The sequence below is a fragment of the Setaria viridis genome, chromosome 2 (assembly GCF_005286985.2).
Source record: "Setaria viridis chromosome 2, Setaria_viridis_v4.0, whole genome shotgun sequence".
NCBI classification, from domain to species: domain Eukaryota; kingdom Viridiplantae; phylum Streptophyta; class Magnoliopsida; order Poales; family Poaceae; genus Setaria; species Setaria viridis.
The window spans coordinates 35,582,285-35,701,478 of NC_048264.2; the positions used below are offsets into that span (position 1 = coordinate 35,582,285).

Below are 119,194 nucleotides of genomic sequence, written 5' to 3' on the forward strand. Positions count from 1 at the left end.
GCGGGGCTGCATCAACTTGATCTCCAGCTGAATTGTGAGTCCCGCATCTACCGAGTAATTTCTAGGCTTTAACTTCTGGGCGCATCGCTGTGGTTTCATCTAGATTTATTCACCAAGTTATCGATATTTGCTAGATCTGCAAGTTCATCTTGTCGTTTTAGCTTTTATCACCATTATCCAGCTTGAAGTAGTTTCTATCGGCTTTTTATCCTGTTCTTCTATCAAGAGATTATCGTACAGCCGATCGGATTTTTTCAAGTGTTGTTCGCATAGCACTGTTCAGGTTACGTTCTCAGCATTTCCTCTGCATTGATTACGCATACATCGGCTGATCTAGCCGATCAAATCTATTCGTATCGGCTGCCTAGCCGTCACGATTCCTTGTCAATCAGTAGGTCAGATTGACTGCCACGCCCGCGTTCACCACGTGCGCTGATTTACAACCCGTACAAGAGCGAAGCAGATTCTTTCGGGTTTCGTGTGTTAGCATGTGGAAGTCACCACCCGATTTTTGCGTCAACACTATCATCATTATAAGTTATATGTATCATTGCTATTAGAGCATGGCATGATGATTTATACTGGCTCGTTTTTAGTGTGGAAAGTTTTACATATACTAGCAGCATGTATATTATTGTTTTCTCGTGACTGTTAAACAAGGAGGTTTGTTAGAGAATAGTCGTGATTTAAGTTTAGGGATAGACTGATGGTTTGAGTTCAATGTAAATTAACTATTTCTATTGAATCACATGAAATGAGTATATCAACAATCATCATGTAAAATAAGCCAATGTCTCTCATATCTTTTTCCGAGACTCAAACCAATTAATTGGAACAACTTTGCACTAAAATATTACTATAAAAGATTTAGAAATAAAGCAAAGGAATTATTTTGAGCAAATTTAAACAAAATGTGAACTCTAGTAAACTTAATGTCACCAATTCATTTTTTTTATCTAACTCTTCATTCACTTTTATTTTATACCCCTTAAATTAGTAAGGCAAGGGGCATATGCTTGAGTAGATCACAAAAACCATATCATCCCTTCATTCTCTTCATGTATCACACAAACTGGATTTCTAAAATATGTATAGCATAAAATTGGTACTATTATGTGATTTTTGTAAAATATATTCGTTATATGATAACATGTAAATTAAATTTTAAACTGTATGCATACTATTGTTTAACCATGCTATAAACTCAAAAAAAACCATATGGATATATTAGTATCTAAAGTTTTTATGTGGACTATATGTTGTTTGTGTTATATAACCTCTAAAAATTTGTTTAAGTAATGTATTCTACATATCTCAGAATTTTTTGTGGAAATATATTTTCATACATATACATAGCTAGGCTATTTCAAATACAATATTTCTTTAGAAGCAGAATACTCAATAATTTTATGTCGGATTAAATGGATTGATGGATCAAGTGCGACATATAAAAGATGATTGTTACTAGCACCAAGTTTATTCCATTAGAAGATGTAGGACCCACAGAAATTAGTATGGTTTTAGATATGGCTATAGTTTTGATTAGGATTTAGAGGATAGTTGTAATATGGAGATTGGAAAACAATGCACACTCCTAAATGCATTTGAAGATATTGGGGCTCATGATAATATGTTAGATTTTTTAGTCTTTGAATCTGCAACTATTGACAAATTTGTTAATAAACATATGTTATGGTCATTGTTGTGAAATATTTCCTCATAAAAAAATTATGTGGATTGGCTGAAGTTTTCACCTCTCAGGAGGGATAAAGTGAAAATAATAGTATTGTATTGCCTTGCAGTTGTTTATAATTGTATCACTTTTGGATACGTCACAAATACAAGAACAACATGCTTTGCCATGACAATACAATGGAGACAAAGCATCATTATAGACACTTTATTTATTGCAAAGTTTGCTACACTTATTTCCATTAGTTTGCAACTCATCGTTGGGATAGACCCTCGCAACATTACCCACGACAACCCATAACAATTGCATCAGTTTAAAATGTACCAGTGTTATTTGAACTCTCTGCAACCCATGTATGCGTTGCTAAAGAAGTATTGCTCAGCTACACAATTAGTATGGTTATGGAAATATGCTTTCATTTTTCAACGTTGAATGGACTATACATGCATTCATTGCCACCCTATCTTGCGGTTTAGAATGTTGCTTCTTCCATTAGTTAGAACTGCCAGTCGTGCTAATTCCATTTGATCCTCATCAGGTTTGTACCGAGGCAAGAGGCTTCAATAGTATTTCTCATGTATTGTGTCTAAGGGGTGGATCTAAAGGGGGGCTAGAGGGGCTCTAGCCAAGGAGAGGAGGAAGAAAAGAGAGAGGAGGAGTAAGACAAAGAGGAAGAAGATGGGGAGGAGGAAGAAGGATGGGGTGGATGAGCCCCGCTGCCTGCTGGTCTGCATCCACCATTGTGTGTCTCCCACCCACCATTTCCAAATTGTTTAGTATTTCATTAACTCGTGGTGCCTTGATCACCATATGTTTGCTAGTCAATGTGGTAGTGACAATCTACTTCCCTCATTTGCTCATTTTTTATAACATTAAATAGCACAATGAACATTGAATGAGAAAAATAAATGCCTTTGAAAATTGATTTACATGGAGCACCGTCCGACTGTTAATAAAAGAATATTTTTGAAGCGGAGCAAAAAAAAAAAGAACATTATACTTCTGTTACTTTAGTTCACTGGCACTACTTTAGTCATTGCAAGGAGTACACGTCGGCAGCAATTAAAAATTATAGACAAGGCATTAAAGAGAATACCAAGTCTACCAGCACAATGCATCTTCTCAATCTCATTCACGTCAATCGGGCAATGTTGAAAAAAAGTTAATAGTTTGAGTGAATAAGAAAATTCAGCATGTGATGGACCTGGAAGCAAATGTATCAAGGCAAGGCGAAGGCAAAATATTATTTTCTGGTGAAAATACAATCGTTGCCAAAACCAAATAAACTATTAAACATTGTTGATGTGGCATCATGTATGCAATTAAAAGAAAGAAACTATATTGAAAGGGACTGTGATACCCTGGTGAATTGGGTGTTCTAAAAATTAAGCCTCCAAGCACATGTAAAAACCTATTTCAATTTCTATCTAGATGTGCACTAGGTTTTTCTATGCGTTGCTATCTCTACTGCAAAAGAGTTTTGCACCCTAGGTTCCAATTCAAATAAACTACACATGACAATTCCATGTAAGGTAAATGCAAAATGTAAGTGCAATAAGAAATGCGGAAAGTAAATGAGGTAGAAAATGCAAACTCCCAGCGTGGCGACACGACGATTTTTACCGAGGTATCAGAAAGCAAAACTTTCCACTAGTCCTCATTGTTGGAGCCCCTCTCAAAGGGAATCCCCGCGCAAGGATATAAACTATCCGGTCAAGTAACTCTATAGGATAGCCGACGGGTGTCACACCCAGTTTTAAAGGTAAAACCAGATGAATAATTACATTTGCGCTAGGATCAAGTTTCACATATGCAATGACTTCAGTAAATACCATAAACAGTACTAAAGCGTAAAAAGAGTATTAAATTTATTACATGACCGAAAGTCTTTAAATTGAACAGCAAAATGAGTCTTTATTCTAACAGCGGAACTCCAAAACTGACGACGACTCCACGGGCAGTTGACTGGTGGCACACGTACGCCTAGAACTCCTCAAAGTCTTCAGGGATCTCCTCAAAGTTGTCAAAGCAGCAGTTTTAGTAAGGGTGAGTACACTTATAGTTGGTACTCAACAAGCGTGGGAAATCTGTAGTGTAAGGCTATGCAAGGATAGTGAGGGATAATGGTATCCATTGGTCCCCACCAACCATGGTACTAGTCGGTCTTGATAGGTGGGTCCGCCCGATCACGCCGTGCGGGCCAAGGCATGAAGACACGTAGAGATCGGCTCGGAGGCTAGGAAAACAGATTCTGCCTGAATATTGCGGGATATATGTTGTAGTCCGACTCATATTGCTTTTCATGTAACAACCGACTAGGATTAGATCCTATCCAACTTGCAACCCTAGGTTGTCAGCCTATATAAGGTAGGCAAGTACACCCCCTGGGGACATCCGGACCTCAACTCTTGGCACTTGCAATCAGCAATACAATCCACTAGAACACAGGACGTATGGTATTACTCTCCGAAGGTCCGAAACTATCTAAACATTGCGTCCATGTGCTACCATTTGAGTTCTTGGTCTTACGATCTCCTCCTCCTACAAATCTACCACTTGGGTAACCCCCTGGTGGACTGCCGGTCACTAAATTTGACAATTGGCACGACAGGTAGGGGTGAGCTCGATGGCATCCTGCCCCGGCGTCACCTTCCCCGAGAGCATGAAGGACTTCCTCACCAATCCGATTTAGCTCCGCTTCGGGAGCATGCCGGTAGGCTCTGACTCCACTGCCTCCGTTGCTAACTCGACGCCCACCGCTAGCTTAGCATCCGTCGGATCTGCATCGACGGAGCAAGGTCTCCACCTGAGAATCATCACGTCGCTTGCCCAGCAGGTCGGCAATCTCTGTATCTCTTAGAGAGGGTCCCGCACATCCTCCCGGAAACCCTCCCACCCACGCCCTTCGATCTAATTGCGGGGCTAGATCGCATCAGCGACACAATTGCTGAGTGCATCAACCTCTCCGAGGCGGCACTACGCCCCGAAATGTCGACGTTGGGCCTTCCCCGTGCCCCTTTTGGCCTCAAGAACTCGGCTGCTGTGCTTTCCAAAAAAAACTTGCACAGTCATTCCAAATCCAATCTGAAGACCCACCCGAACTCACCCAGTTTCCAGACTGTGGCGAGTTTCAGGTCTCTCGCTTAGCCCTAACTCCAAACTCCTATGATGAAAGTGATGAGAACATCAACACCCCACCAAACAGGGAGGTCTTTGTCTCAGAAGATGAGCCCCCACCCCCAAGATGGCGAAACCTCTTCTATGGAAGAGGGTCGCAACACTAGAAACTGAGACCGTGCAGTACTGCGCCAGCGGGAGCAAGCCAACATCCAGGCCCATCAGCCACCCGCTGCCACCACCGCGGCTAGTGCGCCTCTACAAAATTGGAAATTTAGGGTGCTACAACAACCCTTCCCCAAGCTAAAGTGAGTCTCTGCCTAGCCTCTCCCGGATGCTCCTTATCGCTCTTCACTTAGTAGAGCTTTGGCAAAAAGTCTAGGGCCTGTCCTCCCTATCACAAACATCGGCGACCACTCCACAAATGCAGTTGGAGGGTCTCGTAAGACTTATTAGCACTAATCAAGACAGCGCAGAGGAGCGGCAGAGCGGGCGCGCGAGCGGCCAGGTGGAGCGGGATCGTGGGCGGCGGAGGACGGGCAGAGCGGAGCGGGGCCGGAGGCGAGCGGCGAAAGGCGGGGTGGAGGTGGAGGGGCGGAAGGCGGGTGGACGCGAAGGGGCAGAAGGCGGGTGGCGGGGGGGCGGAAGACGGGACGGAGGCGGAGGCCGGAGGTGAGCGGCGGGCGGCGAAAGGCCGGTGGAGGCGGAGGGGCGGAGGCAGGCGGTGGTGCGGTGCTTTTTTTCGTAATTTTTTAGTCCGGTTGGTATAACCAACCAGGACTAAAGGGGGTCTTTAGTCTCAGGTGGAGGAGCGCCATCGTGGCCAATGCCTCGTGAAGAAGCTCAATGGTCCCGTGAGCAAGGAACAGAGCTGGCTCCTCCTCTTCCTCCTCCACAGCCTACGCAACATGGGCCTGGCTGCACCTCGGCTGGCGGCACTCCCTGGCCCAGTGGCCAGTCCTGCCACAGTTGTAGTAGGTGTCATCTCGAGTGGCCTCGCACTCGCCGACGACACCGCTCTGGGCACCTCCTCGTGTGCCTTCCTCGGTGCCTCCTCGCACCTTGGGCGCCTTGCGCAGCTTGCTGCGCTTGCAGCTGCCTGTTGAGGAAGAAGACTCCCCTTCCTTTCGCTCCTTCGAGTAGGCGAGCCACCTCTCCTCGGTGAGGTGGAGCTGACCACCGAAGATGATCTCCCCACTAGAAGAAAGCTTATCGCAGTTGTCGAACGCCTTGAGTCACCCCATCAGCTCCTCGGTCAACAACGTCGAGAGGTCGAGCAACGTCTCGATGAAGATAGCAAGTTGTGAGTACTTTTTCGGGACGATACGCAGGAACAACTTTCTCCTTATTTATCTCGTCATCGCCATACCGCTCCAGCCGCTGCATCAGGCAGGAGAGGCGGAGGACGAAGTCATCGATGTCCTGGTCCACCTTTAAAACCAGACGATCCCACTCCTGCTGAAGCATCTGTAGAATGGACTTACGGCCGCGGTCGCTTCCAACTAAGGCCGCAGCAGCGATAGCGTCCTAAGTGGCCTTGGTAGTCCTCTTCCCCAAGAGGTTCGCTACCATCTCCATCGGGATCGCGGCGAGCAACGCCTCAAATGCTCACCGGTCCTCATGGCTATCGACGTCGCCATACTGGACCGCGTCCCACATCTCCCACGTCTGTCGGGCACACACCCAGGTCCACGAGTAGGCCTTGGACGGCCCACCAACGGACGTACTTGGACAAGATCAGAACAAGGATGGGCGTATCCTACTCGAACTAGTGAAGTATGTTTGTGGAAAACTACTCGGGCCATTACCGAGTAGAACTCTGTAATAGTACCCGACTAGGACTCAGACTTGTAACCCTGCCCTCCCGTGTATATAAGGGCGGGCAGGGACCCCTCTCAAAACCCAACCAGAACAAGACCTCCACACACGAGGACAACTCCAGTTCATCAAATACAAACCAACACACAGGACGTAGGGTATTATGCGATCTAGCGGCCCGAACCTGTCTAAATCATGTTCCTTGCGTCACCATTGATTCCTTGATTCTCGATGACCCTTACCACATAAAAGACCACCTAGGGTACCCCCTAGGCGGGTTGCCGGTCTAAAACACCGACAGCTGGCGTGCCAGGTAGGAGTGCTTGTCGAGTTTCTCAGTGCGAACTCAATGGCAAAGGTCGTCATCAGGCCCGTCTTCTTCATCGAAGCCGGCGCCACCTTCGTTTTCGGATCCTAGCTTTGCGTCGCCGAAGGCTCAGGATCGTTCCGGCGCCAGATCGTCGACGTTCAGGAGAAGAAACCAGAAAATCTGATCAGAAAAAACCAAGATTTCAAAGTCGACGAGTTTGAGTTTGACTACGCATCGGATTCGAATGAGCCTCGGGCTACTCCAACTTTCTGCTCCAGGGTCGGGCGCACCCGACCCCACGACTCAGGGTCGGGCGAGGCGAAGTTCCACGACTCGGGGTCAGGCGAGGCGGAGTTTCACCCCTCGGGGTTGGGCGAAGCGGAGCTACTCCCCCAGAGAGTCGGACTCAGCCGACCCCAGAACTCAGGGTCGGACTCGCTTTGGACTACTCGGTCCCAGCCAGTGTCCAAATCGGTTTCAATTTCAATGCAGTTCCCGCACGGACTCCGCAACGCAACCAAAGTCACCAAGGTTTTCTTACTCGAACCCTATTCAAACTCGGGCATGACGAAGACGTCGACTCCGACTCGCCCTATTCACCAGAGATATCATTATCTCGTCCAACCCAAGGATTGGTAATAACTTCGATATCACAAGGCAGATTCGTCCACTGGCCGGGATTGCGACCACCTCTTCTCGACCGTGACTACGACTCGTGCCTCGTCGCCCATATAGACAACCTACCATATCAAGACGCGTTCCACTCACTTCCAACCGCGAGAAAAGTTCCACAGAGATTGCAACATCAAGTTCCGGAAGCTACTACCCGGACAGGGAGATACTTGTTATTACTCAGAATAACAACCCGGGTACTAGCCAGAACAGAACCCCCAGGCGATTAGCGCAAATCGACAACATCTCTGAAGATGAGTCTACAGCTGACGCCCCTCACGGTGAAACCTCCGAGCAGCGCAACCAAAGAAGGGCGCGCAATGCTACTCGAGCCGAGCGATGACATTTGATGGCTACAAATATCCCCATCACAAATCTTGAAAGGGCTTTCAATGCAGTCCAGGCTCAGGAACACAATACTCCACTCGCGGCTATCGCCTCAATTAACCTTTTAACAACATTGATGCCTTAGGATAAGGATAACGCAGCCACAACTCAACTCGTGCAGCGCGGCAACGGACTGATCGCACAACTCGCAGAGCAAGCTTACAAGCTACTCGATAAAGAATCACCAATCCCGTCTGTTCCTCGTATCACACCTCATCAAGAGGGTAGCAGGGGAGCTGCTGACAATAACACCACCCCGCGAAACGATAACGCAGTCAACCAACCTCGGCAACACAGCCAAGGTCCAAGCAAGCATAAGGCCCCTGCTCGACATAAGGATATTGGTGAGGCCAGCTGCACCAACTCGGTTAAAAACATCCGCCCTACTCGGAAGAACCACGAAATGTCCAACTTCAGTGATTTGCGAGAAATTCTCAACAGTCGGCGCGAACGGGAAGTCGACAGCTACAACCATTTTCCTGCTTTCACAAACCGGGTAATGAAAACAAAATTACCCGATAAGTTCAAGCCAACCGGAATCACCAAGTATGATGGCAAGCAAGACCCAATTCAATGGCTACGATGTTACTCGCTAGCCGTCCAAGCAGCCGGGGGCAATAACGACACCAAAGTTATCCATTTTCCCATATGCATGGAACCCATACCACTGACCTGGCTTGAGTCACTCACACCCAAGTCCATCGACTCTTGGGCAGACTTGACAAAGGCTTTCACCAACAACTTCGCCGGCTCCATGGCTAGACCAGGCAACAAGATCGACTTACGTCAAATTAAGCAAAAAGAAGGTGAGACCCTACGCGACTATCTACGACGGTTCTTCAAAAAGAAGGCTACCATAGTCGACATCTCCGAAACAGACATCATTGAGTGCTTCCAGAATGGACTCTATGATCGACGAACATACCAAGACTACGGTCGCCGACGATCAGCAGATGTCAAAGAACTCAAAGTCATGGTACAACATTTGGCGGATGAAGAAGACAAAGAGCAAGAACGGTTCGGCTCCCACCGTAACCGCGAACGCAACAACAACCACAACAATGACCCAGATAAAACTCGGCATAACGATGCTCGGAACACCTATTCGAGTAACCAAAATCGCAAAAGGAAGCCCGACAACACTGTTACCGCCATGACCAACTCCGGGAAAAAGGGGCACCGCAGACACGATGAAGGGCCAACCTTCACTGAGCTACTCAAAAAGCAGTGCCCATGGCATCCGACTAGCAAGCACTCAGCGATAGACTGCTACAGCATGCGCCGAGTCATGCAAGACTTACCCGCACCACCGCCCCCCGAAGAGTACACCAAGACTAGAGATAAGGGCAAGAATAAAGCCCGCAACGATGAAGATAAGGAAGGCGACTTCCAGATAGCCTCAAAAACCGTCAACGTCATTTTCGGCGGTATCCCAGGCACTGCATCCAAGCGAGCCAACAAACTCGTACTCAGGGAGATCATGGCCATCGAACCAACGGACCCTACACTGTTAAAATGGTCAGAAGTTCCAATTTCTTTCAGCAGAAAGGATCAATGGACAAAATTTTCAGAACCAGGCCGTTTCCCACTAGTCCTGGATCCAGTTGTGGCAGGATCAAAGTTAACCAAAGTACTCATCGACGGCGGAAGCGGCCTCAACGTTATCTTTGCCAAGACATTAAGGAAGATGTGCCTCGACGTTACTGAAATGCTTACCTCAACGGGTTCACCTTTCTACGGCATCGTGCCTGGAAACGCGGCTATACCACTAGTACAAGTTGTCCTTCCAGTCACCTTCGGCACTAAAGAACATTACCGTACCGAGTACATCAGATTTGAAGTCGCAGACTTCGAGACATCTTACCATGCTATACTTGGACGGCCAGCACTCGCCAAGTTCATGGCCATACCACATTATGTATACCTGGTACTCAAAATGCCAGGTCCCAAGGGGGAGCTCACGCTACGAGGAGATCTACGACGATCCTACGAATGTGACACTGAAGCCGTGGAAATTGTTGCGACTACTCAAGCGCCCAGTCTCACACAACAAATCTTCACAGCTTCAAAGAAGCTCAATCCAACTGAACTAGAGATCCCGGAAAACAAGTCGGGGTACACAAAGGTGAAACCTGACAGTGAGCAAGACTTCAAATCAGTTGATCTCCAGACAGGTGATCCTTCCAAGACAACCCTGATCGGAACAGGACTAGATCCTAAATAGGAATCCACGCTCGTCAGTTTCCTTCGGGCTAACCATGATATCTTCGCTTGGAAACCGGCTGACATGCCAGGTGTGCCCAAGGAACTGATTGAGCATTCTCTCAATGTCGATCCCAAAGCTACTCCAAAACGGCAACGACTACGCCGGTTCGCTCAGGACAAACGAGAAGCAATCAAAAAAGAGTTAGCCAAGCTACTCGCGGCAGGGTTCATCAAAGAAGTCTTTCATCCTGACTGGCTCGCCAATCTTGTGCTTGTTCGTAAGAAAAACAACGAATGGAAAATGTGTGTTGACTACACCGACCTCAACAAACACTGCCCAAAAGACCCTTTCGGGCTACCCAAGATCGATCAGGTGGTTGATTCCACCACTGGGTGCGCTTTGCTATGCTTTCTCGACTGCTACTCCGGCTATCACCAGATAAGCCTCAAAGAAGAAGATCAAGCCAAAACAACGTTCATCACGCCCTTCGGAGCTTTCTGCTACAAAACAATGTCCTTTGGACTAAAAAATGCAGGGGCAACTTATCAAAGGGCCATATAGATGTGCTTCGAAAAGCAACTTCACCGCAATGTCGAAGCTTATGTCGACGACGTCGTCGTCAAAACAAGAAACTAGGAGGAACTCATTGCTGACTTGGAGGAAACTTTCTCTAGTCTCCGCGCTTTCCGATGGAAACTCAATCCTACTAAGTGCGTCTTTGGAGTACCTTCCGGTAAGCTACTCGGGTTCATCATTAGCCATCGCGGCATTGAGGCCAACCCGGAAAAAATCTCTGCCATCACAAACATGCAGGCACCAGCCAGCATTAAGGATGTGCAGAAACTCACAGGCTGCATGGCCGCTCTCAACTGGTTCATCTCGAGACTTGGAGAACGAGGACTACCCTTCTTCAAGCTTCTCAAATGCCAGGATAAGTTCAAATGGACGGAAGAGGCAGATGAGGCACTAACACAACTCAAAGACTTTTTGCCAAAGCCTCCTGTACTCACCGCTCCTTCTCCGATCGAGGACTTACTCCTATACATCTCAGCTACTACTCATGTCGTCAGCACGGCAATAGTAGTCGAACAGTCTGAACCGGGCCACGCTTACAAGGTTCAACGACCTGTCTACTTCGTCAGCGAAGTACTCTCGGACTCCAAAACTCGGTACTCACCGATACAAAAGCTCTTATACGCTATTTTGCTCACCTCCCGGAAGCTGCGCCATTACTTCATCACCGAGGACCACGCCATGTAGTTGGTCTTCGTCAACATCAGCCACTGTGTGCTGCTGACGGACTCCCGGATGATGGTCTTTACAACCCTCAGGTGTCAGTACCTAGAGTTGAGGTCGGAGTCATAGTCAGAGTCAAGTCTGGACTCGTGGACAGAGCTCCTCCTGCTCTGAGGACACCAATCATCCACGCCTCGACACAGATCCTACACCCACTGGTCGACCCCCGCGTTCCGCCACCAGTCCGCCTCCTCCAGCTTGGGACGGTCGTCCTACGCCTTGGCACCGGTGCCCAGCGACGCGTGCCTCAGCTCATCCTAGTTACGCCGTGCCACCTCGCCCGTCGCCTCCGCCTCCTCACGCAGCCGGTCCGCCTCCAAACGCCGCTAGGTAGCGGCCGCCGCTGCCGCCTGTGCCTCCTTTGCGGCGAGGCGGGCTGCCTCGACTGCGCGTGCTGCCATGGTCTCCATGGCCGCGGCGCGCGCTGTCCGAGCCGCAGCCGCCTCCCGCAACTCGACGTCGCGCAACGTCGTCGCGCGCCGCTGGTCTTCTCACCTCGCGGCCTCCGCCCGCCGCTCCTCCTCCTCCTCGCGCGCCACAGTCGCACGCCATGCCTAGCGCCGCTCCGTTGCTACCTCCTCCTCGGCCTCAATGCGCTGCTTCTGCTCCTGGCGTGCCGCGCCTCCTCCTCCTCAGCCGTTGCCCTGCGGCGCCGTGCACTGCTTGTGTCCAAGCGTTGGGAGAAGGTATGGCTGTACGGGAGGAGCCCCTGGTGCTGGCCGGGAGTGCCGGCACCACACCGGCCACCAGAGCCGCAGCGTCCGTGGGGCCATGCGCCCGCGCCGCCCGCGCCACCGTGGTCTCCTGGAGCCCGTGGAGCCCACCATGGGAGTGAAGGAGAGGTGAAGGAAGCCGCTGGGAAGAAAAGGAGGGAGCCGTTGCCGCTACCCCTGGCCAGTGCACGCCCCCTGCTGGTCACCGCCAGCGCGCGCCGCTCCGGGCCGCGTGCCACCGCTCCTGCCTAGTTGCCCGCGCTGGAAGCCGCCGCCGCTGCCGAGCTGCCCGTGTGCTTGCTGCCACCCGAGCCTCCACACACACCGTGCCGCGCCGCCCTGAGCCATGCGTGAGCAGCCGCCGCCACCTCGATCCGCAGGGGAAGAGGCCGCCGGCGCCAGGTCCATGCGTGGGATAGGTGGGGGAGGTGCTCCGCCGGTCGGATCTGGCCGGGGGAGCGCGCGTCGCCACTGCCAGAGTGGGCACCATGGGCTAGGGTTTCTAGCTGGGATGAGAGGGTGAAGCATGGGAAAGGAGAGAGGGGAGGAGAAAGATGGGCTCTAGATACCAATTGTTAGCCCAAATGGATCACTTTCTCATTAACTCTTTGGACAATAGTCCAATTTTCGTACATATAGGTTGCCAACCAAGAGGTAGCTTAGTGGCTAAAAAAGAGGTACTACACTTAACTATCACCGGCGAGCCCCCACGCTAAACACTACCACTACCTGAAGCACCCATGCGTCGCCGGGTCTGACCACCGCACTCGTTGCTTCAGCGGCCAGGAGACCAGGGTTTGGGGCGCCTCATCTTTGCCGCTCGCCGCGGCGCCGCAGCCCCGCGCGTCTCTCCGTCCACGCGGTTCCCAGCAGGCCGGCGCATCCCTCCCGTCCGTGCGGCCTCGCAGCGGTCCGCGCTTCGGAATCCCACTTGCGCAACCCGCGACGGACCAAGCCGCCCGTCTGCCTGCGGCCTAGAGCGTCCCTCCCCCTCCCTGTGCAGCCTCGGCAGCGAGGCGGACCATCTCGGCGGGCGACGAAGAGCGCGGGGGTGGCGGCTGCGTTGATGGTGCCGGCGAAGGATCCGGAGCCGATGGACACCATGAGGAGGTCGTTGACGCCGGCGGCGAGCGGGAACTCCTGCTCGTTGTGGAGCAGATGCGTGATGGTGGCCGCCACGCCCCCCCGATGCGGCGGCGATGGCCGTGCGCACGTCCAACGACCGGACGGCACAGGTGGCGGCGCAGACGTCGCGGATGTAGAAGTCCAAGTTGTCGCTGTCGACGATGTCGGCGCGGGAGAAGAGGAAGGGCGCCGCCGTGGCGAGGTTGTAGCAGGGCACCAGCAGCGGCGCCATGATGTCCCTGAGCAAGACGTCCCCGAACACCCGCCACAGCGGGGACCGCTCCCCTCGTCGGAACAGGAGCGCCGCCCACCGGCTCCCCGCGCATCCTCGGGCGCCTCAGCCGCCCTGCTTCCGCCCGTCCTCCCCCCATATGCTCACCTCTTTCTCTTCGACGTCTGGGCGCCACCACCTCCACCCATCACTTTATCCCAGTGCGACTCTCGCCTGGTGACCAGACCAGCTCCGTCTTCTTCCGTCGCTGCGTGTGTCGCGCAGCGGCAAGCTGCACCCCTTCCACGGCAACAGGTCATGGCTGTCGCTTTTCTCATCTCCAGGCTGCCAAGGCATGTGCAAGCTGTAAGTTTCTGTTGCTTCTTCTGCATTCTCTCCCTCCAACGGCTGCTGGCCTGCTGCTCACAATATGCTCAATGAAATGTCTGAAAAGGGATTGTATTATTTTTGCTGTGTTATTCAAGGTTAAATGATGTTGATGTTTCCTGCCCAGTTCTATTCAGCAAAGCATGTGCTAACACTACCTTTTTAGGCAACAATTTTACTACACAGCATGTGCTTTGGTGTTTCTGTATCCATATCGCATATTGGGGCAACATATTCAATCTGGCAAGTATAATCGACAAGTTGATTAACAAGACTGAAACCAGTTGCTATTCTATTTCAATTGCTGGTAAATGTGCAGGAAGAAAATCTTCAGAGATTGATCCATCCAACTGAGATCCCCAGGTGAAATTTCAACCATAAGTATGGTAAATGTTTTGTTCAATCGGTTAGCTTTGTACTCGCCCTTTTCAATATAATAAGTGGGAAGTACCGAACTACGTAGAACAATTGCAAAATAATTATGAAACAGTATTAAACTGAAAACACCAGTGAAGCTAAGTTCTACATAGCTATTTTTTTTCGGGGCTATTTTTGCTGACCTTTGTAGAAAGAGCTGACTCTGCTGTATAAAGAGTTAGCCTCAACCATTCTGGACGAGTTGTTTGTTTTGATGACTATACCTGAACATACATTGCAGTAGTGCAATGTATTAGAAAGCAAAGAGTCATTCTCACTCGTGCCACCAGTTAGATGTGCATGTTGGTTAACGCTCGCAGAACTGGATGCCTCATGAGTCATGAGCATTTTTCAGTAATTCAGTTCCTGTTACTTGGTGCTCTTTGGTATTTGCATTATATTTGTATGTAAAATGATTTGACAAAATAATGCAGTGGCTATCTTAAGTTTCCATAAGGGTAACACGATCCGGAAGTTCAGTGTTATACAACTCTGTCTAGAGAAAAATGCATCTCAGATCATTTGGAGGCAAAGAAACTACACAAACATGCGAAGTACTAATCCAGAAAAGAGAACAGAGTTACGCAACTTCTTAAGTTAATCCCATTCTATCTTTAACCACATTAGTGTTACATTCTGAAATGAAGAATCACATGTTTTCACTTCACAATAGTCTGGGGAACAACGACATTCTCATTTTTAACAGATTCGGTAGGCAATGGTACTAAATAAGGTGACTACAGCAAAGCTAGAAGCACATGTCCACTAAAGGTGACGAAGTAACAGCGCGAATCGCGACGTGTGTTCGGCAGATATCTGAAACATCACAGGGACTTCTTCTTGGCGTCCTTGGCTAGCCCCTTCTTGCGGATCTTGATGCACATGCCTAGGCGCACACTATCGATGAGTGACTCCGGAAGAATGGAGATCAAGAACCACATGACGGAGTGTGGCCAGTAAGGCGTGCACCTAGGCTCGTAGCCAATGTGGCGAACAGCAGCACGAGCATAGGTGTCCGCAGAAGGAACCGTGAAGGAGGATTTCCGGATGGATGCCATCTTTGTCGCAACATACAGGGGCACCTGAATGGATTGAAGAAGTTGAGCTATATACAACAAGCAGTGCCACAAGGTTGGTACAATTCGATGAACATTTATTGCAAATAGCGAATAGTTGTTACCTGGCACTGCACATCAATACCCTTGCTCTTGTACTCAACATAGAGACATCTTGAGAATTGGTCGACATACCTGAGAAGCAAAGATGAAAGTACTTTTAGCATGCAAGCTAAGTGTGTATAGCAGCACAGAGACACACACACAACAGATGCAAGAAAAGGACCAATTGCTCATTGGCTCATTCACAAGTGTACTTTATGTTGCATGACTACTTCAGTGTTTATGTGTCTTCTACTCGTCATTCAATATAAACTAGATCACAGGAGAATATATCCCAACTAAGTTGAAGGGACCCTTTAGGCCAATCCAACAGGCAACATCATAAAGTTTTCAGTTATCAATCATAAGAAAGCAAGTGGGCCAACGTTTCTAGCTTACAAGTAACCCATTGCTTATCTTTCCATTATTTCCTCTAAATAGAGTGATCATACGTCAGATCTGAACAAACTGCACATCTGAAGTAGTCTAGACTGATGGGACTTCAGTGCCTAACTAATTCGATCATTCGAGTATACATCTAACCAAATCTTGCATACTAAAAATTCACACCGAAGGAACAAACACCTTAAAAGCGCTAAGCAAGTACAGACAGGTAAGAAAGGCGTGCTCCTTTGTTCTCAGTCAGTCAATTTTACTTCCACTAACGCCATCTATCCTAAAATCGAGCCAATTCAAGCTATAACATGTACAACTGCGACAGTAAACATCAATGGAGACGAAACAAAACAGTAATTCACGAAACAAAGCGGTAATTGGTGAGCAAGAACACGGGGAACTCACGCTTTGGTGGCGGCGTAGACGGAGTACAGCGGATCAGAGGGCGCGACGGAGGCGGCGCCGGAGCCGATGTTGACGATTGCGCCGCGCTTCCTCTCGACCATGCCGGGGAGCACGGCGTGGGTGACCCGCGTGACGCCCTCGACGTTGACCCGGATCAGGCTGCGCATCAGCTCCTCGTCCACCTCGTGGAAGTAGCGGGCGTACGGGTACGACACCCCGGCGTTGTTGACGAGGACCCCCACGTCGAGGCCCCGGATGGCCTCCTTGAGCGCCTCCACCCCCGCGGCGAGCCCCTCGCCGGCGAAGTCGAGCACGAAGGTGCGGACTTCGGGGACCTTGGGGTGCTTGGCCTTGATCTCGGCGGCCACGGCGGCCAGCTTCTCTGGGTTGCGGCCGACGAGGACGAGCCCGAGCCCGGCGGCGGCGAGGCGGAACGCGATGGCGCGGCCGATGCCGTCGGTGGCGCCGGTGACGACGGCCCAGGCGCCGTAGCGACGGCGCAGGGGCTTCCCGGGGCGGAGGAACGCGGTGTAGACCCAGAGCGCGAGGCGGATGGCGGCGCGGAGGGCCACGAGGAGGCCCACGGCGGCCAGCGCCAGTGCCCACGCCGGCTGCGCGCGGAGGAACTCGACGTGGGCGCACGTGCCGGTCATGGCGGGCGTCGTCTGATTTGGGGAGCTGGAGGAGTAGGAGCAGCGAATTGATGCGGTGCGGTGGCTAGCGGGGGAGGTTGGGTTTGATGAGCTGAAATTAAAGGCGCCGTTGAAGGCGGGGTCACACGGAGGTTGCACATAGCAGTTTTGAGGGTTGCAGGTTGCATCGAGAATTGAGCGAGACTAGCTCTTCACTCCTAGCTATTTTCATACTTATTGTACTATTTAACTAGTAAAAAATTAATTAAATTAGCTCTAAGCTATAGCATTGGAGACGCCCTTACGATAAGTGGCTCGGCAACATCATCTCCGTAATCAGAATGGGGCGGGCGGGTGGTCTGGTTTGGCTTTGGTCCAGCGCGTGATGCGGTGGTCAATGCCGCCGCACTTTTTGTGGGGAAACGGTATTTTTTCTTTCTCGCGGGACAGGTAGATACTACGGAAGGAGGTGAAAAGATAGTGATGTAGTACGTACAAGAGTAGTACACACGGCGATATTGGAAAAAACTAAACCTCATCGCCAAGAATATCGACATATTCAACGTTTTTTTCTACCCATATAAATAAAGGCGGATACAATACCAGCACATCATGGTGAAATCTTTACCCAATTTAGGCACGGTCGACATGCTACCAGGATCAAGTGGCGCAGCATTGAAGTGAACACATGGCCGGCGCCTTTTGTTGACACTGCACTGTCACGATCTGGATCACGGGAACAAGGGGAATAAAGGGGTAGAAGATAGAAGTAGGGATTTGGAGGAAGAACTCGGCTAAATCCCAACAAGGAACTCGACCACAAGCGTGATACGTGAGGTTCAGGTTATGAGTTGTTTCATTCTTGTCTCTCTCCCCCTCTTGCCTCACCATTACATAGTGTTTTTACATGGGCTCAGCCCAAGGCAACAAGCTTCACAGGTCCAGCTTCTTCGTGGGTCTTTTGGTCCTCTTGCCTCGGCCCAACTCTTCCCTTTCTTCTTGACTTCTTGGCCCGCTCAGCGGCTGACCTGTGACATCCCCCCTCCATAAGCAATGACTTGTCCCCAAGTCAGTGTAGCATGAAACTTCTCATGGATACTTGACAAATCTTCCTAGGTGGCCAAAGCTTTAGCCATGCCCTTCCATTTCACCAATACACGAATAGCCACTTTATCGCCTTGCCTCACAGACGATGGTCAAGGAATGCCTCTGGAACAACACCACTAGTACTGTCAGGAGAACAAGCGTCAGGGATATCAATACTTACTTGTGTGTCTTGAGGAATGGCCTTCTTTAACATGGAAACATGGACCACTGGAAGAATTTTGCTTCCAGCCGGCAGTTGGAGTTTGTAAGCAACAGCTCCAATCTTGTCAGTAATCAAATAGGGCCCAAAGCATTTGTAAGAAAGTTTTTGATTTGTCCGTTGTGCTACTGACATCTGGACATATGGTTGCAATTTGAGAAAAACCCAATCACCCACCTGAAAAGCACCTTTCTGATCTACTTTTATCAGCTTGGTGTTTCATACGCTGTTGAGACCTTAGTAGTTGTTGCTGAATGAGTTGTGTCATTAATGTCCTTTGAGCAAGCCATTCTTCCAGGTTTGAAGGAGGAGACACAGTAGCTGCCCTGATGCCCAACTGTCGTGGTTCATGACCATAGAGCACAAACAATGGTGTTTTACCCAAAGCAGAGTGATAGGAGGTATTGTACCAAAATTCTACCAGAGGGAGCCATTGATGCCATTTGTGTGGGCAGGAATGAATGAAACACCACAAATATGTTTCCAAACACTGATTGAGCCTTTCAGTTTGGCCATCAGTTTGAGGGTGATACGAAGAGCTCATGTTCAGTGTAGTATCAGTTGATGAAAATAATTCTTGCCAAAATGTGCTAGTGAATATTTTGTCCCTATCAGATATGATGACCGTAGGCATACCATGCAACTTGTAGATATTTGACAGAAACAACTGTGCTACTTGTTGTGCAGTAAATGATTGAGATAATGGTATGAAATGCCCATACTTAGAAAACTTGTCAATGACTACTAGAATCGTATCGTAGTGTTAAGATTTGGGTAAACCTTCAATAAAATCCAAACTCACCATAGAACAAGCTTGGTCAGGGACAGGTAATGGCTGTAACAATCCAGGCAGTTTAGTGTGTTCCACCTTAGCTTGTTGACATATTGGACATTGATGTATGAAGTGTTCAATGATTTTCTTCATATTGGGCCAATAAACAATGTTTTAATTATGTTGTATGTAGCAGTAATTCCAGAATGTCCTCCAATAGCACTACTATGCAAAGCCATGAGGATAGATTGTTGTACCTGATTGTTGTTGCCCACTCAAATTCTTCCTTTGTATTTAATAACACCATCTTGTAGTGTGTAATGAGCAATTGCAGCATACTGGACAGCCAGTTCAGTAAGCAACTTTTGTGATTGGTCATCATGCAAATAGCCTTCTACTACTGTGAGAGCCAGGTTGGTTTGGCTACTGAAAGGGCCATGACTTGTGTGTTGTCAGACAGCTGAGTAAGTGGTGATGTTAGTCTGGATAGGGCATCAGCCACCCTATTTGTTGCCCCCTTGCTTATACTGTATTTTAAATTGAAGACCCAATAGTTTCACAAACGCTTTCTATTGCATTGGAGTGTTTGATTGTTGTTCTTCCAGATGGATTAGTGCTTTCTGATCTGTCCTGATCACAAATTCAGCATGTTGCAAGTATTGTCTCCATTTTGACACAGCCAATAAAATAGCCAGACACTCTTTCTCATAAGTTGAGAGGCCTTGATTCTTTGGTCCCAATGCTTTGCTCAGAAAGATCAATGGGTGGGCTCCTTGCATCAGGACTGCTCCAATGCCCTGAGCTGAAGCATCAGTCTCAATGATGAACTCCTGTTTAAAATCAGGTAATTTGAGGACTGGTGCAGATGTGAGAGCCACCTTGATGCTATCAAATGCTTCCTGAGTTCTTGTAGTCCATTGATAGGACACATTCTTTTTTAAGAGTTCAGTGAGTCTTTTACTCATCAAGCCATAATTTTTGATGAATTTCCTATAGTAGCCAGCTAACCCAAGGAACCCTCTGAGCTCTTTGTTGTTCTTTGGTATTGGCCAATTCTGAATCACCTGAATTTTGGATGGGTTTGTGGTGACACCCTCTGAACTAATGATGTGTCCCAAGTATTCAAGCTATTGTTGGGCAAAAGAACACTTGTTGGGCTTCAAAAAGAACTAATGTTTTGCTATGACATCAAAGACCAATTGTAAATGCTACAAGTGCTGCTCATAGGACTGGTTGTATATTAAAATGTCATCGACAAAGACCAACACAAATTTCCTGTTATAGTCTGCAAATAGTTTGTTCATAGTGTCTTGAAATGTGGCAGGAGCATTGGTCAATCCAAATGGCATCACCTTGAACTCATAGTGGCTACTATGTGTTTTAAATGTTGTCTTGTGAATATCAGCAGGAGCCAATCTGATTTGGTGATAACCCGAACGAAGATCCAATTTAGAAAACCATTTGGATCCATTTAGTTCATCTAATAGCTCATCCACTATAGGCATTGGATACATGTTCTTTACAGATATGGCATTCAATCTCCTGTAGTCTACACAAAATCGCCATGTGCCATCCTTTTTCTTAACCAGTAACACTGGTGATGAAAATGGGCTTGTACTGTGTTGGACGATGCCCCTTCTCAACATATCTCTGATTTGCAATTCCAGTTCATCCTTTAACTGTGGGGAGTATCTATAGGGTTTCATGTGTACTGGTTGTGATCCAGGAAGCAAGGGTATGGTATGGTCAATTGGCCTAGCAGGTGGCAAAGTAGTTGGTTCTTGAAAAATTGTTGCATGTTTCTGTATCAGTTGTTGGATTTCCTCAGGTAATTCTTGAGAGGGTTGTGAAACCACCACTCTACATAACTGCACTACTTGTGCTAAGTCCTTCTTTCTGATGATATGGTTGAGGTTCTTAGCAGATATCATAATACAGCTATAGACTTTGTCCTTGATGCCCTTGAGAGTTATTCTCTGTCTGTTGTGTGTAAACTTCATTACCTTCTTCTTCCAATGGACCCACATAGGACTGAAATCAGATAACTAGTCCATCCTCAAAATAATATCATAGCATCTGATATCAAGAACTCTCATGTCAGTATTAAAGGTTTGGCCCTGAGTATACCACTCCAATTTCTGAACCATCATGTCAGATTGTAGTTTGGTGCCGTCACTAATGATCACTTGAGCTGCGGGTACTACCAACATGTGATAACCCAGCCCTTGAACCATCTTTTTGCTGATGAAGGTGTTAGAGCTGCCTGAGTCAATTAAGATTAACACCTTCTGATTTTGGATGGTTCCCATCAATCTCATGGTTTCCTTATGTGTTGTCCCCTCCTGAGCTACCTGAGACAAAGTCATGAGAATTTCATCAGAATCATAGGAAGTATCAGAAGATAGTGTTTCTTGTCATTCCTGTTCCAACTGCTCCCACATTTCTTCCACAATGTGTAAGGAAACAGTTTCTGGACACTTATGATTTGGTCCAAATTTCTCCCTACACTTGAAACAAAGTCCCTTGGCTCTCAACATGGCTTTCGTAGAGTCAAATTTGCCTTCAGACTTCTTGTTTGATGCCTTAACGTCAGAGAGGACAGGTTCCCCAGGAGCTTCACCCAATAATCCCTTGGCTGGATTAGGAAGCTTGAATTCCTTCTTGTAAGGTTCTTTAGCTTCATGCTTATAATATGACTTCTTCTTATATATCTCTCGAGCTGTCAGAATCTCTTCCTACGTAATAGCCAGGGCTAAAGTAGTATCAACATTCTTAGGTTTATGCAATCTAATGATAGAGCTAATTTCCTCTTTTAACCCTTGCATAAATCTAGTAACAAAGAAGGTATCATCTAGATTCCCATTATGGACTAAAACTCTATGTTGGAGTTCATCAAATTTAATATCGTAAGCTTCAACAGTACTCAGTTGTCTAACATTGAGCAATTCATCCATCAATTTCTGGTATTGATCTCTACCAAACTTTTCAAAAATAGCTACTACCAATTCAGACCGTGTGTCAACTCTATGCATAGCTTTATATGTTTGAAACCAGTAAGCAGCCCCTTTCACAAAGTGCATAGTAGCAAAGCCAACCCAAGCATGATAAGGTATGTGGTACATGTCAAAATACTTCTCACATCTATCCTTCCACCACTTGGGGTTGTCACCATCAAAACTAGGAAATTCAGTTTTAGGCATTCTGAAGGTGTGATTGGAAGGAGCAGAATGGTATGAAGTATATGGTCTGCCTATCGAATCACCAAACTCAAGTGTATGATGAGGATGAAAATTTGATTGCTCACCCTTGACCAGGGGATGCTTAGGGACTAAGGCCCTATCAGCAGACCCCTAGTAACTTTGTTCGACGCGGTGACCGTTGGCCCGTCCCTCCTCCTCGCGCATCGGGACCTTGGGAGGTTGGAGCTGAGCACTTGGTTGCTCCAATACCTCAACGCGCGATGTAAGCTTGCCGACCGCCCTAGACAGTTCGTCCACCACGGTGTCGACAGTCGGACGCAATTTGTTGACACCATCTATCATGTCGAGGATGATATCCAATTTCTTGCTGATATCCTTGATTTCCGCTTCCGCCCCCGCCCCCGCCATCCTTGTTGTCAGAGTGGGAGCCCTGTTATCTTTTGCCAGATCGAGCAAATCATCACCGCCACACGCCACCAAAACCAGATGAAATCGCCGCCGCCACACGTCGCCGGATCCAAAACCAAATCGGAACCCAAGACCCAAGGAATCGACCGAATCTGATACCAATTGTCATGATCTGGATCACGGGAACAAGGGGAACAAAGGGGTAGAAGATAGAAGCAGGGATTTGGAGGAGGAACTCGGCTGAATCCCAACGAGGAACTCGAGCACGAGCGTGATTCGTGAGGTTCAGGTTCTGAGTTGTTTCATTCTTGTCTCTCTCTCCCCCTCTTGCCTCACCGTTACAGTGTTTTTACATGGGCTCAACCCAAGGCAACAAGCTTCACAGGTCCAGCTTCTTCATGGGTCTTTTGGTCCTCTTGCCTCGGCCAACTCTTCCCTTTCTGCTTGGCTTCTTGGCCCGCTCACTGGCTGACCTGTGACATGCAGCTGCGCAGCGTCATGATTCATGGTACACCCAACAAATGGACTAGCAGTTTCCAACGTCTGATATATGTAACCTTCAGCCTGACTTCTATATTTTTTTGGATGTGGATCGTCAAAAGTCCACCAATCAAACCAGTAGGGTATAAAAAAAAAAAGTCCACCAATCACTGTCCACGGCACTGGTGCTATGCACACCCAAAATCGGCAGATTCCGCATGGTTTCCACACGAATTCCTGCAAAAACGACAGATCCACACGGTTGCCACACAATCCGCGGAGTTGTTTCAACTGAAGCATTCTTCCTGATGCCAGCACAGGATTAGGGAAAGAAGGGTCAGCTATAGTACTAATTGATTGATAGGTAAAAAATGAACTCATGAAGTGGCAACCCAACTAACAAAAGATGATACACCATGCAGACATGTGTCGTTGTTTCGTTATCTGAACAGAGAACACCAGCTCATCACTATCCGCCTCCTTAGTAAACTTGCAGAGATCCCCAGTCTGAAGGTTGTTTCCCGCAACAAAATGCTTCCAGCCCGCGGTGAAGCCCACGAATACCGGGTTCTCATGGTAAAGAGCCGTCCACAATCTATTCATAGGATCCTTCAACATTATAACGTTCCGGTCATGCCTTTTCTGTTTAACAGTGTCGAAAAGCGACTTCGGTAGCTCCTAGAGTAAGATAAAAAGGAACAAGAGCTTAATGGTACATGATATTGATCATAAAGTATTTTTAGCGAGGATATCAGAAATTTTACTTAGGGAGTAAAAACTATGAACAGGTGAATGAGGTCAGCAGAGGCTCAAAATCAAATTAATCTAATAGCCTCAACAAACTAGGATGCAGTTGTTATCATAACAATATTTAGAGAAATAAAATATAATATTATCAACATTAAAACTAAAGTTCAGAGTTACGTCAAATCAATGCCAAATCTCAGCAGACGGACATGTTTTGCAACAACCAAAGGATTTACTATTAAGTCCACATGAACTTCAGGCCCAAACACTATAAGTACCATCAGCAAGGAGCTACTTCTACAGTTTAAACAGTTTAATTGATGTTAGTAATATATCGCTGAATCAATCATCAATAGTTAGCAAAAGCTTACAACACTAGAATTTCCTGCTGATACAATTTAGTATGTTTGCAAATGGATTGTATTTGCTGGACAATTTGTAACAATATATTACCTATACCTAGCTAATCTAGTAATCTACCCCTTTACCCGTCAAAATAAGTAGTTTAGATCTTTCCTTTTTTTTCTCTCAATTGATGAAAATATTTCCAGGAATTTTCTTATATGGATTCATGTGGGAATTGTATTTGCTGGACAATTTGTAACAATATATTACCTATACCTGCTAATCTAGTAATCTACCCCTTTACCGGTCAAAATAAGTAGTTTAGATCTTTCCTTTTTTTCTCTCAATCGATGAAAATATTTGCAGGAATTTTCTTATATGGATTCATGTGGGAATTTATTGTCCTCAAAGCAAGCACATTTAATATGTCCACTAATTTATATAAATGTGATGGGTCCATAGACCCAGGGTCCCCAACGGGACTACTTTCCCGCGACACTTAGCCTAATGAAGGGCATAACAACAAACGTACACTTGGGCCGGCCCAGCTACGCGCATCTAGGCCGAGACCATGATCCGGCTGCCGACAGGAGGCCTGGTCGACGCCCCGACTAGAGGGAGCTAGCCGGGGGTGGGGCCACAGTTCAACCCCGACTGAGTGCTCCCAACAGAGTGCTCCTGACTGAGTACTCCCGACTAAGTGCTCCCGACTGAGTGTTCCTGACCTAATCCCCCGACTGAGGACTCGCCGTACCACTTGCACTGATCTCCCCGACCGGGAACGCCCGCCCGGAGTGGGCCCAGGGAGCAGGTGGGGCGGATAAATGAGGCAGTGCTCGGGTCAGCCAGCCGTACGCGGAGCCGTACCATGCCACACCCTGCGCACGTCTGCACAGTGGTGTCGTAAACCTACCCGCTATGGCGTAGTGGCTTGACGAGGAGAACAGGGACCGAGGACGGAAGTCATACCGTATCCACTGACGTGGGATTCGACAAGACTAGGCAGTGCCCGTACACTCACTTTATTATCCCACCCCGACATGTAAGGACCGTCACCTTGTACTATAAAAGGGGATGGACCCCACTGCTCCTACAGACACAAGAGACACCCTCTTACACTCTCACGCTCTCTCTCTCTCACACACACCCACACACACACTTAGCGCTAGCCTGAGCTCCTGCCACTCTCCTCCACTGAGACGAGAACAAGGCCAGGACTCAGGCGCCCTCCTCTCCTACTCCTCTTGTTTGTACCCCCACTGCAAACTTTGAGCACCTAGGCTCAGGAATAAAGTCGACCGAATGACCCACGACTAGACGTAGGGTGCGTTGCCTAAACCAGTATGCATCCTATGTCATTGTGTGCTAGGTCATATCCGATCTAACGCATGGCAAAACTACAAATAATTACTTCTCGGCCAGATTTCACACCGACAGTTGACGCCGTCCGTGGGGAAGCCGTTGCATTCACATTTTGCAGGTCATCGGATGGCCTACCTTCCCGCTGATTTTGGCATGACGAGCTCGAGCAACATGATTCGCTTCGGTTCGCTAGAGTTTCCCGCACCCACGCTCGGTGGGATGTGGGTTCTGCCCGTCTTCGTGCCATCCTAGACCTTCCGCTTCAGAAATCTGGACTTCGTCGCTAATCAGCTCGGCGATCCTCGGGAGAAGGAGCTCCCTCCATCGACCGCGAGCCGCTCGACGATCTTGACATCGAGGCGCTCGCGCTCTGCCTCAAGTCCGCGTTGGGCTTGAACCCCACGGTGAGTGATGTGGACACTGTCATGTACTCACTGATCAACACTTTCCACCAGCTCTCCGGAGGGACCCCGCTGTCTCTGCCGCGCTCGCCATGTGGCTGGTTCCCCTATGGTCTCGCGTCCCCTGCGGACACATATGCACGGGGGCTCTGGAGGGTCATGACGTCGCCCCCTCACCCATGCGAGTTCGTGGGAATGGCGGATTACGCTCAAGCCTCCTTTCACGACCTCTGCGATGAGGAGATAGAGAGCGACGGCTTCAGCATCGGCGACATCATGGCGTCCAGCCATCCTCTGTCCTGGGAATGCGCCATGGTGGACGCCCCAGGACAGCCACCGGAGGTGGCGGCACCAGACCACTATGCGGAGGCCCCGGCGCAGGCGTAGGCACACAGTGATGAGCTACGACAACAGCGGCAGCCCAGCAGCCACCTGCACCGGCGCGCCCAGCGGCACGCTCTGAGCCGCACGCGCGCAACCCCCCAAGCAGCGCTCGAGGTCACGCCCGCCACGTCCAATGCAACATCCTGGCTGGGGGACGCCCCCCACAATTTGCTCGGGCTGGCCAGAACATCACCATCGCAACGATGCTTCTGCGCAGCCTCCCCGAGCCTGCTGACCGGCAGGAGCAGGCAATCCACTAGAACCTCCGTGCGCTGGTAGAGACCACTGCCATCCAGCAGGCAGAGAACTCCGCATGACGACAGCGACACGCGGCCTCTTGCCCGACCGGGGCATTAGGGCTGCACTAGCCGAATCACTCCGTCCGGTCGCCCCCGCAGCCGCATCGTGCAGGGCGGAGTGCCACGGCCGCGCCGCAGCCCGACCCAGCACCAGCTCCATGTCACCAGCACGTGCGTGAGCGGCTCAGACCAAACCGTGATGCACGCAACGTCATCCACGCGCGATGCCTGGCTCGACACAATGCTGACATCCACCGAATGGCGGCAAGCACGGGCGGCACGAGCCACGACCGGTCCGACAAGGAACACGAGGAGGTGCACCCTAGGCGTGGCGGCCGACCGAGCGACCGGTACAGCGATCGGAGTCCTAGCCCGGACGGCCCGGGACCACGGGCTTTTGGTCGCCGTATCCAGAAAACGCCATTCCCACAGCGCTTCTGACCACCCACCAACATCGCCAAGTACATTGGGGAGGCGAACCCTGGTGTATGGTTGGAAGACTTCCGGCTCGCGTGCCGAGCTGGCGGCGTAGATGATGATTACTTCATCATCCAGTACCTCCCCATCGATGCAGGGGAGTTCGTTCGAGCATGCCAGCGAACACGGAGATTGAGGGGGACATTCGAGAACGCAGCTGCAGCTGTGGAAAAAATTTCAAGTCCAACCTCACTTGTACAAGAGTTGTGATTGAGGGGGACGGTTGGAATGTATTGTTGCATCGTGTAACGGTGTAGGCATCTAGAAGTCTCTAGATTCATTCAGGGGGACGGTTGGACTTAGTAGCTTGGAAGATATTCTTGGCATCTAGGAAATTTCTTAAATGACGCTGATCCCTCACCCGTTGATAGTTAATAAACTACGTTCATGACTGAGCAATATGTTGTAGTAGTAGTAGTAGTATCCGGGAAACTCTGCCTATCGTCATCTTTAATTGAAGTTAACACTTGGACGGTTGGACCGGAAGCATCCGTACAGGCAGATTAATCCCTCCAGTCTCCAGTTCCTCACCTGTTTTCCTGCTCCGTGCGCCCCATGGACGCCCCTGATCTTTTAGCCTTGCTTGGACACCTCAAGATCGTGGGAACGGCGATCAACATGGTGCGCAGGCATTGGAGGCGCTTGTTCCCTGTGGTCCTCGGAGCTTTTCTGCTCCACGTTGCACTGACGGCGTTGCTAGTGAACCTGGCGAGCCGCACGGCGGTGATCAACCTCGACTCCATGCTTCTGTTCTACGGGATAGACGACAACTCAACGGCGCCAGCAGCTGACACGGCTGCCATGGCCATGGCCGTTGGTGCCGAAGACGAGGGCACACAGATAACGCCCTTGTGGAAGCTCCATCTCACAGGGGACTTCTTCTGGAGGTCGTCGTTCGTGATTACCATGGTATTTCTCTCTAGGGCTTGCCGTCTACAAGGTAATGATCCTAGCTTGCTCGTTTTTCTAACAGAAGTAGCTCAGCAAAAAGTGTGTTACGACTCTAGCTATTTGAGCCTTGGCATGATCAGTAAATAAACTAGATAATAAATTGAAGAAGCTCCACGGTTAAGTTAGATCTGAAAAATATTTTTCCTATTTTGATTTAAAAATAGATATAATAAATAAATCTATTACTTCCTATGAGGTAATATGTTATTAAATCTACGGTCCAATGGTTACTTGAGAGTACCTTATTAGCAAAACCCAATTGCATATATGTCGACTATTGCAGATCATGGAGGAGTAGCGCAAGGCGTTCCGGGGGCCTCAGCCTGGAGGGTGTGGATGAGCTGGGCCTGCTGGGTTGTGTTGTCCTTCATCGCGGATGCCATCGAGGAGGCCATGGTTTTCTTAACATTTGAAGCACTGGAGGAGGCATGGGACGATCTGGATCTGGAGGGCTCCTTATTCGAATTAGCTGACTCCTTCAGCTGCGTCTATCTGCTCGCCGCGATCGTTTCTTCAGAAGGAGGCATCAATGTCTTTTCTGCAATCAGCAGAGCGTGGCAACTCGTGGCACGAAACTTGAAGGACACCTACCTTCTCATCATAACGTGTTGGTTGCTGCTGGAAGCCCAGACGAGTGCTTTGCGGATGGTGATTTCTCAATATGAAAGCAAGGAGGAAGGGTCAGCAGCCGTGATCTGGGAGGACACGGCTGCTGATATATTAAAGTTCTCGCTCGTCGCAGCCTTGATGGCTGTTACAAGGCAAACATTCGTTTGCTCCGTGTTTTTGGCCTTCTATAGGCAGATTAACGAACAGCCTCACCAGCAGATTAACGGACAACCCCATCAAAATTAATGCCGCGGTAAGTATACGAAGTAAGGGCAGTCCCAACCCGCAAAGTCCATAGGTATAGGTATAATGTCTACTCCCTCCATCCCAAATTATAAGTCGCTTTGACTTTTTTTGGTACATCCACTTTGCTATGCATCTAGACATATTGTTATATCATATACATAGCAAAGTGAATGTATCAAAAAAGTCAAAGCGACTTATAATTTGGGATGGAGGGAGTATATTGCAACATCAATATAAGACATCACCTTTAGAAAGTTATTGTCCTCACATCAAAATTAACATATGGTTGGGTGGGATAAGACATGGACTGTTTGTTTTATATATAGCTCTATATCTCCTTGCTGTAAGGCGACTTAGATCTATGCTTATTTGTAAGCCAATTTTTATTTAACTTAAAACATTTTTCTCAGAGAACTAACATTTTTTCTTTTAAGCAGATTTTTTTTTCTCATAAACCTAGAGTATTTTTTCTTGAATGGAATATATTTTCTCAGGACCTGGACATTTACAAATTTGATTTATGGATATGCAATATATCGCATTTGTTATCTTATACTATTATTACCGATGTGAAATACTGAAAGATATGCATATTACTCGAAAAGAAGCTGACGGCATAAAACTGGAAGGGAAACATCCACATGAAAGTGGTCTGAGGTGGCTTAAAATTTAATTTACTTGAGCTGAAACCGCTTGGCGAGTATCATGCTCATGTCTAGGAACCTCCGTGCGCAGTTGCTCAGGCAAGTGGTTTCTCCAGTGCTGAACTTGCTTCCCGGGGTGCTGGTGATGCATTTGTCCCAGCACACACTTGTTAGCTTGCTGACCATCTGCTTGGCCATCAGCTGCTCCTTCTCTTGCTGCATAATAAATACATCCATTAGGACAAAGGCTGCAGATTGTCTGGCAAAATTCGTATATGTGATGTGATGAAGAACTACCATGAACTGTGTGCCTGTGTCTTGATGCGAAAGAACTATGGGTAACTCAAATTTGTGCAAGTGCCAAGTGCTGTAAGATTGTTTTAAAGATGGGGTGGGATTTTCCTAGGGAAGTCAAGAATTGGGAGCGGGAGGAAGCCTGGGTGGCTAGCTAGCTGCTTCATCCATGGCACGTCTTCACTAGTGGAAGGCGGCCTGACCGGGGTAACCCCGGTGCCTAGAAAACGCAGGGACTACTCTAGCCTCTGACCCTTTCTAGGAAAACCATGAGTCCGTTAAGCTAGATAAGCAAGTTGACTAATCCCTCAATGCATTAAGCTGGTTGATCAATCCGTTTTCTTATAGCCATTGCACCTTACAGAAGTGAATAAATTACATCATCTCTTGTAATTAATCAACAAAAATAATCCTACAAGTCACATTTGTCATGGGCTACAAAATCTTGAACCTAAATAAAGTACGTAGATTACAAGTTCAGTACCAACAGCTGGTGCTGTTACGTGAATCGCCGTATAGCAACTAGTCACAGCCTCACATGTATGAAACTTTGAATTGAAAATCAATACTAGTCGGTTCATAATACAAGTGCCGCTGCACTGTTTCAATTGAAAAACATTATTACACACGTGACAAGAGATCAGCGAGAAACATGAGCTTCCATATATAGGAAAAAACACGAGGATTAGGGGGTACGGGTTCTGGTGAGACGCAGCTCTTACCTCGAGTAATCGCCGCAGCTCAGGTGAATTATCCACGTCCATGGTCGCCATCGTGCAAGAACACCCAAAACCCTAGCTTCGCTTCGGCAGTTTCTGGCTGGATTGGAGCGGAAGAATATTGGGGAGGGAGAAGGAAAGAGGCGTAGCCGCGTAGTAGCTATTAAACAGCGGCCGTTGCCCGTTCGTCAAGAAAGTATCACCCACCATCAAGAGTTTGTTTCGAACTAGGCCTTACTGGGCTCAATTTACAGGCCCATAAAGATTGCTTCACAATAATTCTTTCTTCGTTTTTCTTTTTTTTTTTAAAAAACATTGGCAGGAGCACTGCCTTGCATTTAAGAGAGAAAACAGTACGATTACATAGAAATAAATGACGCTCATTGACTCTAGAGTACTCGGGCTGCAAGATTGTCTACTGAACAAGCAGCTCCTCTCCCAAAAGCGGAGTCCCGCAGGCTCTGTCTTGTTGGAATGTCCGTGCCTGATCCGGCCGCATTGTAACGTTGTCAAACGTCCTCCGATTCCTTTCCTTCCAATTGTTCCAAGTTCCAAGTAGTGTACATAACGATTGCCTTGATTCTTCGTTTTTCTTCAGAGAGGGAGAAGCAGAGCTCCGAAAACTCAAAAGGCTCGTGACCTGGTGACTGATTGTTTTTCTCTTCACCGAGCGAAGAGAAAGTTTAGCCCATGCCTCCTTGCATAATCGTTCATTGCGGCTTAGTTTTGACGCTCAAGCATCTCTCTCTGTTTCCTTTGAACGTAGACAGAACCAGCTCATTGGCCATCGCCCATGACTCCAGGTAAGGTAAAAATACGCAGCTGCAGAGCACGTGTACGAACACGTGCTCCACTACCCATATACAAATACGGCGGAGGATGTCATTAGCGTACGTTACCATTCTCCATTATCACCATCACTACTACCTGGAATAATCATAGCTTACACTCTTCAGATCCAAGCAATTACCGTTCTAAAAACCTCTGACCATTTGCGCGCGCGATCTATAGCTTAGCGTTGTTGCAGCCTTCAGAAGAAACACCATGCATGCACATGGAGGCATCAGATGGCACCGTTCTTCGTGGCCCCCTCCTGCCCTGCCAAACAAGCAATCAATCAGCTTAAAAGCAAAGGTAATCCTGACGATCGATGCCGCAGCAATCCTCATCCAAGCGAAGCCCATGCATGCATGCCCCGTGCTCGTGGCCTGACCTACCAGTGATCCCCTTGGGGCTTTGGCCTCTGGGGGAACGAGCCGCTCCGAAGAAAGCGAGACACTTGGCATCATCACGCATGTGTGCCTCGTTACCGGGTTAGCATTTAGCTAGCAGTGACATGATCTCGGTTAGCATTAGCAGTGACATGGTCTTAGATTATTCATCACCTCGGGGTTTATTTAATTTGGAACGCCGAAAGTTTACAAGAATATCGTAGGTAGCGCTTCTTTCAGTTTCAGATACAATTGTCCCAGCTGCGGTCCAAATTAAACAGCCCTTTTTTCTTTTTACCTTTGGATAGATTTTTAAGAGCATCCCATGCTTTTGGCCAAAGCTAGGAACAAAGACAAATCCCAGCAGTATCATATCAACCCGGCAAAGCCTGCCTAACCTAGCTAGGTTCAGAGCTATGATCACAGTCAAAATTCTGCGTTTAGTTAATTACTTTGATTATATTTGTTTTACATATCTTCAGCATGCTAGCACGTCCTAGTTGGCCAACAAGTCGAGCTCGACCCGGATAAAATAAAATGTTCAGAAGTCATGTCAGGTAAAAAAAGAGAACTAACACATGGCAAATCAAATCATTGGTCAGTTCCCTGGTCCAGTAGTTGCTTATCCGGGGACAGAAGGCATCAACCCAACCTTCCCTTTTCCATTGCTTATGTTTTCGCTTCTTTCTCCTCCACAATAATCTACCGAAGAAGAAGAGTACCAATGCGGGAGTTGCTTCGTTCCACGGGCAAGCTCTCGCCGCGCACAGGTCAGAGGCACCCGCACTCCAAAGGCATTGACGATGCGCTACACCTCGGGGCCCGGCCGCAGCCGGCCTCCGAAAGCAACCCCGACTAGCCGGCCGGCGCATGCACGAGCTATCTAGCAATTATGCAGTGATGGACTGATGGAACGGTCTGGAAAGAAAGGTGTGTTGATCAGGCTTTAGTCTTTGATCTTGAGTAATGGCGATTACGCCACTGTTCACATCTGCACATGATCGTCGATGGATGCGTCCAAGGGTTTTCTGAGTTCCTACGTTAGTATTCGCTAGCTTGTGTTTGAGGAAATGTAGGACGTCCTAGCTAATAACCTCTCCCGGCCCCATCTTTCTCATTCTCTCTCTCTTCCTATGATTGATCTTTACCTACTGCACATACCTTTTCATGCTTGCGGGCTTGCTTGTTCTGCGCAGCCATCTCTGGGCTCTTGCTGTTTGTTTAAGGAATAGACATGGCATCAAGTGAGCTGACAGCCTTGTTGGAATGGACTTTGTGAGGCAGGTGCTCTCCTAATCCATTTGCTCAACTAGTCCTGAAAAAGGGCGGCCTCAGAACATGCTCAGTGTTTCATGGAATTCGGTCGAGCCGATGTCGACAAGCGACAGCAAATCGACGAAAAGGAGGCGACGCATGCATGGCGCGGCTTGCTTGAAATTGGGGAGGCTTTGGGGTTCCTATTTCTGGTCCAGCATTGCCTGTCTCCTGATGCCAACCCTGTGTTTCTGTAGGGGGGTTAATTCCTGTCAACATTTGCATTATTGCGTTGCAGATGGTGCTGCTCTTTTGGCTTGGAGAGTTGAAGGGGACCTGTTGCTTGGGCAGCCCAGCTTTGGCCTAACCCTGTCCCCATTACGATCAAGTGTAAGCCTGAAAACATGCATGATACTAATATTTTCTGTTCTGCATCAAGGTTTTTGAGATGTGAAAGATGTGACCCTGGTGACATAATGTGTAGCGCACTGCACTTGTGCTGGAAGGATTACAGGTTCAGAAGTTACCCTTGGTTTGGTAGTAAGTGGTAGTAACACTTGGTTCAGAAGTTACACTTGGTTTGGTAGCAACACTGAAGAAGTTCAACACCCGCATATATCGTAATGAAAAGTTCAGGTCGGCGTAAGCCTGCCGTAGTTTCCGGTCAGGAAAAAAAAACCTGAAGAAGTTACCCTTGCAAGGCAAAATGGTCCTTGTGCTCACCAAAAGGTCACTCAATTGGATTGGGGCAAGGCAAGCAAGTCCGCAAGAATCTTGTTGGAGTTATTCCGATCCAAGCATGTATTTGTCACGGTTAACGGCGACAGGCTGACCAAAGTTACCTCTTGCTGCTCTTGCTTGCTTGCACGTAGTTGCTGCCGGATGAATCCATGCTCTGGCGTCATCTTTTTCATGGAAGAAATTTACTCCGACGTCATCTCTTCGCAGCGCACAATAATCTTCTTGCACTTGGCTTTGCAGTTCTTTTCCTCATGAACTGCTCCGTTATTCCGTGTAGATTTAGTTCTGCTGCTGCCGGCGATTCGAGAGCAAAATAAACAGTTTATTATTCTAAAGTCTGAACAAAAAAGTCAATTTAATGCATGTTATGCATAACCACGCAAAGAATGTTTCATTTCTTCAGCGCAAAGAAAACTCAGAGTACATTGGATCGTTGGGACTGAAAATTCAGATGCTTCGAACTCCATCTGAGTAAATTACATTTGACAGTGTCCCGGTCTGTAGAAATATCTGACGACGAGTGGACCCAAGAGAACCCAGGATTCAGGCGCCGGTGGGTGGCGCTCGGTTGCTCGGAAGGAGGAAGCAGGAAGCAACCAGCCTGATAGGCGGCAAGCAAGGCTCAATGGAGTTGCAAGAAAGCGCCATGGGGTTGCTGCATGATTAGTTATAATCAGACGCAACTGAAAAGGAGCTAATGATTCCTTGTAATCCAGATTAAGGAGTACATAAACGAACTAGACTGATATAGTCATACAGCACGTACAACACATGGCATATATAAAATCAGCTGACCTTTCTTTTTTGTTGGGAAAAAAAATAGCTGGGCTATCAGCGCTGTTGATTAACATGGAAGATAACTATATGTTAAATCGCTTTATTTGAAAAAAAAATCAAATCAGATTTCCAACTACCAAAACATTGATTCTACTCTTTTTTTCTTTTGGCAATCATTTGCAAGGCCGCATCAGTCAGGCTCCAATCCAATTTGACAGGTCAGGGCCCATGTCGTCCATGCTACATGCCGCTTAATTTTGCAGCAACACACATGCCTGAATAACATTTTTTTGTTGGAAGATACGCTGGAGAACAATTTTGAATTTTAGAAGGTTAGCGAGCATTTGAAGGAAGATAAAGAAATGCGTTTGTTTGCAGCTAAATACAAGAAAGAGTTCAGATTGCTTGCGTTAAATTACTACCGATTAGCACCTGATCTTTTCGTACTTTTGTTTTCCCCTCTTGAGTTTGCAATTAGCACTCCATCTTGAAATCGACAGCAATGGAGAAGAGATTTAGAGAAGATTTATTTCTGAACGGGACGGGAACATGTCAAATCGGAGAAGGAATCATACTATTTAAGCAAAGAGCAGAGGCCGCAGGATGGAGTCCGCTCCACGCCACAGGGGATCCTATAAATTCCCCGCCTTTTCTTCCCCACTCCACTCATCCACACAACCTCTCTCTCTCCCCCCCCCCCCCCCCAAGGATCCAAGCTCCAGCTGGACTGTCCTGCTTCGGCGCTATTGTGCACTGTGCACAGCCAGCGACAGCAGAGTCTATCCTGTGAGCACTGAGCAGCAGCAGCAGCAGCAATGGAGAGGCCTGCGCAGGCGCCCAGGCAGCTGCCGCCAGGGTTCCGGTTCCACCCCACCGACGAGGAGCTGGTGGTGCAGTACCTCCGCCGGAAGGCCCTGTCCCGCCCGCTTCCGGCCGCCGTCATCCCCGTCGTCCACGACGGCGCCAGGCTGGATCCATGGGACCTCCCTGGTGCGTCCGCACGCTCTCTTTCGAGCTGCCATGCTTACAGCTGCAGGACAGCATGCATGTTCAGATTAATGGGAATGGAAGGCTGAGACAGAGTGTTCTGATGTTCCTTGATTTATTGGTGTGTGTACAGGAGCGAGCGAAGGGGAGGGGTACTTCTTCAGCCTGCGTCGAGCGCCGGCGATGGGCCGCGGCGGCGGCCGCAGGAGGAGAGCTGGCAGCGGGTACTGGAAGGCCACGGGGAAGGAGAAGCCTGTGTTCCTGCAGTGCGGCGGCAAGCGGCAGCTGCTCGTGGGCGTCAAGACGGCGCTCGCCTTCCATCGCAGCGAGCCGTCGTCGTCGCGGACCGGTTGGGTCATGCACGAGTACCGGCTCGCCGTGCCCGGCGGCGCGGCCGAGCAGAGGAAGAATGCAAGCCATGTAAGAACTCTTATGTTTTCAACCATTGGGCTTTATTCTTGGAGTCATCGCTGTCAAATTTTACGAGTCGTCGATTCCCTTCTCTGCTGTAAATAGCACATACCACTGTCAGTTTACTGATCGCTTTATTGTTAGAGTTATCGGTAGCCTGCCAGGTTAAGCTATGGTTGCATGAAACTCACCCTATCATCAAATCAAAAATGCTCTGCCAAGTGCTTAAGCTCATTTGGCAATGCCAAAAGGCAACTAACATATACTTCCTCTATTTTTAAATATAATGACGTCGAGGACAAACTAATTAATTTAAAAATTAAGTACGTTTTTAAAAGTAATAAAAAATGGTTGTTTCAAAAGAAGTCGAGGCTCTGAAGCATTTGCACGTTAGGTTTATTGTGGTTCTATGCTCATTCTCTACTTTACAGCTTATATGCTTATGCTAGGCTTATTCGTTAACACCTGCTTCGCAGCGGGAACCAGAAAGTTCCCCTTGCTTTAGGCAACTTGAGATTGTGACAGCTTAACAGCGACTGATAAACACACAGTAATGTTTCAGATACTGCAGATATGAGAATCTTGCCTCCTTCTGAAGTAGCTTGATCCGTTTTGCGACCTCGATCGCGATAGTTCACTGTAACTTGCATTTTACTCCAAATTTGGAGGGTTTATTTAATTTTTTTTACTTGCAATCCACAACGTTCCAATGACTCGCAGGACTGCGTTGTTGAGCCGGGAGGAGAGTGGGTCGTGTGCCGGGTCTTTCTGAAGAACAGACCAAGAAGCAGGCCGAACAGGGATGTCGACGGCAAAAATCCGGGAAACCGCGCCTCCACTGCACACCGCGCGGCGCCGCTGCAGCACCGGGGAGATGCCGGACGGCAGCAGCCGTCGTCTTCAAGCTGTGTCACCGGTGTTACCGACATTTCGGACCAAGACGAAGTCAGCAGCAACAGTATCAGAGATGCTCCGGCTGCCTCCCAAAGAGAGGACTAGGCATGATGGATTTTAAGTTTTTGTTTCCTCCCTCTCTTTCTCTTGCTCCGTTGTCGCCTGTACTTTTCCTTGGTACCGTATAGTGATGAGTCAAGCATCAGGTAATTAGGTGTAAGGCAAGTCCAGCTCAAGAATGTATCCAAGGTTATCAAACAGCTGCCACATCGGTATCAGTTGTAACTTGTAAGATTGGGTAACCTGAACTAATCAGGAGCAGCAGTTGCTACTACGGTTCAGCTGCGGTTTGAATTCCCTACAGAACTTAGACAGGAGCTGCAATGGCCCACTGGTGTGTAAGAATGCAGCTAACTAGTTGAATTCCCTTGTACGTTGCTGCAGGAATTTGAGGAATAAGTTTATATAAGTAAATGAAGTAAATTTGTTAGGGAGAAACAGAATTGAAACAGAAAACTCATTATCAATCAGGAGCGGTTACCATCACCCCATGGCCCATGTAGCCAATAAAAATGGTTCACATCAAAGCAAATTGCAAATGCTTGAGATCCAACTGTAAGGTCGGAGGAGGAACACGGCTCCTACTTCCTTCGTCCCAAATTACTATTCGTTTTGAGTTTTTTAGATGCATAATTTTTGCTATGTATCTAGACATAATACATATCTAGATGTAGAACAAAAGCTATGTATGTGAAAAAACCAAAACGAATAGTAATTTGGGACGGAGGGAGTATGTACTAGTAGATCAGGTCATGTTTCTCGACATGGGTGCATTATTGTCAAATATGAACAATGAAAAGAGACATATCTTTTCGAGTGAAATCTCAGTTAAAACAAAGGACGCTGTGTTTACAGCACATCAAGTCTGGGGTGATTATGATTGTTATGGAGAAAAAGAATTGGTTAAGGATATACGCAAGGATACCATAAAGTTTGAGGGCCCTACATAGATCCAAGCGACCTTTGCTGCCATGCTGTAGAACAATCAGACATGGCTTGCATCTGTCGTGTCATTACCCACGAAGAGGAGAAACATATAAATGTAGGTAAGATTATTCGTCTCGCACGCGAATGCAACAAGCCGGTACCAAGCGGAGCCAAGTGCGGAAGTAAGTTCATTTTATATGCATCATCTTTTTTTTCGGAGGTCTAACACTGTTACATACTTTAAGGAATGTAAAAACAATATCTACACAATCTCATATAATTAAGTAACATGATATAATGCAAATTTTGTTTTTTTAGGATTTACTGTTCCACTACCACTATTGCCACCACCACGGATGGCGTGAGAGTTCATGAAGGCAAGAAGTCCAGAAAATAATTGTGGAAGAACTAATACGTGCTTAGCTTTTGAGTCATGTCATCAGTCAATGCAAGTTATTTAATGAATAAGGAGATAATTGGTGTCGTAAACGTACGAAATGACTCGTTTTTGTGGCATACATTGCAGTGTTGTTCCTCTATGCTAACCCGAGGCGCCAACAACGTCCACCAAGCAGAAAAACTCCAAAAATTATGAAGAAGAGAAAAACTTAACACATAAAGGGCCCAAAAATTATGAAGAGAAAATGGAAGAACAACACAAAAAATCACTAGTCCCAAAAGCAATATTCCTTCTATCTTCCAATAATTATCGTTTCAGACAGCAACACAGAAAACATTATTTTGGTCTTTGGCCATCAATTAATAGTATTTTGCTCATTCAAAATAAGCAAATGTGTAATATTTTGAAACCACTGTTGAAGATGAATCTAGCTATACCGTTTTGAAAAGGGATATTCATATAGTAAAATTAAAATGTGTTGACTACACGCGTATTTCAGAATGACGGTCAACTAAAGGCCGTTCGAACCTGACAAAGCTGTTTGTCCAGCGATCCCAAGCGTCCAATTCCATCACCTGCGGCCGGCGTCACTGCCTGCCTAGCCGAGCGAAATGCGAAACACAATTTCTACGACGGGTGAAATGCACCGCCCCTCGACAAATCGGCCCATTTTCTCTCACCCTCGTGTCGTCTTTAACGGCTCGGCCCACTCGCTCGACAAAGCACAACCTGTAAAATCCTACCACGCGAGGGCTTTCCTGCAAAAAGCGCGCAAAATAAAAATCTCTCGCGCTGTCACACAGGAGACAAATCCACGCTTTCCTTCGTCCTCCATCGCGGTCGCGGCCATCTAACCCATCCCTCCCTCCTCCCTGCCATTCTCCTGTTCCGCCGCGGCGTCTCCTCCCTCCCCATCACCCCGCCTCTATCGCCGCCTCCGTCCCCAACGACCGGTCGAATTTCCGCACCCGCCGCCGCGCCGATCGCCGAGGACGAGGATGCTGGGCGCCGCGAGGAGGCAGCTTGGATCCGGTCCCGTGAGTGCCGAACCCATCCTCCCCTGGTCCTACCGTCGCGGGTTTCTCGCCGCCTCGCGAGGTTCTGTTCCGTAACTGCGTTGTTGATACCTTTTTTTCTTCTTCTGTCCCTGCGTGCAGATGCTGGGGCAGGTGCTGCGTCGGCTCCGCCCGGCGGCGGCTGAGGCGGCGAGGGGGTACTCCGCCGCGGCTAAGGAGGTGAGGGCCCGCTTGATCGATCCCTAATTTTTTTCTCTTATAAACGTGGGCGGGTGGAGGTCGCATTGGTGTTAGATGTCGTGATTAAATCGTAACTGCGATGTTCCGTGGTGTCGATTGGCGGCTTCATTGTACTTGGCGGTAGGTGGTTTAATCGATAGCGACATGTGATTGCAAGTTTATTGTTGTAGTAATTGCCATGAAACGAACTGTTCATAGTTTGGTGATGGGTTGGTCGATTCGTTATGGAAGTGGTTGGTGGGTCATGGAAATGATTCGATGCTCTAATCTATGGCTTTTTTCTTAGTGGGATACGCTTTGGTTTGCGTGATGCTTATTATTTTAAAAATGCTGCTAGAATATATTCGTCAAGTGTATTTTCTGTGCTGAGATTACTGCATGTTCATATGTCTACCTATGAGGGGAAATGCCAAAGCCTGGCTGATCATAGTGTTTCAAACCTTTGACAAATCATTTGTGCCATCTATGTAGATAAACCATATTTGTAGTTCTTAAATGTTAGAAATTTATGCAGGGTTTATACGGGTGTCTGATCACATTATTGGGTTTAGCTACATTGTTATGCATTTTATTAGAGCTGGGACTTGGTCCGAGCTGTTTGTGTGCTGCCCGAAGCACGACATTTTGGCATGGCCCAAAGCACGGCACGGCACGATAAATTTCAGGCTGTGCCAGCACAGCACGAATGCGAGGGCCATGCCGTGCCTAGGATCTCGGCACGACGGGTGGCACGGCACGGCACGTATCTTGGGCCGTACTTGGGCCGGCGCGGCATGAAAATGGCCCATTAGCACATCTGTAGGTTATATCATCCTAACACTATTCGTTCTCTGTGTCATGTAGCCTAAATAACTACTACCATGGAAGGAAACCACTGACTCTCCCTTACATATGGAATCGTGATAATGGTCATTCATAATGTTATAATGCTACGTTCTCTTATGGCCATGGGTAGGCATAATATTCACCTACAACATTTATACAATACGGTTTGCTTCCTCTATTAATTTTAGAAATTATTTTCTATGTATGAGAGCAAAAGTATGTGCAATCAAATGAGCACCAATAAAAAACAAACACATTTATTTGCGAGGGCCGTGCTTGGGCTGGCACGGCATGAATTCGTGCCGGCGTGCCACGGGCCGTGCTTGGGCCTAGTAAAAAGCTTGTCGTGCCATGCCCGGCACGGCACGACGTGCCTAGCGTACCTAGAAGTCTAGGCACGAGAGGGCCGGACCGTGCTGGCACGGCACGGCCCAAGTCCCAGCTCTACATTTTATGTTTTGTTTCTTCTTTACACTGTGCTAGGCTGCTAGTATTCTATTCCCATGTAGTTGTTTCTACATCATCTCCATGTTGTTATATACATTATTATTTTACATGTTCAGATGACTGTCCGTGATGCGTTGAACTCTGCACTGGATGAAGAGATGTCTGCTGATCCTTCTGTTTTTCTGATGGGAGAAGAGGTATCACCTGAAACAAATTCAGTCTTCTGCTCTTTCTTTTTTTCCCTATAGAATGGCCCTTTTATAATTCATGTTTATTTGTGGTAGGTTGGAGAGTATCAAGGTGCATACAAGGTTTGCAAAACTTCTAAAGACTAAATGCCTTTACTTTAATCCGTTGGTAACTGAATATTGATATCTGAAACCTTACCATTATTGATAGTATCCATGGGTGTCCTGTTGCAGATTTCTAAGGGTTTGCTTGACAAGTATGGTCCTGATAGGGTTCTTGACACACCTATCACAGAGGTGACTATTAGAATCTTGAAAAACCATTTTGGTTGTCTATTTTCAGGCTTTGTAAACATGACCACATACTTACTCATTTCCCTTTTGTATCCTCAGGCCGGCTTTACTGGCATTGGAGTTGGTGCAGCTTATCAAGGTCTTCGGCCTATTGTAGAATTTATGACATTTAACTTCTCGATGCAGGTCAGTTTTCGATATGGTAACTAACACACAGAATTTTACTTGCTTGTTTCATAGGGTATCCTTAAATGTCTGAGCTTACAGTAATGGTTTGTAATTGCTATGCAATATGCACTTGTTTCTCTAGAATGCTTAATCATCTATCTTTTGTATAGTATTACAGTATTTGTTGTATGAAAATCAACTTGACCACTTAGTTACATTATATAGCAAAAAACATTCTTTTTTTTTCTCCCACATTGATTGGAAATGATGCATAGTTATAGAGAAATTTAATGTTTGCTGCTATCAATTGCCCATGCTTATCTTCCCAGAATTATTGTTAAAAGGAATCATTTTTGCATGCTTTACTGATGTGACTGAGACAAGGAGTTTATAATGCATTGTCTTTTGGCCATCTGCTATGACATATTGTAGTTTATGCACTGATCCACTGATAAGGGATTCCAAATGTATTTGTATGACATCCGCTGAATTCAATTTTTCATTTTTTTTTGGCAAAAAAGTCACATAACTGCCTATGCATGTTCAGGCTATTGATCATATCATCAATTCAGCTGCCAAGTCAAACTACATGTCAGCTGGTCAGATCTCTGTTCCTATTGTTTTTAGAGGACCTAATGGAGCTGCTGCTGGAGTCGGGGCGCAACACTCCCAGGTTTGTGGGAGGGAATGGTTCATGTAGTTATGTGTTTGATATCATCCTACTGCTTCCTAGTTTTCCGTTGTTATGTTGTTGCCACCTTTTACTGTGCCTTTTTCTTGTACTTGCTGCTGTCAAGATGTTAATACTTTGATGCTATGTGAGCCTATTTGCAAGTGTTTTCTTAGTTAACACTGTAAATAAGTCTTGAGCAAAGAAACCGAAATCTTGCATTGTGAGGGTTGTTTTACTGTGTCTCTGATACTGTATGGAGCCAAGCAGTAGCTGTTTAATTGGTTTACTATGGTCATGAGCTTTCAAGATGCACAGTATCTGTTTTTTATACATCTTGTTGATTGCACTTTGATTATGAGATTATATGTACTATCATGAAATTAATAACTCAACTTTATGCAGTGTTATGCAGCTTGGTATGCGCATGTTCCAGGCCTTAAAGTTCTCACACCATACTCTGCAGAAGATGCTAGAGGCTTGCTAAAAGCTGCTATTAGGGATCCTGATCCTGTTATTTTCTTGGAAAATGAATTGCTGTATGTCAGACTGATCTTGTTTATTATTTTTCTTAGTAACCAACATTTTGTTGAGATTCTTTTATACTATTTGCAGTTATGGAGAATCATTCCCTGTTTCTGCTGAAGTGCTTGATTCTAGTTTCTGCCTGCCGATTGGCAAAGCTAAGGTATGTTTGTCTTGTGTGCATGTGTATGGGTGTATCTGAAGGCGGCTGGCAGGACTAAAACCATAAGTCTAGTAGTCTACCTTGATGCTTTGAGTGGATGTGTTCTTATTGCTGAACCTCTTTCGCTGTAGAGATCATATACAGACTTCTAGATATATATATTTTTTTGGAATAATGCTTCTATTTTCGAACAAGGCTCTCCCCCATTCCCATTTCTGTTCTGTACATTTAATTGTGGGCCTCATCTTTTCTGTAGATAGAACGTGAGGGTAAAGATGTTACCATTACTACATTCTCCAAGATGGTTGGCTATGCTCTCCAGGTATGTCATTATGTACTTGGTAAACAGTGTAAAGGAGGATGAGATTTTTAAATTATTAATTCATTACCCTATATTTTTGGCAAATAATTAGCATGCATTTCCCCATGATGTGGCACATCATAATTTCTGTACGGATTCGGATGTAATGCATCAAGTAGTTTTGCTACTTTTAAACTGATCTGCAAAGTTGTCCATTTTATAATTGTAACTTGTTTTGGTTCTAAGAGGGATGTTTGGTTGACAGATGGTTCTAGTAGTGCTGATGTCACTTACCTTTCTGCATTTTTCTTCATACTGGGCTGTTATTTTGGTACATTCTCATTCTCAATTTGTCTTCAGGCTGCAGAGATACTGTCCAAGGAAGGAATCAGTGCTGAGGTAATTCCTTTTATGGAAGATATAGTTTCACTTGTTCAGTATAACTGATCAATACAGCATCTTGTTTTCTCCATATGCCCTCCGCAGTTCCTTACTTTCAGTTTATATTTATTGATAGGTGATCAACCTTCGATCCATCAGACCACTTGACAGAGCTGCTATCAATGCATCTGTTAGGAAGACTAACCGATTGGTGACTGTTGAAGAAGGGTTCCCCCAGCATGGGATTGGTGCTGAGATATGGTTCTCTCTCACCCGCTCTCTCGCTCACTCTCTCTATAATTCTTGAGGGTGATTTCCAGTATTCTGACACATGTTTGTTGCAGCATGTCTGTTGTAGAAGAAAGCTTTGAGTACCTTGATGCGCCAGTTGAGAGGATCGCTGGAGCTGATGTACCTATGCCCTATGCTGCCAACCTTGAGAGAATGGCTGTTCCACAGGTTCACTTCTTTGTCTTCCATCCTAGATTTTCTATTGCTCTTGCACGCACTGCTCAAGACTGCTCTCCCATGCATGTTATTGCATTTATTGACAACATCTGCTGGTTTCATCTATATGTTTGTTTAACAGCATTTATGAATAGTATGCCCAGTTCTTTGAAATTTGTATTTGGGGAATACATATTGGTTTTATCTATATGTTTGTTGCAGCATGACTAATCGTGTAAAAGATGGTCAGTAGTCATAAAAAAAGGTGACTTTTTTACATTTTGACCACTAAAGGTGCATGATATTTTACCATAAGTTGGGTAGCATACGCCCACACTTAATCATGAGTCAGACACTGTTGTCAGCTCCTGCATCCTTTGCACACTTTCTGTAGAATGTTGTCTGCCACCCGGATATGCCTGGAAGACTGTCCTGTCATAATTAGGAATTGGATGGTTTCTTGTGCATACCAGGTAGCCATTGTGGTCAAAGTGGTCACAGAATGGCATCACCATTATTGGTTGGCAGCTTGGCTGCAATTGTTTGATGCTTTGCAGCAGACTGGAAACTGTCAAGACTTGGGTGTGTAGCTCATTTGGTAGTGGCCTGATTCATTTATAAGACAACTGAGGGGCATCTTTTGGTTTTGGGTTGCTCAACCGAATAATAAAATCTTGGTGCAATGTTATATCTCGCATTTTAAACTTAATATCTGCACTGAGTGCATATGCGCATAACTTCCCTGATTTGCTGTCACTTGTAAAATCTTCTTGTTGCTGGGCCTAACAGATCATGCTGCTGTGCTTGCTCGCAGGTAGATGACATTGTCCGGGCAGCGAAGCGGGCCTGCTATAGGGCAGTGCCAATGGCAGCAACTGCCTGATCGGTGGACGAGCCTTATTGTTTTCCTTTGCTTTCGCCCTCTATAGGCAGAAGAAACATGTAGTATTCATAAAGTGCTGGCAAATTGCCCAGACTCCAAGCGAGCTAATTTTGTAGATCTGCCATGGCGTGCTCAATTCCGTTAGTCGCAGATGGATGATTGCATTCGTTTTCTGGTTTCAAGCCCCATTCCTTTTCTATGATTTATACACACGGCCTAATCATGTTGGCATGCAAAACGGGTCACTTTGTTGGGACCCGTTAGTTCCGTCGCATCCAATCTTTTGCTGCTTGGACCACAAGGTCAGTGGATGGCAATAAACTACCCACCACTATTGTACATGCCTACTTTATTGTTTATCTGCCTGAAATTCACAGCAAGGGACATCGAATCTTCGAGTAAATGTATTTCCCATGACTCGAGTAAATGTGTTACCAAGGCCCTGTATGTGATGGTAATGGCAGAACCTTTTCCTGATTTCGTTGAGAACTGAAATGGTTCAAGAATTCGTTGGAAATTCCTGCATTGCTTTGTTCTTCCTGGGATCACAAGGCTCCAAATAAAACCGCGTCTCTTCGATTTGCTTGTGCTTGCCTATGTATCCTTATCGCGACAACGATCCCCCACCGACATGTTGGGTACGCCAACGACGGCGACCCTCGTCTGATGGTCGTACGGCATGGTTAATCACGAACGCCTCAATGATGGTCCGGTCAAAAGATCGTGTGTTTAATTGCTGAGCACGGATCGCTGTACCGGCAAGCATCAATCGGTATAGAGTATAATAACAGCACGTCGTCGTCACCGAACGCGGCCTGGCTTTCTGTTAGCACTAAACAACGCCCAGAACCCCCCGTGAAACGAGGACGCCGCTGATTTTGGCATCGGATCTCGTTGAACGAAAAAAGATGGATCGAGTAGCGAGTGACTCACGCCCTTGCGATTTTTGCGTCCCGTTCTTTCGCTTTCCGCAAACACACCCTCTTTGACCGGACCAATAGGCCGCCGCAACAAGCCAAAGAAGAATAGACCAGTCTTTGTTACGAAAAAAAAAGGCTAAAAAGAATTCCGAGAGCAAGCAAAGCCAACAGCAACCTTTGTGCTCCGAAGAAAAATGTAGTACCATACTGGAATGCGAAGGAGTGGTCGACTAGCACAAAGCATAAGCAACGCCGACGGCTCAGTTTGACCAAACAAGGACCGGACCAGGAACCAAAGCTTCGTCGGAGAGACAAGCAACCGAAAAAGAAATCATTTATATTTTGTTTCTAATTAATTAAAAACATCTATGATTAATTAAAAAGGGGCACGTTAAAACACAGTGCGCGGACGAAGTAAAGAAAGCGCACCAGCGCAGCACTCGCCCTCGAGCTCCGAAAAGGAGGAAAAAAGAATTCTCCATTTCCCCACTCGCTCGCTCTCTCCCCGCTCGCTCCGTCAGTGAGTGTGTGTGCGGGGGCAGCTAGCCGCTAGGGTTTCCGCGACCGCGACCGCGAGCCCCTCCTCGCCGGCGATCCGGGGCGCGATCCCGCGCGGGCGAACCGGGTCCCCCGGGGGGTGGAGCGGAGATGAAGTCGTCGCTGCGGAAGCTGCGGGGCTTCGCTCTGCAGCGGCACGAGCAGCGGGTGGACCGCGACCGCGGCCGGGGCCACTCCACCAACGCCGCCGCCACCGCGGCGGACGAGCTCCTCGTGGCTGCCCAGGTGCGGGGCTTCACCTCTTCCTTTTTCGCTGCGTGGCTGCGCGACCTACCGAGCGAGCGAGCTTGGGGTGGGCGGGTGAGTCTGTCGGGATTGCGGAGATCTCGCGAGGGAGGAGCGGCGGCCTGGTCCTTTGTGGCTTTCGCGGCAGCATGCGTGAGGTATGGGTGTTGGGTTCCGGGAGATTGCTTATGCTGGTTGGTTGATGGTCCGGAGTTGGTGCCACTGGAGTACGGTGCGAATTGCATGGGAATCCTAGTGTTCGGATCTGTGTGCTCCATTTCAGCACACGCAGTTGGAGGTCGTTGGGGTTCCAAATGGAGAAAGGAGCTTTGGGTTGTTTCTAGTCCGATGGGGTACCGTCAGCTTACATTTTTTATTTCGTGTATTCCCGAGAGAATTTCCATTCGTCCGCTCATCATTTGACATTTTGCGAATTTCAAATCAACTTTCATGGCTATCTGTCATGTTTAGTTTGGTTTCTGCTGGGTTGCACTCTCTCCTGTTCAGTGAGGTGGTACTCGAGTGATTGTGATGCCTATGTGCGGTGTCATTCTGGAGCTAGAAAAATCCAAACATTAGGCTGGTTTGTCTGCACTAGTGTATTGTGCCAGCTAGCATGCCTTACGATTAAGCTAAATTCCTTGCGGTTATGGGTGCCATTTTGCTCAATGAGGATCTTGTCTAATCTAGTACGGATCATACTAAGTCTTGTTCAGAAATCCGTAATTGTTTAAAAATGAGCTAATAGTTAGTCAGGATGTCCTGAATAACAAAAAGTAGTAAACTAGCGATGTCCTGCTGTTTACCAGCTGTACAGATTCACCCAAATTTCATAAATGCTTTAGTTAAATTTTTCTGCATTAAGAGGTGCTGGTTCTGCATCCTGCTAGTTTTTTCTGAATTGCTGGTTTCTTTGACAGGATATGGCAGATATGAGGAGCTGTTATGATAACTTACTTTCTGTTGCCGCAGCAATTGCAAATAGTGCATATGGTAATTTTCTTGTCTAAAGTTTTAGGTTTTCTTTTTGTGTGTGTTGCTTCTTGAGATCAATTATACCTTGTGATACTTCCTCTCTAATCTTTATTAAGCTCATTTTACCACACTTATGCCCAATGATAGTTTATGGGAATATCAGTTATCAATGAAGTCCTCTTTTCTGTTTATTACTTAGGTTTGCACATTGTTTTGCGAATAGATAGCCATCTGCTGTCACATGGATGAAATATTTTATCCTAACGCAGAGTTCCAAAGATCCCACTAAGCATATTAGGACCCATTTATCTTAATGATTTACTCAATTACATAGGGAATGCAATCTTAAACATTTCTTGTTTTTCACCTTTCTGACATTATGTAACCTTAGTTCATTTGTATTCGCAGTATATTAACATATAGATGGATTTATAGATCACTGTAAGGTTTTAACAGTTAAGTTGTCTTGTTGATTGGATGATGTCAATAATTACTATTGCAGAGTTCTCTGAAGCACTTCAAGAAATGGGAACTTGTTTGCTTAAAAGGGTTACGCCAAACAAGGATGGAATAAATGGTAATTATGTCGTGTCTTATTCTTTTCTATGTGAACATGCTTGTTTGATAATTGACAACAATACATGAACATAATCATGATGAATATTCTGGATTTTGATAGGTTCTTGTTGTTAACTCATTGCTCATGTTGGGTTTCTACTCTAGCCTACCCCAACTTGCTTTGAATGAAAAGGCTTTGTTGTTAATTGTTGTTATTGTTATTAACTCATTATCCTGAGGGTTGCAAAGCTACCAACTTGATCTTTAGAAAATCTTATACTATGCACATACAGAATGGCATAATTATAAGTTTTTGAATCTCCTGTATAAATTTCCATTCATTTTGCATGTTGGTTCAGTCATCTCTAGAAAAGGTGGATGTGTTGATACTGTTAATCCTCCTGTGATGATTGGTCAGAAAAAGAAAAAAGAACATGCTGCATACATCACCCTAAATAACCGCACTTATATTATCTGCAATTGCAATTAGGCTCTTCAAGGAGGATGAGAGCTAGTTAACACAAATCATTTGCACTGCCCATCTTTGCTTGTTAGTCTGCACTCTGCAGTCAACTATCTCATTTTAAAATAATAATTAAGAAGAGATATAACAATAATGGGAAATATGCCCCCTCCTAATTTTTTTAACTTGACGTGTAACTTTCAATTACTCATTTCTCTGTTTAATTGTTACATATAAATTTATCTCCAGATAAGGTTTTGCTGTTGCTCGGGAAATCACAATTTGAACTTCGGAAACTTGTAGATAGTTATGTAAGTTTCTATTTACTTATTTATTTAACATGCTAATTGCTATACTATAATTTTCTATTGCTGATCCACGCAACTACCTTTCTCTCAGCGTGTGCATGTTCTTAATACCATCACCACTCCATCACAGTCCCTTCTTAATGAGCTTCAAACTGTGGAGGTATGATCTTTCACTCTGATGCTTCTAGCCATTATGTATAGGCTTATAATATTTTCTTATTATTTTGTTCTGTGCACTGTATCATATTTGCTGTTGCCATACCTTTTCATCCTGCTTGTGGCCTTCTTAACGTATAACCGATATACAAATATGCTCTCTATTTTCTCAAGAAGGGAGAGAGCTTGCAGTTTAGGCCATATTTACTTGCAAATCCATGTCTTAATACGGCTATATGTGGTCAAGTGCTCGTATCTGTACCATGTTCTCTGGGCTAGAAAATAATCTTTGCCAAATGTAATATTGGTTTTATTTGAAGAGACTCGCAATTTCCAGTATACCTCATGGTCTTACCTATGTTTATCAAAAGGTATGTTATGCAAACATGGTTTTGTTTATTTGCATAATTAACATTCTAATTTGCACCCAATTTATTTCTGTATGCTGTTTGTTGATGATTTTATTGCTTCTTAAGTTAAAATATTTATTGTTGCAAGTGCTTGTTTTAAGAGCTTTAGTTGTATGCCCACCAGACAATTATGTGTAACAGAATGTTTCCGATTGCAGGAAATGAAGCGCCAGTGCGATGAAAAGAGGTACGAAATTTGTACAGAATACGCCCACAACTTTCACATTGTTGACATGGATTTTGAAGTTCCAATACTCCTTTCAGAGAATTGTACGAATTCATGCTAAATGCGCAGAAAGAAAAGGGAAGATCTAAGAGTGCTAAAGGTGATACAGGAGCATCAGAGCAATTGAGACAAGCTCAGGAAGATTACCAAGAGGAAGCAACTCTTTTTCTATTCCGGTTAAAGTCATTGAAGCAAGGACAGTTCCGAAGTCTTTTCACACAAGCTGCTCGGCATCATGCTGCACAGGTGCACATTCAATCACTTGGAAAATTATCCCTGTCCTTCTTTATGACAATCTGTCCAGAATCTAATTTGGTGTAACATAATTATGTTATGCAAACCAGCTAAATTTGTTCAGAAAGGGGCTCAAGTCCCTTGAGGCTGTAGAGCCACATGTTAGGCTTGCGGCTGAGCAGCAACACATTGATCATCAGTTCAGTGCACTTGAGGAGGAGGATTACTTTGTTGAGGATGAAAATGATGATGATTACAATGACAGCCATGATGGAGAGCTGTCTTTTGATTATGGAGAAAATAAAGAAGCTGAGGAATCTGGTAATGCTACCAGGAGTCATACAGAGGTACTAAGGATAGGTCATTATTAAATTATTTTTGAATATCCTACTGAAAGACATTCTGGAAGTTGCTTGATGTGCGTCAAATGTCCCTCTTTACTCAGTTGGTCTAGTTTAATACTCCTATATCTTATCATATTAAATATAAAATATGTAACTCTTGCACTATACTCCCTCCATTCCAAAATGTAGGTCGTTTTGGCTTTTTCTAGATACATATATTTTGCTATGTATCTAGACATAACCCTATATTTAGGTGCATAGCAAAATCTATGCATCTAGAAAAGCTAAAACGACCTACATTTTGGAACAGAGGGAGTAGCACCTTATTACGAGTGTTGCCTGTATGGTATTGAAAAAAACTTAAGTTTGTTAATCAACCTTAGCTATTAGCAGAGAATTAAATGGAAGTTTCAAAATGGATTTGGCACAAGTATATATTCCCCTTTTAACTGTTTTTTGTTTTCCTTACCTAAATTGTTTCTTATCCAGTTTTGAAATCCATCTGATTTTATGATCTCTGCAGGACTTTTTTAATAGAAGCAAAGAAGAGTATTCTTCTGTACCACGTGAAAGACAGAGAATTGTCAGTCAGTCAGCACCTCTTTTTCCTGAGAAAAAGCTTGAGACAGAAGAGAAAATAAAAGATTTGCGGCGTTCTGCAACAAGAAAGTTAAATACTTACGTTTTGCCTACTCCAAATGATGTTCGAGCTACTTCTCAGATAGTTTCAGGAAATCCTACTTTGGGACCTCTCGACAGCAGAGGTCCCCTCCCATCTCCGCCCCACACATCTGCAGATATGGGAGATTTGAGAGACAATAAACTACCTAGTCCTACAAGATTATCTAATGCACAGTCTGTGCTGAAAGAGAGCAACACCAATACTGCAGAAACAAGGAAAACACTCCCAGTGGGTGATATAGCCTTACCAGGCTATTATGACCTGAAGGCTTCTGATAATAAAAAGGTGAAGAGAGGGTCATTTTCTGGCCCAATAGCTTCCAGACCACGGTCCACAGAGAACATTGATGTTCTTTCTGCAGCGCCCAGGCACAGCTCTGCGCATCAGCCAATTCATATCAGAGTATCCCCAGGCAACTCACCACCACCTATTTCCTCACCAAAAATAAAGGAGCTTCATGAGCTTCCTCGACCACCTGTTAATACATCAAAAAATACAGCATTTCCCAGTTTGGTTGCCCACTCTGCCCCGTTGGTACCAAATTCTGCCTCATTGGTACCCAAAGTCCAAGACCATTTTAGGGCAAGACAAACACCACCAAGTACAGCATCACCTTTACCAACGCCACCAACACCACCTGGGCCTATAGCCCGCAGTTTTTCCATACCTTCTAGGAGGACATCAGGTATTTCAGATGGTAAAGAGACAGATGAACGTCAGGATAAGGGAGCTGCCAGAATGAGCCTTTCTTCTCTTCCTTCAGCGCAAACATTCTTGGAAGATCGTGAGCCGTTGTCAGCAGCTGCTGAATCAGTTAGCAAAACATAGGTGAGTTTTCACTCCCTGTTTATGTTTTATAAACCCTGTTTCAAACTTCAGTGTATTTGCACAAGCTTATCCATGTTGATCCCCGTAACCTTAAGAACAACAGTTGGATCCGTCCAAACTCCATAGTTCTTTTTTTTAGATAAAACTCCATAGTTCTTAGGACATTATGTTTGTGGTTAATGAGCCTCAGCAATGCTGGACTAACCTTGCTCTCAGTTACTTTCCATGTGCAGGGTATTTGGTGCTGAGGTGGATTATTACATTATCAAATGGCTCGCTGACGCTGAGCCCTCTTCGTGGAAGAATGTTGTACATACTAGCATGTGAACTCAGCCAGAATCGCAAAGTAGTCGGTATTTCGTGTGCCCTTTGGTTAAGATGTAGTCTGTGCAAATAACGGGTTTGCGGAAATAAAATCCCCATTTTTCTCACCGATTGATTGATTGACGCGAGATTTGTTGTTGTTGTTGCCCCCCTCATTATTTGCTTTGAAGCAAGTTCTGGGCGCACCAGTTTTCTGCAAGCTTATGTAATTATCACCTGGTTCCCACAGCTTATGTAGTTATCATCAGTTTCACCCCTGATCAAAATTCAAACAATCTCTGTGTAAGGGTAGGGAAATCCTAGTTCCCACACTGTAGGAGTTGTCTGGAAAAAAGAAAAAAAACAGAGAGAAGGGCTTTGTTGTTGATGCATTGGCCCAAAATTGAAGGCTTGAGTTTGGCTCCACATTGGGCTTCTCCACAGCTCTTAATATCTTGACCACCAGCAAGTTTTGTCAGGTTCTCTCTTTTGGCCTTGTGAACCATGTGAAGCTAAATAAACAAGACCAACTTTCACTGTTCAGTAAATGACTTGCTCCCCAGTTTCTACATAAATGCAACGCTGTGCATCACTCAGAGCTTTGGCTGGGGAAATCGTCCAAGATGCATCACCTAGAGAAGATTTTTCCTTTTGGTGATAATGGACACCTAGAGAAGATTTTGAGCCTGTAGGGTAGGGAGTAGGGTAGGCACGCAACTGTCATGACCAACCTGTTTGAGTCCAAGGGCCCGCAGGAAAAGTGCGGAGCACCCACATTCGATGCCTACCGAACTCGTAAAGTTGCAGCATGACCCTGGGCGCGGTTGTAACGCAACTCCATCAGACACGACGACTCAGGTGTGCGACTTCGATGAAAGTTTCTTTGGAATTGTGGGCTGGTAAGCTCGTGAGATTCTACGTACGTGGTGATCCTGACAAAACCATGACTCGCCGTGTCGACTGCACGACCCGGTGCAACAACCGGTCAAGACATGATTCATGAACTGCATCGCCTGTCAATCTGCCATCGTTACAGAGGAGGAGTAGAGGACGGGCATGAAACTGTGCACCTTGACCACATGCCTCGATCACGAACGGAATGGTCCGGGGCCAGCCAGGCCCCGTGCCGTGCCGCGGTGCCGGACGTGCCTGCCCGGCTGCCCCTCCCTTTTTCCGCGGGATGGCTTGGGGATTGGTGAGGTGGGGTGGGCCGTGGGCGCCGTGACGCCGTCGGGCGGGCGGAGGAAAAAGAAAAAGGGAAGAAGGGCACAGCTTTCAAGGCACGCAAACGCGATCTTGGGCTCTTGGCCACCACGTGCTTGGTCGGTGGCCACGCGCCCACGGGCGGCGTTTCTCTGCGCTTTTCCTGATTCTCTACGGTTTCTTTTTGTTCTTTGACACAAAGAGAGGAGCACACCGAATTCAACAAAACCCCTTGCTTTTCCTAGGGCTACTATATGAAGTTTTGGTGGCTCTCGGTGTAATTCTAGCACATACTCCCTCCATCCCAAATGACTATTTATTTTGACTTTTCTAGATACATAATTTTACCTACGTATCTAGATATAGTGTATGTTTGGATGCATAGCAAAAATTATGTATATAGAAATGCTAAAACGAATAATAATTTGGGACGGAAGGAGTACATGCTACTATTTTTTTGAAGTTTTTGTTCGTACATCAGTACCGTGATGGCGTGGTTGACAAGATAAGAAATCGTATGTGTATAAGATTGGTGAAGTGATAACGTAGAAGAATCTCAATGTTCTTGACATTACCACCGTGTCCATGCTATGTAAAATATAATACGAGGTTTTTGACTTGACAATATAGAGAATATGAATTTAATATGATATCTCAAAAACTGTACAAGAAACATATTAAGAACATGCGGCGCGAAAAGGATAATCGTGCATCCTACTCCATGAACGATTCAAATCTTGCTTGAACAATATTTATCTCAAAATCAAATCAGAAGTATTCTTGTACATAAACTTCTATCGACAAAATTGTTGACAGGAGGACCAAAACACAAACAAAACCAAGTGAATGAAAAAGAGAATAAAAGTAAGAAAAAGGGTCCGATTGCTTATCGTAGGAATCTATTTAGCCATGGAGGAGGAAGGAGAGCGAAGAACCCAAGCATTCGCAAACGGCGTCGGCCAGAACAGATCGAGCGCCCTCGCGACTCGGTGGCTCCCTCTCCCGGCGACGCTGCTCCTGGCGCCGCCCGCTCCCGGCGTCTGCGGAGCCCGTGCACGGCTACGCATCGGCCCCTCTCTTCCTTTCTTTCCTGGCAGCGATAACTGGGCGATCGGCCGCATCCGGTCTTCGTCAGGCCACATTCCATCCCCTTCCCTTCCCGCTGTCGAAATCGAGCTCCCCATAGCCTAATGTAAGGCAATTATATTCGGATCTGACCCAATTATTAGTATATGGTATTGTATTCACTAACTTCGATTATTTGCAAAAGAAAATTATCCTATACTGGATCCGCCCCTGCTGCTGTGTGGTAGAGTATAGATACTAGTTAATGTCGGCGGTTTGCTTTTTTTATTCCAAAATTCTTGGGGATTTGCTAATTTTGCTGCATTGCATGTCTTAGTTCATAGTTTGTTAGCATTCCTAGGATGAATTTGCAGCTTAGTTAATATCGTCAATTCGGAATCCTCTTTGTGATAAAGTCTTGAGAAAAAAAATTGTCATAAACTCATTAGCTAGCTTATTTAGCAGTGTCGTGACCTGTGATTATATTTGCAGGGTTGTGATTTGATCTCTTGGTATGGTTCATCCGAGGTTTCTTGTTGCTTGTTCAGGCTCCAAGTTGTGCTTCATCTCAAATTGTGGCGGTAACTATAAGAGCATGATTGGTGGCGGGACGGTGATATCCTCTCTAGTCATGGGTTTGTGTCAGAAATCTCGATGTGGTTCTAAGGTATAAGTATAACCCTCTCGTGTTGATAGAGTAGGATAGATTGCTATTGGAAAATTCTCGTGTTGGTGTTACTGGAAATTGGAATTTGGAAAGTGAGGGGGTCATTGTGACATCTGAAAAAACACCTTCTCGAAAGAAGATTAAGTTCATTTTTCCATTTGCTGGATGGGTTTGCCTCAAATTCCTATGGTCAAGGAGGAAGTTCCTACTACACTGAGTACACCTGCAACCAGTCCTCATTCCAGTGTTAGTGGCCCCTGCAATTCGGATAAACTTCCTGTAGGATGCTCAAAGAGTGCATTTCCCCCATCCACCAGTGATTTCAAGAGAAAATCTGCACTGAGTGCATCGAATGGATTCAATAGCCATTTCAGAACCAGCCACACAACTGATGGTCCTGCAGGCTGCCAACGCCTAAATCCTGAATCAAGAGATCCGAGTTATAGATCATGCCATAAATTCAGATCTACTGTCCAGATGCCTGCAATGAGGGTTGTTGGGTTTGATTCAGGATCTGCTAGTTCCACTGGAGTTCCTGATATGATGGTAGCTGACAAGATGAATTCATCTTTAGTCATCGACAATTGTGATTTATCAGCTGAACAGCACGGCCTTCAGGCAAGGAAAAGGGTATTGTCACCATTAACTAATGTGCTTCCTGCTGGACAGTTCCATGGTGATGCACTGAGCATTGGTTCCGGCAATGTAAAAAATCAGCACACTGATTGCGTTAGACAGCTCTCTTCTTCTGGTTTCCATGACAGCAAAAAGGCCAACACTGGAACTCTTGATGCCTTTCACTCACCTACTGAGCCAATATTGAGATACTCCAATTGGAGTACGGAGCAGGGTGTTGGTAAGTTTAGCTCTAATATATTCACTGATGGTCCTCTGCTTGAGGGCAAGGAATTCTTTTCATGCTCAGATCAACCATTTGCTGAAAGGATTATGAATCTTGCAAGGGTGTCTATACCGCCTGCAAGATTATCACATTCTCCACCACTCACTCTTTCTCCGCTTGGTCCAAAATGGATGCATAGAATGACGACTACTAGAGCTCAGAGGGATTTATCTGGAGAAATTGAAAATGATTTCCTTGGCTTGAAGGAAATGGGGGGATCAAATTGTGAAGATCATTCAGAGTATGGTGGTAGAATAAGGATGAGTGATGTGTTAGAAGAAACCAGTATTTTTCATGATGGATTTGGTACAATGATCCCTAAGAGGAGTTTTGATAGAAGATATCGAAACTGGGTCCCAGAATCTGCTCCTGTGTCTCCAAGCATTGGATGTATTAGGAGTTTGAACCTTGTCCCTGTAAGGAGGTCATTGGTTGGCTCCTTTGAGGAGTCTCTCTTATCTGGTCGCTATTCATGTGGAAAAGACAATCAGGTTCGCCATGTTTTCTATTACTCTTAGTTACTCAACTTTTGATGAGGATACCAGTCGTGTTTTTTTGTCTTAATTCCATCTTCTAATAGTGCAGAGTATTGATGGTTTTCTGGCTATTCTTAATGTGACTGGTGGTAACTTCTCTCCCCCAACTCAGAAGCTTCCATTTACAGTAACAAGCATCGATGAAGATAGCTCCTTGTTGTACTATTCGTCGATTGATCTTGCGGGGAGGTTGCCTACGAATAATAGCAAAAGCCCAAAACTCAAAAGAAGCCTCAGTAACAGTGATTCACGGTCAGCAAAAAGTCGGTTACGCATCCCTGTTAAAGGCCGCATACAACTGGTACTGAATTGCTTCACCTTATAATAATATTTGATTGGGATGTACTATGCCTGTGTATTTTTTATATTTCTTTTGAATTGGTTTGTAATGCCAAGATATTGATTCAGTTAATGATAATATAATGGAATATCGCATGATTTAACTCAGTTTAGGACCTAGTCATGAAAAGTTTTTTTGTGAGCTTAACTACCTGTACTTGCATATGTACCTTTCACTTCTTGATTAAGTTGCTATAAGATCGTGGAAAAATGTACATCTCATTTAGTTTGATAAATTCACATGTTTGGAGCACTTCTGTTAGACATGATGGCACATATTACCAACTTGAGCTTGAAGTCTGCATGCCCTTGTGTCAGATTTAAACTTGTGATTCAGTTGGTGAGCTATTCTGGCAAGAAATTACAGCACCTTTCTGCATCCAGAGAAAATTGTGTTATTGCTATTTGGATTTCAGTTTCATAGTACAAAATTGTGATGGGACACTGAGCTCATAATGCCACATTATTGCCATGTTTGTAGCTAACTTTGGTACTTAGCTAGTGAACCTCACTACCCTTGGATCGCTCTTTGATTGGATAGTTCTTCAAAAACTTATGTTAAATTGTCATTATGCTATTCATTTGTGTATTTCACTTCAAGCAAAACTCTTGTTTATTGGCAGTTGGTCAGTAACCCAGAGAAAACACCACTTCACACCTTCTTCTGTGCCTATGATTTGAGTGACATGCCTGCTGGAAGCAAGGTATGAGACATCAGTATATGTTATTACCTTTTAAGTATACCCATGTTTGAGAAGGTATGAGACATCAGTATATGTTCTTAATGGAATGATACGCAGCTCTCCTGCATATTCTAGAAAAAAAAAAGTATACCCATGTTTTTTTGCTTTTTCTAAACTATTTTTGTCTTATTGTCTTATCTGTTATGGCTCAGATTTGTTTCCTTATTTTCACATGCATGACAGAAAATATGCATCATGTTGACATTCTCTGTTGCGATTCTCAATATTGTTGATTAAAATGGCATGTTTTTTTATTTCTCAGCTTCTATGTTGAAATTCCATTAATATTGTTGGCTCCCGTATACTCATTAAGACACATGTGGTTCAGTCCCATTCGTGAATTTCTATTTTTGGTAGATAGACACAAGGAAAACGTTTGGGTCATCTCAGTGATCTTATGTAGAGTTGGTTATAGAAATTCTTCTAAATTCATTTTATTTGATTTACTCAAAGCATGGCTCTCTATGAGTCTTTACTGGTTGTTGTGTAGCCTACCAAGGCTACCAAGCCAGTAAACTAATTTCTGCCCTTTAGTGAAAGTATTGCTTCTTCAATTTATATTGGTATATGTATCATAAGGTGCAAATACTTAATTATCTGGTACCATTTTGCAAGTATTGCAAGGCGCATGAATGATGCCTACCTTTTCTTATGAAATGGATGTTTGATGGGGAGTCACAATTTTAGTTTTATTTCTTTACTTTTTTTCTTCTGAAGTCCATATTCTGATATTGTAAATGGGACAGACTTTCATGCGGCAAAAGATCACTCTATCCTCTGCTTCTCCCTCTTATCTGACCAAAGAAGGAAGCAAGGCCAGTGACGTAAAGGTCGAGTCAGTCCAGTGTGGAAGTGAACTTAGAGAGCGCGGTGCTCTATTTTCCGAATGTAATAAAACCAATACCATTGGTAGATAAATCCAAATTACAGAGTTCAAAGTTAATGAATTTTGTTTTGACTTTGCAGTTTCTGAAAAGGGGCATAACTGCTACCCAATTGATGAGTCAGAGAATGGAGGTTACTCAAATACAGGATGTTGCTCCATGGAATGTGACGTTATAGTGAATTCAGAAAATGTAGCCAATGCTGGTGGTTGCTGCTGTCAAATAGACACATCTCTGTCAGGTGGAAATAAATCTTGTTGCAGATCTTCCAAGGTCAATGATATTTCAGCTGGAGGTGTTCTTCGGTATGCTTTGCACCTACGTTTCCTGAGCCCCTTCTCCAAGAAGTCATCAAGATCAAGGCAGCAATGCAAATCTGATCTCTCATCAGAACCACATAGTCGCAGTACTCAGACTGAGGAAGAAAGAAGATTTTATCTCTACAATGATATTAGAGTTGTCTTCCCTCAAAGGCACTCAGACGCTGACGAAGGCGAGGTATGTGGCAATTAAGATACCTACAGGCTGTCTATTTCATCCTTCTAAAACAATCTTAGTTTTGATTCTTTACGGCACAGTGAGATTGAATTATCTGAACATATAACATAGAAAGTTCCAGGATCCACAAAACTACCAATTGGATTGCAGAAGTTACAAGCTGTCCTTTGTTGCTTTTTGACCTCTTCATTCCAATATATTTGCATTACTAGATACTTTGACCATGTTTAAATATGTTTCATAAAACTTAGCACACGATTCCATCTAAATCGACTACTGCTCATGTTGTTACATTTTATGCTAGCTAATGGATTTTTTCTTTCCTGGCAGCTGCGGGTAGAGCATGACTTCCCAGCAAATCCCAAATACTTCGACATAAGCAACTAAGACCTCCTTGGACACACGTATAGCTGCAGATGAAATTTGTAGATACCATTTCCTCACTAACTCCCTTATTAGTTTCTTCTGTTTATTGCCATTATCCAGTTGTACAGTACTAACCTTCTGATCAAATAGCTCATTTCATCTACTTTTATGTACGATCTTCAATTAGAGTGTTGCAATCTCTTATGAATTAGGCTGCTGCATTGTGACTGGGTGAATGTCTTGCCTCCCATGCATGCACTGCTTTGGGTGAGATCTCCTTTTTTTTTATAGATAATGGGCAGAGTTTTGGCTGTATGCATCGTCCCATGGATGCAGCCCCAATTCATTTTGGATGAGATCTGCCTAAACAAATACCCTTTGTAGATGTACTTAACACATTCACAGGTATGAACTGAATTTTATTGACCTTATGCTTTGAATGAGATACAATCAAATCAATGAACATGATTGTTTTGAGAATAATGGTAACAAAGCACTTTATTATTGACAGTTGGTTTGGATTCTAACTAATGGTATTATCGAAGTGAACATCTCATGGTTCAAATGTGGGTATTTCTGCATTGGGACCATGAACCGCCTGGTAGAGAAGCCTGGGCAGTATACTCCTGTAGGGGTCATTTTGTCTTTTCTCCTTCAGATAGTTGATGCAGCTCTCCACTTCAAATTTGACTTGCAAATAGAGCTGCTGGGCCTCCTCTTTGTCTCTCAGCTCCTTCTCTCTCCCTATGCAAGAAAGCAAATCAAATGAGACTTTGTTTGCAGAAATAGTACCAAACTTCAGGTTCTGGAAACATGTCAGCATGTCTCCTGTCTTATCGGTTGCTGAACAGATAAACAATGTTAATTTGTCATGAGAGAATGCATGAAGAACACTAAACTCTAAGAGGATGTCATCAGATTGTTTTTGGATTTTGTACCTCTTGTTTCAATAGGCTTTCCAAAGACGAAATAAAACCGCCCTGGTACCTTCGGTGCAAGCACTACTGGGTGCATCCCTTGATCTTTCAGCTCCCCCATGGAATCAGTCCTTTGAAACCACAACTCAACATCACTAGGTCAAATATTATCCAAAAGTAAAAAAGAAGGAAAGGAAAGAGACTTTGAATTTGCAGCATACCTTAGCTTTAGGTCATCGCGGTTTAGCGCCTCGTCGAGCATACCATAGAAGGGAAGCTTCTGAATATCATTGTAGTCTAACAACAACTGAGATAGTAGATTGATCATCATCCAAGTCTATGTTCTCAACTGATATAGAATATTGGCAGGTAGGGGATAGCACTTACATCGCCTATATCATCTTCTCCCACTACTCCAAATGGTATGATCGTTGCTCCAAACCTGGATGCCATTCTCACAAATTCAGGCTGCTCCGGCCAAAACAACTTGTACTCCTCTCCCTGAAAACCACAGCCCTCAGTGAGTCCATCTCACCTTTACTGCTGCGACCTTTCAGTCTCCGAGATATGACTTAGGACAGAGCAAATAAAAAACCGCAACCTCTCCACAGCTAACCCTCACCTTCCTATGAAGCGCTTCCCGCGCGCCTCCAGGGTACAGCAGCACGAACTCTTTGTCTGCAAGGAGCTTGTAAAAATTGGCCCCCGTGACTGGTACTGCCCCCAAGATCCGGTGGAGATCAAAGTACGCCGAGTGAGGCATGAGCTGCTCGGAGTTTTTGTCGAAAATGACAGGGTGAGCCAGGCCCCGGATGTGGACTCCGGTGCTGCTCAGCACCCCTGTGACCATGGGTCCAAGCTCAAGCCCCAGGAGCATGTGGTACCCGACCAACACGGCAGGACCCTCCCTTGGCAGCCCAGCCAGGCCCCTCACTATCTTCCCATCAGGCAGTGTTGATAGTAGCACTGGGTCAGTGATAAAGTTTAGGACCCTGAAAGTTTTCATAAATTCAGTAGCTGCCATGGACTGTTTGGGAACAACTTTTTCACAAAATTCCTATGGGATTAATATCATGTGTCGTAAAATTTAATTGCTGTGTTCTAAAACAGGGTCCGGCACTCTCTGGCATCTGCCAAAACTTTATGTGGGTTTTATTTTGGAGGACCAGGTTAGCACTGCTTGTGCTTAAGTTGCTAGAGAAATGACCTGTCGCGGTTGATAGCCTGTTGGAGCTCATCAGGAGTTGGCGGTAAATAGTCTGAAAAAAAGTCTGTCTTCCTAGAGCGGCGATAGTACCCAGCTCCTTTGATGGTGGTCGCGAGATCAAATTCATCTTCCTGTCAGATGTTTTGTGTAATTGCCATGTGAACTTAGAAGTACATGTAAGTAGGAGCTAGCAGTGGCCATAACCCATAAGAAGAATGATGTAAAAGATACCAAATATTTAGCTTCTATACCAGTAAGATTTTGTGGCCTTTGTCTCTGAAAAGGCGTGTTCTGCATTTCTCTAGAGCACCACGTAGCCTCTCAGCCTCTTGGCTGCTTGGCAGCAGTTCATCATTTCCACTGGCAAAATGATATCAAATTCAGATCCAATCTAAAGTAGGAAAGTATGTTCAAAGTTAAATTTTTCATGCATTTATTCCATGAGAAACATGTTTCAGACTGCTCTTCTTAACCTTTTATGGTAAGGACTGAGGATATATATGCTATATGGAAGACGAAAGAGCATTCCTCTTATTTGCCTGCGTGGACTGTGGTAAGTCTTACCTGGCTAGTACCAAAGTCTGGGCCTTGACTGCATGTAAACGGGAATTTACAAATGATGATGCTGTCTTCAACATTTTTAACTTCCAAACGATAGATTCCTTTGTCAATATATCAACCAAAAACTGCAAGAAGGCGTAAAGAAGAATTTAGATCAAGGCATAGAAAGAAACTGAACTACTGTATGTCCAACAGACTAGCAGGTATGAACTAAAAGAAGTACCAGCATCAAATATTCATAAAATCAGATTCAAAAACAAACCAGGAATAGAGATAGGTTTGCATGTTTTGATACTTTTGAACTCACCAAAAGGGAAGCAAACAAACTGGAGGTGATATCTGATAACGTCTGACCAGCTTCTTCAAGAGAGAGGCCACGTCCAATAAAAGTTAACGGCATATTCATGAAATTCCCTAAAAGCATTAAACTATGATAAGCACTCAGTAGATGTAAGTCAAATGAGTGTACTTTTCATGCTATTGTCGCCTATCTAGTCATTGGCTCATTGTGCAATGTTCAGTGAAGAACTATAAGGAGCAGATCTGACAAGGGGCAGCAAACGTGTTTCATACATTCAGGAAGATGATGCCTATATATCTCATCCATCTAAAAATTTTGCAAAAGTAATTGCCTTCCGAGTGAGTCAAAAGCAAGCATGCCATTCCTCTAACAAAACAAATTCTTAGTGTAGAATTCCTCAAAAAGACTAGTGTAGAGAAGTAAACTAAAACCTGTCAGAAAATTTAGCAGCTGTGGAGTGGTCAAATGGAAGGGTTCAGGGACCAAGTCCAAGAAGGCTGAGAGAGTTTGCAGCTGTGAATTATGGAATGATGTTCCTGCAAGACGAGGCAAAATCCATGAGTTGGGGGAGAAAACCATATCACTGAAAGATCAGAGAAGCACAAAAACCATAGTCAATTGCAGCAAGACCTGGGTTTACTAGGACCAGTACCAGATCGATGTCTGGGTTTCGCACTGCCACGGCGAGAGCAATGCACGCTCCTACTGATTCTGCAACAAGATAGACTGGTCTGTCTGGTGCTCTTGAGCTCTCTGATTTCACTGTCGTCTCCACATACTCAACAAGTCCTGCATTCATTCGACAAAGTTTTTGGAGATTTTATAAGTGGAAATTTTAACTTAAGATACTTTAATTCAGCTACTTAAATTGTGATAATTTTGGATGAAACTGGCTAAGCTACAAGCACATGTGCATTTCCATCAATTGTTTGAATAAAAGGCACGTCACTGTTTACTTGATTCTGGAAAATCCATATGATAAAGACGCACCTTCGAAGGACGTACGATCTTCAACTGGTATATGCAAGCACCACAGCTCAAACATCCTGCAGCTCAGAACAGTTCATCGGTCGCATCAAGGAAAATCAAAGTCACGAATTTCCATCTAGAATTGCTCTTACTTTGCCAGTCTCTCATGGTGCCGGATAAGTCCTAAACCAACTCCGTCGATCCCTGCAAGGATCCAAAATCTAAAATCAGATAAAATTCCTCAGAATCCATGATCCTAAACCAACACTGTCTGAATCTGGCAAAGACCAAAGTTCCGATTCAGCGACTACTACATCATCTGTTGTTTCTGTCCATCTAACAGTCAAACAGCATGGATGTCGCTGTCCATCAAGTCACCAACCATTCTACTTCCAGGAGCCATCACCCACCACCACAGTAAACTGTTTGCCATTTTCCCGATGCTAATAGTGAGAAAGCAGCACATGGCCCACATAGACTCCTGTGGTTTTGTTAGACCATCTTCTTTTTGTTTATGTTATCGACATGATCTGCAGATGATCGAGCAAGTCAACAAAACTAATTGGGTGGAATGAGCAGGCAAGCCACCAAATCGTCGGCAAGTTGCCGCTATTTTAATGCTGTGTTATGTTCATGATGCGCTTAAATAATATCATAACTGTTGGTCTGAACTATTGTGTGGCCACCAAATCTTGTTAGTATATGCTGCACTGCTACCTATGGCTATGGAACGCACATGACACACAAGATTTGAGTGGTAATGTATACAAAGATTCGAAATATCGGCTGGAATGGTCGATATGGTATCGCACTATTGGTGTAGTGCTGGAAAGGACGGGTAACTAAAAAGTGAAGCGGCAATGGCTGCACGTCGGAATATTCAGGTTGAACTCAATCAGCTGTGTGCTTTTGTCAGAGCTGAGGCGCATTTGGATTGCAATTTGCAAATGGTAGAGAGATCACTAAAAGAGAAGACACAATTTTTTTTTCTAGAGGGTAATGGTCGTACCGGGAAGGTAGAGCAGCGTGGGCGCGCCGGGGACGCGCCCGCCGGCGTCCCCGCACTCGATCGGCGACAACCATCGCGGCGGCCCGCCGTCCTTCCGCCGCGCCATCTCCCCCGCCGCTTCCACGTACTCCCTCAGCCCTCTCCTCCTCGGCGGCGGTGGTGACGACGCCGAGGCCGAGCCAGACGCCACCGCCACCGCGTGCGGCCCGCGCGCGGCGGGCGCGCGACGACACCGCGTTGCCGGCACGCGGGCGGGGGCGAGGGTCGGCGGCCACCGAGCGCGAGGCGCCGCCGCGGCGGTGACCGCCGGCGGCATGGCCGGTGGCTGGAACTGGAAAGCTAGCAGTAGGTGATCGAGGAGCGAGGTTGGCTGGTTGACCACTTGGGCCGGGCGCTCGATCACCGCGACCAGCAGCAGTGCGCGCGCGCTTGTGTATGGCGGCGGCGTGTTTGCCGAGAGCCATAAAAAAAGGGGGGGAAGCGCGCGCCAAAGGCGGGCCGCTATGTCAGAGAGAGAGAGAGAGAGAGAGAGAGAGAGAGAGAGAGAGAGAGAGAGAGAGAGAGAGAGAGAGACAGAGAGAGAGCTTCGTCAAAGCGGAAGGTGAACGGCAAATGTCGATATGTCTGAAGTGTGAAGTCTGAACGACTCGGTTAACCTAAGAAGGAAGGCCATCGACGCTTGCAACCTTTTTCCTTGTCCATTTATGGGAAAAGACCATGTACATCCAAAGGCACTCGTCCTGATACCGTACGGAACTAGACTCCTCCCAGCCTACTCGTACGGCGTAGCGCGGTCGAGAGAGGTGAGCGTGTAGACGGATGCGGATGCGGCAGGTGGAACCGGCGTGCCGGCGACGTCCTGCGTGGTCCGCCGTCCACGGGCACGAGCAGACGCACGCGCCGATCCTGCGGTGCCGTACCGGCGTCACACGCCTGTTACTTTTTACGGTGAAGCCGCACGCCAACGCGTTGCTCAAACGCGATGGAGTTTGTGACGTGTGGAAATGTCTGACCAAATGCTCGCTGACCACGCGTCCACGGCCGGCTCCGCCCACCACGGCACGCCACGTGTGCGGCCTGGCTCTCTGCGCTCAGAGACTCAGACCGCCTCAGCGCGCGCCCGAGCGTTACCCATCCGCGCGTGCACCGTGTTTTCCTGAACAATCACAAGGAAGGGAAGCAGAGCGGAGATGCTGCAGTCAGAAGTGTTTTCCTGGCGAGTCGTCTTCTCCTCGCTGTACTGCTGCACGCGCGTTATCCCTGTCCACTGCGAGAACCCGAAGCTGTCCAACTTCGTGGCAGGGGCAGGGGCATGGGCTTGCAATTCCTTCAAGTCGACGGCTGTCGGCTTCCAAGGAGGATGAGTTAATCTTCTGCCTGCCGCTAGACTTGGTTCCTTATTAGCAGCTGAAAGCAAAGCAGGCGCAAGAACACTGAACACCCAGGAACTCGAAGGTACTACCATTGCCAATGCCGGGCTGCTTGGAAAATTGGCGATATTGTTGAGCTGTTGAACTTCAGTTGAGCCAGTGAAAGGACAGGACACCAACAGGTGGACTCATGGTCGTGGATGACACGATGCACCGGGGGTTCAGCAAAACAAGCTGGGCCCAGTTGAGCCATCCACACGTGGTTCACAACTTAGGATGCACCAACCTTCAGCAACCATGGCCACCGTCAACAACGACCGAGTATACAGTAGTACTCGTATGTGAATAGCGGCACGCACTGGCATGGCATCCTAGGCGCCGCCGTACGTGGAGCAAGAGGTGGCTGGAGCCCGGAGGCAGGCCGTCGGCGCGGCGCGCGTGGAGCACGAGGCCACGAGGGCACCGTGTCGTCATGGGAACGCGAGGACGTGTGTGCGGCGGCGCCAACAGCCGCATGGGGGGGCTCTCGCTCCGCACGTGGCGGGCACTCATCGTTTGCGGCGACGCTAGAGGCGGAGGGAGGGAGCGTGCGCTACAATTTATTTGATTATTTCAGCAATAAAAGGGCTACAATTTATTTCAGCAATAATTTATTTGATTACTTCACAACGCATTATTCTTTGATTATTTCAGCAATAAAAGCGCTACAATTTATTTGAACGTGCTAGTTGATTTCTTCTCCAGTTGAGTATCCGCTCTGCTCATGCTATGACTGTAGAGAGATGTTAAATTATATGGATATAAAGATTCGAAGGATCCAGTTGTTATGGTAGGATTATATTAGTTTTTCATCTATATTTTTAGAATTGCTAAGATATCATGACTCTACATAAACAGTGCACGAGGCTCAATAGATCAAACCACTGTCTATCCAGTGTTATTCTTTTAGTGGGAGGCGACGTACCCGTCGACGCGAGGTGCATATGGTGACTTCGTCAATCTCGAGATCTGTTAGCTCATATGTACTTATAGGAATAAGGTTGCGTGCATGTATTCATATGGATGGATGTGTTGCGTGAATGTAAACGTTCTTCTGTGTTTCCAAAAAAAGATAGTTATGTTTGCTCCTCTCGTTTTAATGATTCAAGTGGTCATGACTAGCTCGTTTAGACATTGAGTTGGGACTCCGATCATAACAACATTTGGCGTGATGCCTAATCAACAGGGTCATTCGCGATCTTGCTGGATTACGGGTGGAATAAAAGAGGAATTTGGAGTTCAAGAGAAAAAAGGTGAAAGAACACACCGAGCTTCCTCTCTAGAGGGAAAAATTAAACACATCGGTGATCATTGGACAAAGTGCAGGTAGAAATAAACAGGCGAGGGAAAAGATTCCAATGGTTGGCCGAAATATGCAATAGCGAGCGACAAGTTATCATGGGCTTGATTTAGAGTTGGAGCAATTGAGGTCACTGGTGACGTTCAGATGGCCGCACCGAATTGTAAAACCCCCCAAAAATGGAAAAAAAAATTCCCATCTCCACCAGTTTCCCTAGAGCGGAATAATCAGCAGGCAATAGCTGCGTAGAGCGTAGAGCAGCATTTTTCAGTTTTCACGCCATGTTGAAGCATGGATATGGTACAGCCTAGACACCCGCAAGAACCGAACTGTTTGCCACGAAATTCTCCTGCATTTCCGGCGAGTTCTTCCAGGACAACAGAGCAGGGATTTAGAGCCCAATGACCTCGCATTTTGCACATCTTCTTTAGAGATTGAAAAAAAAAACAGCACCACCTTTTTTAAAAGAAAAACTGAAACAAAATCCTTTGATATCCATTTTTTGGGGGATGCGCAGCATGTGATGTGTTTTAGCTGTTTACCTTCACTTTCAGAAGGTCAACAGATCTCCTCATTGCAAGCTGCAGTCTTGCAGAGATGCCCCAGCGTGGCGCTCGACCGAGCCGCATGGTGGGGGCGGCATGGGCATGGGCAGCGGCCACCGGCCACCGGCCACCGCACAGATCATTGCGGATGGGGAAGAACATATTCCTGTACATTTTCCAATTAGGGAAAGAGATCTGTTCAGCGCCATGGGCGGCCCTGATCTGACCCACCCTTTTCCGGTTGCCCTCGGCATCAACTTGATCCGCGACTGCTATAAATGGAGGCGCCGAGGTGGTGGTCGACCAGCCCAAATTGGGAAAGTGTAGGGGGTGGGAGCTGGGGAGGTGCAGTGCAGTAGCAGTGAGCGGTGTGCGAGTGAAGCTGCAGAGAGAGCAGGAGAGGAGGGGCCTCGCATGGCGGTGAGAGCTCTCTGCTCTGGTAGCCAAGGATGACTTGCCTGTGTTGGCCTCCGGCTGCAGGAGGCTCTCCTGCGGCGTGTGGTCTCGCAGGCAGTCTCCTTGGCTAGCCTGAGCGGCTCTCATCCTTCATGCCAGGCTCATCTCCTCTTCAGTTTATGTTTATCAGTTGCTGCACGCGCTAGAGTTCACGGAATCATATATCTACAAATGCTTGTTCAGTTATGTACATGACATTGCATAAAACTAGCAGATCAATGGTTGTATGCATTAACACACAGCACTTGGCTAGCTGGTTTGTTGCATTGCTCTTCTTCTTTCGTGAATGTAATTTGATAGCCTTCGCTTTACTCTTGACGACGTGTGCAGCAGAACCAGGTCAAGAGCTAGCAATGTTCGTGCAGACGAAATGCAGCCGTGTATTGCTTTATTTTGCCCGGAGCAAGGGACACGAGGGCAGCCGGGCAGGGGTTCTTGTTGAAGGGCACGTCCAAGCGAAGAAGGAACACGCAATTATTTGCCTTGTTCTGTCCATATTCTTCATCTGCAAAGTCAAGCTAGATAGGTGGTTATGCAATGGAATGACACTAATATTCTCATGTATAGTTTTTCATTTGAACTAACGGTACATGTTTTTTATGAGGACGTACCTCTTGAAGGACTGTAAAAGCTTTTTTCAATTCGGTTAAGAGTGAGAAAAGACGGAAGCACAGAATAGATGGAAATCTTTTAATTTGTTCCGAATTATCTCCTAGTTAATAATAAAATTATTTTTTGAACGAAATAACTCCTGGAAGCCGCCTAGAAGAAAATTATCGACCCAATTACTTCTTTGTCTGAGAAATTTGGCTGTGTATATGGCAATATCTTGAGAACTGATTGCCTGTGATCCTGAAGTGCATGTTCTGTTCCGGAGTCTTTGTTCTCCACATCTCTATAATCTCTAACTATCGAAATCTGCCCCATAGATTCTCAAACCACAAACTTCCACGTCATCTCTAAATAAGAGCCCTGGGATGAAGCTTTGGCAAAATCTCAACCATCCGTTCGTTAGCCTTGCCCATCGTTTTTCCGGATAGATCAGGAGCCCTCGCGAAGACTCAGCGACGTTTCACGAGGACGCCCGGACTTGAACAACCTCGCCGTAACTCTGGCTCTAGCGGCAGTTCATCTCCTCATCTCCCTGATCCCGAGCACCGCAGTTCCAGCCAGCCGATGCTTCTTCATCCCCGTCCACGAGCACCGGCCTCGATCCCCCTCCCCACGCGGCACTACACCTGTTGTGTCGATCCACCGAATGTCTGCATCATCGACACCTCCATCGGTGTTCACCGGTTAGAGGAGCAGAACAACTCCATCGAATAGGTAACGATGCATCCAGTGCTGCTCTGGAAACTGAAGAAGTAAACGTAGGCAGGGTCATCAAAAAAGAAGAAGAGGAAGAAAAAGACAAGTTCTTTTTGCTGCCTGAAAAGCTTCCACGGCCTTGAAACCCATGATAATTCAAGTTCTTGATTGAGATGGTACAGATCTAAAATTAGATCCCCAATCCTTTTATTCTTTTGACGAATCCAGATTTCAAAATGCTGCCCATTGAAAGATTTGGTTAGCTTAAAATGGCACTTTCTTTGTGCCACACGATTTTATGTTTGCAATACTAATTGGCAATTTGGCATCTCTTCATTTCGTCTTGCTCTGCAACTAGTGGTGACCCTGCACTCCACAACAACAGGGCACTAGTCTGTTTAGGCATCCAATTCGAACTAATATGTTTGCTCATTAAGTGAATCAGCGGAGCAACTGCCATTATCCCGTAGCAAATAGGCACTACTTGCAAGATAATTAGAGAAAATGGTCACATGCACACGCGGCAGCACATTTCCATTTCCTAAAATAAAAGGAGCGAATTGTTCACATGTTCGGAGGTTCAATCTATTATATGCTGACTATACTCATAATAGAAATTCAAAATATAATCGCGAATTAATTTGCTCAAGTTCGACATCTCAATGTATGAATGATGTAGCTAGGACCCTTGTTCGAGTGGCATCCGGCAATCACTGAGCAACATCACAAATTCAGTAATCTGTTAGAGAGGTCAACACCCAATCCAAGGGCCCATGAAAATCACAAGAACACTGTTCTGTCTTCTGCACCAGTCAGTATAGCTACACAATGGATCAAATCCACACGTATCCTATAACAGCTTTCTGAAGGTCAGAAGATGACCCAACCTTTTGAAGGTCAACATGATCTTCGCTGAGATCTGCAGGCACGCATTGCGAGAACGACGGCATATATTCCCCGGACCAGGTTTTTCCAATTTCGGCAAGGGATAAGGTGCGTAGCCAAATCGTTGACACACGGGCGTGCAAAATTTGGATAGGATCTGCACATTTCTAGAAAAAGATGAGCCAATGAGGATATGTTCTATGCTGTAAGTGTCGTTCTCCGTTGAGAGGAAGCATTGGTATAGCTTTCAATCTTCCATGACCTCATCACTTACTCATTTCTGTACTTGACAGGCAGTATAAATACCCGATGGGAACGCACTGCATAGCATACAAGGCACACACACACACACACACACACACACACACACACACACACACACACACACACACACACACACACACACACACACACACACACACACACACCGTACCGTGTGAGAAAGAGATCAGTGGCAATGGCAATCGATAGGAGCCTGTCCAGATAGCCAAGGATGACTTGCCTGTGTGGCCTCTTGGAGTGAGCTTGAGCTTAGCTAGCCTTGTGCATGATGATGCTTTGCTCTCTTCCCGTGGTCTCACAGGCAGTCTCCTTGGCTAGTCCGGGCGGCTCTTATCTGAGGTAATCGTCTGAGGCAATGAAGCATGCATCCTCCTGAGTATAGCTAGGCAGAGGAGTGGCCTCGCATGGCGATGAGGGCTCTGCTACGGTAGCCAAGGATGACTTGCCTGTGGTCTCCTGCTGCAGGAGGCAACCCATTTGGCGTGCATCTGCCCTCTGCTGCGCGCGGTTGGTCTCGCAGGCAGTCTCCTTGGCTATCCTGAGGGGCTCCCATCTTTCGTGCCAGGCTTATCTCTTCTTCAACTGAAAGCCAGAGCTTGGCATGTAGTAGAGCACACGTCATGTTATTCATCCTCGATCTTTTTCCTGCACTTAACCCGATCGACAGTTTAACTTGACTTGGAGTGTGCAGCAGAAGCATCCATGGCCGGAAGGACCTGAGGAAATGTAGCAATGTGCCGCATGCTTTTCGATCATCCAAAGCAAGGGGCAGCCCGGGCATGGTTTCTTATTGAAGGACACACAGAGGTGAAGAACGAACACGCAAAGGATGGAGATGAGATGTGCCAAAAGAAAAAACTCGTTGCTCTATTCATTTCTTTCGGCTGCAGCCTGCAGGCAGAGTTGTAAAGCTAGATGGCTCGATATGAAATGCAATGGCACTGAGAAAAAAATATGGCTCAGAATTCATGGAAATGCGTGTTGTGCCTTGTGATTTCCTAATTAATGAGAATTATTTGCACAGTTACTAATTTGTTTGGAGAAATTTGGCCGTATGAATTACTTGCTTGAGCTGCTTGCCAATGTTCCCATGGAAACTGACGTATATATATGTTATGTTTCTGACCTGACCCTTGGCTCCCACGATATTCTGGAATGCAACACTCAGTTTGTGCAACAAGAAAGGGACATCATTTCTCTTTCTTAATGGTAATTTTTTTTTTGGAAAAAATTCCGTTAAAAAAATCCTGGGAAAAAAAATGCAGAGTGTTTCCAGAAGCAGAAAGGGCTAGGATACATGCCCTTGGCACCCTAGCTACCTGATGCCAATTAGGACCCCTTGTAAATATCCTAGCCCTCAAGCCAAAGGCATAATTATAGGACGTAACCTGTCTTGACAACAACCCTAGGGCCTCCAGGGAGGAGGTTCCTAACCTTCTCACCACACGTTTGCACATTTCTTTTGCTTGACCTTCCCTTAGCTTGAGTTTCTCACCTCGAGAGGCTCTCACCACACTTGTTCGGGCAAATGCTCTTTTACCCAACAGTAAGGTCCAATTCTTTACTTCCTCCGGCTGCTCTTCTTACTCCTCTTGTTTGTCGGATTTGGAACAGTAGCCACCAGTTTTTGGGTTTATCTTCTGCTCCCTTTTGGGGCGCCTACCACATTTGTCTAGGAACCCCTTCTGTAATGAAATTGTTCCTATGTGAATGGATAGAACACTTGGTAAATCCCTTAAGACTATATCCGTTCCTTACAAGTTACAAAATCAATGTTCAAGAGCTCCAGAACTCTTTTCCTTTATCAAAAAAAATTCAAGATCTAGATCAAGAGAATGCTCACTTGTTCAGAGCTACTATGTTGACTGGAAATGGAAATGCAGGTACAATTTGAAAAAAATTCAAAGTAGTGCAAATGTGCAATGCACAAGGGAAAAAAACATAAATTCGATATGCCAATACATGTATGATGCATCTAGCTGCCAAGCTAACTAAACAATTAGCACGGCTGTTGGACATCCACGCGCATCCATGGAAATACAATTACACAACTGACCATCCATATTTTCCCATGTCTGAACAACTTTGTGAAGCAACAAAGGATGCAACCTCTTGAAAGACAATACAAGACCTTCATCGAGATATACAGGCACGCGTTGCAAGAACAGGGGCATATATTCCTGGTCCCGGTTTCCAATTTCGGCAGCGATAAGGTGTAACCGAATCAGTTACATGTATAGTCTGGATGGACCTGAATATTTGTCGGAAATGGAGGAACTTGGATATGTTCGATGCAGCATGGGTCTTTCTACTTCTCTGCCAATTTAATTTCTGTACTTGGATAGACAATATAAATAGCCGATGGAGGCATTGCATTGCATACAAGACACACAAACATGACTACACGAGAGGGAGAGGGAGGTGGAGAGAGATGGCGATAAGAGCTTGTCAAGATAGCCAAAGATGACTTGCCTGTGCCCTCTCTCTGAGTGAGCTCGGGCTGCTTGCCCTTCATGTGGTCTTACAGGCAGTCTCCTTAGGTAGTCCGGACAGCTCCTGTCTGTATGCCATATTTTAATATCGAAAATGCTCTGAATATTGCAACAGGGGGCATCTCTTCTTTATGCAACACATCTTCAATTCAGAGCAACTAACAGTAACACATCATATATGCAGAAATTTATTTAGTTTATGTGCTCTAAATATTGCAGAAGCCATCTCTTTTTTCATGCAAACACATTTGTTAAAAACACACACCCCTTCTTTATGCAAACACACATCTAGTTCAGAGCAATTAACACACCATATATGCATAAATTTATTTAATTTTTGTGCTCTGAATAATGTAGTCGGAACCATATATTTTTGAACATATTAATGGTTGGAAATAAACAATATGCATACAGTCTAGAGAGCAGAAAGGCAAATCTATAGAAAACGGTCAAAAGTCAAATGGGAAGAGAATAAAAAAATTGAAAAATGAAGTAATGGTGGAAGCAATCTATGGCAAAAATTCAAAAGTCAAATGGGGAAAAATAGAATCTAGAGAACAGAAAGGCAAATTTAAAGCAAAAGGGTCAAAAGTCAAATGGGAAAAAAATTAAAAAAAAACGCTAGAGGAAGGGCTTGAACCTTCGACCTTGTGGTTAACAGCCACACGCTCTAACCAACTGAGCTACTCCAGCCGAACGGACACCACGTATCTTCAAAGTTTTAAAAACTGACGCACACGTGCTACTAGTCTGAGAAATCCCGTCGTGACTCAAGTAACCGCAATCCGAGGCCCATTCTATTGATGTGGGCTGCAAATGGGGAACGTAGGCCCATGACGTACACCATCTGTGAGCCCACTGCGGCTTAGTGGACCCGCAAGCCTCCGCCGAGCCACAACAACCCACGAGACATCATTCATCAACAGGCACGCGATGCTAACGCCCCGCCAGTTGTGGAACTGGAGGAAGAAGACCTGGACGAGAAGCGATCGGGCATCGGGGTAAAGCGAGCAGGGCACGGCGAGGCGGCGACGGCGCCATGAGCTACCAAAAGATCCCGGAGTCCTACCCACCGCCAGGCAAGTACACTCTTCCTCTCCGCCCTCCCCAATAGCTAAAACGTTTCTTGATCTGAATTCCCCGTCAGAGATCCCCTCCTCTCCGTTCCCAATCCGTCAGGTACAGTACAGATCGAGCCGTCGCCCTTCTGGGAGCCGGAGTGAATTTGCCGTGCAATGCAGCGCCGGATCTTATCTCGGATAATTGGGGTTTGGAAGGCTCATCGCTGATCTGATCCGGGTTCTTGTGCTGTTTCCACAGGGTACTCGCAGCCGTACCCGCCTCCTCAGGCTCCACCGCAGGGGCCTTACTACCCGCCGCCGCAGCAGCCGCCTCCGGGGTACCAGGGCTACTTCAACGACGGGCAGCAGCCCTACGGATATCCGCCACCGCATGGCGGGCATCACCACCACGGCCACCATCACCACCATGATGACCATCATCACCACCACCATCACCATGGCCACCACCACCACCACGAGGAGGATGACTGCTGCCTCGGCTTCCTGAAAGGATGGTAATACAGACCTTGCTCAGATCTGATCACCTGAGGATAGGAAGAGGAAATCATACCTGTTCTGATACAATTTATGTTTCTAGGGAAAAAAAAGGACTGACCAGATTTTATATAAGGGAAGGAACACAGTAAATGTTGCCATCGTCAAAGAAACTTTTTTTTTTACCAAAGGCATTCGCCCAACTTTATTGAAAGCTTAGAGAACATTTACATCGTCAAAGAAACTGATTACCAATGTATCTCAAATGGAGGTGGATCATCAAACCTGACTATGAATAGCTATCCTATCCATGTACGGTTGGAACAAAAAACAAAGGCAAATTTGTTGTGTGCAGACCTCTTAATGAAAATGGGTAACTAGGCATAAAAAAGTATATACTGATTTGTAAATATGTGTTCTTATCCCATTATTAGAAAAGGTGGATAGCCTCAAAAGCAAAGTTACATCATGAAAGCTTATTAGCATTTCACTTATTTATGTCCCCTTGCTTGTTAACTCTATTCACTGTCATTGTTAGTTCCCTTACTGTTTGGCTGTTTGCACATCTTTGCAACACTAAAGTCAAATCCTGAAATTATCCGCAAGTAGAAACTGAAAGCATGTGTACAGCGCTAACAAATGTGATTTTAGTAAACTGATTTTGACAGGTTTTATTTACTGTATGGATAAGAGCAAACATGTTTACGTGATTAATACATGGCCTTTTTATAACACTCTAAAATAGTACCATGCAGATAAAAAATGAACTATGGCTGTATGCTGACTTGCTGAGCTTTGACTATCTGATTTGTTCTGAAGTAGTTTATATGACTAATGTGCTGGATTAGTTTATTTATCTTGTGGTCTGATCCCGACATCAGTTGACTTGGTCTCAATTATTTTCTTTTTGGAGGAAAATGTACTGCCTTATAGGTGTTCTCTAGACTCTATTATTTGCACCAGCCACTTATGTTGACTAAAAATGTTTGTTATTTGATAAGGTCATTGACCTAGTTTCGGTATATACCTGTTGAGCTCAATAAAGATTCAAAGAAAATAGTATACAGATTGACCTCTGTGTTATGGAAGCACTTGTAAAAGTACTATCGTAAGAAACATCATTTTTGGGCTTGATAATCATTCTAAGTGTACTTTCATAAGCGAGGCTATCTCAAAAAAAAAATCATTCCAAGTGTACTTTGCATGCAAAGTTATGCAGAATAACACTAAATCTTAAATAAGGACTGAAATTTATACGTTGAGATAGGCCTGGTAAAAATGACAGAGTTTATGAGGTTTTTGTATGCGCAGTACTTGCTGAAAGCAAACTTTGTACCGATACAGGTGTATGTCTTGATTTAAAGGTTGCTCAAGAAAATTATGTCCAAATGCAGACATGCTTTACCTAGTGAAATACTCCCTCCACCCCGAATTACTATTCGTTTTGACTTTTCTAGATACATCACTTTTGCTATGTATCTAGACAAGTACATATCTAGGTGCATATCAAAGATGTGTATCTAGAAAAGATAAATGAATAGTAATTTGGAACGGAGGGAGTACTAGAGAACGTTGTGGTGCTGCCGCCTATTTCACTTTATTTCAAAATTGCAGAGTTCTAAGCTGACCTGACCGTGTTTCCTTTTGCAGGTTGGCCGCTCTTTGCTGCTGCTGCATACTGGATGAGTGCTGCTGCTGCTGCTTCTGACATACATGCCCTTGAAGCCTCCTTGTGTCTGGCATCCTGGGACAGCAAAAATTATCTGTGCATTTGACTTGCTATGATTTTTGGACAGTATGAAGTGAATCTTGGTTGTGTTACTTTTCGTAAATAAGTGGACTCTGTTTCTGTTAATAAAAGGTGTTTATACAAATTACAATGTTTCGTCTTTATCTTTTTGTACTGGTTTTCGTCGGTCCATGAAAGGATGGTATTGCATAAGGATCACGAAACACTTTCGATGTATTACTAGAAGTGGATGAATTGCTTCGTAGTTTGCCCTCCATCGGATTCTGATGGGGAAATAGAAATGGGCTTATTGATTTTTTTTGGACTCCATCGCGTAGAGATCTTATCATGGCTCACTCGGCCCACAGGAGACATGGCCCACTCTAGAGGTCTCAGGAACCCGCTCGGCCCATGGGAGGCATGGCCCGCTCACCCGGGAAGGAAGGCCCGAGACTCCGAGCGCGTCGTGTCCAACCTCTTTTTTTCTTCCTTTCTCCGCTTTACGGCTTCACCCCTCTCTATCGGCCTCTCTTTCCTAGCGGTGATCACAGGGCACCCGGCGGCGCCCTTGGCAAGGCCAGATCTTCGTCGGGCGCTTCGACGGCGACGAGCATCCGACACCGCCAGGTTTTTCCGCCCATTCTCTTCCTTTCCTGCTGCGCGAAATCGAGACCCCAAACCCTAACGTATGTTATTTGTATTCGGATCTGACCATGTGTTTTTACCTACTAACTTCGATTTTTCGCAAAAAAAAAAAAGCGTTCTGCATGTGTGTACCCATGCCTTAAACTGGGCTGGAGTTAGGACTTAAGAGTCACCTTTGTTTTTTTTCAAAAAAAAAAACCTTAACAAGCACCTCTGTTTGTCTAATTTCATATCTCAAGTTCTCAACTCGCTGCTGAGACCAATGATGCCATTTTACCTGTAGTTGCCTCGAGAATACAATGATACAATTAACAGACGATACATCATCAGAGCCATGTATATTCAGAGGAACAAAAACCTTATGTCCTTACATTCTCATCTCAAACCGTTGTAATGTTTCTAAATGTTTAAGCCTGAGCCCCTAACTGATACAACATTTCTGCAGATTGCAGAGTGAAGGTTTTCCTATTTCTGTTCCTGTATTTTGGAGTTTAACTCTACAAGCTTCGGAACATGTTCAAGAATACATTTCAGTCTGGGTTCCTTTCCATTCTTTATAGCCTTGGGTAGGTAGTGTGGTTATCCCATATTAGCTCCTTTATGCTCTCATGTGATCTTTGAACAAGATATCTCATGCTTTTGTGTTGTAATTTATTCAGGACCAAACCATTGCAGATATGGGACAAGGAAGGTTCGTTATCTTCTTGATGTCTCCTCTTTAATATTCGACGCTTCTATGCTGCAAACACCTTTTTTTTCCTTTGTTCCATTCTGTTTTGTTGACAGGGAATCAGGGCATTGTTTAATTTGGTTTGGAATTGATCTTTCAGCTGCTGAAGCACTGCTTCTGATTGTTGTTTTTCTTAACTTTTTGTTTGCTTAGTGTGATATAAATTATGAACTTCATTTGCTAGAACATACTTGCATTGGGTTGATTGTTGGATTCCACACTCAGATAATCTGTTACAATATAAGTTAAATTCTGGAGCATGAGTCAGTCTACTGGCAGATTCTTTACAGTTTACATATTTCTTTTTGTATGAACACTGTGACCTTGATTTTAAGGAAAAAAAAGTGCTTTTGATATCATCCTGACATCTGAGATTATCACTCAGAAACAATATATAATTTATATGAAATAGTTATATGAAAAGAGTATATGAAAGCTTGGATCGTAAATTCCTGAGTTCTGCTAGATAGCTGTTGTACCCTAGTTATAGTTGACTGTACCTAGGTGAGTACGGTGTTTAAATACTAGAAAAGTAGCATATTTAAAATTTGACTTGTCCATCAGTACATGTGTTGCAACTTGCAAGTGTGAAACTTTTGCTAGAACCTAAATACATTCATGCTTCATTCTGATTTACACTAATCTTTTTGTCAAATGCATCATTTGTGTTTCTAATGCTTTGTCCATATGCAGTTGTGGATGGGCACATTAAACGGCCTCAGGATGAGGATATCCAGTCTAATGTACTTGAAATCATTGGAACAAATGTGCAGTCAACTTACATCACATGCCCAGCTGATCCTTCTGCCACTCTTGGAATCAAGCTTCCGTTTCTGGCCATTATTGTGAAAAATCTTAAGAAATACTTCACGTTTGAGATCCAAGTTCTGGATGATAAGAATGTCCGTCGGCGATTTCGGGCATCAAATTTTCAAGTGTGTAAGAGCTGTTAATCATTCCATTTTCCGTAGCAGTAAATTGTGCGCCGTGCTTATCTGTTAGATTTATTATGTTTTCATCGGTGACCCCATATCGTTACCTCCTTTCTAACTTCAGTTTTGTTGATCCTTTTTACTGTTGAACATCATCAGCTATCTGTAAACAGTATTTCACAAGAACATAGATCCTAGTAAAAAAATGGTGGAATTGCATGCCGCTCTAGGATCAACATTTGGTGCTTGCAATTTTCTATTTCATACTTAAGAATAATAGAACTATGTCAGTTCTTGGATTAAACAAACAGTACATGCAAATACAAGTTTTATACCTCAGCTATTTTAATTTATTTGAGTAGTGTTATCCAGTCTCCAAATGTCTTCTGCTTCACCTTTACCTTGGGCTTTGGGAAACCGGAAAGAAGGATATATCATTATCCCTGCAAACTTCTACTCATGAATTATGTAATTCTAGTACTTAATGCTCCTTACCTGGGCCTGTCGCTGTTTTCGGCATCTGTCAACAATATGGGTGTGAAAATTCTGCAGTCGGCATGCAAATATTTAGTCTTATATTTCACCTTGTTTTTTCCTTCCATTAGGCACCTAGAAGTAATTGTAGACATAATGGTTGATGTATTTGAGTTGATTGGCGTGTTCCGTTTTTGCACCTTTAATTTTTATTTGAGGCGCCTAAAGTGTGTACACAATGTGCATGCAATCATCCTGACTTGTAAACCCTTTTTGCAGTCTGTTACAAGGGTGAAGCCATATATCTGCACAATGCCGTTGAAGCTTGACGATGGCTGGAACAACATTCAGTTGAACCTCGCTGATCTGACAAAAAGAGCGTATGGCACAAACTACGTTGAGACGCTCCGGGTGCAAGTTCATGCAAACTGTCGGCTCCGCAGAATTTATTTCTCGGATCGCCTCTACTCAGAGGAGGAGCTGCCACCTGAATTCAAGCTCTACCTTCCAATCCAAGTGAGAACTCCTCGACGTCTGTACTTTGTTACTTTGTTCTAAACAAATGTTTCTACACTTCTTACCTATCTACTATATCCTTTTTTTTGTGAACTTCAGAAATCATAGGAATCGGAGCAAGCATGGTGAGACTTTGGTCACCAGAAGGCAGAAGCCGGACCACATATCGTTTCGACGCTCGCTAGTGCACAGCTGCGCATTTTGCCTTCCTGAGACCAAGAAAAGTGTCGGAATGTTTTTGTTGGTTTGCTGATTGGTGTCCACTGAACGACTAGGCTCCTGTGCTCAGAGCAAGGTGACTGGCTGTGGTCTTACCCAATGACGACTTGAAATGTTAATGGGAACCCTTTATGTACTGGTCCTTCTGGTCCAGAGCAAAAACCAACCCTTACTGGCCGCTGCCTGGCCATTTAACGTGCTTCTTCCGCAGTGGTGTGGTACTATGTCTATGATGGTAGTGTCATACTGTCATGTGACCACTGATCCGTTAGATGCATGCCAAGCGTGATCGCATTAAAAGCTTCACTTCTCTTCAGCGTCAGCCGTGCCGACTCCCGCAGTCCTCCAGTCCTCTATTCTGGCTCTCTGAATGTACCCGTCTACCTCTACCCGAGAGCACTGCGTGATGCTTCAGAAATCTGTGGCCCTCTCTGTAACCTGTATCGAACTGTTAACTGTTCGTGACACGAACAATTGAAATTACTGACTGGGCACGAACAGTCGGATCGAGCAGCGGCCTCTCGCTTTTCAGTGGAGATTGGAGGCGCTGCCCTGCCGGCACAGGGCTCAGGCCGGCAGCACTAGCAGTTCAGCTGAAACGCTTGCTGAACGCATGTAACCATGCCGCTTTGACGCTAGCGTTCGTTGTGGCGTTGTAGTTGGCGTTGGCGGCGAGCAAATGGTCGGGCGGCCTGCGTGCGGGCCAAGCACGCCACCAGGGCCGCAGCCGCAGGGGGACCAGCGCGGCGGGGCGGGGGCGGTGACCACCGGCCGCGCGGCCCCGGCCCTCATGCCGCCTGATCCACGGCGCAGAGACGGGGGCGGCAGGGGCTCGGGAGGGCCGAGCGGAGTAAAAGGCACCGCGCAGGTGCAGTGCAGTGCAGCAGCATGCGCCGCACGCCACGCGCACAGGCGCCGCGAGCGGTGAGCCCGCCCCACGCCCACCACCCGCACGGCACAGCCGGCCCTCGTCCGTGGCGGGGCAGGGTGTGCGTGCGCCGGGGCGCGGGCAGGGGAGAGGGCGTCCAAGGCGCTGCGCGCGGCCAAAAGCTGGCGTACGTAGCATTGAGTGGCCGGTGCAGCAGGTCGGTTACTTGGCCGTTGTGGCCGGTATGCGCGCCGCCCTCGTCGTACGGGCTCTCGTCGCCGGTCCCCCGCCATGAATGACGGACGGACAGATCATCGTGCCATGGCATTGGCATCGCAGGTGCACGGCGGCTGATCTCTGATCGAATAACCCGGCCCTGGATCGTCGTGGCGACTTGTTCGTGTGCCGCCATTAGAGGCTTGTGTTGTGTCTAGAACACAGCGGCATTTGGAACTTGGGAACCTTTCGTGACTGCCCTAAGTTACAACGGGTTCCCATGAATGAAACGAAATTCCTGGCTTTTCAGACGAGACGGTAAAACCCCCACCACGGCGGCGAACCCGGTGGCGACACGTAGCATCCTAGGACAAGCGCCTCCGCCACAAGCGCCAGCTACAAACAGCTCCGATCCAAATGGCTGTTGGCGGCATTGCCTTGGCTGTTGGCTTGGCTCCCACCGCGCGCCAGCGCCTTGCCCCCACCCCGGCACAGTGCGTCCACGCAGACACGCCGCCGTCGCCGCCTGCCACCTGCCGTCGCCGCTGGCCGCCTGCTAGCACGTGCATGCAATGGTGCAACCGGCCGGGCCGTGCCGGGGGTCCATGCGACCATGCGCCCGTGTCCCATCGATCCCACACGGCTGGTAGGGATCGGAGAGCCCGCGCGCCCATGGCACCGGCGGCCCCGCGCGCGCAGAGATGAGAGATCCATCGACCGATCGATCCCGTCCGGGCGTCCCGCCCTGCCCCGGCCCGCCCGGGATCGGCAGCTCCGCCTCCATCCCTCGCTGCCGCGCACGGTGCCCGTGCATGCATCTCGTCGTCGACCGAGCGGCGCAGGGCCCATCGCCTCAGCCAGCAAACTGTGCGCGCGACGCGACGCGACCGATGGGCCGGGGCGCAGTGATCTGAAGATGCTTTTCGGACGCGGCTGTGCTCGGCCGGATCGGTTGGAGCTGCCCCAAGTGGGACAGCGACAGGGACGGGGATGGGGAGGGCCACTGTTTCGGGCATGGCTGGCCGATCGACGCCTCGACGGGACTCCGCCGATGGTTGCAGGCGGAGGAATGGATTGACCCGGGCAGCCGGCCAGCGCATCTCATCTCGCTGACCAGCGGCAGCCCGGGATGGGAATCGGGTGACCGGAGGACCATCGGTCGAGACACGAGAGGCTCCCTGGCCCTGGCCTTTTCTCACTTGAGCTGACAGCCTGAAGCGACGCGGCTAACAAACGATTAGACAGACGAAACGAAAACCTCCATCCCGTTACCGGCACCGGCACTGTCCCTACTCTCCAGTCTCCATCCTTGGTTTAGTCTTTCATTTTCCTTTGATATTTTTCCTTCGTCCTGCATGCATTGAATTGGCTCTTGCAGCAAGTTGAGGCGACTGTTTGTGGTTGCTTTGCGTCGCAGGCACAGGCTTTTGCGTTAATGCCGTCGTCTGGATTGATTCAGGTTACTGTGCCTGCGGCGGCAGCTGCCCCAGCCCACAGGAAACGTAATGCGCGAGGATTCAGCAGCAGTGGCATCATGGCGGGTGTACCCCTACTACCGCTGGATTGTTTTGACCGGGCCGTGCTTCTTCTAGTCCGGGACGCTGGAACACCCTGCACTGCAGGCCGTGAAAAGTGAGGAGAATCAGGGAGGGCATGCAGCATGGAGCATCGTGCCTCCTTCGGTTCGTACATCAAGCCTGCAGTGGGATCTCTTCCAAATAAACATGCCCAAGTTTTGCAAATTTTACTTGAAACGAATCAAAACTTGTGAACAAGATGAAGAACACTGTGGTGATGATTAGGTAAGTAGCATGTCCCCTCGCGAGACAGCCTCGTTCTGGCCCCAGGCCGCTGGCCGCGGCGACCGCTCCGGGACACGGCCACGCATCGGCCCATGCCCCCGTGCCGGCTCGCTGCCCTTCCCCCGCGCCCGGCCCCGGCGCTAGCACACGCATGTCGCGTCGTCGTCGTCATTGTCATCGGTCATCCCCGATCGATCGGACGCGCAATGCAACAACGGCCTGCCGCTTCGATCGAGCGAGCGAGCGAATCCGGCCGCGCGCGAGGGGTTAGCGTCGCCGTGTCAGCCTCGTCCCCTTTTCATGCGTAGCCGGGCACCGGCCGGCCGGCGGGGTCCGGGCGGAGAAGCTAGCCTATCGAGATCGCCCTCGCTGTCCGGCCGTCGCCGTCGTCGCCACCGAACCGAGCTCGCCGTGTCGCGCGGCCGGGACGCCGAGCTGACGTGCTAGCTAGCGACCGCGTGCGTCAGGGCCGGCCGGGCTGATTGGACGACGGCCGTGGGGGTTATGCACCGTCGCCCACGCGGTTCCGGGCATCAGATGGCGCCGCGCCATCGCTCGAGATCGACACGGATCGTTCGCATCGGTCAAGTGGCACTACTGGCAGATGGAGCCTGGAGGAGAGGCACAAATGATTGGTTTCCTGCTGGAAAGCTTGGCCACCCACCTGCTCACTGAACTTTCCGGTTTTTAACTTATGATGATACGATGTTTTCACCAAGAATTCGGTTCACAAAAAAGAAGTAACCTAACCCATGGAGTGAATAATTCCCTTGTCGTTGCAGTAGATGGTAAGGGGCCAGCATGATGGTTCTGTTTGGTTTCTATTTTGCGGTTTTGCCAGCAGAACGATGTTGTGGTTGAAGGCTTCGGCAAACAAAATTGGTGGATCGGAATAGACGGCGCGAGTCTTCTTGCATTCAGGGTGGTGCAAATTGTTCCTAACGTACAACGCCAATCTGAAGAGGAATCACAGCTGAGCCAGAGCCAACTTATTGTACAATGCAGGGACCAGAAGTACCCGATGGTACAGACACATTTACTGCACGATATTATTAAGTACACTATTCTAGCTACTTGGTTAAAAAGGATTAACAACAACTCACGAATAGTCCCATCATCGTAAGGCATATTTTGGTAGACGAAAAGTCAGAGTAGATTTTGACCTTTAATTCTCCTGCAATAATTTTAAGTTGATATAAGATCACTACCATCTGAAAGCTGATTTGAATATAAATCTATTGATGCAACTTTTCTGCTCTCAATATGTATATAATGTGATTAACCTTTGGTCAAAATTTATAAAGGTTGGTTTTTCCTAGTCAAAATATGCATTAAATTTAAGGACAGAGGGAGTACAGAACATTGACCAATTTCCATGCTGTAAATATATATTCAAAACTTACTGAGACACAGTCGCTCAATGGGCAGCATAAATTTACTTTTTGTATGAACAAATGACCTTTTTTTTTCCTTTTTCCAGGTAGAGTACAATGGCAAGAAACCCTTTGGGAAGAGCCCCAAGAGCAACAATGCCTAACTGAGGTCATACTAACATAGACTTCAAATCTAATAGCGTGTAACAAAGTCTACTACTACTGCTAATGCTAGCTACTGCAGGGTCCCGTTACAACCACCAGACAAGGGGATGGATTACGTCCAACATCACAAACTCATCTGGTGCTACCTTCTACCTCCGTCGATCACAGCATTATTTCCTCCTGCAGATGCGGAAAACAAGCAAACAAACACAATTATTCAAAATGAATTTTGAGAAAGATATATAAATTCTGCAGGATATGTGTCCTAGTTATCTTGGAACATAGCTAGAACTTCAAACATGGCTCCACTAAACTTTGCTGCATTACCTGTCGTCATCACGTAGGGTCCTCTACTTGGTTTCTCCCTCATTCTCTCTTTCTACTGGAAAGAGCACATGTGGTTACTGAAAGCCACTTGATTGAACAGCTCTTGCCTTGGCTCTTGCACCATGTAGCTGCCACTGTCCTGAAGGTTAAGCGACGTATAAGTGTCAGCTGATAACAGTACTTTGGAGCTGAATCCTGAATGATCATGTGGTAGAGGGAAATGAACAGAAGACGAACCTGAGGGAAAGTGATGTTGGCGCTGCCATCGCCGTGAAGCTCGTAGGAGGGAGAGGAGTTGGAGGTGTTTGTGTCCATGATAGCTTGGGATGGAGCTCGGTTCATGACAGAGGTCGGCATTGCAAGCGCCTCATGGTGGAGCATTCCTTCCATTTTCTGATGCAGTTATGATTGTGAACAGTGAACACCATGACAAGAGGGGATGGAACAGAGATGATAAAATATACAGTTTAGCGAAAAGATTGTAAGATTTTGCATACTTGAGTGTGGTCACTGAAGGCATCACTGTCCATGCCAAAACCATACAGCACAGGGCTCAGGGAAGCAATTCTCATGGAAAGGAACTGCAACACATTACACAACCAAGAAGTGAGCTTGTCAGTTGTCACATAGTAATATCTTTTTTTAAAAAAAAATCAACTTGTATCATCTACTCTCGTTTGCATTTATTTATTTGGTAATGTGTATTACCTCAACTTGGTTCTGCAAGGACTGAACATAATTGATAATCTCATCCAAAATGAGGGCTTTCCCAGTAACCTACATTAGAAAAAACATATATTTCCCTCTGAAAATTAGTACCATGCATTAATTTTGCAACAGGCAATTTATTTGGTGGTTAGCAAAATTAACCTTGTCACAGCCAGGGACCAGGGCCTGCAGCATCCTCATCCTCTCACTGATTCTCTCCCTCCTCACCTGAAGAAAAATGCCCCAACAAAATGAGCAAAAAGAGGCCCAAACAACCACGCTAAGCAACACAAAGCCACAAGTCAACAGGAAAGATGATGGTGAAAATTTGCAGGCAATGGTGCGCAGTACCCTCTCTGCAAGGCTGTGGCTGTCTGTTGCTTGCCCTCTCCTTGCCCTGACATGGATGTACCCCTTGGGCTCCTCCTCCTCATCTACCTCCTTGCTGCTTCTCTCTCTTTTTCCTCCCCTCTTTTTGGTGCTCTCCTTTGAGTTTGAGTCCTGCTTGTTCAACCACACAAGATCAACAAACTGTATAATGAAATGCAGAGCTCCTGCCAATTTGCTTCAGAAAGGGAAAAAAAGATCAAAACTGTGTGCCACACCTTCATGAAACTAATCTCTATCAAGAACTATAAGCTTTTTGTTATGAATGAAACACTTTTCTAGTGTTGGATGTGATGCTGCTCATTCTAGTACGTAGTAAGTTAAACTACCTTGGATTGAGCAGAGCTCAGGCTGGCACAATCTTCCCTGGTCTTCCTGATCTTCTTGTCCTCAGAAGCAGTGCCTCGTGGAGAGGTGTCAAGGACCCCAGATGAGGTCTCCAGCGAGGATGAGTCTGCCGGGGCCGTCCCATGGCAGAACAAGAAGCTCGGCGTGCCGTGGGAGGCGTTGGCGAGGCCATGCTCCATGTGCTGGTGGGAGAGGTGCGAGAAGTTTGCCATTGGCCAGCAGCTAGGCGCCTGCTAGTGATAGGCTACTACCTGCCTCCTGTGTGCTGATGCTTAGGCGTAGTTTTCTTGGCAAGGAGGTGGGGTGGAGAAGCAACAGGCCGGGGGTTCAATGGTGACTCGCCATTGGTTTATATACAAGAAGCTCGGGAGGGCAGAGGAATGTGTGAGAGAGAGAGATGCTAAGACCAAATCATTACTCCTACATCTCTATTGATGGATTATGGCAGTAGTAAGAAAGGGCCCGGGTGTCCCTTGCTGTAGTAGGATATGATGAAATAATTGAAGAAATGTCAATCAGCAATTCAGCATATTGGTATGGTCATGTGGGTAGGGCCTTACCCTTTTCTCTTTTCTATTGTGCATTTGTGCCCAAAGTTTTTTTAAATTTTCTTTTGAGGGGTAGGACTATTTGATGGTCAAGTGTTGTGTGCAAGGCTGTGAGCAAGCACACTGTTTTCCCTCTTTTGGCAGCAGCTGTTTGCGTATGAGAATTCGGAGGACAAGAAGGAGCCTCTGGCTGAGTTCGCTAGTATGATGTGGGTGGTAGCCTAGCCAACCAGGGTTTGACCCTCCCTTTTGCTAGATTAGTATAATTTCAGCGGGGCTTATTGAGAATATGACTCTTGTAATGGGAATGGTTTTTAACTTTGATCACCAATAACATGTGAAGAATCTCTACAGTTTCTATCTCTGGTCGTTGGCTGAAGTCTAAACAAATTAAAGTTTGTGAACAGTAATATGCAGGTTAAGCATTCTTCTCATGCACGCCATGAGAAGGTTATATGAAAGTTTGCAGAAGTTAAGGGTAGAAGAGATTAAACTCACCTGCGGTGTGTGGTGGTCCTGCGTGTCATAATGGAAACATCAAACGTGATTGAGGACTGAGCCTGAGATAAGAGCTGCTGCCCCTGCCCTTCTGGTTTCCGGGCTTCTTCAGTCCCCTGCAACATCACCTACAAAGTAGCTGCGTCATTAACTGCAAGTAAAAAAACCATGTGACAGTACATGGTAAGTATCACAGTGACACAACAGATCTTCTCCCTGGCATGGTCATCAGGATTCAGGACGGGGTAGCTTTTGAGTGGCTGCAAGCATGAAGCATGCAGGCAGGCAGGAGCAGGACGGTCCACGACGATCGATGCATGTCAGGCCTGGTTTGGTTCCATTTGCTTATTTTTAAGCAAGTGTCACATCAATATTTAGATACTAATTAGGAGTTTAATAGATACTAATTAGGAGTATTAAACGTAGACTATTTACAAAATCCATTACATAAGTGGAGGCTAAACGGCGAGACGAATCTATTAAGCCTAATTAGTCCATGATTTGACAATGTGTTGCTACAGTAAACATTTGCTAATGATGGATTAATTAGGCTTAATAGGTTCGTCTCGCTGTTTAGCCTCTACTTATGTAATAGGTTTTGTAAATAACCTACGTTTAATACTCCTAATTAATATCTAAACATTGATGTGACATTTGCTTAAAAATAAGCAAAGGAACCAAACGCCCCCTCAGTCTACGGCCTTTTGTGCTTTCCGGAGGACCCAAGAAATTGCAGGGTTTTTTTGCGATCTTTCAAAAAAAAATGCAGGTTTTTGCCAAGCATTATTCTTGGTGTTCTTTTTTGTTATCACACCAAAATAAGCTTTTTTCCATTTCTAAGCTGACTTTTGTAATATGTCTCCTTTTTTTTTCCATTTGAAGATATATAAGGCTCCTGTTCGGTCGCTCTCAAATATGAATGTCACAGGTTTCCGTGAACGATCAAACTCTCCGAGACTTATGTGTTGTTTTCTTTTCTTTTTCTTTTATTAGATTACATAAAGGAAGAGGTGTGTGTTGTTTTCTCCTAGCATGGAGTTGCATGAGTCGATCAGATGAAACCTAACACACATTGTTTCTTCAGCGTGTAGTATATGCATCTAGCAGGCGACATTGGCGAGCCTTGCACCTCCGGTTCTCGATCTGACCCTGAACAAAACTGCGAAGCTGATCGTGTACTGCAGTGTTATTAAAGAACTGGATCACAGGGTAGCGAGCTACGTCCTACGTTGGTAGGTGGCTAGCTCATCAGTTACTGGAGATATTGATCAGATATGCTACTCAAATCTTTCACGCACACTGTAAGGACCGATCTTTCCTGCACGTACGTACCCCGTTCCTGAATTCTGCAAACGTGCCGTACGCACGCACGCACGTACGTGCATCTTAGGTAGGAAATAGTGTATTATACATGACCCCCGACGAAGGTGCTTTCGCAGGCTCTCGCAGCTGGGTACATGTTACCTACATGTGTGCGCACTTGAGCAATAAGATTACTCGTATCCATGGACCGTCACCATCAGGTAAAAACCTTTTTCAACTTCTGAATGGACACAAACACCAATAGGGAACTTTCGATGCGTCCCCTTTTAAATCCCGGTTTAAAGTAGGCCCAGTATAAAAGGAGGTGCGTGGAGCGTTACTCCCGGTTGGTATTTGCAACTGGAACTAAAAGTCACCTTTTGTCCTGGTTCAAAAATTAGCCACCCGTGGGGGACCCTTTAGTCCCGGGTGAAAAAATCAGCTACCCGTGGGAGACCCTTTTGTCTCGGGTGGTAAGAATAACCGGAACTAAAGGTCACCCTTTAATCCCGGTTGGTGTTACCACTCGGGACTAAAACTCACGACACCAACCGGGATAAAAGGGTCACTCACGGGTGGTTGAAAAAGAACTAAAACCCTCGGACTCTTTTATCCCGGTTTGTAGTACCAACGGGGATAAAAGGGGATCTTTTATCCCGGTTGGTGTTTCCAACTGGGATAAAAGGGTCCCCCACGAGTTAGTATAAAAGGATTGGATCCCCTATATAGTCAAATGAGGTGTGTAGGTGGGATGGTAAGGAAGGTACGTGTGAGGCTTGAGGTCGTGGGTTCAAATCCCACGAACTGCGCACGCGCATATTTCATGTGAAAATCGCGTGACTTGTGACTTGCACGTGTGGGGAGGCCTCCCTAGGAATTTATTTATTTTTTAAATTTTTTTTGCAAAACCATTTATCCCTGGTAAAAGGGGGCGTGTACCGCGCCTGGCATGGCAGCCCATTTAGTCCCGGTTGAGGGACCCGGGATAAAAGACACCCCCTTTGTCCCGATTGCTTTATCCTGGATAGTTTTTTGAGAGATTTGCACCTTTCCAATCGGGACTAATACACTGATGACTGATCCACTGATGATCGAGGACAAAGGTAACTTAAAAACCAATGTACAAATAGCGACGCTACAACGGTTGATGCTAGCTGCCACAACAACCGTATTGTACTAATTAGCGGATTATAGCGGCACTATAATAGATTATAGCGGTACTATAGCAGTTGAGTATAGCTTTACGCTAAATTCCATAGCCACTATTTTATACATTGTTAAAAACGTATGTGCACCGGTTTCAAATCCTAACCTCAACAGCTCGAAGACGTCGAAGACCAAATCCTTTGTATCAGGTTTTCGAGGAAGTAAAAGTATCGATAGAATAGAAAGAGCCAAAGGATGGCTTATGGTCTACTTTGATTCTGATTCTGTAGGCCGTTCCACTTGGGCTTCCTGCTTGACCTGAACCGAAGCAAGGCCTTCTTTTATTTAATGATTGGCTCTCATAGCGCTTAGTGTAGTAAGGGCCATCTGCTTTTGCTATCATTCTAATAAGTGCTTGTACGCGCTGATGAATTTATTCTAGGAATCGAATAAACCCTATATTTGGTTCATGCCTAACATCAGTACAATGCTAAAGGTTAGGCGCACCATAACTTTTTATGTTGTTGTTTGGTTCATTTCCAGTGTTACGATTTACCATGGTTTCTTAATCACATATCCCATATATCATAAACATATTTTCATGCCAAACTTAGCCACAAGTGTAGCCAATTTTGTTGGCCACACTTTTTTTTTTGGCAATTTACAACTTGTCTATGATTAGTACCAACCAAATAAGCCTAGTTCATCCGAACGCTGCCAATTAGGGTAACAGCAAAGGATGGCGGTGATGGGCGAGAAGTAATCTAACGACAGACTTAGCGAACCTCCTTGTTGGTTCTTCAATTTAGGGAGCGAACTCGACTGAGATTTTGCAATTTTTGGTATTTAACAAATTAATTTGGAGAGTCGGGAAATTAAATAAGTCCATATACATACATATACATCGGGTACATGTATCATTGAACCACTCGGGCGGTCGGTGCTAACCGTTATATTAGTTACCGAATTTTATCACATATATATAAAAAAATATATATTGCGAAAGGCGTGCGCTGCTGTGTTGATGTTCGATCGTCCTATGTATATACCGTACACGGGTGAGAGAAGTTGCTTATCTCCGTCCGTAGGTTTTAGACCTTTGCATGTATGTATAGCCATACATGTACCTGTACTGTGGTCCTATGTTCTTCATTGCACACTGCATTTCCGGAAATTTGACTTGTGACGCGCGCTGCTGTGTGCAGTATCTATCATCCTTTAACTCTTCTCGTCACTCATGCACACGTACACGTACGGTTTGCTGGGCACCAAAATTCTGGGCACGCACGTACGTGCTACGGATATGATATTTCCCATCGATGGACGATGTCAGTTGGGCAGCCTAGTTGAGGTGATGGTAATGTAGCCGTTCTAACGTGGGTCAGAAACAAACCCCATAGACGCCCATTCAAGTTTGTTTTTCCCTTCTTGCTCTTAGAAGAGGCGACAAATTGACTATTGTTATCATCTTCATAGCTAAGGATCTATTTGTTGAGCTTTCTGATAGCTTCTCAGCGTGAAAAGCTAAAAGCTCAAATAAATAGTAAATTTTTTGTGTAGCTTCCGGGAAGTTGGAAGCCAGAAAAACTAAATTTATATGGAAAGCTGGAAAGCTCATTTTATAAGCTTTTTGTAGTTTTTTGAGCTCAGAAAGCTAAACATATCTTCTAAAGGCTAGTGTTGTTTTTTTCAAAACTAAAAAGTCAGAAGCAGTTTTTTTAGAAAAGCTCAAAAGCTGCAGCTCAAACAAACCTCTCCTAAGATATCAAGATTATAAGGCCAGTCTCAAATGCTTTTATAATTTTTTAGAGGTTCTTGACACGCACGATCTTGGTAGCGAAGGCTGAAAATAGTCTTGTTTTTCCTAAAAATAGCTGCGAATATGCTCCCACTTAATTTAGTCGCCCTCCACCGTGTTCTGAACGCCCCAACTCGCGTCGGTACCATTGGACTAGCCTAGCCACGGGTTCGGCGGCGATTCAGCCTGTTCGATCTTGTACGCCTTTGCTCGTACAGCCAGAGCCAGCCTTGCATCCTTCCAAAAGGCCCGCCCTGCTGCTCGGCCTCGGCGCATGCGTGCACGCGTACACGCCGCTCCAGACGCCAACCAAGTGGGCCGCCGGGCATCTCTCGTTGTTGCCTTGCGATTTAATTTCGGCATTGACATCTGCGGGCGCTGGGCGCCCTGTTCATGGCGCGTACGGCGCATCCGCGCGAGATCCACTTCTCCCCGGGCGGCGACAGCGACGCCTGATCGGCGACCTGGGCATGGACGACGCCTTCTCGGGAGCAGCAGATCTCTGATGCGGCAAAGCCACCAGACCAGCCATGCCGCCATGCAGCCGATCCTGGATCGGACTCGATCTGTTGTCACTTGTCATCCACAGGAACTGGCTGCAGACCTGCCCATCCATGCTTTGTTCAACCTGACTCTCAGCAGCCAGTGCTAGACCCTGCACAACTGCAGCATAGCGATGACTGCAGGTGGCGGCCTGTGTGCAAGATGGGTGTGACACTGACGATGCTGTGGTGTTTGTGTTACGCTTACACACATCTTGCTCGTCAGATTCGGAGCAGGCTGCTGCTGTTCGGCTACATGTAGAGCAGCGGAGTAGAAACATCAGGAACAGCGGTTTGAGCCGTATTCACACACTTTTTTTTTTGTATCTGATCGATCAGGGCGGCCACATTTCTCAGCTCACCAATCTAATTCTTGCATGAATTACGACGACACATCATCGCTATATGTACAACTGTCACAACAACAGGCAGACACTTCCCAATGTACAAACTTACACCGCAACATCTGCAAACAAAACCAAACAGCTTGCAAACTGCATCCACGATGAACAGGTCACCTTCACTCTAACCGCGACCAAAACCGCAGATGGCCCTAGAAAGCTATAACTTCCTCTTGACACAAACTGAGAGTATCGGCGAGGTATACTTGGCGCCATGCCACCCACCGGTACTGGAGACTTGACTACCTACATGATTTATCTACTCGGGTCCTCTAACAAAACAAGGATCTCTTCATCGTCTATGGCTCCGCCATCCATTGCATACTGTAATGCTGTTCTATCATCTCTGTCCGTGGCTTGAGAATCAGCCCCCCTGCACGGGATGTTGAGCAAGTAAATTAGAATCTACACATCCCAACTTTCGATTAAGGTAACCAACATGACGAAATCTGCATACCTGGAAAGCAGCAGCCTGGCGTACATGGGTCTGCCTTTCATGATGCAGTGATGAAGTGGTGTTCGCCCTCTTGAATCTGTAGAGTTTACATTGGCGCCGTACTGCAAGAGTAGCTCAACCATGCCCAGGTCCGCAACGCGGCATGCTAGATGAAGCAAAGACAACCCTTCGACATAATCATCCAATTCGTCTATACGGGCACTTGTGCTGGCAGGAGAAATAGAGTCCCCAGAAGAATCCTTCTCAAGCGGATTGCGATCAAAACATCTAGAACTTCCAATTGATGGTGAAGCTGGTTGCTCTTGTAGGAGGAGCGCTTTTCCCAGAGTCAAAGCCGAATTGAATGATGTATGTCCGTAAGAAAAATTTACATCGGCATTTGACCCCACAATCAGACTGTACACCCCCTTTTTGTTGTTTGAACTTACATTATCCCACATCAGTTGTGCTAGCTGAATCTCATCCACATTATGCTTCCGCACAAAATCCTTTTCAGCATACTGAAATAATTAAGAAAAAAAATCAACAGCTGAGTATACTTTACAAAGTTAGAGAGGAAAAATGTCTCTCGACTATATTCCTTTTCAACAAAAGACAATTAATTAGCAGTCCCAGATTTAATTGACATTTCTACTATCCCAAGGATTTAAAACCCCCTTTTCCAAGCAGGGCCTTAAAGTTTCGCAGACAACTCCTAAGAACAGATCTAACCTATAGATGCTGCTCATGAAACATCACTTGGTACATATAAATCGTGATATCATTGCTGATCACAATGAGTGATATAATAATTTTTGATGAAAATTTAGAGTAGACAAAACTAACAAACAAACTATGAAGTACCTTGGCATGAATAAATTTCTCCTTCACGGTAATAGGATCAGATTGTTTAGGCTTGCTGAGTGTAAAGCCATGCGATGTGTTTTCTAATTCATCAGCCCTGCATAACAGTAGAATTTACAAGTTAAATGAATGGCAATAAAAGGATAGTAAATTATACAACTTTTGTAATGTTGGTTTGTATAAACGGCACCAATGCTACCTTGAAATATCACCATGGTCAGCGCAGCTTGACGAAGGTAACATTCCTTCCCAGACAGTATTGGCAAACGTGTTGCCTAATGACTGAAAGAGATTGATTACAGATAGCTCCCAAACCCTGACATCAAGCGTCAGGGATCTTACCTGCCATTGAAAGGTAAGTTCGGTTGGCTAGTCACATTAATGATAACTTCCATCCAACACACCCAATCTATAGTAGAGAGCTACATGTCACTAGTGCTACCTGCGGTGCCTGGTTGGCACAAAGCCATGGGCAATGCACAGATACACATCATCCCAGACCCCAACAATTCCAATTGCAGAACAACAATATATATGAATTCTACAGTAACACGGTGAAACTTTTGCTCATGTAAATTGCAGACAATACTGCTCGTTTACCTTAGATATATGCACACCCATATTTCTGTGTACCCCAGAACACTCTATGCATAAAAGAATTCCAAGGTTCAGGGATGCCCAATCAGGCTCTGCAGCACCACAGTCAGCACAGTTACCATTGCCAGCCACTTTCCTAAGCAAGTCAATTGGCTTATCAGGCTTCATCATGCTTGTTCGGTGATGCTGTGTACCCCTGGCAGAATGATCGAAATAACCACTTCCTGAGTTCTTTTCCAGCATGCAATCTTCACTTATTGAATGTTCAAGTTCTGTTGAGCTACTGAAAGAACTGCTTTCGCTGGCAGTTCGATGATGGCTGCTGCCCTTAGGGCTCAGCAGAAGACGCTGTAAACAAAAATATAATTTCATATAAATCAAATTCAGATATATAAATAATTCAATGTATGCCACTCATCACTAACCCGTTCAGGGGACTGGGAGCTCAGCAAAGAAGCGATGACGCCAGTAATTTTTTCAATCCAATCCATCTGATCCATTGCACTCTCTGCCTGCATAATTTTAGGTGCATGTCACTAGACTGAAATCAATATGGCAACTATAGCTATTAAACAGCTTCGCACATCATTCTGTATAAAGAAAAACAGAAATAAAAACGTACACTTAAGCTTCATACCTGCAATGTATAGTTCTTTGTGGGAGAAATTATTCTGAAGCAGAACCGCAAGTCTGATTGGTCTGCATCAACTTTAATGGTCGATGTTAGCAAGTTTACAGTATGGCGTGCAACAGATTTCTCATCATGCACGCCTCCATGGTAATGAGATGAAAACCATCTGCTGAGCAACCCAGAACCATGTTCAGAGGGAGTGCTAGTTCTTTGATTAGAATAACCGCTCTACAAAATCAAAAAACAAAACAAAAAAAATGATGAAATAGTATTTACCTGAGACACTCCTTAAGCGTGTGAAAGTATAATGTGAGATTGAATGTTGTAAGGTGTTGTGAATACTTACAGATGGCCTACTGTTTTGCTTGCGATAATAGTATAACATTCCTCGACTGTCGAGTACAAAGAACCTCCTTTTCCAGTCACCTCTCAAATTTGAAGATCTCTTAGAAAGATAGCCTTGTCGAATAGTCTGAACCTGAAAATAGTTGCTTACTTTCAGTATAACGTGAATTTCCCTTATTGAAGGTACACAACCATGCATACATGAATCGATCTTCAGATAGCACCAGTATGTGTTACCTTGCCCTTTGAAGCTGATTGCATCACTGCCTCAATCATCTTATGAGAACTTCTACCAATTGCTTGTATTCCATCACCATTAGGGGAATCGTTCATTCCATTTGGTGACCACCGACTTTCCCGATCAATTTGTCGTTTGAACTCTTGCATTCTCTCAACAAGAGCAGCCTGCTCATAGTTAGACCTTTCTCTTGATTGCTGTGCATAAGCAAGAACCTGCAAAAAGAGAAAGCGTGATGAATGATGTAAACAACCTTTCTCAGGTTCAGAAATATGGAAAGGTGAGGAGGAAATTAGGTCTGTAATACAGCCATGCGAACAATTACAGAATTCAGTAACCAAGGGTGATGCATTGTAATTCATGAAATCATAATATATGAAGGTCAACATGACCAAACAACAAAAGGATTTCAGCAATGAAGCAAATGGAGCAGAAGCACCTAACACCTTAATTACAGGTATTGTAAGGTCTAAAGAAGTCAATATCTTGAAGCAGGAACAAGGCAGTTGTGTGATTGGCAAGGATAATGAATGGTGCACCAGTTTCAGGATGTGTTGTTGCCTCCATTAAGCAGGACATGTTTACTGCCTCAACAAAGTTTAGCACTGTATGATGTATTCAACAAGAGCACTACAAACAATATCAAAAGAAATGCCATGGCTGAAAGAGTTACTTGGTTGATATATGGTTCCATCTGATGCAGGAGTTCATATCCCTGAACAAATAGCAACAGAGGAAGCTTGAATTACATTTGTACATAACCTAGAAATGTCAATATGAAAACAATGGCAAGAATATACTTGTTTGAAATAACGAAGATGCGCGTCCATTGTCCCACTAACAGCCTCCAAAAATTCAAACCTCTTCTTAGCCTCGATATTTGAAAGCGAAGTCACCTGAATATAAATACAGATAAGACAAAAAAAAAGGCATTGCAACAATCTAAATAAAGAATCCTGAACAGTGGCAAATAAATAGGGTATGTACCAGATTGAAACGAGCTTGTTCAAATGAAGATCTGGCACTGTGGAGCTCCTGATTATGTCGCAAACAATTTAGTAGCAGAATGTAACCTTACCTTTTAGGTTTCAAAAGACAATAAGGTCAAAGTAAACTTACGTCCTCTACAGCAGTTGCTACGTCAGTCCTTGTACCTTTCTTCAAGGATAAATACTTCTCACGAGCCTAGGTAAGAAGAAAAACAAATGGAACAGGCTTACTAAAAAACAACTTAAGTTTTGTTATAACTGCACTGTCAACTGATATGTCAAGCATGATAACACATATCAAAAAGACAACAAAGCTACAAATTTCATGCTAGCCCGTGAAACAAACAGCAGACTCATCCTAGATAACTTACTAGAACATTTTCTATGAGTTAGAATTCAGTAGCTGGAAAGAAAAATAAAAAATAATACCTAAGCATCACCAACAGATCCTATCTGAATCTAGTGCAAGTTGTCTATTAGGTAACAAGGTAAAGCAAATGGAACAATAGATCATTTCTACCATAATGAGCTATTATACAAGCTTCTGAGTCTCCTTGTATGGCCATTACAAAATAGCATCAAAGCAGAATTACCTGGTCATAAAGAAGGCTAGCCTTGTCAAAACGTTTCCTAGCATCCTGCAAAAACGTTGTTAAATTAACACCATATGTAATTCCAAGTGTGAATTCTACAGATTTTATGTTGATACAAAATTATGTCAATACCTTCATTTCATGTAAATCAATGTCCACAAACTGGAGCAGCTTGTCATTTAGCATATGCTCAACCTATCACAACAATACATCAGCAGCTATACCACCTAAGGTGAAAGTGTAATTGCAAGCTTGTAAAACCTAACAAAACCGGAGTAGATCCCCTCTCGGTGATGAATGTAAATCAATACAACCACAAGAATGAATTCAACCATGTAATTGTCAAAATAAATTAAAATGAAGTATTGCAGAGCCAAGGAGATGAGTCATAGCCAAGTTACAGTATCAGAAGAAGGTGACAGGCAAACACTTCCATAGTAATGTATATATGGATGCTCTACCTGGGAGCGCAATACTTCTTTGTATGTTCCAATTTCTCTCAAGGCAATTGTAAATTTGGTCATAACAGGCCCTGCAAAAGAGGTAAGCATCATGATTTAAAGAGAACCGACCAACTAGGAAAGCGAAAAGGGAAAAACAACAGTGCTGAAGGTACAAATATAGTAAAGGTGACACGATCAAATTAATCAGTTTCAACAAAGAATAAAAGAAAAGGAATTTACGTAGACCATATAACAAATTGAGTACAGAGCTGAATACATGCATTATAAAAGAGAACACCAAATAACTAACCTCCAAATGCAACACTGATTGGATCATTATGACCCCCTCCAAAAGTTTCAAGTGAACTTGCGAACGCAATATCTCCATCATATGCTTCCCCTAGTCCTTCCCTGAAACAAAAGGGAGAAATTAGATAGAGTAACCCTGATAATTAAAACACAGCCTATATAATCCGATAGAATTCAAACATCAGAAACAAAATTTTCAGGTTTGGTAAGTCCAGATATGCCACATAAATGAGATGTGAATGATCACTTACGTGTATTTCCGGCAACCTTTGTGAAACTTGAAACATCTTTCTCTTAGCAATTCAGCACCTTCTTCAAGTGATTGCATCTATTAATGCAAGGAAACGAGTTAAATAATGTTCATGAACCACAGGAAGCAAATACTGGAATTTAATATCGAGATCCCCAAACATAATACAAAGGTTAGGTTGGCCTCATCGAATCAATATGACGCTTCATAACGAAATTGAATAGGCTATTAAGGATGAATAAATCGAAGGCACCTACTTTACAAACAATTTGTGACTCCTCATACTCCTTGCATAATTAAGGCAACCCTTTTTCTGTCGACAACTGACAAATTAATGGAACATTTCCAAAAATGTACACCAAATGATCACAATGCATGCCAAATTTACACATTGAAAAGCAAGATGCGCTACCTAATTCGCATCGAAACAAACAACAAACTGTCCAAAAAGAAATAGCAATCAGAAGACCAGAACACATCTAGAGAATCTAAACTTTTAAAGGGCAAAGTTCCAAGTCGTGTTCGCATCAGTACAGCCTAACAACACAAAGTGCACTCGTGAACAATCATCAGACAGTCCACAAAACGGTTAAAAGAAGCGGTTAAACCTGCAGGTCCTACACTATTAATTCAAAATTGATTGGAGACCGAATTACACCGCAAGGGATCAGAGTCTCCGCCCTCATTCCCCATCAGCACAACCCAAAAGGAAGGGCAGATCCGCGCAACCACCCGCAACCCAATCCGGGAGCCACCGGAGCAAAGCATTGCACCCAAAGCTGAAAACTTTATCCCTCCCGCTCGCCCGAGAGGCCGAGATCAATCTCCCAGCAGCTACGCAGGATCCCCGGACCGCAGAAACCGAGATCCGGAGCGACCCCTCACCTGCTTCCTGAACATGGGCGAGTCATCGAGCCTGCTGAAAAACATGGCTGCCTCCGCCAGCCCGCCTTCCGCCGCCGCAGCCACTTATTCTCCCCCCACTGCCGCACTACCTCCACATCGACCCCCGCGCAGCCGCGGCGTCGGAAAGACTCGCTCGCCGGAGACCCCGCTCCGCAGCCACCGGGACCACAACCACCGCCACCTCCGCTTCACGGAGAACCGCCACTCCACCTCCGGCCTCAGCGCGACACGCTTGGAGCGCGACCCACGGCCGTAACCCTCCGGCGCCGCTGGGACCGAAACCCTAGGCGGCGGCCGGAATCGGCGAAATGGCGGCGATTCGCGTGGGGGGCGCGCGGAGAGAGAGGAATCGAATGGCTCGGCGAGAGTGGGGGAGGGGACACGCAGACGCAACGCCTTGGGGGGGCGGGGGGACAGGGAGGGGTAAAGAGAAAAGTGTGAGATGGAAAATAACGGGGCGCTTTGTTTCTGATTAAGCCTAAATATAATTTAATATTTTTTGTTTTCGGGGTTAATTTAGTCGCTGATCGTGTGGGAGTGGCGTGGTAGGCCTGGTGCATCGTGGTGCCGAGACGTGGGGCCCGGGATACAGCGAGTGGGGAGAGGGAGGAGGCGGATCACCTACCGGTGAGTGGACGGGTGACTTACCGTTGATTGTATTGCCCGTGTGCGCAGGGTGCCACTTGTCCATTTCTTCTTTTTAATTTTAAAAAATTATAAATTTAAAGAAAAATCAGGAACTTTTGCACTGGTCAAAACAAGGTGAGGCGTCCGAGTTGTAGAACCAAGTGCATGACAGGGAATTAGATGGTGTCATTCGTACCTGTAATTTTTTCTCTTTCTCTTTCTCTTTCTCTTTTTTCTACTTACTTAATGCTCAATTCAGCTAGGTACAATATCCGTTAAGAGCAATGGAGCCCTGTGCAAAAAGTTCGGTATTGATGCAATAACACCATAAAAGATTGGTTGTTGGTTGAAGACTTGAAGTGTATTATGCTACTAAAATGTTCTTGAGGGGATAATAAAGCACGGGTTGAGGAAGATAAATAAATGTACGGGTCGAGAAAGAGAAAAGAGATTGCAATTTTGATCCCTATTACAGTGTGAGGAAATAAGGGAGACTGTCCATTTGGCAAGCAAAGCGTTGGAGGTCGTCACCTTGGATATCTTTGCCAAGAATAGATGGACAAGTAATAATAGACTTGGCTTTTAATTTTCTCCGATCGACTATATATTTTTTCATTATTATTTGTGATCATCCTGCGAGCTGAGAATATTAAGAAATTAGGCTGTGTGTGGTCGCAGAGGCTGGAAAGGATTCCTTTTTTAAAAAAGAAGAGAAATTAGAAAATAATATATTATTGTAGCAAGTTGAAATTGGCTCAAAATGGGTGACGTTCCCATAAACATTCCTCGAAAAAAAAATCTAAAAGTATGACACGTAGGAGGCAAAATTGACAACACTATGTAACATCCAACTAGCGATGTAACGTAAGATTAAAATGGCAAGCAAGCTATGAACTTTGCATATGCTCGGCAGAACACCTCCTTTGCTAAAAACACAAACTGAAAAAAAAAAAGAGAAATCGAACGTAATGGGAAAAAAGGAGGTGGTAACCTCACCGGTGGCACGGCAACGGCACCACGAGCGATCGTGAGGCGCGACAGTAATCATGCACGAACAGCGCAGCTCTCGATTTGAATTCTTTTTCTTCTTGGTTCGAGATTAAACAAAACGTAATTTACGAGAGGAATTGGAAGAAATAGGAAAGGCAATCAGACAGTTCGTGGACGCTCGTGAGTGGGCCCAAAATGCGGCCTCTGCTCTTCTTCGGCTTTATTGGATGCCAACCCCCTGCGGCCCCACCAAATAAACCCCCCTCAAAAAAATGTTTGGAAACGCGCTTACGCTAATCTGGTTATCAAAATAAGCTGCACTCGTGAGCTTCTTTCATCGGCCTTCCAGATCAAATTCCGAAGTGAAAATTTTCTGAAGGTTTTGAGGGGGGTAAAAGGAATTTTCTTTATAAGCGGCAAAATGGCAAAACCCTCTCTCATTAGGAAGCGGAACTGGACAAATACATGCGCTCCTTTTCGTCGATTGTGTCACCCTAATCATGCTAGTGCTCTTGTCCATGTATTAGTGTTCGCCGTTTGTCTTGTCTTTGTTTATACTTTCAAGAAAAGTTTTGTTTTAGCTTGCTCTTAATACATCCACGCATAAACTATACTAATTTGCACTGCCGCTTTGGACAAATTGAGTTCATCATCATGAGTCAAACTGACTATCTTATTCGCCCACGATCAGCGCCATTCAGCATTCAAATATAAAATTCTGAATCATAGTGCAAGACTTTTTAGCGCAGAATATCTAAACATTCAAACGATTAATGGAAATGACCCTCGATTACAGTTAAACACATGATTGCAGGGACACCCACTGGATATCCCCACAATCTACAACATGTTCCCTTTCGCCTCCCTTCCCTCCCGCCCCCTCCCACACACACATCAGTATCTTTGTCAGCCCATATGCTACGTATGTATATAAAGATCCCAAAATAAACACATCCTAAAAGTGGTTTTAGGGGGCGTTTGGATTTTTAGCTAAAGTCGAGTCCATGTCACATCGAATATTCGGAGATTAATTAGGAGGACTAAACATAAGCTAATTATAAAACTAATTACACAGATGGAGGCTAATTCGCGAGACGAATCTATTAAGCCTAATTAATCCATCATTAACACATGTTTACTGTAGCATCACATTGTCAAATTATGAACTAATTAGGCTTAATAGATTCGTCTCGCAAATTAGTCTCCATCTGTACAATTGATTTTATAATTAGTCTAAATTTAATACTTCTATCTAAATATTTGATGTTACAGGAGGAATTAAAGAATCAAACGGAGCCTTAGCCTAAAACCAGTTTAAAAATGTGCGAACTGGCAGATGCTCTTGAGTCTTGGCTAAGGTTAGTGAGTAGGCAGCATGCACTGCAGTACTGCACTGGCTTTTTGGTAGGAAATTGGTGTGGAGTGTGGACAGAGTGGTACACAGCACAGAGGAGTCCTGGCGACGGCGACGGATAGATGCGACATGATTGCGCTCAGGTTTCCCTCCCTCCCTCCTCGGTTTGAGTGGGGTTGGCGCCCACTTCTGAGAGTCCGCTGTTTCTCTACGGTCTGCTCACCTCCACGACCTCCTCCCCTTTTCCGAATCTTCTCTAATGCCGCGGTTAAAATTCAGGAGGCGATACACAAAGCGACTTCAGGGGGGGGGGGGGGGGGGGGGGGGGGGGGGGGGGGGGGGGGGGGGAGCGTCTCCCTTTGTCTTTTGCTGAATTGCTGTTCCAGCGTTTAACTTTAGTGGCAATGCCGTGGTGGTCTTGACATGCTTTGCTAATATAATGCCGACGCTGGGGGATTAACGGTTCCCCGTTTCAGCCTCGGTGAGCTTCTGTATGGGTTGGGCTGTGCTAACTGTGAAGTGAAACACAGCACGCGAGCAGGCGCCACGGCCAACGAGGGGGGACAACAAAGCATGTCGTCGCAGACACAACTCTAAAGACGCCGCCTTTCTTTTCGGGACGGCAATGATTCCTGCACGGTGCCACCGGACCGTGCTGGTGGCCGGCACGCCCAGCACGGCAGCCACTGCAGTCCCCATCAGCCTCTCCCCGCTCTGCTCTGCTCTGCTCACCGGCGGTGGCCGGAGCGCCGGCGTACGTGCGTGAGCGTGAAGGACAAGGCTCCCCGCTCCGGCGGCCTGCCTGACGTATCCCCCGGCCCGCGGCCAGCAGCCAGTGAGCGACGAGCAGCAGTGTGTGCCGGTGGCGGTAGGTGCCGGAGGCACAGTGAGCAGGCCCCCATCGTCAGGGACTGCTAGTCTGCCGCTGCTTGCTGAGCTGCTAGTACCGAGTTTGGTGAGGAGCATTGAACAAAGTCGGCGGGTTCACATCTGCTTTTATCCAAGGAATCTCCTCTCTGTTCCTTGCGGCTCGCTTTCTGGCCGTCCACCCGGAGAAGCTTTGAGCCAACGCCTCCTTTTTCCGCCGCTTTGTGTTGGCCTAATGACCTTGGCCGATGGACGAGGCCCCCCTTTTTTTCTTTTCCGTGTGTTGTTGATCCTCCGTTGAGGATGAGATATTCGTCGCCAACAGAAAACATGGTCAGGTCAGCTGGTACGAACAGTAGGCCTGGGGTTCGGTTAAACCGGACCGAACCGTCGGTTCTTCGGTTTTTTGCAAAGTTTGGTTCCCAGAAAATCGGAACCGTCGGTTCTTGATCAAAATAAGAACCGAGCCATTTCAGTTTCAGTCAGTTCGGTTCGGTTATTAACTGAATTAATCGACCGGACCTGTTTGGCAGGATCCATAGAAAAGTGTGGCAGGATTTTAGGTAAAAGTTGACATAATCAACATTTAGCAGCACAAATCGCAAATCGGCTAGGCTGTCGAGGTCTCGAGGAGGAGCTGAGGATGGGGCACTGGGGGCAGGTCCGACGCCGGTGCTGCAGGCTGCGCGGCCGCCGGCCGCCGCTGGCGCCGTGCCCCCAGGATGTCGGGAGGCTGGGCCCACGCCACCGGCGGTCGAGCCCCTGCTGCAACCCCGCGCTGCCGGGCTGGGGTCGACGCCCCACGGGATGCTGGAGCTGGACGGGATGCCGAGCCAGGCAGCTTGCGGCGGCGGCGGCGGGTGGGGTGGGATGGCCGGTGCGCGCCTGGACGAGACGAGGAGAGGGTCAGGGGGCGGATGGGTGGGTTGGCCGGGGTGGGTCTGAGGGTGAGAAGTGGGGAGTGGAGGTTATATACGTAGGGTTGATAGTTCTATTGGGCTGGGCTGAAAGCATTTGTTATTGGGCTTCAGTGTATATTTTGGTTAACCGAGGGGTTGATAGTACCTGTAACCGAAGTGAGAACCGATACTGTCGGTTCCGGTTCGATTTTTTCACTCGGTTCTTGGTCAATTATGCCCAGCGTAACGAATAGTTCGGCTGAGCTTCCAAGGCGTACAAAACACACGGGTGCAGCAACAACAGACGCTTCAGATAAGAATAACCACGAGATTCGCATATGCGGATGGTGGTTGCACTGCAAGCTTGGCGACATCGGTCGCGCTCGCGCACTGGCATCTCCGCATCTGAACTGAAAATGGATCCAAGCGTGCCCCTGAAACCTCCCTTTCCTCAGGGCACAAGGCTTGTCTCCGACCGTGACGCCTGAGATTGGCCGGTAGCGAGAGCAGGCCGAGCAGCGCTGCCGCGAGCCCATGCGCGCGGCGCGCGTGGGAGCACGCGAACAAAAGGATAAAGGACAGGACAGGCCATGCGGGGAGATGGAAACGACGGTCGACGGGGTCGATCAGGCGCGGAGGAAGCGAGGTGGTGAAGTGATGGGCAGGGGCGCAGGGCAGAGCCCTTGTCAGCTTGTAACAGATGCCGGTGACGTCGCAGTCGCGCGTTCGCTCCTGCCCTGCCGCGGCGCGGCAGCCGGGCGCGCGAGGGTGGCGCGGGACGATAGGCCGTGTCCCCTCGCTCGCACCGCGCTGCCGCTGCTGGCAAATGTGTTACTGTTTCCGCTTGCAAATGTGTCTCATGATCTCTGATGGCGTCGGATCTCCAGGAGGCCCTGGGACCTCGGGTCGGGGGGAGTTTGGGTTTGGCATCGCCGTACGTTCTCGGCAAGCGTTAAGGACGGACGGCGCACGGCAACACGAGTCTATACAGCCTCTACGCTACGCCGTCGTGCCACGTACGTACCGGACGCAGCGACATGCTAACGGGCCCGGCACTGGCCGTCAAGTACAGGTGAGTACTCACCAGGTGACGTGCGGCGGTGGCTAGACCCCCTGCCGCGGCCGGCCAGGTGAGCCCGGGCCCCGTGCGCGGCCAGAACCCGGAATCAAAGATGCCGTGCCGGTGGTGGTTCCAACTACCAACGGCCGTGACGACACGCTAAGCAATTGTAGAGCTCTGGAGTAGGTAACAAAAGCAGGGTGGGCACAGAACGCCATTACGCCAAGAACTGCAGAGCAACCAAAAAGCACGCCCGAAGTGTGCCGATCCAACCACCTGAACGACGACATCTGAGAACTGAAAACATCCGCCCATCGCTGTCCTTGGGCGTCTTGGGGGCATCGAGAGCGGCAACGCCCACCTCTCCACCAGACCAGAGCTGTCCTCTCGTTCACCAAGCATAGAACCCGGTGTGCTAACACGATCCAAGACGCGGATTTTGGGCGCCTTTGCATGAATGGAAAATTGTGCAGGCATGGGCAACAGATAAATTTCAATCACGAATCGGAGCACCAGTTTCTGAATGCAACCGAGTCGTTTCAGAGAAATAAAAGGTACAGTCCCGGGCCCCCAACTCTTCTGAAAAAAGTTAAAAAATAAAAGGGCTTAATCTTCTATCCTGGGCCGAGTACATACCACACTCACCCCTGTTTTCTTCCCAAGGCCCAAGGCCTCTCAGACCTTTCGGATTTGCTTTATCTAGTTGGCTGAAAGGGCCACAGGTGTGAAACTGTGTACTACTAGCCTGCTAACACTGCAGCGGTGTACCTTTACCTGCTTCATGAAACTTTTCAAAGCACGTGTCGTGCCTGACTCTGTCAAGCAGGTGCAAACAGGAAACCTACGAAATCGAGATGGCACATGTGAACACGGACGGAGCTCTTGCCTACAGTTCACACGCGCTTGGACGCACACGTTTCTGCGCGCTCATACCGCAGGCTGCAGCTAGCTGTGGAATTGAAAAGCTCTAGACGCTAGGCCTGAAGAAGAACGAACGGAACACTGCAGCTGCGAGCTTGTGAGATTGTTCAGCCACCACGAAATCGCTGCCCGCTTCCCGCACGGCTGAGGGGTTATTTGGATAACAGGTGCTAAATTTTAGTCATGTCATATCGGATATTCGGATGCTAATTAGGAGGATTAATCATAAGCTAATTATAAAACTAATTGCAGTACACCTGAGCTAATTCGCGAGATGAATTTATTAAGGTTAATTAATCCATCATTAGCAAATGGTTACTGTAGCACCACATTGTCAAATCATGGACTAATTAGGTTTAATAGATTTGTCTCGCAAATTAGACTCCATCTGTGCAATTAGTTTTGTAATTAGCCTATGTTTAATACTTCTAATTAGTATCAAACATCTGATGTGACAGGTGCTAAACTTTAGCACGTGGGAGCAAGCTCTATAGAAGTGTCGAGCTCTTTAAAACTCCATACTATGCTTGGTGCTATAGTATACGGATGATTTAACTATCCATTACTATATCCGGTGTTATGTGTTATTTAATAATTATTACATTATATGAAGTGAGATCCCAAACGAAATTGCGTTGCAGACTTTATGCTTGTTGTATATAAAAAAGTATTGTTGTGATGTTATTTGTGGTTTTGTCTCGTGATACCGTTATATTATCTATACTACCCATATATACCACACATTACTCATAACGTTTTTAATAATATACAATTAATCTTAATAAGTAGATGTTTTTATACCGATTCTTTCAATATTAGTCTAGTATATATTTACGAACGAAGGGAGTATAAGACATCGTAAAAGAGTTAAACGTCTGCCTCCTGTGCTCCTAGCTACTTGCCATCGTGACTATAACCGCCGTGCTATAATCGACAACTAGGGTAAGGGAGAGTCCAACAATAAAAACGCTGAACGGTTAGGGCATCCGCAATGGTTATAGTAAGATGCTCTCTATAGTGATGTTCACGTAGGATGTAGTAAGCTCTTAGATCATCCACCCAACAGTCTTACTACAACATTAATTTCATGTGGGTCATATGCTCCAAGCCTTATCATCTCCTCATACCTTTTCTCTCTCCGACTCTCCCATGGCCATGGCGTCACAGTCGGCACTACCCCTGCTATGGCCGCCACTTCGACTTTCGTGCCACCCGCTGCCCATGGCCATGGCATCGTGGCTGGTCCCCGTCGAGCGCCACCCCTTATCTCTGTGCCACCGCACCCGTCCCCGGCCAAAGCCCGCCCGTCCTCCCCCGCACTTGCGCTAGCCACCACCCACACCTCTGCTAGCGTCGCCACCCCCTCCTCCTCCCAGCTAGCGGCCACCTGTCCTTTCCTGTGATGCACGCACGCGGGCCACGCCTCGACCTCCCTCCTCCCCACGTCGCGCGGCTCCACCTCCACACCCACTGGCCACTGCCCTGCTCCTCCCCCATGGTGCCGAGTTCGAGCTCCACCTCGCCCTCGGTGGTGCCCACTGCGTGAAGCGTCCCCACATAAGTAGAGACTAAATGTGATACAAATATCAGTCCCAGGAGGCTGATAGCACATTTATTTGACAGATAATTCAGTTACCGTACAACTCCCGAGGGAGTGGGCGTGAAAGCCACGCAGCGATAAACAGTAAATAAATAACGGCGGCTAACCAAGCGACTGCCAAAAGACAGTACTCGGGACTACACGGCAGCAGCAGCATCTTGGGCAGGCCAACACCACAGGCAGCGTCGGGTGCGGACACAACCTCTACTCGAGGTCCTCTGTGATGAAATCCGGGTCCTCCTCTGTAGCAACGAAGCAAGGGTGAGTACTAACGTACTCAACAAGTCCAACCCCATCCACGGAGGGGGATACAAGCAAGTTTATGCACAAGTATGACAAGGATAGGCTAGAGTTTATTTGCGGAAAAGCTAAATTTTAACACATGCAGGGGATCGTTTCGAAAGGGTTTTTGCAAAGTTTTCCTTTAATACCCGAAGCATTGAGTGGGGTTGATCCTACACAAAGGATCCAAGATTTTATCGCTATCGGACTCCCCGTCCGCCATAGCGCACGGCACAACTGCCGGACTCTTCCAAAATCCAACACACGCACGCACACATGACATTCTTGCCCAATTGCTAGTTATGTGACCAAGCCGTAACTCGTCCAATGCCGTGGACACGGCTACCCGGATAGGTTTTAACTCTGCAGAGGGTGTACACTTTTCCCACAAGTAGGGTACCGCAGCACGATCACCTTGGTGACGGTACGGATCCTAACAAAGCCATTACCCACCTTAGCTAAGACTGGCTAGTTCCCACGGAAACACCCAAGGGGTTCACGGCTCGTCCATGAGACCGTAACCGGGATCTAAGTCACCAAGATCTTACTCCTTTTCCATGGGTTCCCGTTGCTCACCAGCACCCCTGAGGACTAACAGTTCAGCTAGTGGGATTTATGCTAAGCCGTTGCCCATACAACGGTCGAGTGGTTGCACGATAGTGGAATTAGGCAAGATGACACATCAACTCGGTCCTTAACCATGACAAGATGGATATCTCCCGACATTGCTCAACCACCAAGGTACGAGCACAACAACAGGGCATTCCACACAAGGAACACCCATCCATCCCGTCTACACATCCTCTTTTCCCGAACCCAAAAGCCATTTCTCTTACTTGGACACACACACACATTTACTTTCCGAAAACACCATTGTAATAATGATTGTAGTTGAGTAACAAATTTCTAAGCGTTCTAGCAGTGGTTATCATCTAAACAGAGCGAGTCATATTTAGAGATAAGCATAGGACAACAAGGAATGTTCATAACAATCAAGGGGTGGCTATCCAACCATGTCTTGCGATAAAATAATATGCATTTTGTAAAACAGGCCAATAGGTTGTGTTTGAAAAACTAGGTATTAAGTATGCATCAAGGGGTGAGATTGGACTTGCCGTCTTCAAAGCCTTCCGGGAGTTTCGGCTCGCGGTACTGGTCCTCGGGCTCGGGCTCGCGGTCAAACTCCTCCTCGGGCTCCTCCTCGATCAATCCGCGATCTACGGCACACACAAACAGACACACAAATAAATAAAAAGGAAACGGTTTTTAACCGTGAGCTCCGAACAGGAAACGCGAACGGAAAATAGGTAGAAGGATTATTTCTGGGAAATTTGGATATAGATCTGCGAAAGTAATCCAGAGGATGACGTGGTGAAATTCGGGTTTAATTGGAGGAAGTTTGGCGCATGAAATGACGGGTTAAACATGAATTAGGGGCTTAAACGGAGGCTTAGGACTGATTTGTACTAAACCAGGGACCTAGTTGTAAATAATTTTGGAGGTGGAGGGGCTTATCCGCGAATAGCTTTATGAGAGTGGTGGGAGGACCTGCTCGTAATTTGGGAGGAAGTGAGGGTTAGATCGAAATTTTGGGAAATCTTCCCTTTCTTCTTCCAGGAAGAAAGAGAGAAGGTGAGGAATGGGGGTGTGCGGCGGCGGCCGGCCGGCCGGGCTGCGCCGGCGGCGGCCGAGGGCTGGGGCGGCGGAGGATGGGGTGGAGGCCCCATTTTGCCTCACCTCGGGTGGTGTCGTCGGAGGAGGGGGGGCGGGGCACCGGCGCCCGTGCGGGAGGTGGCGGTGGCAGGGATGCGGCGGCGGCGGCAAGGAGGCGGCGGCGGTTGTGCAGGTGACGGGGAGGGGGAATGCGGCGGGTTGTGGTGGTGGTGGCCGGGGCGTTCACCCCCTTTTTATAGGCCGGCGAGGGGCGGGTCCAAGGCGTGCGGGAGGTGGGGGTCCGGGCGGCGGCCGGCGATGGCCGGCACGGCACCGGTGCCGTGCCGGGCGAGAGAGGGGGGTAGGGGCCGGCAGCGGGAGGTGTGGCGCGGGGCCGAAGAGGCCGGCGTGGAGGGGACGGCGCGCGGGGCCGGGGCGGCCGGACGCCGGAGCGGGCGGCGCAGGCGACCGGGGCCGGGTTGGGCGCACGGCCCGAGGGGCGGCGTGGTGGCACCGGCCGGGCGGCGGGCCCCGGGCGTGCGAGGCCGGGCGGCGTGCCCCTGGCACGCGAGGCCGGGCGGCGTGGCGCCAGTAGCGCCGGGGAGTTAAGGAGCTGGGGCCGGACGGGTGGCGCCAGGAAGAAGGAAGAGGAGGAGAGAGAAGAAGGAAGGAGGAAGAAAGAAGAAAGAGGAAGAAGGAGGAAGGAAAAAGAAAAGGAAAAAGGGGAGGGGAAAAGGGAAAGAAAAAGAGAGGGACAGGCGGCGATCGCGGCACGCGGTCGGAGCACGCACGCGGCGGTCTGACGACGGCACGCGGCGAGATTTACGGGCACAGATAAAAAGATAGGTGGGGGGTCGGCATGGTACCGGGACGGCGAAATCGCCGGGGAGGTTTCCGATTTCCGGGAGCTCAGCGGTAAAAGATTTTAAAGGCAGTTTTTAACGGGTGGTTTTAGTCGGTGATTTCTGCGGGCGTTACAAACCTACCCCACTTAAATTGAATCTCGTCCTCGAGATTCGACTGAGTCCTGAAGAGATGGGGAAATTCCTTCTTTAACGCGTCCTCGCGTTCCCACGTGGCCTCTTCTTCGCCATGCCTGCTCCATTGTACTCTGCAGATCCGAACTGCTGTATTCCTTGTCCTTCTGGTGACAGTGTCCAGAATTTTGACAGGCACTTCTTGATACCGAAGGTCCTTCTGTAAATCTATTGTTTCCACCGGCACTTGTTCCTCCGGTACTCTCAGGCATTTTCTTAGCTGGGAGACATGGAATACCGGGTGTATATCCGACATTTCTTCGGGCAGTTGGATACGGTACGCTACGGCTCCAACTCTCTTTAACACCTGGTATGGTCCAATATACCGAGGGACTAGTTTTTCCTTGCACCTGAAACCTCCGTGTACCCCGAATCGGGGATACCTTGAGGTTGACAAAATCTCCCTCATTGAAGCACAATTCCCGTCTTCTTTTGTCCGAGTAGCTCTTTTGTCTGGACTGTGCAGCCTTCAGCTTCTCTCGGATTTCTGCTACACGGTCTTCTGCTTCCTTGATAAAAGCTGGTCCGACCAGGGAACGCTCTCCGACTTCTGACCACATCAAAGGGGTTCGACACTTTCTACCATAAAGAGCCTCAAATGGTGACATGCCTAGACTGGCTTGGTAACTATTGTTGTATGAGAATTCTGCATAGGGTAGACTTTGTTCCCAATCCTTTCCATAGGTGAGGACACACGCCCTCAACATATCTTCCATGATTTGATTCACCCGCTCTGTTTGGCCATCGGTCTGGGGGTGGTAGGCTGAACTAAAATCCAGTTTGGTGCCCATGGCTTTGTGTAAGCTCCTCCAAAACCTAGAGGTGAACTGAGTTCCTCTATCTGAGACGATCCGGCTAGGCACACCATGCAACTTCACTATGTTGTCGACGTAGAGTCGAGCTAGTTTTTTTCCACCGTATGTGGTCCGCACGGGTAGATAGTGGGCAACTTTAGTGAGTCGGTCCACTATTACCCATATGGAGTCATTTCCCTTCTGAGTTCTGGGCAAGCCTACTACAAAATTCATGCCGATCTCATCCCACTTCCAAACCGGGATAGGCAGGGGTTGTAGCAAGCCGGCTGGCTTCTGGTGCTCGGCCTTGACCCTTTGGCAAGTGTCACAACGGGCGACAAATTGAGCTATGTCAGCCTTCATCCCATTCCACCAGTATTTCTGCTTTAGGTCCATATACATCTTTGTGGCTCCGGGGTGAATGGAGTATGCTGAGTTATGGGCTTCATCCATGATGGTCTGCCGGAATTCTCCGTCCTTGGGGACACAAATTCTGTTCTTATACCACAAGGTTCCCTTGTCATCTACTCTGAAATCCGGGGCTTTATTTTCTCCGGTTTGCTTGCGGATTTTTACCAAGTCTTGGTCTGAACCCTGGGCTTCTCGGATTTTATCCTCCAAGGTGGGCTGGACACTTAGCCTGCGGCTAGCATTCTGGGGAATGATATGCACATTCAACCGGGCCACTTCCTCTTGTAAACGGGCATTCTCGGGTCCGGGCTGTCCATAGGTCTTTCTGCTCAAGGCATCAGCTACAACATTAGCTTTGCCGGGGTGGTAATGGATTTCCAGGTTGTAGTCCTTTACCAGCTCTAGCCACCTTCTTTGCCTTAAATTTAGATCGGGTTGGGTAAAGATGTACTTTAGGCTTTTATGGTCGGTGTAGATTTCACACTTATTCCCGATCAGATAATGTCTCCAGATCTTGAGGGCATGCACTACGCCTGCAAACTCTAGGTCATGGGTTGGGTAGTTCTGCTCATGAGGCTTAAGTTGTCGGGAAGCATAGGCCACAACCTTCCCATCCTGCATGAGGACACATCCTAATCCTTGTCGGGATGCATCGCAGTAGATGACGAAGTCTCGCTGGATATCTGGCAGGGTTAGCACTGGGGATGTTGTCAATCTCTTCTTCAGCTCTTGGAAACTCCGTTCACATGACTCGGTCCAGGTGAACTTCTTGTCCTTTCTGAGCAACTCTGTCATGGGCCGGGCTATCTTGGAGAATCCCTCAATAAACCTCCGATAATATCCAGCTAAACCCAGGAAACTCCTGATTTCACTAACATTAGTGGGCTGCTGCCAGTTGGAGACGGCTTCCACCTTCTCAGGATCAACTGCTACTCCTTCCGCGGTCAAGATATGACCAAGGAATGCCACTTTCTCAAGCCAAAATTCACACTTGCTGAATTTAGCATAGAGTCGGTGGGCTCTCAATTTTTCCAAGACCACCCGTAAGTGGTGTTCATGCTCTTGAACACTCTTCGAGTAAATAAGTATGTCGTCAATGAAGACTACGACGAACTTATCCAACTCGTCCATAAACACCTTGTTCATGAGGTTCATGAAATAAGCAGGTGCATTGGTCAATCCAAAGGACGTCACTGTAAACTCAAATTGACCATAACGAGTGACGAAGGCTGTCTTCGGGATGTCGCTCTCCTTGATCTTGAGCTGATGGTACCCCGATCTCAGATCTATCTTGGAGAAATACTTGGCTCCCTTCAGTTGGTCGAACAGGTCATCTATTCTGGGAAGAGGGTACTTGTTCTTAATGGTGACTTCATTCAGTGCGCGATAATCCACACACATCCTCATACTTCCATCTTTCTTCTTGACAAAGAGTACGGGGGCTCCCCACGGGGACGAGCTGGGCCTGATAAAGCCACTCTGCTGCAACTCCCCCAACTGTTTCTTCAGCTCGGCTAATTCTGAGGCTGCCATTCTATAGGGTCTCTTGGTTATAGGGGAGGTTCCGGGGACGAGATCAATTACGAACTCTATATCCCTGTCAGGGGGCATTCCAGGTAGTTCCTCAGGAAAGACGTCCGGGTATTCACTCACTACCGGGACTCCTTCTAAGGTCTTGGTCTCCATGCTGAACACCATGGGGTCCGGACCACTTCCCCTAGTGTGACAGGTCACTTGCACTCCATCCCGATTGGTCAGGTGTACCACCTTATCAGCACACCCTATATGACCGTCATGCAGGCTCAACCAGTCCATTCCGAGAATCACATCTATCCCCTTAGACTTAAGTACTACTAGATCCGCTAGAAATTCTACCCCACTTAAATTGATCCTTACCCGAGAACAACCTAGTCGACACTGAATGTCGGCTCCAGGAGTCCGGGTTAATAGGGGTAACTTTAGTAGTACTGTAGGTATATGATGTTTCTCCACAAAACTTGAGGATATGAAGGAATGTGATGCTCCAGAATCAAAAAGTACTATTGCCAAGACTGAGCTGACTAGGAACTCACCGAGCACCACGCCCTGAGCGTCGCGAGCCTCCTGCGCGCCGATGTGGTTGACGCGGGCTCGTCCAAATGACTGCTGGGGCGGCCTCATCTGCTGGCTGTTGTTGTTGCTGGGGTTGCCGCTGCTGCGGACTGGCACACGGTTGGCTCCTGACAATGCGGCCCTGGGCCTAGCTACTGAGTTGGACAAGGCTGATGCTGCTGGCTTGTTGGCATAGGGGCAGTTGGCGATGAAATGCCCTGGCTCTCTGCAGTTGAAGCATGCTTACCATTGCTGGTAACCTGGCTGGCACTGCTCTGTGGGGCCTTGATAGAGTTCTGGCTCCTGAATGGGGCAGCAGTCTGATGCGAGCCAGATGCTTGGGACTGGGTCCGATAATGCATGGGGGCTTGGGATCTGGGCAAGGGGTGACCGAAGCTCCTTGGCTTCTGGAATCGATCCTGCTGGTGTGCCTTGTTTTCCAGGAACCGACGCTTGTTGTCCCTCCGCTCTTCTACCTTGGCCCTCTCAGTCAAGATGGCCATGTTCATCAAGGTGTTGAAGTCGGGGTAGATCTGGGGAGTGAGCAGGGTTCTCAGCTCCGCATTCAAGCCTTTCTTGAACATGTCCTGCTTCTTCTCATCCTTGTCCACCTCCTCTGGAGCATAACGAGCCAGCTCCATGAACTGGAAGGTGTACTCCTCCACTGATCGGTTGCCCTGGCGGAGTTCACGGAACTCATCCGCCTTGCGCCTCATGGTGGCGGCGGGGATATGGTAGCGACGAAATTCCGTCACGAACTCATCCCAGGTGATAGTGGGGGCATCCTGGGCGGTAGAGCAGTAGTTCTCCCACCAAGCTAGGGCAGTCCTAGTGAGCTGGTGGGCAGCCAAGAGAACTTTGTCCCTGCCCTCACAACCAAATGGCTCCAGCTTCCTCTGGATGATGCGCAGCCAGTCATCTGCGTCCAGAGGGTTGACAGACCCGCCAAAAGTGGGTGGCTTGGTCCGGAGGAAGTCCATCAACTTCTCATTCATGTTCTGCCCGCGGTGCCTCTGGCGGGTAACGGCGTTGGTTAGAGCTTCCAGCAGAAGGGTCTGGTTGTTCATCACTTGAACCAGATCGATAACCAGTGGGGGCGGTGGCTGCTGCGTTCCCACTTGGCTTTCTCCTCTTCCTTCCGGCTGGCTTACTTCCTGCTCCTCAGGAAGCACTGCCGGAGGCGGCTCCTGCCTTTCTGGCTGCCTCTCTGCACTGGAGGAGGCATGGGCCTGACTTGGGGAAGTCCTGGTGGCACGCTTGGGCGGCATCTGCAGATTGAGTGAGACCTTATGAGAGTGTGATTTGGATTTTAGTGATCTTTAAAGTGGTCAATTTGTATTTTCGAAGAGACAGGATCCACCTCCTGTCGACAAACACACAGACTAACAAGCAACAAACACAAACAATTTTATTTATTTTGCCACGGGGGGGGGGGGGGGGTACAACACTGCTAGGGGTAAGGCCAAAACACGCACTACACGACCGGTTACAGCAACACAACTGGAGGGGTACAACTCTAAACTGCGGACCATGACGGCTTCATTCACTGGGCAATCCTGGCTGGCATACTACTCGCGGGGCGAGTCTTCTCCCTGGACTGAGTGATCTTCCAGTGGGATGAGAAGGGCCAGCACCTCATCCTTCAGAGTCCCGCCCGTGGGAGGGGTCTCGGGAACCACTCCATCCGACACCTCGGAGTTCCTTTCCGAAGGTGGTGGTGCCGGGGTGGCATGCGGGCTTTTCCGCTTACTGGGCCCGGGGACAATTGGAATCCCTTCAAGGATCGGAGCCTCGTCGTCCTCGATGGCCACCATCCTCCTTCTGGCACAAACGGTGAGGTGGGCATCCTTCAGCTCCTTGGAGTGCCGATCCTCAGCCTCCTTGAGAGCCTCAACGGCAATGGCCTCATTGCTTTGAGCGGCCGCGGCTCGGGCTTCGGCGGCGGCTAACTTTACCTAAAGCCTCCTCACCATAACTTCTGCGTCTTCAGCCCTACGGGTCTGCTGCTTTAACTTAGCAGCCTGCTCGTCGTAGAGCTCATCCAAGGTGAGAAGGTAGGCAGCCATGTGCAGCACAGTGGGGTCATCCTCACGCTGTCCACGTCCTTCCAAGGTCCGTACCCGGGCCAGCCAAACCGGGCGGTTTTTCTTGACAGGCGGGTAGAACCTCATCGGAGTACGGCCAATGTGCCTCTCATAGATCTGGCACAGGAAACGAAGGGCCTTCCGGGCTGCCACTTGATAAGTATCCTTGTGCCGGAAGCCGGTGGCCGTCACATTCCATAGCTGGATGTCAGGGTAGCGGCTACTCCGCCCGATGTAGATAATCATCTCACACCGGGGGGTCCCGCGGTCCTCGTACTCCCTGCTGGTGTACTTCGGACGCTCATAAATCCCGAGGCGGTCCATGCAGGCGAAAAGCAATCTGGGAAAACCAGGCTCCTCCAGGCAGTGGCTGTTGACCCATCCATCCTCGGCCATCTGGAAAAGATCCGGGGCACAAATTAGTTTTACAATAGAGCAAAGGTAGGAAGAAATTTTGTAATTCTTTTGTTTTGGTCAAAAAGGGCTAATCCGATCCTTAGGTTGCGTCCTACAGCCAACGACAGCTCTGATACCACCTGAAGCGTCCCCACATAAGTAGAGACTAAATGTGATACAAATATCAGTCCCAGGAGGCTGATAGCACATTTATTTGACAGATAATTCAGTTACCGTACAACTCCCGAGGGAGTGGGCGTGAAAGCCACGCAGCGATAAACAGTAAATAAATAACGGCGGCTAACCAAGCGACTGCCAAAAGACAGTACTCGGGACTACACGGCAGCAGCAGCATCTTGGGCAGGCCAACACCACAGGCAGCGTCGGGTGCGGACACAACCTCTACTCGAGGTCCTCTGTGATGAAATCCGGGTCCTCCTCTGTAGCAACGAAGCAAGGGTGAGTACTAACGTACTCAACAAGTCCAACCCCATCCACGGAGGGGGATACAAGCAAGTTTATGCACAAGTATGACAAGGATAGGCTAGAGTTTATTTGCGGAAAAGCTAAATTTTAACACATGCAGGGGATCGTTTCGAAAGGGTTTTTGCAAAGTTTTCCTTTAATACCCGAAGCATTGAGTGGGGTTGATCCTACACAAAGGATCCAAGATTTTATCGCTATCGGACTCCCCGTCCGCCATAGCGCACGGCACAACTGCCGGACTCTTCCAAAATCCAACACACGCACGCACACATGACATTCTTGCCCAATTGCTAGTTATGTGACCAAGCCGTAACTCGTCCAATGCCGTGGACACGGCTACCCGGATAGGTTTTAACTCTGCAGAGGGTGTACACTTTTCCCACAAGTAGGGTACCGCAGCACGATCACCTTGGTGACGGTACGGATCCTAACAAAGCCATTACCCACCTTAGCTAAGACTGGCTAGTTCCCACGGAAACACCCAAGGGGTTCACGGCTCGTCCATGAGACCGTAACCGGGACCTAAGTCACCAAGATCTTACTCCTTTTCCATGGGTTCCCGTTGCTCACCAGCACCCCTGAGGACTAACAGTTCAGCTAGTGGGATTTATGCTAAGCCGTTGCCCATACAACGGTCGAGTGGTTGCACGATAGTGGAATTAGGCAAGATGACACATCAACTCGGTCCTTAACCATGACAAGATGGATATCTCCCGACATTGCTCAACCACCAAGGTACGAGCACAACAACAGGGCATTCCACACAAGGAACACCCATCCATCCCGTCTACACATCCTCTTTTCCCGAACCCAAAAGCCATTTCTCTTACTTGGACACACACACACATTTACTTTCCGAAAACACCATTGTAATAATGATTGTAGTTGAGTAACAAATTTCTAAGCGTTCTAGCAGTGGTTATCATCTAAACAGAGCGAGTCATATTTAGAGATAAGCATAGGACAACAAGGAATGTTCATAACAATCAAGGGGTGGCTATCCAACCATGTCTTGCGATAAAATAATATGCATTTTGTAAAACAGGCCAATAGGTTGTGTTTGAAAAACTAGGTATTAAGTATGCATCAAGGGGTGAGATTGGACTTGCCGTCTTCAAAGCCTTCCGGGAGTTTCGGCTCGCGGTACTGGTCCTCGGGCTCGGGCTCGTGGTCAAACTCCTCCTCGGGCTCCTCCTCGGGCAATCCGCGATCTACGGCACACACAAACAGACACACAAATAAATAAAAAGGAAACGGTTTTTAACCGTGAGCTCCGAACAGGAAACGCGAACGGAAAATAGGTAGAAGGATTATTTCTGGGAAATTTGGATATAGATCTGCAAAAGTATTCCAGAGGATGATGTGGTGAAATTCGGGATTAATTGGAGGAAGTTTGGCGCATGAAATGACGGGTTAAACATGAATTAGGGGCTTAAACGGAGGCTTAGGACTGATTTGTACTAAACCAGGGACCTATTTATAAATAATTTTGGAGGTGGAGGGGCTTATCCGCGAATAGCTTTATGAGAGTGGTGGGAGGACCTGCTCGTAATTTGGGAGGAAGTGAGGGTTAGATCGAAATTTTGGGAAATCTTCCCTTTCTTCTTCCAGGAAGAAAGAGAGAAGGTGAGGAATGGGGGTGTGCGGCGGCGGCCGGCCAGCCGGGCTGCGCCGGCGGCGGCCGAGGGCCGGGGCGGCGGAGGATGGGGTGGAGGCCCCATTTCGCCTCACCTCGGGCGGTGTCGTCGGAGGAGGGGGGGCGGGGCACCGGCGCCCGTGCGGGAGGTGGCGGCGGCAGGGATGCGGCGGCGGCGGCGGTTGTGCAGATGACGGGAAGGGGGGAATGCGGCGGGTTGTGGTGGTGGTGGCCGGGGCGTTCACCCCCTTTTTATAGGCCGGCGAGGGGCGGGTCCAAGGCGTGCGGGAGGTGGGGGTCCGGCCGGCGGCCGGCGATGGCCGGCACGGCACCGGTGCCGTGCCGGGCGAGAGGGGGGGGGGTAGGGGCCGGCAGCGGGAGGTGTGGCGCGGGGCCGAAGAGGCCGGCGTGGAGGGGACGGCGCACGGGGCCGGGGCGGCCGGACGTCGGAGTGGGCGGCGCAGGCGACCGGGGCCGGGTCGGGCGCACGGCCCGAGGGGCGGCGTGGTGGCGCCGGCCGGGCGGCGGGCCCCGGGCGTGCGAGGCCGGGCGGCGTGCCCCTGGCACGCGAGGCCGGGCGGCGTGGCGCTAGTAGCGCCGGGGAGTTAAGGAGCTGGGGCCGGACGGGTGGCGCCAGGAAGAAGGAAGAGGAGGAGAGAGAAGAAGGAAGGAGGAAGAAAGAAGAAAGAGGAAGAAGGAGGAAGGAAAAAGAAAAGGAAAAAGGGGAGGGGAAAAGGGAAAGAAAAAGAGAGGGACCGGCGGCGATCGCGGCACGCGCGCGGCGGTCTGACGACGGCACGCGGCGAGATTTACGGGCACAGATAAAAAGATAGGTGGGGGGTCGGCATGGTACCGGGACGGCGAAATCGCCGGGGAGGTTTCCGATTTCCGGGAGCTCAGTGGTAAAAGATTTTAAAGGCAGTTTTTAACGGGTGGTTTTAGTCGGTGATTTCTGCGGGCGTTACACTGCGGCAGTCTCTGCTCTTCTCCCATGGCGCCGTGACCGAGCCCGCTTGCTTCGCCTCGCCTCCGCCCGCCGTCACTGTTGCCATCTCCTCCTCCGGTACCGCTCGTCCTCACCGACGTGTTACGCGTTGGCAGACAAGCACCGTCCTTCCAGCCCGCGGCGGCGCTACCGAGGCCGTGCACGAGCTCATGCTGCTCCTCTCGATGGCCCTCCCTCCTCCGCGGTGGCCTGGCTGCGCTCCGCTATGCCCCTGCACTGCTGCACGATGGCGGACTGGCGGCCCTGTGCCTGGCTAGCCTCTACCTCCTCATCCCCACTCCCTCCCCGCACCGAGCACAGGCCGTCACCGTTCCTGCTCACTCCAGTGGCCGCGCCTCCT

General features: G+C 47.0%; 12 protein-coding genes, 2 long non-coding RNA genes and 1 other non-coding gene across 18 annotated transcripts; 9 read left to right on the forward strand and 6 right to left on the reverse strand.

Annotated features, from left to right (window-relative positions):
• The first annotated feature begins 12,772 nt into the window (after positions 1-12,772).
• On the forward strand, positions 12,773-14,663 carry LOC117842053 (uncharacterized). Its single transcript, XR_011897377.1, has 2 exons — positions 12,773-13,914; positions 14,102-14,663. It is a non-coding gene; the product is annotated as an uncharacterized lncRNA (long non-coding RNA).
• A 269-nt stretch (positions 14,664-14,932) lies between these two features.
• On the reverse strand, positions 14,933-17,042 carry LOC117842052 (very-long-chain 3-oxoacyl-CoA reductase 1). The gene is made up of 3 exons (XM_034722389.2): positions 16,311-17,042; positions 15,533-15,602; positions 14,933-15,434 (listed from the first exon to the last, which is right to left on the reverse strand). Exons 1-3 carry the CDS (start codon positions 16,961-16,963, stop codon positions 15,177-15,179), a joined length of 981 nt encoding a protein of 326 aa, XP_034578280.1. The 5' UTR covers positions 16,964-17,042; the 3' UTR covers positions 14,933-15,176.
• A 10,196-nt stretch (positions 17,043-27,238) lies between these two features.
• Positions 27,239-29,000, forward strand: LOC117846259 (uncharacterized). The gene is made up of 2 exons (XM_034727391.2): positions 27,239-28,063; positions 28,358-29,000. The coding sequence occupies exons 1-2, from the start codon at positions 27,679-27,681 to the stop codon at positions 28,927-28,929; spliced, it is 957 nt and encodes a 318-aa protein (XP_034583282.1). The 5' UTR covers positions 27,239-27,678; the 3' UTR covers positions 28,930-29,000.
• A 499-nt stretch (positions 29,001-29,499) lies between these two features.
• Positions 29,500-31,182, reverse strand: LOC117846523 (mitochondrial import inner membrane translocase subunit TIM8). The gene is made up of 2 exons (XM_034727725.2): positions 30,590-31,182; positions 29,500-29,789 (listed from the first exon to the last, which is right to left on the reverse strand). Exons 1-2 carry the CDS (start codon positions 30,638-30,640, stop codon positions 29,604-29,606), a joined length of 237 nt encoding a protein of 78 aa, XP_034583616.1. The 5' UTR covers positions 30,641-31,182; the 3' UTR covers positions 29,500-29,603.
• A 4,071-nt stretch (positions 31,183-35,253) lies between these two features.
• LOC117841929 (NAC domain-containing protein 41) lies at positions 35,254-37,218 on the forward strand. The gene is made up of 3 exons (XM_034722253.2): positions 35,254-35,559; positions 35,690-35,976; positions 36,688-37,218. The coding sequence occupies exons 1-3, from the start codon at positions 35,385-35,387 to the stop codon at positions 36,964-36,966; spliced, it is 741 nt and encodes a 246-aa protein (XP_034578144.1). The 5' UTR covers positions 35,254-35,384; the 3' UTR covers positions 36,967-37,218.
• A 1,835-nt stretch (positions 37,219-39,053) lies between these two features.
• Positions 39,054-45,199, forward strand: LOC117842809 (pyruvate dehydrogenase E1 component subunit beta-2, mitochondrial). The gene is made up of 14 exons (XM_034723324.2): positions 39,054-39,285; positions 39,406-39,483; positions 40,893-40,973; positions 41,061-41,087; positions 41,199-41,261; positions 41,358-41,444; positions 41,974-42,099; positions 42,502-42,635; positions 42,712-42,784; positions 43,041-43,106; positions 43,446-43,484; positions 43,603-43,727; positions 43,811-43,925; positions 44,728-45,199. The coding sequence occupies exons 1-14, from the start codon at positions 39,247-39,249 to the stop codon at positions 44,794-44,796; spliced, it is 1,122 nt and encodes a 373-aa protein (XP_034579215.1). The 5' UTR covers positions 39,054-39,246; the 3' UTR covers positions 44,797-45,199.
• A 954-nt stretch (positions 45,200-46,153) lies between these two features.
• LOC117842808 (uncharacterized protein At2g33490) lies at positions 46,154-52,114 on the forward strand. Of its 3 annotated transcripts, none has more exons than XM_034723321.2 (10): positions 46,154-46,499; positions 47,420-47,492; positions 47,977-48,051; positions 48,745-48,806; positions 48,895-48,963; positions 49,528-49,556; positions 49,634-49,841; positions 49,940-50,176; positions 50,697-51,683; positions 51,900-52,114. In XM_034723321.2, exons 1-9 carry the CDS (start codon positions 46,365-46,367, stop codon positions 51,681-51,683), a joined length of 1,875 nt encoding a protein of 624 aa, XP_034579212.1. In that variant the 5' UTR covers positions 46,154-46,364; the 3' UTR covers positions 51,900-52,114. The 3 variants fall into 3 exon arrangements, with proteins under 3 accessions (XP_034579212.1, XP_034579213.1, XP_034579214.1); XM_034723322.2 differs by having other exon boundaries at positions 51,917-52,114; XM_034723323.2 differs by lacking the exon at positions 46,154-46,499 and adding an exon at positions 46,634-46,657.
• Positions 52,115-54,103: 1,989 nt separating this feature from the next.
• LOC117844576 (uncharacterized) lies at positions 54,104-59,357 on the forward strand. Of its 2 annotated transcripts, none has more exons than XM_034725294.2 (7): positions 54,104-54,381; positions 54,747-56,313; positions 56,408-56,659; positions 57,321-57,401; positions 58,187-58,328; positions 58,407-58,822; positions 59,153-59,357. In XM_034725294.2, exons 2-7 carry the CDS (start codon positions 55,087-55,089, stop codon positions 59,207-59,209), a joined length of 2,175 nt encoding a protein of 724 aa, XP_034581185.1. In that variant the 5' UTR covers positions 54,104-54,381; positions 54,747-55,086; the 3' UTR covers positions 59,210-59,357. The 2 variants fall into 2 exon arrangements, with proteins under 2 accessions (XP_034581185.1, XP_034581186.1); XM_034725295.2 differs by having other exon boundaries at positions 54,803-56,313.
• Positions 59,358-59,592: 235 nt separating this feature from the next.
• LOC117844577 (phytyl ester synthase 1, chloroplastic) lies at positions 59,593-64,783 on the reverse strand. The gene is made up of 14 exons (XM_034725296.2): positions 64,153-64,783; positions 63,296-63,347; positions 63,165-63,220; positions 62,805-62,963; positions 62,606-62,710; positions 62,181-62,287; positions 61,877-61,998; positions 61,564-61,672; positions 61,313-61,443; positions 60,728-61,097; positions 60,493-60,606; positions 60,327-60,412; positions 60,127-60,236; positions 59,593-59,932 (listed from the first exon to the last, which is right to left on the reverse strand). Exons 1-14 carry the CDS (start codon positions 64,466-64,468, stop codon positions 59,742-59,744), a joined length of 2,028 nt encoding a protein of 675 aa, XP_034581187.1. The 5' UTR covers positions 64,469-64,783; the 3' UTR covers positions 59,593-59,741.
• A 438-nt stretch (positions 64,784-65,221) lies between these two features.
• LOC117845811 (uncharacterized) lies at positions 65,222-68,556 on the forward strand. The gene is made up of 2 exons (XR_004638149.2): positions 65,222-68,118; positions 68,196-68,556. It is a non-coding gene; the product is annotated as an uncharacterized lncRNA (long non-coding RNA).
• A 4,892-nt stretch (positions 68,557-73,448) lies between these two features.
• TRNAN-GUU (transfer RNA asparagine (anticodon GUU)) lies at positions 73,449-73,522 on the reverse strand. The gene has a single exon. It is a non-coding gene; the product is annotated as a tRNA-Asn (tRNA).
• Positions 73,523-73,747: 225 nt separating this feature from the next.
• Positions 73,748-76,259, forward strand: LOC117845165 (uncharacterized). The gene is made up of 3 exons (XM_034726101.2): positions 73,748-73,908; positions 74,150-74,405; positions 76,036-76,259. The coding sequence occupies exons 1-3, from the start codon at positions 73,869-73,871 to the stop codon at positions 76,091-76,093; spliced, it is 354 nt and encodes a 117-aa protein (XP_034581992.1). The 5' UTR covers positions 73,748-73,868; the 3' UTR covers positions 76,094-76,259.
• Positions 76,260-76,581: 322 nt separating this feature from the next.
• Positions 76,582-79,840, forward strand: LOC117845164 (uncharacterized). The gene is made up of 6 exons (XM_034726100.2): positions 76,582-76,741; positions 77,205-77,325; positions 77,419-77,450; positions 78,183-78,424; positions 79,175-79,411; positions 79,511-79,840. Exons 2-6 carry the CDS (start codon positions 77,273-77,275, stop codon positions 79,517-79,519), a joined length of 573 nt encoding a protein of 190 aa, XP_034581991.1. The 5' UTR covers positions 76,582-76,741; positions 77,205-77,272; the 3' UTR covers positions 79,520-79,840.
• A 4,093-nt stretch (positions 79,841-83,933) lies between these two features.
• Positions 83,934-86,261, reverse strand: LOC117842515 (transcription factor BC1). Its single transcript, XM_034722988.2, has 8 exons — positions 85,806-86,261; positions 85,441-85,590; positions 85,252-85,317; positions 85,090-85,158; positions 84,879-84,962; positions 84,619-84,774; positions 84,382-84,520; positions 83,934-84,234 (listed from the first exon to the last, which is right to left on the reverse strand). The coding sequence occupies exons 1-7, from the start codon at positions 86,034-86,036 to the stop codon at positions 84,434-84,436; spliced, it is 843 nt and encodes a 280-aa protein (XP_034578879.1). The 5' UTR covers positions 86,037-86,261; the 3' UTR covers positions 83,934-84,234; positions 84,382-84,433.
• Positions 86,262-92,007: 5,746 nt separating this feature from the next.
• On the reverse strand, positions 92,008-99,062 carry LOC117844764 (ADP-ribosylation factor GTPase-activating protein AGD3). Its single transcript, XM_034725547.2, has 19 exons — positions 98,640-99,062; positions 97,756-97,832; positions 97,506-97,606; positions 97,214-97,284; positions 96,885-96,947; positions 96,753-96,797; positions 96,290-96,355; positions 96,158-96,205; positions 95,971-96,066; positions 95,844-95,885; positions 95,170-95,385; positions 94,934-95,065; positions 94,594-94,815; positions 94,382-94,468; positions 93,960-94,304; positions 93,559-93,701; positions 93,360-93,456; positions 92,517-93,016; positions 92,008-92,432 (listed from the first exon to the last, which is right to left on the reverse strand). The coding sequence occupies exons 1-19, from the start codon at positions 98,682-98,684 to the stop codon at positions 92,315-92,317; spliced, it is 2,514 nt and encodes an 837-aa protein (XP_034581438.1). The 5' UTR covers positions 98,685-99,062; the 3' UTR covers positions 92,008-92,314.
• Positions 99,063-119,194: the final 20,132 nt, after the last annotated feature.

Bases quoted from the DNA above. Each gene is read 5' to 3' on its own strand.
- LOC117842052 (XM_034722389.2), bottom strand. From the start codon at position 16,963: ATGACCGGCACGTGCGCCCACGTCGAGTTCCTCCGCGCGCAGCCGGCG. The intron at 15,603-16,310 runs GTGAGTTCCCCG...TTTGCTTCTCAG, and splicing joins GTCTACGCCGCCACCAAAGC to GTATGTCGACCAATTCTCAA. The intron at 15,435-15,532 runs GTAACAACTATT...CAATCCATTCAG, and splicing joins GTATTGATGTGCAGTGCCAG to GTGCCCCTGTATGTTGCGAC.
- LOC117846259 (XM_034727391.2), top strand. From the start codon at position 27,679: ATGGACGCCCCTGATCTTTTAGCCTTGCTTGGACACCTCAAGATCGTG. The intron at 28,064-28,357 runs GTAATGATCCTA...CGACTATTGCAG, and splicing joins TAGGGCTTGCCGTCTACAAG to ATCATGGAGGAGTAGCGCAA.
- LOC117846523 (XM_034727725.2), bottom strand. From the start codon at position 30,640: ATGGCGACCATGGACGTGGATAATTCACCTGAGCTGCGGCGATTACTC. The intron at 29,790-30,589 runs GTAAGAGCTGCG...TTTATTATGCAG, and splicing joins AGCTGCGGCGATTACTCGAG to CAAGAGAAGGAGCAGCTGAT.
- LOC117841929 (XM_034722253.2), top strand. From the start codon at position 35,385: ATGGAGAGGCCTGCGCAGGCGCCCAGGCAGCTGCCGCCAGGGTTCCGG. The intron at 35,560-35,689 runs GTGCGTCCGCAC...GTGTGTGTACAG, and splicing joins GGATCCATGGGACCTCCCTG to GAGCGAGCGAAGGGGAGGGG. The intron at 35,977-36,687 runs GTAAGAACTCTT...AATGACTCGCAG, and splicing joins AGAGGAAGAATGCAAGCCAT to GACTGCGTTGTTGAGCCGGG.
- LOC117842809 (XM_034723324.2), top strand. From the start codon at position 39,247: ATGCTGGGCGCCGCGAGGAGGCAGCTTGGATCCGGTCCC. The intron at 39,484-40,892 runs GTGAGGGCCCGC...TTACATGTTCAG, and splicing joins ACTCCGCCGCGGCTAAGGAG to ATGACTGTCCGTGATGCGTT. The intron at 40,974-41,060 runs GTATCACCTGAA...TATTTGTGGTAG, and splicing joins TTTTTCTGATGGGAGAAGAG to GTTGGAGAGTATCAAGGTGC.
- LOC117842808 (XM_034723321.2), top strand. From the start codon at position 46,365: ATGAAGTCGTCGCTGCGGAAGCTGCGGGGCTTCGCTCTGCAGCGGCAC. The intron at 47,493-47,976 runs GTAATTTTCTTG...TTACTATTGCAG, and splicing joins AATTGCAAATAGTGCATATG to AGTTCTCTGAAGCACTTCAA. The intron at 49,557-49,633 runs GTACGAAATTTG...TACTCCTTTCAG, and splicing joins CGCCAGTGCGATGAAAAGAG to AGAATTGTACGAATTCATGC.
- LOC117844576 (XM_034725294.2), top strand. From the start codon at position 55,087: ATGGGTTTGCCTCAAATTCCTATGGTCAAGGAGGAAGTTCCTACTACA. The intron at 57,402-58,186 runs GTATGAGACATC...TAAATGGGACAG, and splicing joins ACATGCCTGCTGGAAGCAAG to ACTTTCATGCGGCAAAAGAT. The intron at 58,823-59,152 runs GTATGTGGCAAT...CTTTCCTGGCAG, and splicing joins CAGACGCTGACGAAGGCGAG to CTGCGGGTAGAGCATGACTT.
- LOC117844577 (XM_034725296.2), bottom strand. From the start codon at position 64,468: ATGCCGCCGGCGGTCACCGCCGCGGCGGCGCCTCGCGCTCGGTGGCCG. The intron at 63,348-64,152 runs GTACGACCATTA...GGATCCTTGCAG, and splicing joins CACGCTGCTCTACCTTCCCG to GGATCGACGGAGTTGGTTTA. The intron at 60,607-60,727 runs GTGAGGGTTAGC...TGTGGTTTTCAG, and splicing joins GGGAAGCGCTTCATAGGAAG to GGAGAGGAGTACAAGTTGTT.
- LOC117845165 (XM_034726101.2), top strand. From the start codon at position 73,869: ATGAGCTACCAAAAGATCCCGGAGTCCTACCCACCGCCAG. The intron at 73,909-74,149 runs GCAAGTACACTC...CTGTTTCCACAG, and splicing joins GGAGTCCTACCCACCGCCAG to GGTACTCGCAGCCGTACCCG. The intron at 74,406-76,035 runs GTAATACAGACC...TTCCTTTTGCAG, and splicing joins CTCGGCTTCCTGAAAGGATG to GTTGGCCGCTCTTTGCTGCT.
- LOC117845164 (XM_034726100.2), top strand. From the start codon at position 77,273: ATGTTCAAGAATACATTTCAGTCTGGGTTCCTTTCCATTCTTTATAGC. The intron at 77,326-77,418 runs GTAGGTAGTGTG...TAATTTATTCAG, and splicing joins TCCATTCTTTATAGCCTTGG to GACCAAACCATTGCAGATAT. The intron at 78,425-79,174 runs GTGTGTAAGAGC...CCCTTTTTGCAG, and splicing joins TTCGGGCATCAAATTTTCAA to TCTGTTACAAGGGTGAAGCC.
- LOC117842515 (XM_034722988.2), bottom strand. From the start codon at position 86,036: ATGGCAAACTTCTCGCACCTCTCCCACCAGCACATGGAGCATGGCCTC. The intron at 85,159-85,251 runs GTTAATTTTGCT...TTTCTAATGTAG, and splicing joins TGGTCCCTGGCTGTGACAAG to GTTACTGGGAAAGCCCTCAT. The intron at 84,775-84,878 runs GTATGCAAAATC...TAACTGCATCAG, and splicing joins CCTTCAGTGACCACACTCAA to AAAATGGAAGGAATGCTCCA.
- LOC117844764 (XM_034725547.2), bottom strand. From the start codon at position 98,684: ATGTTTTTCAGCAGGCTCGATGACTCGCCCATGTTCAGGAAGCAG. The intron at 96,948-97,213 runs GTAGAGCATCCA...TTGTTGTGATAG, and splicing joins AAGAAGTATTGCGCTCCCAG to GTTGAGCATATGCTAAATGA. The intron at 94,305-94,381 runs GTTAGTGATGAG...TTTTGTTTACAG, and splicing joins GCTCCCAGTCCCCTGAACGG to CGTCTTCTGCTGAGCCCTAA.